Here is a 140,541-nt window from a genome sequence, read left to right as displayed (position 1 = left end):
GACACAAGATAAAATATCAAGATAGGAAAAAATTTCTCCAGAGAGTTATGTGTCAGGTTGAATTAGAATAGCCAGAAGTTGTACTGGGGCACACTGGGGAGGGTGCTGGGAAGGTTTGTTGTGGAAGCTGTCACTGAGTGGAGAACAGTGCATCAGAAAAGGAGAAGACACAATGTTAAAAATTCTCATCTTGTGCTCAGCATGGCGATAAACCAGGACTGCATACAGAGAGGAGGCTGCTCAGATTGTTGTGCCTTTTTCACTGCCTGAAGAGGCACTGGGGCAGCTGCTTTATGCAGGACTGTTTCATGCTCTCCTGCTTTCTGTCTGAAGATGTCCTTGTTTGAATTCCTAGGAGAGCACGGAGCTTGCCAGGGTGGGTTTGTTTGCATTTCTCTCTAAGCAAATACCTGGCTGTCACGTGGAGCTGGAGCAGGTGGCATGCAGCACCTTGTCCAATTCCAAGGTACTCACAGTTCCAAGGCAAACTCATGGCTTATTAGCACAGCCTGGAGGACCTCCTCTTAACCCTGTTGAGTGGAGGATGTCTGGGCAATTCCACAAGGCTCTGCTGCTCCCTCAGCACTCACAGGGCTGCAGGGATGGGTCAGGATAAAGCAGTCAGCTGTGCAGATCTGGTGGGAGCAGGCTGCTGTCTGCAAGGCTGGCCATGTGTGGTCAGGCTAACTCTTTTCATGCAGCTGATCTGTCTTGGCTTCTTAATGCAGGAGGGAAACACAAGAGCATGGTAGACAGACAAGCTGGTCAAGTGAGAACAAGTTCTTGAACCAGGGCTGCTCTGCCTGGCACCTGGTGGCTTTTCCTGCTGAGGATCCAGTGCCTAGTCTTAGGCTTTTGCAAAGGGAGTGGCTCTAATTCTCATCTTCTACAAGGAGGGCTTCTCCTGGTGCTGAGCCTGGATGCTGCTGGCTATCTCATTTACATGGCTCTGACAGTCTGCCCTCTGCTCCTCAGTTTGCAGTCAGCTCCATCCCACCTTCCTGCAAGAACCTGCCTGGAGTACTTGTCACCCTAAGATAGTTCTGTAGTTGATGATGATAAAATCTGGAAATTCAGCCCATGTAGGATATGAATATTTTGTTGGAACCTTCTGCTATGACTGACTTGAGGGAGCCTAGTGCATTACAGTGCACATTTATATGTTGTATGATATAGTATTAGACCTTTGCACTGGCCCTTGCTGAGTCCCATTGCATCCTGTTCAGGTTGGGTTTGGTTGGTTGTGGTTTTTGTTTTTTCTTTCCATTTTTAGTGCATCAGAATGCATTTGAATTTTAATATTCTCTAACATTTCCTCACCACTTGAGATCATCATCTCTTGTAACTCATTTCCCATTTCTGATGGTTAATGAATTATATATCCTTAGGTCAAAACACAGCTGGAAGATCAGGCTTTGGATTAAAAACTGCCTTGGCATAGTCACTCAGCATCCTGGAAGCCTCCAAACCCTGTTGCACATTATGGGCAAAATAAGACTATAAACCAAGTAGATGCCCTTTGCTTTGGGGGCTTAAGAGCTTCCTCTGCTTTTCAAATCATGTTCTCATAATCTTTGCAAGATTAAACACTCTTTCAGCTGTGGCTTGTTGTGGACTTTTTAATTTCACTTTCTGATGGAGTAAACCAATGGTGACAGATGCTCAGGAGCCCTGGGGGTTAATGCTTTGTTTACATACAGGAAATTTAGGGCACGAGGGGTGACAATTGCCTTTGGAGAAGAACATGGCTGTTTCTCACCTGCTCCTGGAGAATGAGTCTACCTGGCAGCAGCCTTGGCCTGTGTTTGTATCACCAGGGTAGAGCCCTACAGAGGGGCTTTGGGCTTCTTCATCTCTCATATGAGGAAAGGCTGAGATACCTGGGGCTGTTCAGCCTGGCAAAGAGGAGGCTGAGAAGGCATCTTGTTAATGCTTACAAATATCTAAGGGGTGGGTGTCAGGAAGATGAGGCCAGACTCTTCTCAGTGGTCCCCAGTGACAGGACAAGAGGTGATGGACATAAAATTGAACATAGAAAGTTCCATCTAAAGATGAGAAGGAACATTGAGGGTGGCGGAGCACTGGAGCAGGATGCCCAGAGAGGTGGTAGAGTCTCCATCTCTGGAGACTTTCAAGGCCTGCCTGGGTGTGTTCCTGTGTGACCTGCTTTAGATGATCCTCTGCTGGCAGGGAGGTTGGACTCGATGATCTTCAGATGTCCCTTCCAACCCCTACCATTCTGTGATTCTGCTTTTATTCAGGGAATGTGCTTTATGAACAAGCATGGCCTTTTCTCCTGTGCTTCCAAAGCCTTCCCAAGTGCCTGTGGGAAATTCTCTGTGGCAGATACATGCTTATGCCATTGTATTATTACAGAAACCGAGCTGCAGAAGAAGCAGCTGCTTCATTTGGCTTGGCCAGGTTGGAGCATAATCAGATATCCTGACTCCTGCTCCTAGTCTAATGACCATACAGATAACCAGAGTGCTTCCTACTCCCCTAAGTGTCTTCAGTCTTTCAGACATTGATCTTAAAGCAAGGAGAGAGCTAATATCCTGTATTACAGAGGACTGAGGCCTGGGAAAAAAACAAGGTGGAATTTAATTTTGCTGAAGTTGAGCCATCTAAAAGCATCTCTGAATCAGAGCTGGTCACTGCAGCCTCTCTCTGGCCAAGGGCTGTCAGATTAATCACCCTGTGTGACTCACTGGCTGCAGAGCCTGTCTCCTCTGTTGGCTGTGGAGCATTTCTGGGGCTCCTGCACAGACTTTTCATGTGCAAACACTTGGGCTGGTGCTGCCCTGAGGCTCCCAGGTATCTGTGGTGGAACATGGAGTCAAACCTAGGCCTCTAGTCCTTTGGAGACCTCTGATTATGATCTTAATGTGGTGGGCATTCTTCCTTCACATACACTAAAGCTCCACAGAATCACAGAATGATAGGGGTCGGAAGAGACTTCTGGAGATCACCAGCAGCTTGCAGCAGGGAATGACTGCTTCGTGTACCAGCAGTTCACCAAAGAAGTGCCAGCATCCCTCCCTGCAGCTGAGGCTGCTTCCCTGACTGCTTGGACACGCTGGCTGAGGAACAGCTGGGTCATGCTAACAGCAGGCACCATTACAGATCTGGTGTCTCAGCAATGGAAAGTGCATTTAGTCTGTGCCACTGAACATTCCTCTCTGGCTCCAAAACTGCTCTCAAAGAGGTGCTTTTGTGAGAGGAAGAGGGGTGCCAGCCGGAAGCTTACTGAGACAACACAGAGACATTTTCTACCCATGATCTCAGCCTCTGGAGATAAGGCTGGAATTCTGACACACAACCCCCCACCTCTCTCCCCCCCCACCCCACCCCCCTGAGCATCCTCCCTTGGCCCCTGGTTAATCCTGCAGCTCTGAACAGAGGAAGGAGATTCCTGCTTGGATGATGCTTCTGCAGGAAATGCAAAAGGTTGGAGCTAGAGGGACGTGACAGTACCATGGATCCCCTCTGGACAAGAGTCTTTGGACAGTACAAGATACCATTTGTGAAAGGTCAGCTTGTGTAATACACTGACAGTCACGTGGAGCTCATCAGAACTGACCTGAGCCTTCAGACAGAGAAAAACCTTTCTGGTTTGGCTGGCAGCAGCGTGTGCATGCAGCATGGCAGGCTGCATACAGCGTGGTTCAGTACCTATGGCATAAGCAAGTCCACAAGCATCACTGTGTTGAGAACCTCTCTCATGCTGCTGTTTGGCACAGCACAAGGTCTTGGCAGTGCCAGGGTCAGTGCATGAAGGTTTGGGTTACTCAGTAACCGCAAGCTGAGCTTTGCAGGGAGAAGCCAGAGCAGCACAAAGCACTTTTCAGTCCTCTGTGTACGTGTGTGTTTGGTACAGAAACAGCAGTGCTTGCCTTTTTTGTGGCAAGGATTTTCATGGTGGAGGCTGGACACTTGTACTGTTGGGGTGAGTGTCTCGAGGGAGGGGTTCTGGACCAGCCCTGGAGCTCTGCTGCCCGGCTCCATTACACCGGGCGTGCCATGGTCCATGTACAATGCTGCCTTTCAGCCACATCTACAGAATAGGCTTTGTGTCTCCTTCTGTGAGCCCTCTTTTAAGAGAGAAAAGCTTCCTCAGAGGCTGCGGGCAGTGCTCCATGATTGCAACTGGTTTTTACCTGTGCCAGGAGTGATTTCACTCTGCCTTTTTGCCAGGGCTGAACTGTTTGGTGGTATCAGGTGCTTCACCTTCTCCTTGCTGCTGGCTACAGAAGCCCGTTAGAGGAAGGAGTTGCATGGGGATTGCTTGGTACCTGGGGAGAAGAGTGGGTCATCATGGAGTAGGATGAAGTAGAAGTAGTTGCTACAGATGGGCTTTATTAAAATGAACTCCTTGGTAGTTTTCCTGCTGTGCTTCTGTAGAGCTGAGGGTTGGAGAGCATGGCTTGGCAGAAAGGTAAGCCTTGCTTCTAGAATGATTTTGTCCCTTACAAAAATCTAAAAGAACAACCCATTAAGGTGTTGATGCTTGTGTATTCAATCTACAACTTGTTTTTAAAGTAATTTAGTGCTTTTGTACTAGGTACTTCTCTGACATGTGGCAGGAGGACACAACAGGTGTGCTGGTGGCCTTAGGGTGGCCACTGGGTGCTTCTGAGAGCTTGGTCCTCCATTAAATGCCTTTAAACGCTTCATATGAGAGAGGCTGTGGGGGAGAGGGAAGCTCACAGGAAATTTGATCTTGGTGTTGAGTGCTGGTCCCTCATAGATACAGCCTTAAGACACTTCTGTAGCTGACTTTGGGACTGTGGTGATGTTGGTCTTTCTGTAGGTGTCTGACCTAGAGATGGGAGAGAGAACTGCAAGTGCAGCATCCCTTAAGACAGAGATGGAGTTATGCTGCAGTTTGAAAAGGCACTTTTGCAAACTGTAACCTAAGCTGGTCTGCAACTTTAGGCACTCAAATACGTCCTAAAACTTGGCTGAAGTTCTCTTCTGGTCCAATTTCCCTGCTGCAGCCACCATTAAATATAATTGTAAGATAGAAGGGCAAACATTCAAAGAATGTTACTGGCTTATGAAACTGAATTGCCTCGGCTACTTCTGGGGCAGACTTAATGGGAGAAAACCCTCAATTGTATGGATCCAGGACTTCATTGTTGCTCAAATTGTAACTTCTCTTTTTCCCTGATGTTTAAGGACAGTGGACATTATATCAGTAATCTATAGATAGTGCCTGAATCATTCTTTACAGCTAAAAAGCAAAAACATTAAATAATGTATCCCTTCTGCCCCTACAAGCAGGGGAAGCGTTTGACACCTCATTTCACAGACAGAGAAAAGGATATGTGGAGGAGGAACATTATGTGCAGGGAGTTGTGGTGGTGCTGTGGTGGCTGCTGAGCAGTTCCTGACTTCTTTGTCTGCAGATGGCTTTGACCCTGCAGCTGAGCTCATTCTCCCTGGCTGCCTACCTCAGCATCATCCTAGAGCAGGTTAGGCTTAAATGAGTGAAGAATCTTAATGCCACTGGAGTTGGGGTTAAAGAGAAACGTTAAAATGTGGATGTTTGTCCCATCAGCTGCAATTCTGAGCTTGAATTTCTTGTGTAACAGGCAGCTGGTTTCCGAACCACAGCTTGGATCTCAAGCTTTCTGCCTTTCAGGCAATTCTGTGTGATATCAGAGTACCACAGGGGTCCTACCAAAGCAAGGCAGAGTCATCATTGTACAAACACAACTGCAAAGTGTATGTTGAGGTAGCCTCAGGTGAAAGGGCTGCAGGTAGCATTTGTAACCTCAAGTTCATTTGTGTGGATGTTCAGGACAGAGAGAAGTGACCATCATCTGCTTGAGCTTAGTGCTTGTCCAAGGTTACCAGCTCTCAATCAAGTAGCCAGTTTGTGAATCTTGGCCCTGTGTACTTGCCTGGGTCTCTGGCTAGGGTGGGCATGGGCTTTAGTGACTGTGGTCCCTTGGCTGGTTCCTTTGTCCAGATGTTACATGGCTGCAGTGGAGCATCCCTTGTACTGTGTGGGGGAAAAGAGCACTGGGTCACAAGTCTGGAATGACTAAGTCTGGAGACTTAGCTTTGCATATTAGCATCTAAGTAAAATCCCTGCCTGAGATTTTCCCTTTATAGTGACTTCAGAGTCAGACATTGTTGTCAAAACCAGTGGCTGCCCCTAACCTCCTCCAGCTGTGAATGAGGAGCTGCTCATTAAGGCTGGGGAGTCAAAGTGCCCAGGTCTGCTCTGAGTGTCCTGCTAGTTACAGGCACTGGCATGCCTCTGCCCAGAAGCCAAATGGGTCAGCCTGGGAGGGTCACCCAGGCTCAGGAGAACCCTTAACCTCTGCCCTTTGTCATCTGCAGCCCTTTAGCTAGTGAGCTGCTGCCTCTTTGTTCTCAGCTTTTCTCCTCTATACACCCCCATCCCTCTCTGGGAAAAATCAACATTTGCCTTTCAGAGCCTGGCAAACAGAAGGGGTCTGTATTACATCCTGATGGCAGCCCCAGGCTTGCAGGGCTCCAATGATAAACCCAGTGATGTTTGTGGTGGGGGGACCCTCTGAAACACAAGTTTTGGAGTTCTGTGCATCTGAGACAAGAGCAAGGAAGCATTGAGCAGTGTCTGAGCAAATGCTGTGTCTGCAAAATAAAATTTGGATTGCATTGAGGTTACAAGAAGGCAGCAAGAAACTGATTTAAAATCTAAATAAGGATTATTTTATTTGTTTATTTTTTAATCTGAAATAACAGATTGCTGCTTAGTGTGCTAAAGCTGTGCATGGTGTTAGAGTACAGCAGAAAGCCAGATGCTGGGCTGGGAAGTTTGCACCAGGAGTTCTCCTGTGTGGTCAGAGCCAGAGCATTATGGGGAGTGGGGATGAGAGCTGCAGGGTGGCTTGAGAGTATTTGATCCATATGGAAATACCACATTGCAGTTTTAAAATTCCTTTTCCCTCCTTCAAATCTGACAGTGATTTTCTCCAACTAATCCCTGGCCGTTGCCAGATGAACCTGAGAAAATTAGGTGCACTGGTGGGTCTGTATGCTGTTATGTTTGGGGTGTTTTGAAGGCAAAGGATGAGCAGTGGTGACTTGTTTTATTTGTTTGCATAATGCTCTGCGTGCCAAGCTTGTCCTTTGTCCATTCAGGCTCCTGGGGACTCTGGTGCTATCAATGTTAATGATTAACTAACACATTTCTAGCTTGCTGAAGCTTTTGTGGCAGCTGGTTAATGTATGAGTTTTAGTCTTTCCTTCCTTGAGCTGCATCTTGGATGAGTTCAGACACCTTCCCTCCTTCCCATCCCTGCTGGGATGCTACAGATCCTGCAGAAACAAATGAGACCAGATCCAAGCTGCTCTCATGATAGCTTTGTGAGCTCTGACATTCTGGTAAAACCCCTTCACTTAGCAAAAGTGCCATGAGGACACTCTTGTAGTTCTTGGGTCCTGCTTTCTCTCTCTTGGATTTCAGGAGCTAAGGTGTGTGAGCAAATGAGGAGCATGGTGAAGAGATTAAATTTAGAGGGGCATGATCTCTGTGGCTTTAACAGTGAACTGGAAGTGATTTTAGCCTTGGCAGTAGTTATGATGCCCATTCCCAACCAGTGCAGCCTCACAAGGACAGTTTTCTGTCCCTTTGCAAATCCTTTTCTCTTCCCTCAACTGCTAAATAAAAGAAACACATAAACCAGCAAAACTGACAATACATACAAAAGACCTATTTTTCCTGTCCCTTCCAATCCTTGTGGATACTTGCATTACAAATATGCATTTGTACAAAGTCATCCAATGTGTCAGCATGGTGACGTGGCATCCTTTCTACTGCCTGGCCACATTACTGAAGCCCTCTATACCAGAAGGATCACAGATGATGACTAAAAAGGGTGGTTTTTTTAATATGAAAAACTGCTTGTGCTAATTTTTTTTTGGTGTGCTTTCATGATTGTCCAGCCTATCTCTGAATGACTATCAGCTGTGAGGAATTTGTGGGCAGTAAAGAACAGATGATCACAAGGAGTGGTGAAACGATCTCGTTATTCCTGTCAAGTGAATGTCTGAGGACTGAGTTTGCTCACCTCAGAATAAACACATGGGGAAGAGGCACAGCCTCCATGCTGTTTGAAGGCCACATTGACTATTGAGCAACTTGCCAAAGCACTTAGGGTGACTCCAGTGTTTTAATCTTGACATTGAGATTGAACATCTCTGAAGAGCCAAGACTTTGTTCAAGCACAAGCTTGAATTCATGATGACTGAATACAAACCTGTGGTGTAAGACAGTCAAGGCAAGTTTTGGGCATTGAGCTCTATGGATGCATCAACTGATTTCCTGAGGATTACTGCAGTTGAATTCAAGTTAAAATCATGAATGAAAGCCTGAACATGACAGGGGACACAGCACTTCAGCGTTGCTTTGTCTTCTACCACCGTGTGCAAGGCTGGTCCTTTACCCTAACTTAGCCCTTTGCTGTGGCCAGGAGCTCTGGGCAGGATGTTGCTGGGCTTGAGGAAGGCTTTCTAAGGTTGGAAAAACTGAGACTTACTTTTTGCTGCCTCTTATCATTAGCACATACTTTGGGAGCATTTTTTTAGTGTTAGAATGTTTGGCACATGGCAGAAGTCTTAACATTGTGGTAAGAATATATGCAGCTTGCTAATGCCCATTTTCCTGTGGTTTCCTCGAGGGTTATCTGAAATCCATTCCCGGCTGGGTTCCTTCTGTGTGTGACCTCATGGCTCCACTTGTGTCTGGCCCCAGCCTGATGATATCCAGCTCCTCCATGAGTGGAATGGTTGGTAGCTCAGCCACCTAGACACCTACAGCTTGTTGGTGCACCCATGTGGTTGTAGCTGTGTTGGAGAAGGTAGTGGTCTGCTCCTGAGTCTGTAATTGGAATGCTCTTGGGAGCGGCATCCCTCCTTCTCCGCGGCTTCCCTCCTTCTCCTCGGCTTCCCTCCTTCTCCTCGGCATCCCTCCTCCTTCTCCTCGGCATCCCTCCTCCTTCTCCTCGGCTTCCCTCCTCCTTCTCCTCGGCATCCCTCCTCCTTCTCCTCGGCATCCCTCCTCCTTCTCCTCGGCATCCCTCCTCCTTCTCCTCGGCTTCCCTCCTCCTTCTCCTCGGCTTCCCTCCTCCTTCTCCTCGGCATCCCTCCTCCTTCTCCTCGGCTTCCCTCCTCCTTCTCCTCGGCTTCCCTCCTCCTTCTCCTCGGCATCCCTCCTCCTTCTCCTCGGCTTCCCTCCTCCTTCTCCTCGGCTTCCCTCCTCCTTCTCCGCGGCATCCCTCCTCCTTCTCCTCGGCATCCCTCCTCCTTCTCCTCGGCTTCCCTCCTCCTTCTCCTCGGCATCCCTCCTCCTTCTCCTCGGCTTCCCTCCTCCTTCTCCGCGGCATCCCTCCTCCTTCTCCTCGGCTTCCCTCCTCCTTCTCCTCGGCATCCCTCCTCCTTCTCCTCAGCTTCCCTCCTCCTTCTCCTCGGCATCCCTCCTCCTTCTCCGCGGCATCCCTCCTCCTTCTCCGCGGCATCCCTCCTTCTCCTCGACATCCTCCAGCCCAGTGAAAAGCTAGCTTGCTGCCAGCAATATTTGACGCAGAATGAAACCATGCACATGGGCTGAAGGATTTTTTTCTAGCTGTGCTCAGCTTCTTTGTGAATAGTTCCTATTACCCAGAATCTGGAAAAGTGTCTTTCATTCTGCAGTGGATGTTTCTGATTAGTACTGGAAATGAATATGAATTTTTTCCTTTTTATTTTAAACATATTCCTTTTGAGGTTGACGTTGCAAGTAGATTTCAAGTTAATGGAAGTGAAGTTGTAATTGTGTGGTTCACTGGACTTGGGCTTGAAGCAACAGGGATTCTTCTTCCTTTGCTACTCTGCAAACAGATGTCTTTCCTTTGCAGACCTCATCTTCCCCAGAGCCCCTCTGTCCCCAGCTGTCTCCAGTGATATCTACAGTTCCCTGTGCAGGATTCTACCTCTGAAGGCAATGTCCTATGTCAGCACTAACACTTTGTAGCTCAGTCTCCAGCAGCTGGTCTGGTATGTTGGAGAAACCACTGAGGGGATGGTTGTGCAGTATGGGTCAAACCATGTGTGGGTTATCCTCCTTCTGTTAACAGCTCCAGGCCTCATTACTGATGAAGTCTTCTGCAGCCATTTTATCTAAGGAGCTTTTTAGAGCTTGTCTGTGTGAAGCAGGATGAAATACTGCTGCCAGTGAAGTCATTCTCTTGCCCACTGTCTGCATAGTACCTGTAGATAAAAATGAGATAGATTTCATACCCTGTATGGTCCTGAAGGATGTTGTGATGGATATGCACATCCTAAAAGGGAGTGGAAAACTCTGTCCCAGGAGCCTATGCTGGTACCTGTGCCAGCTCTGCCTCTGCTGTGGAGCAAATGAAGTGACATCCTTGCTGCCATCTTTTATCTTCCCTAGCCAATATCAGAATGGCCTGAGGAGATAGAAAAGTGCAGGATGGAGGAGGTAGGGCTGGGTGCAGATCCTGCTCTGGAAGGAACCGACTTTGAATGTCAACCTTTGCTTTAAAACCTGCTGGCACTGTGTAGGTGCTGTAGGCATCTCTGCAGTACTGTTCTGTTTAGGGGTCTCCCACCACCCCCGTGCCAAAGATGGTGAATTCTAGAAAGGATTCCATGACCTGGCCTAGATCTGTACTCTCCAGAAGAGCGCTCTGGGGAGCCAGGAGTGGGGAAACGTCCACAGGAGGATGGAGACCTGTCTCCAGTGCTGTCTGGACACCCTGCTGCATTCATGCTGAGTGAAGAAAGAAGCTGAATTATCTGATCTCAGACTCACTAGTAAATACATTTAACAGAAGCAAGGGTCATGCTGACTGCTCAGATGAGCTGGTGCCGCTTTGCTGACTCCAGCACAGTGTGTCAGGATGTCTCCTGCTGGTTTTAGCCCATCCCCTTCTGACACGACCTTTGTTTGGTTTGGGCTCATTTGTTTGTTTGTGTTTTGTTTTTTCTGGACCGTGTAGGGAGAGCAAATTCCTGGGTTACATCCTCCATTGTTTGTCTACACCCCATGGTTTCTCTTGATAATGGAAATTGCTCATTTGTTCTTTTGATTTTACCATGGTATGAGTGTAGTGGCATGGATCACTTACTGAGAAGGGAACATCAGTCTCAAGTGGCCTGTCTCATTACTATTATATGCACCCATAAAAAGTTTGGGGTGTATCACACAAAACCTCTGATGTGTTTTGGAGAACATACATGCTGGCTCTATTGGAGACAAATATCTCTGGCAGTCCCCATGTTAGCACTAGGTTCAGATTCAGCAAAGTCAGCTAGAAAAGTCACACAGCAGCGACAGCAGTTTTCTGAGATGGGCTGGATTCAGTCTCCCTGCTCCATGTCTGTCCCCTCTGCATCAGGGCAAGTATCTCTAAGCTGCTCCTGTTTCAATGCTGGAACGCTTTCCGTCCATGGTGTGTTACATCAGCAGCTGCAAGAAGCACGAAATAGTAGAACTTTTGGCCCAGTATTGTCTGGAGGGAGTGATTTAAACACGCGCCTGGCTGGGATCTTGCTTGCACTGACACAACCCAGTTGGAGCAATTCTTGGCTTCGGCAGTTGCAGAGGAGACCCCGGCGAAGCCCAGTGTCCTTCAGTGCTGCTGCTGCCTTTCTGCTGTGCCATATGGTCCCAGGCTGTGGATCTGGAGAGAATTAGTTGTTGATTATAAAACGTGAAAAAATATTGCTCGGCCTGTGAGCCAAGGTGAGGTTAAGCTCTGTGAGTGTTACAACTTTGTCCTGCTGTGGCACATCCGCTGGGCTGAATGAGCTGTTCTTGGATTGACTGATTTTAACTGTTGGACTCTTCCATTCTGAAGTCATCCTGCTGGGGATGTGGGGAAGAATTCCTTAATTTCAGTTAAATAAAGCGTAGTTCTTTATGGGTCTTAGTCCAGTGCGCTACAATAAATTTACAGCATGGCTGGAGGGCATTTGAACTGTGTTAAGAAAGAAGACTCACAGACGCTGTGTCTGGGGTGGGAACCTTTGATTTTGGTTCTGCAGCCCCAAACCCAGGGCTCAGCCTCCAGCTTGCACACTATAAATAGAGGTGACCCCGGAATGCGCTCTGCACGCCGATGTGCTCCGGTCCTGCCCATGCTGCTGGCTTCCTGGCAATGCCTTCAGAGCAGCATATTTTTAGCTGTTGCTTTCTCATATTTTATGTATATATATATATTTTTTTTTTTTTTTTTTTTTTTTTGGACAGATCTTCCCTTCTTGTCCTGCCTGGCTGCCAGCTTTCCCTGCTTTCCAGGACTGTGTCTGGGTCCTCCCTTAGTGGAGGGGCAGTGGAACATCATGGACAGCAAGCTTGGCTTGGACTCCTCCTTTTTCCAGATTCACCCTTAAGGTGTTGGACAGCTTGTAGGAAGTTCTTGTTTGCTCCTTATTTTCCCTGTTGCTGAAAGGGGATTAATGACACTATTATGGGCTTTTAATGTTGTTAACAGGGGTTGAAGCAACAGCTGCCAGAAAAATTTCCTCCTAATGCTGTCTCCAAGGCAAAGCAAATCCATTCAGCTTGTTCACCTTTGGGTTCCCCAATCCAAAAGGGTGTGAAGAGTAATTGCAGCTCCCAGAAAAGCTGTAAGACAGGGCAGATAAACAAATCATAGGAGTGTTTGCATAAAAGTTACAGGCTCAGCCAGGGCACAGATGCTCTGATGGCTGTGCCATGTTGGATGCTCTAAGTCCTCTGTGTGTTTTTCCACTGGAGTCGTTGCTACAGGGAATAAAGCCTATTTCCTATCTATGATCCTGTCCAAGCTTGTAAGCTCCTCGCTATTCCTCCATCCTGCTTTGCCACAGACTGAATGAAGTCTTTGAACGTAAAAGGATGTATTTAACTAGCTCAGCATGGCTGCATATCTGCCTTCTCCAGTGTGCCACCCATAAGGGATCTATTTCTCTGGGTTTTGAGTAATTATGAAAGCCAGATTTCAGGCACTGCACCTTGCCTGCATGCAGATGAAGCAGAGGTGTTTGTCGTCTGCAAGGAGCAGAGGCAGGACTCAAGTGCTCTTGCAGCTTGTTTGAAGAAGTGCTGGTCAAAACTCTGCTGAGCAAAGGATATACACCTTTTCATTCTTGCTAGTGTCCAAAGAGAGAGAAGAAAAGAATTAAGAAAACAGAATCAGGAACTGGGTTTGACAGGAAAAAAAAAAAAAAAAACAACCCATATTTAAAATTTATAATCTTGGTTATAGTGCACAAGCTCCCAGAAACTTCAGCTCTTCTCTCACTGTTAGTAATGGAAGCTGCACACTGAGTGATGTATGTGGCAGCTGTTTGTGCTGTTGCAGTGCAAGTGAAGCACTTTGAGAAGGCAGGCTGGGTGTTCATGCATGTGGATGGACAGTCCAGGCTCTATTTTTGGCCCTTTGGCCAGTGGTGCTCTTTGTGGGGCAGGACTGAGTGTGGGGGATGGCTCTGGTTGATGCTGGCTGGGGGTTCTCCCTGTGCCACCGTGGTCAGGCAGTACTGCTGGTTCCCTGGGACCAGCTCTGCGGCTTAGCCACACAACCCTGCAGGCACAGAGGCTTTTTATGTTGGGAGAGAGAAAATACACATACATATGCAGATATATAAGCAGAGGGTTATGAGTGTGAGACATATTTTCCATGCTGAGTTGCCAGGCAGCTCTTTTCCCTTCCCTTCCTCCATCTCAGTGCTCATTGGTATGAAAGTTTTCCTCCCTTTGGTGTATATTTTGCTTTTTTACTTCCCTATGATGCACTCTCCCAGCTGACAAGATTTGTAAATTTGTGCCTGTGTTACAAATTACAGCGCAGAGGTGTTCTGCAACTTAAATTTGTGCTGTTTTAATTAGTTCTTTTCCAACAGATCTGATAGATGATGAGAATAGAAGTTTAAATAATACAATTCAACACCATCATCGCCCCCAAAATCTGGGAGTTTCTTACTCATTTACAGGGTAATAGTCCTGATTCAAAATGTTGATGTGCTCAGGCAGAGCCTCAGTAGTCTCTCTGGCTCTGTTCTAGACATCAACAGCTCTAGCATGATGAAGGTGTCCAAGATGAAGGACACCATGCTGAAGCTGTTGTTCCTCCAACAGAACTCACCAGAGACTGGGGAGCTGCCACAACTTCTGGGACCTCTCATATCAGGACAACATTTGGCTTTTTTTCCAGAGTATAGCATCCTACATGAGATGGTTCACTGCATTTACTGTGTCCACTACGATCGTGCTAAGAAAAGAGAAACTGAGGCACTAATCAATGTATGGCTTATCCATAAAAATTCCCTCTCTTTCTTCAAACCCTGAATACATTTGTGGGTTTGATATGTTTGAATAATAGTGTTTGACATCTTCAGGGGAAGGTGGAGGTCTCTCCTCAGGTGTTTTGCTGTTTTAAAATACCATTTAGCGCTCTTTTGATCACAGAGATGACTGTGCATAGCAGCTTCCCAACAGAAAATGTCCCTTGCTAGATGCAGACTCATAGTGGGGAGTTGCTCCACATACCTTACTCACATGAACTCCCTTGGCCCATTCAATCCTTCTTCTTCTTTTAGGAATCAGCCGGACCTCCAGCGGCAGACATCGGCGACTCAGTGACCAGACGAGTCCAAGTAAGTTGCACAAATTTCTCTCTTTGAAACTTCCTCATCCAATTAAAAAAAAAAAAAAAAAGGAATAAATTGAAGAGGTAACTCTCAGAAATCACATCTCCTGCCTCCTGTCCGCTGGCCATGGTTTGAAAGGCAAAGCTGGCTGCTGATAAACGCAGAGCTCTCTATGCTGGAGAGAGAGAGCAATGTGTGTGTGTATGTGGATAGATAGATAGATATGAAAGGAGAGAGCAATATAAAATAAAATATTAATTACTTACTGAATAATGGATCCAGAGAGTATAATTAGAAAGCCCTGTCTCAATTCAAGGGGTCTTAACACAGGGCAACAGAAAGTAGGAAAGGCCTGAGGTTGAAATACAGCTTCAGTAATTAGCAGCTCTTTCCTACTCTCCTTAGCTATTATTTTTTTATTGGATGTGGAGATTTATGGATTATACTTGCTTGTGACTAAATTTACACTCTTAATTGCAGCTTCATGTTTCTGAAGCTGTTTCTGATTCAGAAGGAAGCAGGTGGGAGGGTTTATGTCTTGAAAAATGTGTTTTCCAGCCTTGGGAAAGCAGTAGCAGAAGTCCTGGGTGCTTGTGAGTACCCGAGCCTCTGCACTTCACTTGCATGTGCAATGACATGGGTTGGGACTTCCAAGGGACAGAGTCACATCCTTGGTGCTTACCTGCTGTGACCTGACCCAAATTATCCCTTGTGAGTAGAAAATGTCACTGTTCTCATCTAAAATACTCAGAAGGGAGCTGAGACAGCCCATTTCTGGGCCTTCCCTTTTGCTGGCTGTGCTAGCCCCTCTGATGGACCTGTGCTGCTCTGCAGCTCATCCCTCTGTGAGAAGTATTGGTTTCCAGAATTGGGGTTTCTTGTATGTTGCAGATGTTTTTCTTAAGTGCTTTGCTGCAAATCTTCCTTTGTGTTTCCTTCCCTGAGATGCATGACCTTCCCTTGCCATTGCCACCTCAGTTTTTCTGCGATGCTGACAGTTTTCTCTGCTGCTTGCTGCAGTCAAGCTGTCCCCAGAAGAACCCTGCTCACCTCCTCAATACCCTGCTGCAGCCCTGCTTTGTTCAGGACTCTCATCCTCTCCTGTCCCCTTGGTCTCTCTGTCAATCACAGTTGTTCCCTCCAGGCTCAATTTGCTGTTTCAATTCATCCTCCCAGCCCTCATATCCTGTCTCAGCTCCCAGATGTGCTTACCAAAACAGCCCTTTTCAGCTTTGTCCTCTGCGTGGGTGGGAGGAGAAAAGCCACCCTCGGGATGTCTCCCTGCAGCAGTGACTTCAGTGCTTTGCTGTATCAAGGCATCAGCACAAGTGGAATGGGGATTAGTCACAGACCTCCAGTTAAGCATGTGCTTAAACGCCCTTGGAGCTGTGACCCTGCCAGCATGGCCCCTGTCAAACACCAGTGATAAGCACACTCACGTTGTGGCAAAGACAAGGGTGACAGGGGACGTGGCACACTGTGGCACTATCCTACTGCTGAGACACTGCTTTGCAGCTGGAGCATCTCAGCTGTGTACCGTCACCATCTTCAGCCCTGATGTATCAGAGGGAGGGTGTAAATATGGTCAGAGTAGGCCACTGCAACCTTAGCCAGTGTCAAATGGCAGGAAAAGCTCTTTGCTATGAGGGTGCTGGAACACTGGAACAGGCTGCCCAGGGAGGTGGTGGAGGCCCCACCCCTGGAGACATCCAAGGTCAGGTTTGATGGGGCTCTGAGCTCTGCTACTAGAGCTCTGCTCTAATTAAAGGTGTCTCTGCTTGCTGCAGCAGGGGTGGACTGGATGACCTTTAAAGGTCCCTTCCAAGCTCTGTGAAAAACAGTGATGATTTAGCATGGAGCTGCTGGGTACTGAAGTTTCCAGGCAGTGATCATTCAGTCCAGAAGAACTTAGCTGCATCCTAAAGCTGATGCTTCAAAACTGGGCCACCAGTGCAGAAGCTGCTAGTTCTGAACTGCAGTGCATGTTTATCTTCTGCATGTGCAAAAACAAAGTTGCAGGCTCAGCCCTGGCACCGTGTGTTTTCTCATACACACACATATGTGTGTCTGCAGACAGAAAAGGGAATTGGTTCAGCTCCAAAGGTAACTGGAGTGTAGAGAATCTAAATTGAAAGACACAGCACAGTTGTTCAAGCTTGTTTTCTTTAGACTCTAATTATATACTCTTACTACTTTTCTGGTGAGCGACCTTTTAAATTGTATTTTTTTTTTCAAGTTAAAATCAAATGAACAGCTCAGTGCTCCAGTTTACATTGCAGTAAATATTTATGACTCCATATAACTGCAGCTCAATTTCCCCTTGTTTCAAGTCCAAATTTTCCCCTCTACACATCTGGCCTTGCACCCAGAAGCTTTTATTCCTATAGAAGATAAATTGGGGTTGGGATGACTGAGCAATGGTTGCAAGTGAAGCATTGCAGAAGGGGAGTAGCTTTGGGCTTTTTGCCACCTTAAACAAAGGAAAGGATGACATGCACCAGCTCTTGGGATCTAGGCAGATACACAGTCATCCACATACCACTTACTGCCTTGATGGTGAGAACCTAGAGGTCTGATGTCAACATCTTTTGGAAACCTTTTTCTGTGACTCCTCAATTTTACTTGTCCCTTTGAAAGTGGCTGTATGGCATTGGCAGCTAGCACTGCTGAGTGAGCAGCAGTTCCAGGGCTTTGGAGCTGTGTTTTTTTTTTTTTTTGTGCAGACCTGCTGTGTTGTCCCAGGTAAGCCAGTGAGGTGGGACTCATCTGTGCTGGTCAATGGAGAGAGCTGGAGACTATTAGAAAGTGTCTAAGAGCACCCATTTTAGAGTGGGAAGAATCAACTTCTTGGAGGAACCCATAAATGCAGGGGATTATAGCAGGCCATAATTTCTTTAAGAAGCTCTGCTTAGGGGTATGTGAATCTTACTCTTTCTGTTTTGATTTGGCTGCGAAAGTGGAGCTGACATCATTCAGACCTGATGAATGCCCTGGGAAGTGGGAGACCCCAAGTTAAGGCAGTGTGTAAGTATGTCATAGTTGTGACAGGGCTCTGGCTATATGAAGAGATGCCAGAATTATTGGTGCAGAAGCAACTTCTGATGTCCAGTACCCTGGAGGTGCTGAGCTGTACCTAACCAAGGCCCATTCAGTGGAAGATGTGGAGCTGGGCTCACTGCTGGTGTCCTCTTCCTGTACCACTGTTCATTGTGTCAGTCTTCACCCCCTGCAGCTCCATGATGGGCTGACTTGGGGTTGTGGCTTACCATGGACGAGAACACCACCATCCTGGGGGCCAGCCTGGTAGTGGGGCTTGGGAGGACCCCAGCTCAAGAACTGGAAGGACAGGGAAGGTGTTTGGGCCTTGGCATCTCCCCCTCAATTAGGAAATTGGACCATGCCCATAAGGCTGAGTTTTATGAGTGGTTTGGAGGTTCTGTTCAATGTGAATTAGACACAGGCAGAGAAAGAGGAGTGGGAAGAAACCTTTTATAAAAGGATCTGTCAGAGTTCCGAATTGCAGCCCCTAAAATGCCACCATTGCCTGATGAGGGTATCTTAGGGCAGTACTCTTGCAGAGTTAAGAATGGCACATCAAGGAAGTTACTTCCCACTTTGTTTTCCTACAACTGTAGCTGATGAATTTGAAAACAAGAAATATTTGCTGACATTTGCCATTGGGAGCAGTGCTGTGTTTCCCAGCCAGCCAGAAAACAGCCCCCGAGCAGCTGGAGTGGAAGAAATGGGCATCGTGTTCCTCTCGGGCAGCCAGCTGTGCTCTGTACTTTGATTTGTTTCCAGCCTACAATTCACTTTTTGCTAAGAGGAAGGAACTTCTCTGGTGGGGCTAAGGCAGGAGGGTCCAGAAAAGAGCAGAGTTTACTGGTTTTAGCTAAACTAGCATGCTTGTTCTGTGTAGGTGACCTCGGGGAGGAGGATGCCTTCCAGTTGTGTGGCAGCAGAATTGCTCCTGGATCCGCACTCTTTGTGTATCAGGTGCTTTGTTCATGCAAGGTCCCAAAGGGGTGAGAGGGGAGCAGGTGCCTCAGCTTTCCTGTTTCAGCCTTTGTCTGGCTGCACGGCTGCCTGGAGCCAGCCCAAGCAGAGCAGGGGCACAATGCCAGGGCCAGCTGCAGTCCAGGGCAGGCACAGCTCTTCCATCCAAAAAAGACAGGGCGCTAGCAGCCCTCCTTCTGCATCATCAGCAGTTGGCCAAGGATCAACCACAACTTGTCTTGGTGCCTTTTGGAAGCGTAGATCATAATTTAGAGAGGCATGAAGCTCAAGGCCAGCTCTCTGGGTTGCATTAGGAAGGGGCACTCACTGATGACATGAAGCCTTTGTTGGGGCAGTTTGTCTTGTACTGTCTAAATACCTCTCCTGGGTATAAAGTGGAGGGAGCCCAATGGCAGGCTGTTTGTGCCAGCTTGAGCCACTTGTCCACTCTTTAGGCTGATGGTGGTAGACAGAGGATGCCAGAAGCCACAGTGGGTGGATGACTGTGGGCTGGAGATGTAGGTGAGATGGTTCAGAGATTCTTGCCATAGTATGAGTCTGAGAGGATTTTGTTTGGGGCACAAGCTCTAAGATGCCATTGACTATAATGGCACTGTACCCAGGATGCCTCTTCAGGAGCTGATAGCTCAGATTAATAAAAGGAGAGAGAATGTGGTCTTGTATGAACATTTCAACAAGACATGCACAGAGAGCTTGTCTTATTTTCTTTTCCTTGCTTCACCCTTTAATAATTATTGAAGTTCCCATTTCATAGTTGGGAGAAATAGAGCAGCAGAGAAGCTGAAAGCTGCACCTTTTGCATTGCCTGTGATTCTGGGGATCCTTCCCCAAGGGCATTGAAATGGAAAGATGTGTGGTCAGGTGGGAGAAAGAGCAGAACACACATAGCTGTGGGCAGAACTTAAATTGGCATTGTCACTTCAACAGGGTCAACAGAATTTCAGCAGGGCTCACTAATTTGGGATGCTCCAAAATCACTCAGTAATTTGAAGGCAGATAGGGCAATACATCTTGATGTTTCCATCTCTTGATTTAATGCTTTGCCCTGAGGACTATCCTGGAGTCTGTAAGAGAGCAACTTCAGAAATTGGTTTATGCAAGTCTTCAGGTTAACCAGAACAGAGGAAACAAAGGAAATGTCAAAAGCCAGGGGCTCCCTGCTGGAGCATGAATGATTAGTGTTATGTAAGCTAAGGCTCAGTGCTATAAAAGCCATTAGGTTTGGGAAGCTTTTCCCCAGGGAATTGCTGTCAGAACAGTCACCCATCTCCTGCAGCTCAGATACAGCCACCCTCACTCCCACAGCACAACCCTCTACATGTCATTGTGGTCATCACAGCAAATGGAGTTTGGGAACCCCACCTGTAAACCTTGCTCCAGACCTTCAGATTATCCTAACTTTTAATGCATCCAGTTTTGGCTTTCTGTTGGCATGCTTGGATCCAGGCTGTGGGTGCAGCAGTTCAGGTCCCTCTGGAAGTGACTCTTGGCACAGACGTGTGAGGATGCACATCTCTTTGCAGGGTGATTTTAATTTTAGTTCTTTAGCTGAGACATGCCTTTCACCTTGGTGGAGCAGCAGAGGGGTTAACTAGAAACTTGTGGTTGCAGCCTCGTTGCTTTGGACGTGTCCCTAGATGAGGTCATATGAATTTCCGTGGGCAGCCTCTATTCCCCTTTGTTTTAAGCACCACAGTGGCCACCCCAGCTGTGCAGATCTCTGTGCCAAAGAGTGTCCCCATGCACATGCACCACTCACTCCCCTTGGGCTCCCTGGTGACAAGCCCTCATTTGACATGTGTCCTCTTGGTCTTTCTCATCACAAGGGCAAAGCAGCAAAGGGTGAAGCTTGGTCACCAGCCAGGCTGGAGAGTGCCTTCTGCAGCAGTGCAGATACACGATTATGGCTTTGCAGGAAATCTCAACTCCAGGCAGTAAGAAGTTAAAGCACAAAGTCTGCTTGTGCTTCAGGTACTTGGTTTCCTGCAGAAGGATGGTACTTGCATAATGCAGACACGTGGGCTCCAAGCTGCCTGGGAGAGTCCTGTGGGGCTCCACGTGCTTCAAGCAGAGCTGTGCATTACTCACAGAATGAGGGAGCCCGGGTGGTTATGTGCCCAGCTGAGAAATTAAGGAATAGTGATGAGTGCCTTGGGTCTGTTGGCTGTTGAGGGGATGTTCTGAGCATTGGCTTGTCATCCTTGTTCCTTCTCATGATTCATCTCCAGTCCTATGAATAGTTCCTAAGGGCTCTCCAGTCCTATGCATAGTCTCTTTTAGTCCCTAAGGGACTCTCCAGTCCTATGCATAGTCTCTTTTAGTCCCTAAGGGACTCTCCAGTCCTATGCATAGTCTCTTTTAGTCTCTAAGGGCTCTCCAGTAGTGCACCACAGGTAAGCAGGTAGATCTCCTGATGGTTTCTTTATACTGCACCTGGAACTGTGGGCTCTGGTGTGAGAACAGGTCTTGTGAGGAGTGGCTGAGGGAACTGAGTTTATTCAGTCTGCAGAAGAGGAGGCTGAGGGGAGATCTCATTGCTCCCACACCTCCATGAAAATATGTGGAGGGGCTGTAGCATCTGGCACCCCTCCCCTTAGGAAAAGGTGCAAAAAAAGCCAAAGCAGGAAGGAGGGCTGGTGTGTTGTGACCTGCTCTGTGTGAGCAAGCTCCTGCAGTGCTGGTTACCTCGGCAGCTGCCTGTGGTCACGTTTCTCTCAGCTGAATGCTTGCATCTCCCCTGTTTTTTTCCTTCATCTTTTTGTTACTGAAACGTCAGTTTGCAAATTGCTTTTGGGCACGTTGGCATGCTCAACTTTCCTTCTTCCCCTCAAAGGCTGGTGGCCCTCACCACGTGGGCAGAGGCAAATTCTCCAGCCCTGACTGCCCACCGCAGGCATCCCTGAGCCTCCAAGGCCGGTGTGTCTGGCAGTGGCCAGTGGTTACCAGAGCCCTAATTGTACCTTGGGCAGTGAGCACCAATTTACTCCTTACTATATTTATCTTATGTCTAGGGCTGCAAAAGAGATGGGAGCAGCTTTTCATGCCCTCCTATGCAGAGATGACTTGTTTGCAGGGCAGTTTTGGACCCAAGCTGGTGGATAAAGCACTGCAGATGTTCAGGGCTGATGTGCAAAGTGTGCAGCCTCTCTGTTGATATTTTGGTAGCCATGAAAACAGTGTGTGAGGTCCAAAGGAAGCACCAGCAGCAAGAGGCATTCTTGGCTGACTCAAGGGAGCAGTCCCTCCTTGGCTTAATGTTTTTGTAATTAAATTTCTGGTCAAAAGCATGTTGTGATGTTCAGTGAAGTGTGAGGTGTGGATGATTCTACTGCTCGGTGCAAATAGGGCCTGCAGCCCAATTCCAGAGCATGTGTCCTTCAGTGGATTGGTCCTTCTTCAGCAATGAGGATTTAAAGCATGGTAAGCCATGATGGTGTCTTCTGACTGCATCACACCCAGACTCTTGAAGACTTTGCTCCTTGATGGTTCCTCCTGCCAGGTAGGAGCTGTTGCAGTGACCTGTCCAGGAGACAGGAAGGTGCAGAGCAAATGGTTGGTGTTCAAAAGAGCAAATACAATGACACCATTGGGAACCTAGCTTTCCCCAGCAACTGCTCTGAGCAGAATGACCACAGGCCTTCAGGTATGGAGTAACTCCCCTGTTTTGGGGACTCAGGTGGTGAGCTGGACAAGAGTGAGCGTTGAGAGGGCAAGACAGATGGTAGGGAGGTGTCTGGAAAGGAAAACATAATCAGAGGATTGTGGAAGAGTTAATATTTATCTGAGACTCCCTGTGCTCTCCCAGGAGGGTGTGTGTCCAAGTCCTCCTGCCTTGCCTTTCACTCTGCACTGCCAGCTGCTATTAATATTTCAGCACATGAGTGTTAAAGCATGAGCAGAAAGCCCAGGCAGGATATACAAGGGATTTCCAGCAGTTTGAGGCTTTTTAGGCAGAAAGGCTGAGAGCCAGCATGGACAGGGGCTCTCCTTAATGGTACATCCCTCCATGGGATGGGATGGAACAATGGGAGACTTGTGTAGGGATCACCTCAAGGAGCTGCATGGACTTGGGGCAGGAGGAGAGGTGTGCTGACAGGCTTTAGCAGTCCCCTGCTGCAACTGTCATACATGCTTCCAGGTGATGGATCCTGTGTCCTGGGCATGGTCTTTGTCCTAGGAAAAGCAACAACTCAGGAGGATCTGTGTTCCCCTGTGTCAGAACAATACAGGTTTTTATTAGAAATAATCAGGGAGGATCAAAATAGTATTTGGCAGCAAATTTGGAGCAGCCAAGAGCTGTGGTCCAGGGCAGGGTAGCTCTGTGTCTGCCCAGCTGGGAAAGGGGTGGAGGAGTAGGGAGGTAAAGAAAATATAACTGGCAAGGAGTAGGGCAGCAGCATTCAGAGGATCAGTACATCCCCTGGAGACAGGAGGATCTCATTGGTTTGGGGTATGGAGTTTTTTTCAAATGAAAAGGAGGATTTTAGCCTTTTTTTTTTTTTTTTTAATTCTTTCCAAACATTAAGGCTCATAAAAATGCAACTGAAAGGTTTTTGGAGCAAGCAGTCAGAAGGGGCTCAGGTACTGTCATCTGTAGGCTGGGTCCAGCCTCAGGGTAAATGGCACAGAGGGAATATAATGGAGTAACACTAGATTGCATGGTTTGAGTTTGGACCTGTATTTCCTCACAGGAAAATGCTTCACTGAACATAATCTGGGCTAGGTATGCTCTGCTCCCCTGCACTGTCCTCCCCCTCTGTATGCCCCTCCCAGCTTGCCAGTGCTGCAGATGGCTGAGCTCTTGAAAGAACTAGTTGAATCCCTATTTTTCCTGCCTCTTCAAGCCCCAGACATCTCTGGCTGCTTCCCAGTGCCTCTGTCAATGCAGCTTGAACCTCTGATCCCTGCATGAACTTACAGTGCTCATCCTTTCCATCTCACTCAGCAGCAGGGCTTGGGTTACAAGGTGATACCTGCCTGGCTTGCTGAGAGGCTGGTGGAAGTGGCCAGCCTTGACCAAGGGACTGTGTGTGAACTAGGTAGAAAAGAAAGTAACTCTTCTGTGGGATGAAATGTGATAGGAACACAATCACAGCACAAACCCAGAGAGGCAGACAAGGAATTGCAAACAGATCTACCTGAATTACCTGCAGGTATCTGTACCGTGGTGGCTGCTGCTGTGACTGGTGGTGGTGTCAATAGTCCTAAGCTCTCCTGCCCTGCCCACTGATGTCCTGGCCTCTGTGACATGTCCACGGGTGGAGGTGAGCTTGTGCTGTCTTCACAGCACCTTCCCTGCTTATCTGCATGTTCATGCACAACAAGCAGTTTATTGCTTAGCAAAGGGCTTGGGCGTTGCTGGGCTGGCCAAGGAAAGGTGTGAGAGAGATAAAACTGAAACTGAGCCTGGAGCAGGGTTTGGTTTGCTTTCTTTCTTGTGATTTCCTTCCTCGCTTTCTCTGCACCTGGCAGTGCTTTCCTGCTGGCTGCCACCCCTGGTAATGTTTGAGCCTTGAGGTGGGGTGAGGGAAAGTGTGCACTCCTGTGCCAACCTCTGCCAGCGGGGGTGGAGCAGGGCTCCTGCTTTGTTTCAGCTGCTTGTTTGCAAATGGAAATTGGGTTTATCTTCGTGGCAGATAGCTCTGGTTTCCTAAAAGCTGCCCCTGCTGCTTCTCTCTCCTTGTGGCTTTGCCAAAAGCCAGCTCCAGCCAGAAGACAGTCTTCTGGGGAGACAGGGGACTTACTGAACCCAAGATGTGCCTGACTTCCCTCCCCAACCCTTTTAAGAGTAGGATTAGAAAATTCTGTATGTGTTATATTTCTCTGTTTAGACTTATACCATCCACAGACTACCAAATACCCATTTAAACAGGAACCTGATGAGGTTCTTGAAAACCAAGGAGGGTGGGGAACTCCCAGCCCCATAATGTGCCACCTGTGGCAGTGGCTGGAGCACTTTGTGATCACTGCTTCAAAAGGAGACTCACAGCTGCACATTTAAAGTGAATCTATTAACATTTGCTTGAGGACTTGAAGTTTGAATGAGGGCATCTACCTCGAGGTTTTATGAGTTTAAAGTTCAATTGCATTAATCATTGGTTTGATTCATTTCCCTGAGTGCTTCCTGATGGTCTGGCCTGTGAGAAATGACAGCTTTGCTTTGTCCCTCCTGATCACCTGGATTTGGATGGGTTAAAGTCTACAGGCTGAAATATGTGTACTGCCCCCATCCCTTCTTCCTTTCCATTCACCTTCTTCCTTTCTTGATACTTCCCTTGAGATTTTCCCTTCCTCTCCAGCATAAGGAGCCTGGCAATAAAGGCTGCTTGGTGGAGGCAGCGGAGTGAATTTTGTGCTGTATGAAGCTGTGCAGCTCCCCTGGGTCTTTGCTTTGTGTTCAGCACCTTCGAGGTCTGGAGCAGGAAACATGGTTTCATACTGTTCATGGGAAAACACTGCTTATTGTCCCCTCTCTAATGCCTTGGGCACTGGTAGCAGGGACGTGCAGAGCTTTAACAGTAAATAATGAACAGGAATTTGGGAAGGAATCTAAACCTCCCTGTCCAGAGAATAACCTGCTGGGGATTAGAGAGAAACTTCCCTAAGTAGTGGATCATCCTGGGACTGCCTCCCACCAGTTCTCTGCTATCTGGTGTGCAGTGGTTGCAGCTGGCTTGGGGGTGCTTGCCTTAGCCCACCATTTGTGTCCCTCCCTCTGGTTTGGTGACAATGCTGCTGTCATACAGGGGAAATGCACAATACTAAAAGCAACATGACGTGGGGCCAGGCTCTCCAAAGGTCCCAGCAGTGCCTGCAATGTCTGGAGCCTTTCCTTGGAAGTTGATTCATCCTGACAGGAAACAATTTGTCCTTCTGCCCACACTAGGGTAGGGGAAGGTGCCAAATTCTGTCACACCTATCATACTTGTGATTTTCCATGTGAACTGTGAACATTTGGGGGCAAAAAGTATCGTGTGTGTGGTACCAAGCACATGAGGGTCCTGCCATCACCCCTGTGCAGCACCCGTGCCTTCCCCACCAGCCTCTAGGCTGTGGGGGGCATGAGTTGTTTGCCAGCTCTGGGGACAGTGCCCTCACATCTCTCTGGGTGACTCGGGCTCCACACCGTCAATAGGGATCGGCAGCAGATTGAGACGGGAGGGTGGCGTGGGGAGCTTTGGGTAGTGCTGTGCCTGCAGGCAGCACGGGCACCGTCTCAGGAGGTGCTAACGCCGCGTCCCCGCTGCCTGCCCTGGCCACCAGCCAAGTGGAAGTTTCCGAGCGGGCCGGCCCATCGCTGTGGCTATCCGTCCCTCCAGCCCAGCTGGGGAGGGGAGGATCTGGTGACCGGCTCCTCGGCGCTGCTCCGCTCCCTCCGCGCCCTTACACCCTGCCAGGGCATCTCGGGGAAAGAAAACTACTCTCACATCCCACCTCTGCTCCACCGTGAGACCAAGGAGAAGACCGAGAACTTCTGCCCAGGGCACAGACTTTCGCTATCGCTTTCAGGCTGAGCGGCGGCAGCTCTCTCCCTCCTTATCGCCACTGAGCAGTGGGGAGGAAGGCGAAGCGGGGCTCGGTGCCAGGGCCGGCGGCGAAGCTCTGCAGCGGTTGCACAGGGCGAGTAAACATGTGCGGCGCTCGGGTCCTGCCTGGTAGCAGCAGCAGCAGCCCATGATGCTGTGCTTGGAATGAAGTCAGCCTTCATCAGCCGAATAGTTTATGCATGAATCGAAACTTCAGACCTGGCAGGGTGGGGGAAAGCGCAGGATCTGTGCTCTTTTAAAATGCTGGAGCCAAGGAAGGAGGAGGGGATAGAGGAAATAGCAGGAAAATAAGGCTCGGGAAGTGGGGAGTGATTTGAGAAGCTGGATGAGTTGTTCGCTCTGTTATTGTAAGGAGCCAAGTTCCTTAAGCATCTCCTGGTGGATACTAAGAGGGAGCTGTGGAGGCTGGAGCGCTCCTCTGGACACTCGCATGCTGTAGCTTTAAGACTGTTTTACAGAGGACTTGGGATTTCCAGTTTTCCTGCGCCTGGTGGAGTATTTCAGGGAGTTACAGGATTTTTCGGGTCATGCACCCCCTTTTTCTTTTTTCTTCCTCCTTTCTCTTCCTCTCCTGCTCTTCCTTTTCATTTCAAAGAGACAAAGCTACTTCAGTTTGGAGCACAAACATATGATCAGCACATGGAAATGTGGTAATTTGGATGCATTCATGATTGCAACAGATTGAAGAAATTAGACCAGACAAAGAGCTTTTTTTGGAAGAGGAGGAGGAGGAGGCAAGGCAAGGAGGGAGGGAGAGTGGGGGAAAGAAGGGGACGCCACCGAAAAAAGGGACGGCCGTGACACGCGGATGCTAATTATATCCTGTAGTAATGGAGAGGGACCGGATTTCAGGTAGGCTATTGATCTTTAATTATGTCGTGTTCTGCCTCTGCCCTACTACTTTTCCAGCAGCTTCTGCACTTTTAGAAGAGAAACAGCCACGTTCCGGGTGGATTTCAGCCAATTCCTTAATTTTTAAAAGTTTTTAATTTTTTTTTTTTTTTTTCAATGCTGCCTTTTTCTATTTCTTTGTGGGTTGTTTTTTTTTTTTTTTTCTTCTTTCCATCCTCCTGAGCCCTCTCGACAGAAGGTGGTTCCAGCAGAAGCTGAGGAGGGGGGTGAGGGGGAAAAAAGAAACTGCTTTCTAGGTCTGGATTTCATTTGAGTCTCTCTCTCCCCCCCTCCTGTTCCCATGTGCCGCACGGCGCGGGGGGATGAATGCTGAGCCTGTTAGCTCAGAGCTGCGAGCCGGGAAGAGGGAGGAAAATAGCCGAGCTTTTGGCATGGAGACGCGTTTCTGCTCTGAAGGTTGGCTCCTGAGTGTGTGTGTGTGTGTGTTGTGGTTGAGCTTTCTCTGCTTGCCAAAGTATCTTCCTCCCTTTTGCCCTCCCACCCACCCTGCCTGTCTGGCTGGGCAGGAGCTGCCTGCATGTCCTACAGCAATACTGGAGCTGGTGGCCAGCAACTTGGAGTGGGCTTCACCTTGCTGGCCAGGCATGGGGGCATTTGGGTGGGGGTTGAAAGACGAAGGTAGATGAGTGGAGCAGTGAATAACTTCCTGTAATTCCCCAGCTTCCTTGCAAATCCCACCTAATGGTGCACGTCTGAGTGGTTCTAAAAACTGCTCTCGGATACGTGGAGCTGTTGGGGAGAGGTGTTGCAGTGAGTTGCTCCTGGGATGGCTGGGATGGACACTGCTTGCAGGGAGAGAGGACAGGCACTGTGGCATCACTCATGAGGCTGGCTCACTGCATGCCTGAGCAGGATGGCCAGGATCAAAGAGGGAAAGCGAGAGAGGGGTTGTCCGTGCAGACCTAGTGTGCTGCAGCCCAACTGTGGGTCTCCCTCCTTCCACTGCCTGTGACATGGCACAGCTTGCCCTTTTCTGGCATGCCAGCCCCAGGGAAGCATGAGGCCTCTTCTCCTGGGCGTTCCCAGCCAGCTGCTGGGCATCGGCACTGGGAGGGAAACCACAGGGATGAGAGGAAAAGCGCAAGCCAGGGTGGAGCGAAACTGTGGCCAGAGAAAGCTGCTCTCATGGCTGGCCTGTACCAGACCCACTGGGCCCCATCTGGGGATGTGCTGAGAGCACCTAGTGCCCCTGGATGAGGACTTCCCTGCAGGAGCATCCTTCACTCCCTAGTGCCTCTGGAAAGCATAGATGGTGTGTTCTTGTCCCTCTCTCCATCTCTCTTGCTTGTGCCTTCTCCCTTGGTTTGAGCCACTTCAAAGCATTCCTGAGAGCTGCTTGTAACTCAGAGCCTGGTGGGTGTTTCAGCAGCTCAGGGTTTTGGGCTGGACAGCTTCTGTCGTTATGTGAAGGCCTCTGCTAGGCAGAGATGTGGGGCAGAGGGAGGGGATGGTGGTGGGGCTCTGCAGAGGGTCATGGGTGAGAAAGGGGACTCCCTAGTGATGTGATCCTGGGTTCTTTGTTCCAGAAGGTGGGTTTCTCTCAGTCCTTGAGCTGCACATTTTGTTCAGGGGCTGTGAGGAGCACAGACCTCTTGTACCTGGGCTGATTGTAGGGGATGCCCCAGGCAGGAAGACTCCAGGCTACTGTCTTTGTGCAAAGATGCCAGAGCTCTTGCTAACCCTCAGGAATACATCTGCAAAATGCTGAAGTCCAGCTGTTTCACTGACTTCTGCTGGAAGTGGCTTTTCTACAGGCTGAGCTGCAGACAGGGCAAGCAGCAGGCAGGGCACCTGGATGTGCTTGGTGGCCTGGGCCAGGTGTGGTGAGTAAATGCGGTGTGTCCCTAAGGTGGTTGTGGCTGGGCCATTGGTGTGAGGTGATGAACATGGCCTCTGTGCACTCAAGTGTGGGTGGGGTGTGTGCTTCATGAGACCCCAGAGCCATCCAGACCATCTCCATGGTGTTTCTGATATTCATCTCCAGCATGAAATATGGGATGGGGGAGTACATGGGCTGAAGGGCTGGTCTCGGATTTCTCTGCAGGTCCCTGCTTGGAGGGGTCAGTGCAGGCAGGGGAAGCTGCTCAGCTGGGGCACTGTCAGGGGGAATGCTAAACCCCTGCATGGGGACAGAGGAAAGCTGAGCTGAAGTTGGTATCACAGAATTGCCTAGACTGGAAAAGACCTTTAAGATCATCGAGTCCAATAATTAACCTCACACTGACAAGTCCTTCACTAAGCACTATGTCTATGTGACTCCTAAATATGTGCAGAGATGGGGACTCCACCACCTCCCTGGGCAAGCCTGTTCTAAGGCTTGACAACCCTTCCAGAGGAGAAGATCTTCCTAATATCCAACATCAGTTTCCCTTGATGCAACTTGCGGCCATTTTCTCTTGTCCTATCATTTGTTAGTGGCTTGAACAAATTGACCCCCACCTGTCTACAACCTCCTTTCAGGCAGTTCTAGAGAGTGATTTGGGCACAAAAGTGACAATATTACCAGGTCAGGCTGTTAGCTCCCAGGTCCATGGTGCAGGATGGATTCACAGGGTGAGCTGCTCCACTCACACTGGTCCTGCCACTGCTGTCATGGAGTGGCCGTGCCAGCTGATGTCCTCCAAGGGTCTGGCAAGGCCATGGGCTCTGGCACTGCCACACTGGTGGAGAAAAGGAGCAGGGAGCTCAGCCTGTGGGCAGTGGGACAGCCAGGGCACTGGCTTTGGTGACTAACTGAAAGATGACTCAGATGAAAGCAGCTCTGTGCAGTGCTGGGGGCCACATCCCAGTCACTGCTCTGGCCCTAAACATGCTTCCAATTAGTGTCTGCTGTGGGTGGGAATAGCTGAGTCCTGAGCTGAGTGTGGGGCTGCTGGATGGGGCGAGGGCACCCCAGGGCAGGTGGGAATTGGGCCTGGCTCTCTGAGGGCTGCTTTCACATAGCTTCTGGAGCTCAGCATCTCCCTTGGGGTGTCCTTTGCTCAGTTGGAGCTCAAGCTTTCTTGCACACAGCTTTGTCCCTGATCCAGGATCCCGTCTGTGAGGGTGACAAGCACCTCACGCTTTGGGGGAAGGCATTGAAGGGGCAAGGTGATGCTGTAGGTCTGTGCCTGGTTTGCTGCCAGCTTTGAGGAAGCAAGGGTCTGCCTCAATCTCTACAACTGGTCCTGAGACCACCGGTCTCAGGTGCTGCCTGTGGGTGCCCATGTTAGAAACACAATCTTGTGTAACCTGCTAGGCCTTTTAATCTGGTTAAACCATCTCTCTCACATTTCTGCAAGCTCATACTGCATGAAAAGCCTTAGCTCGAAATAAATTTGTTTCCAGGCATCCTTCTCTGGTGTTTCTGGGGCTGGGGAGCTGTACTGTGGGGTGGTTGTGTTCCTTACATCTGCTCTTTCTCTCTGCCTTGCCACACTGCTTTGGTGGCAGTGGCCTGGAGATGGCTCTCCTGTCTTTCCCTGGCAGATGGCTCTTGTGACTAGTCCAGATCTTTCTACAAAGCCTCAGTCATTAATGCCATGGGGGCTCTTAGCTCTTCTTAAAAGAGAAGGAAGGGCCTGCAGCACCATGAGCAGTGGGGTGATGATGGGTGACAGGGTGGGTGCAACCATGATGGGAAAGGAGGTAAATTATTAATGTCAGCCTTTGAAATTGCACTGTGCAAACTCGTTTTAAGAGTTAACAAATGCTGATGAGTAGGTGATCAGGACACCTGACTGCAAGAGTGGCATGTGTTGGGAAGGGCCCAGCAGGAGGCAGCTGGGAGTGCTGTAGGTGCCTGCAGTCTACTGAACTCCAGTCAGAAGGATGAGCTGTTTATTAACCCCTTGGTGGTCATTTTCAGTTATCCACCCACTGTGGACATGTTTGTGTGTGCATGTTTGCACGGGGTTTAAAAAGGTTTTATACATCATTCTATCCACCTAAATGACCTGAGCAGCAAGGAGACAGCCCCTGGCTGCAGTGTGCAGAGGCTGTGCTGGCAGCAGCTCTTAGACTAAATGCTGCAAGACAGAGCAACTCCAGCAGTCCTCAGCCACCCAGGAAGCACCATGTGCCTAGACTGAGCAGCAGAAAAGTAGCCACCTTGTATGTGAATGATAGAGGTATGAAGTTTGTTTGGAGGGAATGTGCTTGTTTCTTCATGTTTTTAATAGAAGTTGGTCTTTAAAATATTGGTAGCAGGACAGAGGGGTTGGGGTTGCTTCTCATCACAGAATGGTAGGGGCTAGAAGGGACCTTGAAAGATCATGGAGTCCAACTGCCCTGTCAGAGCAGGATCACCTAGAGTAGGTCACACAGGAGTGCATCCAGGTGGGGTCTGAACATCTCCAGAGAAGGAGACTCCACAACCTCTCTGGGCAGCCTGTTCCAGGGCTGCAGTTAGAAAGTTTTTCCTTATGTTCGCAGGGAACCTCCCATTGCCCCTTGTCCCATCATTGCATGTCGCTGAGAAAATCTTTTCTGTCTCAGGTTTCGTGGTGTCCCTGTTATTCCTAGGAAATGCCAGGTAAAAGCCTGACATCTTCCTTCTTAGTGCTCTTCTCACAGCTATTCAGCTCCTTTACCAGACATTTTTCTTTCTTTTTCCTCTGGCTTGCAGCACATCACACATATGAGACACCAGATCAGGCAATTAGTCTGGATGGTTCTACCTCCTGTTAGATGCCACTGCATTCATCCAGCCCTGGCACCCAGGGACACCTTTCTGTCTGTCCTGCCTTTGCTGGTGGCTGTTGGTCTGTCTTTAGCCCTCCCTTTTGCTGTCAGTGTCCTGAAACCCTATCCCCCAAGGCTGTGTGCTTCTGTGCTATGTACTGTGAAAATTACCTGAGCTTCTTGTTCAAGCAAATACAGAACATGTAGGGCGAGGTTAGTCACCTGTTGTGGTGGCAGATTTTGGCTCATTCAACTTAAGTCCATGCATACCCTCTCCAGAAGTAGAGTTTGTCTTTCATGAGGCTGTGGAGCTGCCTCTGCATATGATTGTGTTTGCAGCGTGCTCCATGCTGCTCCAGCCCACTCTTGGCTGCCTCCTCCTGCCTGGCTGGGGTTGCATTCCCACAGTTGTCTGAGGCATGTCAAGGTATGAAGCATTATCCATTTCCTGATGTCTGCACTTAAATCTGCTGGAATTTCTACTCATCTTCATGAAACACAAATCCGGGTGTGGGGCACAGCTCACCTCCCGCCTGGCAGCACAGGTAATGCTTCTCCACATGGCTCTGTGGAACTTGGCTAACGCTTGGAGCAGGAGGTCCTTTCTTGCCTGCCCTCCTGCTTTGTGCTTTGCTGGATGACTCGAAACCTCCTAGCAAAGCGATTCCCATGCTGCTGGGGTGAGGGAGGACATTTCTCATGCAAGTCAGGGCTCTTCCAAGGTCCAGCATACCATAATGCTGAGTAGGAGCAAGTACGTAGTTAGGGAAGTATGTCTGGGTCAACACATGTCTTCTGTTGCCTTAATGATCTCAGAAGCACAATAGCTGTGTCCTATTGGCTTCTCCACGTGGTACTTGCAGCTACAACTAAGGGACAGAGTAATGTGGTAGAGAGCAGTGGTGCCTTGTGGTGCCTTGTGCTGCTGGGAGCCCTGCAGTTGGGCTCAGGACTTTACAACCTGTCCCTGGCATGGTGTAGGCAGCAGGGAAGGTCCTGACAGGCAGCCAGTCCCATTTTAGGAGCAGTCTTACACCTGACAAAATTTATGTGAATTTTCTTGCTCTGTTCCAGATTTTCTTTAAGTCCTTGGGGAATGGTGTTTGTGCTCCCCTTACCCTTTGATTTTGGGTAAGGAGCTGGTGGTTAGGTCTCTGTGCTGAAGCTCTCCATAGGCGAAAGGGGGATTGCAGCAGGGCCTGGCTGCATGAGGGGCTCAGAAGTGCATCTGGAAACTCAAAGCTGTTCTGACACTGCAGCAAAAGGAGTCATGTGTCTCTAAACCAGGTGTGTGCTTGGCATGTGAGGCTACTCTGAACAGCTGATGGAGATGGCATCCCTTACATACATGCCTTGGATATGGTCACCCCTTTACACACAGCTTCTTGGGCTGCTTCTGTTTGCGAGGGCAGCTTCCTTCCTAAGCACCAACACTGAAAATTAATTTCCCCATGGCTTTATCAGAGCAGGATATGGCATCAGCTCTCTCCTCTAGTGCTTCATGCTGCTGCTGTTGTGTTTATTCGTCCTGTGCAAGCACCTGGGTGCTGCACCCCTGGCTCAAGAAGGCTGTGAGCCGTTGCTGCTGGAGGGAGCTGCTGTTTGAGTGGCAGGTGAAATGAAGTAGACCTTCAGGTGGGATGTTGATGCCAAGAGCATTGTTAGAGACTTGTAAAAAGCTCTGCTTTGTGCCTTGGGGGAGAATGAGCATCATTTTACAGGTAAATAAAATGCATTAGTTTTACAAGCAATAATCACACAATAAACCTGAAAGTGCTTTTTTTTTTTTTCATGGAATCACAGAACAGGCCGGGTTGGAAGGGATCTCAGAAGATCACCTGATCCAGCCTTTTGTGGGAAAGGGAGCTTGGATAAGATTATCTAACATTGGAAAAACTCTGTATCTGGAAACACTGCAGTGATGGGGACTCTGTCATGTCCCTGGAGGGCTTGTTCCAGTGGTTGGTTGTTCTCACTGTAAAAAATGTTTTTATTGTAACAAAAGGATGTTTTTTGGTGGGGTTTTTTTTTTTGTGTTGTTGTTTTTTTTTGGTGGATTTTATTTTCCCCTCTTGGCTGGACCCAAGTCTGTGTGAAGATGGTGCTGCATAAACAGACCTCTATTAATTTTGTTATTATTTTATTACCAGATACCTTATAAGTGAAATCAGTTGTTCTTGGAGTAGTCTTGTTTTCAGTGAAACCAGTTTGGGGAATGATAAGCATGATTGCTTGGATGCACGATTTGTGAGGGGTCCTGCTCCTAGCTCTGCAACATCTCCAGGTTGCAGTTTTGATCATGAACTGGCAGGAAGGTTGTAGCTTGAGGCTGTGGAAATAAAGGTTTGTTTGCATTTCACTCTTGACTGTCTGATCTGGAAAATTAAATCATGGCAACCAAGTTTGATCTGTGGAGCACTGGAGCAGAGAATTACTCACATTTTGGTTCTCTTGCTGTCTCAAATGTTGGTTCTTCAAAATCCCACTAAATCTGGAGAAGATCTGGAGAAGTGGGGTCAAGATGGAGAAGGATGGGCACCCACTGGTGTGGCTGCTAATGAAGGTATTGGTCCACATTACAGAGCATTGTACTGCTGGTACCCTGCTGCCTGGCCTGTTGGGCATCATGGCTTGGGAGCCTCGTCTTAGACTTTCTCCTGGACCTTTCTGTTCCTGATATTGCTGTAATAGTGCTGTAGGACACCCAGCTCTGGTCAGAGTTTCTGGGTGACAACTGCTGTGACTGTACCTGGAGACAGGGTCCTGATGACTTGTACATAGAGTGAATTGCCTGGGGCTGCACAAGTGCTCAGCCTCAGATCTCCCACTTCTCAGTCCAGGGACTTGTTTCCTTGACTACGATGTCTGTGCAGGTGAGAGGAGAGGCTTTTTTATCTGCTTCAGCTGGCCTTTGCTAACCTTTACTCTGTGAAGAGCATTCCAGAAACTCCTTGCTGCTTTTTTAACACATACCTGGAAGGGATCCTGTGTAAGAAGCATCTTGGTTGGCTTCACTAACCTTCCAAATGCCTCGAGGAATGTACCTGCTGGAGCCTGGTGACTGGAGTCCTTGGGCTGACTCTGCAAAACCCCAGAGGGAGTCATCCTGCATTTCAAGTGGTGTTAACAACAGCTGTCACCTGGTCACTGGTTTCCAGTAGGCTATGGATGGTTATCATCATCCCCAGAGGCTTCAGTCTTACATCTCATTGACTCATGAGTTTCACTCCCAGTGACTCATCCCCAACCCCAGGGGTGTGCTGGGGCTGGGAACAGGGTGCCCGTGGGTCAGGCAGGGGTGACCAGCAGGTTGAGGTATGTGGCCAGCCAGTCAAGGGAGGAGATTCTGCTACTCTCTACTCCACTCTGATGAGACCCCACCTGCACTGCTGGGTCCAGCTCTGGAGCCCTCAGCAGCACAGACATGGACCTGTTGGAGTGGGTCCAGAGAAGGCCATAAAAATTATTCAAGGGCTGGAATCCCTTTGCTGTGAGGACAGGCAGAAAGAGTTGGAGTTGTTCAGCCTGGAGAAGAGAAGGCTCTGAGGAGACCCTGTTGTGGCCTTTCAGTATTTAAAGGGACCTAAAAGCAAGCTGGGGACAGACTTTTTAACAGGGCCTGTTGTGACAGGACAAGGGATGCTGAGTTTAAACTAAAAGAGGGAGATTTTGACTAGAGAGAAGAGAGAAGGAAGACATTTTTCACTGTGAGGGTGGTGAGACCCTGGCCCAGGTTGCCAAGAGAGGTAGTAGATGGCCATCCCTGGAAACATTGCAGGTCAAGTTGATTGGGGCTCTGAGCAACCTGCTCTAGCTGCAGATGTCCCTGCTGACTGCCGAGGGGTGGACTGGACTGGACCACCTGTAAAATTCCCTTCCAACACCAACCTTTCTCTGATCTGCCACTGGCAACTCGAGGGACACCCCGCTACCCCCCACCCCCCGGAGCACAGGCCGGGATGCGCAACCTCGGGAAGCGCTGATGATGATGGTGGGCTGCGCACCGGGCATCTGCAGGACCGAACGAAGCTCTGGGTGCTGCCTCTCCGTCTCCAAAGCCTAGCGCGGCGGTGCCGATGCCGTTAGGTGGCGATGTCGCTTCCCCGCCGGCTGCCGGGGCGGAGCGGAGCCCTGGGGGCCGCCGGCCTCCCACTGTCCAAGCCTCTGCCTGCGGTCGAGTTGCTCACTCCCTGCCCCGGGTCTTGCGGGTCCCCTGGGAGCCCCCGGCTTGAGTTTCACCTCTGAAACTGGAGGGGCTGCGGTTTGTGGGGCTGTGAGAAGGCGAATCGCTGCTGAGGAGCAGAGCAGAGGGGAGCAGATGCCAATACCTGCTCCTCCGGAGGGGTTTTCTCCCTCAAAAATGGTTTGCTGTTCCTCACTGCAGCGCTAAAAGCCTCTGAGTGCTCCCCTCCTAAATTGGGTACAGCTGGCACTTACCAGTGAGTCGGGATTTGAGCTGCACCGGGAGGGAAGGATCTCCTGGCAGTTAGGAGCTGGGCTGCTGGGATCCTTTTCCAGCTCTTCTACTCAATCCCTCTGTAAATCATTTCACACGTGTGTGCTCTAACTTCCTATATGGAAAATGAGGGAGATAGTTTCCACTTTTCATAGGCACTTCAAGATCCTCTGCTAGACAGCTGCGAGGGATTTGTCATGATAAAGCTGGGAATTTGACCTCTCTGAGACACCGGTACCCCTGTGCAGGGCTGGGATGAGGCTCCCTACGGGGAGGAAGCAATGCCTGGTGCTAATCTGAGATGTGGGGCTGGGGGAGTAGCTGAACGTTAGGCTGGAAACGTGAATGGTTCTCCCTGGATCCATCTCTGCTGGGGAACATGAGCCAAAAATCGAGAATATGGGGTTTATTTCTGGGCTGCAGTGTTTGTCCCTGGGTCACTGCAGGTACAGGAAGTACAGACAGAGCTTCTTTCAGAGGGACTCTGATGCTGAGTGGTAGAAAATCTCCTGCCAGTGCCATGTTCGCAGCTAGAGCACCACCAGCTTACATGTCCCTTATCTGCTCCACACATCAATGGCACATCCTTCCCTGCAGTCTTCTGTTTGTGACCTTCAGCTGAATTCTTTAAATGTTGCCTCCCTTTGCCCTGGAGATGATGATCTTCTGGTGTGGACCTGCCATTCCTCCCCCAGTTTGTCCCCCTGATTCCTCCTCCTCAACCCTGAAGCATTTAGCAGGTTTGCTTTATTGCTTTCCCTCTCCCCTGTGGCTTCTCTTGGCTAAGATAGGATTGGAGTGACAAAGCTGGAGCTGCCACTCTAGAAACACTCACCAGGACAGCTTGTGTTTAAGTGTGTCTTGATTTATCAGTATAGAGGCAAAGCAGGCAATCTTGAGAACTAATGAACTGTTGGAGCAGGAAAGGATGGTCTTCAGCACCTAAAATATTTACCATTTCTTTCCTTTTCCATTCTTAATTCAAGTGAAGATCTGATCCAACCCAATTTCAGCAGCCTAAAAAGGGCTGGTCGACATCTCTATTGGCAACTGCTCTCTAGAGAAGGGGAAGCCCTGGTGGAAACTACCATGGTTGGTGAGCAGCTGGTTGGTTGTTTTGGGGTGGTGTTGTGGTGGTTTGCTTTTTATTTCAGGAAAATGTAAAAAAAAAAGAAATCACAGTAGGCGGAGAGGGAAAGTGAGCTATGGAAACTGTGTCTCGTGCACTCAGTGAAAACACCCCTGGGGAAGGCATATCCTCCGCAAGGGCCACAAACCAGGAAACCCTTCCCTCCCCACTCCCCTCTGCAGCAAGAGCTAAGTGTTGTAGGCAGTGTTTCCATCCAGAAGGGCTGCTCCTGGTGATTCTTCTTGTACCTCTTCACCCCTTGGGGCACCCACTGGGACAGCCGGTTTAAGTTCAGGTTGTGCTCCAGGGCTCACTCTCCTTTGCTAATCCGGCTTTTTGCCCAGCAGACTGGTGTTACTGGTAGTGCTGTGCTCTGTACTCAAGCTGTTCACTGGTTGTGCTTTGAGAATGTGGTAGATGTTGCTGGATCTGGGATAATGCCCTCAGTGTTGGCTGAGGCACATGGTTTGGGATGCCTGCTCCCAGCCTTGCTCCAACATGACATGGTAAGAGCTGTCTCATGGCATTGGTCTTCTCTTGGTGCAGATACATGAGTGCACCTAGGGCTGTATAGAAGCTGGGGTGCTAAAACTGGCTTTTTAGCTCATAGTAGATCTCCAGATTGGTCAAAACCCAGCTCTGGTGTCATCTACTCACATCTCTTGCTGCTGCACAGCCCCCTCACCAACTCAAGGCTACTTAGAGCAGGCCCTTTGTCTGCAGCTGGAGAAGAAACTGAATCTTGCCCTGTACAAAGGCAAGAAGGCAACAGCCAGTGACACAGGGGACCAAGGGGTGGAGGAAGGGGATGTGCTGGGTGATGCAGAAGTGCTTTGGTCATCAGGACTGAAGGACTGTGAGGCAGCTGGGAGTGCTGGGGGAAGACAAGATGGGGTATTTTTGGTGGAAAGGACCTGAGAGGCAGAAGGAGGGGCACTGGGAGGGCTTTGTAGCAGTGGGGGTGGGGACTCAGGCTCAACTCCCTCTTTCTTGGCTTGATGCCTTTCTCCTCCTCCTCTTGTTGTGTGTGACGTTTCCTTTTGCAGGCCAGCAGAGACCCAGACCCTGCTCAGACCCTGGTAGAGCTCAGGCTTGCCTGCTTGCCCAGTCTTTGCACATCAGCCAGACCCTGGGCATAGTGAGAGGAGATTTGTTTTGCTGCTGGTTACCTGCAGAGTGATGCAGATCCCTCTGTGAATCTGAACAGTGGGCAGGCAGCAATGGCCCCCATTGTTCTGTCTTGAAAGGGTTCCTCATACAGCACTAAGTAACTGTCAAGCCCAAACCTGAGCAATTTACTCCTTTTCTTGGATGAAATCCCTCTTGGACAAGGCTGTGTGTTCTCATGGTGGCCTCCAGCACCCTGTTTCTGGTGGGAGCCCCTCTGTGCCCTGGCAGCAGTGAGCACTGCACAGCATAAATCCTGGGAAATCCGGTCCTGTGTCGGACATGCTGTTCAAAGGCACCTTGGCTGTGCTCAGGACGTTCTGCTGACAGATTTTTCCCATGAAATAAAAAGTGCTGGCTGTTGACATACAGATGGATCTGAAGTGTAAGCTTTTGCCATCGAGTTTCACTGCTGCTGGCTTAAACTCTGGAGGGCCGGGCTGTGTCAAACCAAGGCCAGCTTTAGGGGTAGTGTTTGTCTGAACGCTAGCAGAAGTTCCTGTGGTGTTTTGAGTTGAAATTCAGGTTGCTGCTTCCCCCAGCTACAATGATTGCTTCGGGACCTGACGCATGGTCCCATGTGTCTGGGAAAGACCAGCAGCAGTAGGACTGATCCCTCAGAGCCTCTGGTCATCTGGGAGATGCCATTTGAGTGACTGGAACTGTCTGCCATGCTTCGGTCTGTGCTTAAACAGTAAATGGGAGATGTATAAAACCACGTAGGCAGGGGTGTCTGTGGGATGTGCAGAGTGTTGTAATACATGACAGGATGGCTAATATGGTGCATGAGGCTTGGAGATGCCACCACCATCCAAAGCACACAAACCTTTGCCTGCCCAAGATCTTCAGACTGTCCTGTTTCCCTCCAATTGCTTTAGATCTTGGCTCCCAAATCTCTACCTTGCCATTTCATTGCCTTTTGGATGGTTTAAGTATTTTTCTTGTCTGTAGGAAAGTGAATTAATGTCAAGGGCTGCCAGTATCTGTAAAGCTGCTTTCTGAGGCAGGCTGCTCTCATAAATGAGATTCTTTAAAGCAGATATGTGAGATCCATCATCAGAATAAGCCATCCAGAGCCTTCTCATTCATATTGCATGGACTTAATAAAGCCAGGTTGGTTTTCAGTCCTTGTCCTGGCTTGGAAAAGAAACTGCTTTAAAACCCCAAACAACAGAGCTGGTGTTTTCCAGTGGGATGCAGAATTTGCTCTGTGGGGAGCTGGTCTCTCAGGAAGCACTGGAAGTGGCCATTTGGGTTTAATGCTCTGCTTGCTCATCAGCTGCATCTGTTGTGAACAGGAACATCTTATGCTGCAAGGACTTTGCTGTTTTCCATTAAATAGGAAGTTGCCCTTGCAGCGTTAAGAGTTAAGGGCAGATTGTCAACTGACGTGGTTGTCAGAGCTCCACCAGCTCCAGCAGCTGAAAGCAGATTCCCTGGCAATCCTGCTGCACTTGGCATTTTCCTGGGGTTATGTAAACATCCCTGCTTTATAGATGGGGCCAGGACATGCGATCTGCAAATTGCTGACAGTCCCTTGCAAGATGCAGAGCTGCACGAGATGCTTTGGCAGCCTGGTCAGAGAGGGATGGGAGCCACCTCCTGCAGAGCAAAGCCATTGGGGTCTGGCTGTGGGGTGTGTGCTGTGGCTTTGGGTCAGCTCAGTGCCTGCTCATGCTGAAGATGATGTTGGGAGCTGATTCAGGCACAGCAAGAGGCTCAGAGCAGCAGGGTTGGGGGCCCTGCACAGTAAAGATCATCCTCAGGAGTTTTGCTTGTGTGGCTCCACCTGAAGTCTCACCTCCATGTGCCTTCCCAATCCCCTCTTGGAGAGTTTTTGTCAGTTTGGGCTGCTGCAGAAGCTGGCCCTGCAGATCCACCACGGCACAGTCAGGTTTTTCTCTCTAGGAAGGCGTAGGAGTTGAGGTTTATCTGTGTGCTGGCAGGCAAAGGAGGATGCCACACCTCTGGGAGCTTCTGGGGCTGGGTGGAGCGGGAAAGTGAAGAGGCAGGACATGGGCTTTGAGGAGGCATTTCATGGGCTTTCTGTGAAGCCAGGGCACTTTGAGGTTTCCAGGGGGCCCAGGGAAGGAGAGTAGCAATAAATCTGGGTCATAAATAACAGCTCATTGCCCTTCTCATGATTCCTGACACGTTGTGCTTTTCTGACAACAAATGCAGCAACAGGCTGTAGTCCACAGGGGCTTCTCTTGGCTCTCAAGCTGAGAAAGTGCTCAGTCTAAGCAGGCTTGGCTGGAAGGAGCTCCCAGCCTTGGGTGTGAAGGTCAGAGAGGAATAGAAGCAAAAGCACAGATAACACAATGCAGAGCTCTTTCATTGCCAGGCCTGCAGATTTTGCTGTCCTCAAAACTGAGCTCTGGGAAGCTTGATGAGAGATGTTGTGGCTGCTCCTTTGAGACCTTCCACTGCTGCAGCTCCCTCAGGAGAAGCACTTAAGCAAACTGCATACCAGGAGCATCCTATAAATGCCTAACAGGTCTAACTGCTGGGGCTAGAACTTCATCCTCAAGCAAGTGTAGTGGGCTGGGGGAGCACTTGAAGTGGAAGAAAGACATCCAGACTCTTTGGTTGTGACTGGAAGATGGTGTTATCTCATGTAAAAGATCAGAGGTGGTGGTGAAGGACATGCAAAGAAGTCCCTGTCTTTGGGATGGGAAACTTTTCAGGAAGCCCCAGACAGTGTGAGCTGTCTAGAACTGTGCTTGGCTTGAGATGTTTCTCCCTAGAAGATGCTCAGTTCATCTCCCACTAACTAGCCTTCTGCTGCATAACGTCTGGTCAGGCCTTCCCAGGTAAAGCCCTCAGCATGGAGAGGCTGTGGCTGTTTCCTTATAAGATGAGAAGTTTCTTTTGCTTTATTGCTTTATCAGCTTTCCTTGAGTTTGGCCACCTCTTCTCTCTATCAGATAGAAGTTTGCTAGACATAGAAGGGAAGTGCCGTGTTCAAAATGCTTTTTTTAATGCCTAATCCAGGAAAATCAAGAGAATTGTTCAACAGTACAGCCCTGTCTCTGGGTAGCACATTGCCAGGGGTGTGCAGAGGGAGGCTGCTGGTTCTCAGTGTGGGGTTGGGTTGTCTTCACATTCTCAAGTCTGCAGATGCTCAACATTTCTGGCATGCGAGAGCTACAGTGGACTATTTGCCTTCTTTAGTGACTGGAAGCAATCCAGCCTGCCAGTTCCTGCAAAGCTCATCCTGTGGTTTAGTGAATAATACAGATCCTTGTTCAACTCCCACACTTCTGTGCCTTGCAAGCGGGTGGGGAAGGCTTTGCAGAGCTTGTACTCTGCTGGGATCCCAGTTCATCGCCAGGGAAGGCAGGATGAATATTCATTGTGCTGCAGAGTGCTTGATCCATAGTTTTAATGAAATGAATGACCATGGAAGTCATGGCAGGTCGTAGCTGGTCAGCATGTGTAAATGATGGAAGATGGCAGCAATAGCTGAGGAAGAAGAGCTGATTCTTTCAACTCAAGTGAGGTGTCTTCACAAGTGCACTCACAGGAGTCTGACTTCTGCTGACATCGTCTCCTTCTCTGCCAGGATGAGTGTTTGGTGTCTATGTTCTTGTGCATTTGTGAAGTTGACTGTAGTCAACACGCTTGGCTGAGCTGAGACCAGGGGCTGCACAAACCTGCATTTTCTCAAGCAGCCAGCAAAGCTGCTGAGCGATGCGAATCGAAGTGACAGCCAGATCAAGACTGATCCATTAGAGATGAACCTGCAGCCTTTGTTCTGGGACTGCCCCACCATGACTAAAAGTGAATCTGAGTGTCCCAAACCTAATGTTCTCCTCAGCAGCCCAAGGACAATCTGATGCTGCTGCTGGTGGTGTGTTTGTACCTCAGCTAATGAGCAACTTGGCATGGTTGGTGAAGCTGTTCCTAGCCCACAGAGCAGAGCTGGGGCAGTCCCAAGAAACGTGATGCAGAAGGTCTCTATGAGCAAGAGGTGATGTTTGCTTTCAGTGCTGGAAGGTCCTTCAGCCTCTCTTGCCCTGAGAGACAGTGGGGTGCAGGAATGTCCCCTGGATAGGGCGGAGAAATGGTTCTTCGTGACCAAGAGTATGTTTCAGATGGGCCTCATCAGAGGTGCAAAATGCTGAAGCTTTTAGCCACATCTGATGTGAGGGTGCTGCAGCTGTGTGATGCTGCTAGCCCCCATCTGTGTGCTAAACTCAGATGAAGATGTTTAATGAAGACAGGCTGGAGGTTTCACCAAAGGACAGGAGAGCACAGAACAGAGGAATTTGCAGGCGAACTCTGCAGTTCTGCCTGTGCTCCCACCTCACCTAAATCTGTGCATGTATAGAAGATAGATGAGGTGAGCAGATTTTGGTATGAACGTGGCTGGCAGCAGACACAGATCATGGATTAAACATGTGCATTGCAAGAAAGGGGCTTTCTTGAGGCAGACAGAGGGGGCTGCTGTTGCCTTGCAGCCCTATTCATCTGCAGCTCTGATGCTAACATCATTATCAATGTGTTTATATGAAGCTTGGCTGCAAAATGGCTCATCACCCTTGAGTTTTTGCAAGCAAGCCTGTAGCTTTACTAAATACTCCTTTTATTGTGCTGCCAGGGCTCTCCCAGAGGCCAGTGAAGGAGGTGGCCTGTTTGGCCACAGTCATATCTGGACCGGAGGTTCAATTCCCTCATGTCTTAAATCTGTCTGCAGACTGGCAAGTGACCAGATGACCACCTCTTTCTCCAAGCAGTTGCCTGCTTATGTGCAAATCAGCCTCGAGGTGCTTCTACAGTGCCTTCCTCACCAGGGTCTGCCATCACGCCTGCAAATCTTGCTGAGTGCTCAGATTTTGCAGGGAATAGTGAGTGAGGACCAGGACAGCCCAGCTCTGCTTCAGCATTGAGTCACCATCCTTGGCTCCAAGCAAGCACACAGTGCTGCTCTGGACTGCTAGCCCTTCTCTGCAGTGTATGAAATTGCTGTCCACCCTCCAGCTGGCAGGCAGCAAGTTACATGCAAGCACTGTGGAGAAGGCTTGTTTGAAAACCAGCTACTGAAGTGGAGCAGCAGCTACAGATGAGATGCCCCTGGCAGGAGATATGCAGATCTATGACCAGAGAGCCAGAGCTGGTGGCAACAGCATGCATCTGTGGAGCGATTAAGGGTCCTCCTTCTTGTAAGAGGGTGTTGCAGGTGTGTCAAGGCACGTGTTGCTGCAGAGGAGCACTCCCCAGGCACGCAGGCACTGGATCAAGGCAGCAGGACAGTTTTATTTGACTCTCAGGAACATCATCAGGTCATGGAACCATCCAAACTGGGGGTACTGTGATGCAGAGGGATTCTTCTGGAGGGGGAGCAGGGGGAGGAGCAAGGCATGGAAAGACACAGCTCAGGTCTGGCAGTTTATTCCCTTGTGTTAACATAAACACGACTGTGTTGGTTTGCCCTGTGATTACTTGTCTGGGAATAACAATATCCCTGGAGCTCATAGACACTGCCAGTCCCTGCTGAACGAGAAGGGCTGATGCTTAATGCACCCAGCACTTTCCTTTATAAGGAAAAACATTTCAGATTTTGTTTCTACCTTATTTTAACTTCTGCTAAACAAGGGCAGTTTAATTCTGTTGGTGGAACATCTAGTCCAATACTCCCTGACCTGGCGTGGTTATTACAGGCCCTGCAAATTAAGATCAAGAATTAACAAAAAGCCAGCATGGGGAAACTGAGCTCACCAGAGAGAGGAGTGGGGGTGGGGTGGCAAGTGGAGACAGCTGACCTGGGGTCTGGAGATGGCAGAGGAGGCAATGACAAGTGAGCTTTGTATGACCTTCTGGTTGCAGCATGACTTGGTGTGATGGCAGCAGCCACCTTTTGTCTAAGGGGAATTTCCCTGTTCTCCTTTCCCTGCTGGGCTTAGCCACAGGGTTAATGGGTGAAAACAGAGGACAGGCTGCATGTGGTGAGAGATAATCCAGCCCTGCTTGTCACTGGGAGGGAGCAGGTCCAACTCAACTCATTCAGGACATTTGGACTCTGGTATCCTCATTTAGAAACTAAAGCATCAGAGCTAATTGCCTGGCAGCCTGCACCAAGATGCGTTGTACAATCACCCAGGGCAGGGCTGTGTCCCACAGCTGGTGGCAGGGCAGATGCTGCTGGAGTGTCTCTGAGTTTCACCCTATTCCAGGACCCCCAAACTCAGCCCATCTCCAGGGTTCTCCTGCCGTGTTTGTTGGGAGGATTGCCAGAGCAGAGCTTCTCTCCCCCTCATACAGCTTGCTGGCAACCTTCTCCTCTCTGCCTGGCTTGGTGCCGTCTCTCTCCGTGGCTGGTGTTCTGCCCCCAGCTCGCTCACAGGCCCCTTTCCCATTTAGGGAAAACACTGGATAGCCTCTGCTTTTGGCCTGCTTGCAGCACATCTCCCAGCTTTTTTTTTTTTTTTTTTCTTTTTTTAAGGATCCTCTTTTGTTTCTGGAGGCTGCAATCCCCAGCATCCCCCAGCCACGTGTGCTGGCTGTGGCTTTGTGCTGAGAGATGGCTCTTGGAAAGATGCACTGGGGCAGGAGTGGATAGGGGAAGCCCAAGTGTTGTCCTGCTCTGGTTGAGGCTTAGTGCTGACAGTCTTTTCTAGCAGACAGAGTGGTGGTGACAGCGGCAGGTCCCTCCTGCAGTAATCATTTCATCTGAGCAGAAACAAGTGCCCTACAGGCACAAGGGTGTGCATGGCAAGAGCTGGGGCAGGCAGAGGTAGTGATCATGTGAAAGGGAGAAGAAATCAAAGGAAATTCTCCTAGAAGCTTCCAACCCAGTTGGATTTTTCAATCCAGATTTTCAAGTGAGCTGTGCAACTTCTACATCTGTAGAAAAGGTTGAATCTGTGTTAGCAGTGCTGGGTGTCTGGGAGATGGCAGAGGGGAGGGAAGCAAAGTCTGCTGTGCTGAGGGGAGATCTGGTTAGCGAGAGCATTGCCCTGCCCTGTTTTTCCAGCAGGAGAGGTGACTGGAGTCTGGGTGCCTGGGTTGCCTCCTGTGTTTGGGGTAAACCTCTTGAACACATGGCTTGAGGTTGCTGCTTTAGTACTGCCCAGCAGCTGGAGAACTTGCCTGATTATGTTGGGGTCCAGGTAGTGGGGGATTTGCTGTCTTTGGTGTGAATATAAGAGAGTTGTAATTCACTTTTCAAAAGGATAATTTCATGAGATGTAAAAGCCAAGGCAGACCTGCCTTCACTGACAGCAGCTGGTCCCTCCTTGGGTCTAGGCTGGCCTATCTCTTTCTGATTTGCACTCCCTGAGCCCAGGAGTTTAATGGCACTGATCTTGCCTAACGTTTTGTGTATACCTGCATTGGACCTGCCAGGCTCTCCTGGACAGCAGCAATGCAGACAGTGGAGCTGAGGGCATGGTTCTGCCTGTCAGGGTGATGTCAGGGGCCCCCATATTCCCATCCAGATGGAGATAGGAGCACACAGCACATGGATTTTGGCAGAGATGTCTGCCCACTTGTATACTTTTCCCATTCCTGCGTGATGGAGCTGGAGCTAAGAGTGGTGCTCAGTGCTGGGCAGATGCTGACAGCCACATCTCAGCATCCTCGCTGGTGATTTTGCTGGCATTTGCCAAAGCCTTTAAGAGGAAAGGAAAAATGTGTTCATTCTTCCTCTCCTTCCTTTCCTCCTCCCCTTGTGTCCTCCTCCCGCCGTGCGCTGAGCTCCTGCGCTGTGTCCATGCTGCCCGGAGGAAGCCGAGTGGGTGTGGGGCTGCGGCTCCATCTGGGAATTGTTCTTATCAAACTGGTTTATGTCAAAAAGGAATAATAATAATAAAACCTTTGATGGTAACCAGGGAGATCAGGAGGTACGCTGCTCCCAAGGCCTGACCTACAGCTCATGGTGCTTCCTGAGTCTTTGCAGGGAGTTTTAGGGTCTTTGTGCTGCAGCAGATTTTGTTGCATGCCTGAAATATCTTGGAGGAGCAGGGAGAAACAACTGGGGGCTGGTGCAGGGAGCTCGAGCTGCTGGAAATGGCTTTTGGAGAAGCAGGGAAGAAGTATAAGAAAAGCAAGTTTCCTGCCATAAGCTGGTATATTTATGACTGGAAAGTTTTGGGTTGAAAAGGTCGTCAGCAGTCAGCTGAGGGAGCAGCAGAGGTGGTGGCTGTAAAAGCTGCTTTCCCAGCTCACACCCTGCTCTGCAGTGGGGACAGGAAGGTCCCATGGGGGTCCAGTGGCCCCATGTGATGGAATATGGATGGTGAGCACCAGAGGTGTGAGGGACAGTGCCCAAAGCAGCTGGGATGCCCATGGGGAGCTGGGATGGAGTGGAGTTTGCACCCAGGAGTCTGCTGGGGAGGTGGGCTCGGCATGGGGAGCTCACGCTGGCCTGCCTCCTCCCCTTGTTGTGCAAGGATGGAGTTTCCAGCCCTGCCTTGGACACCACGTGAAAATGAGACATGCACATCTGGAAGTGGAGTGCATGCACACAGCACTGCCAGTTTCTGTATTCCTGCAAATTCTCCCTAATTATGGAGTGCTGGAAAGTTTGCAGTAATGGAAATGGCCTCCATTTGTGGGCTTCAACATTCTGGCTGACCCTCGCCTCCTCTTTTTCTCCCTGCAACAACCATGAGCATGCATATGGTGGAAATCGGGGTGGTGGTGGTGGGGAGTGGTGTGTCTTCCCTACCTTGAGGTGCAGGCACTACAGTTTGTCCTGGAGTCAGATGGACCCTCAGCTGCACGGGAAAGCTCTGCAATGGAAACGTGCTGTGCCGTGTGTGTGTTAAACTCATTAGAGGATGAGCAAGAGTTCTGAAACCTCTCATCTCTATTAAAACATCTGTGCTGTCATGCAGTGCTGGATTGTTTTTGTTGGTTGGGGTTTTTTGGTTTGTTTTGTTTTGTTCTTTTTTTTTCCCCCTATTTGGTCTTAGTATTAAAATGCAGTAATTAAAAGGTCATCTTTTTAAAAAAATAATTAATTAAGTCAGTTTTCTGCTCAGATCCTAAACTGCACCTCCCAGATTCTTAGGAAAGTCTGACCTGAAAATAAATGAGAAGAACAAGGGCATGAGACTGAGTTTGTTTTAACTGCATGAGGTTCAGGCAGATGCAGTTCCTGATCCTCTTTCCATTTCCTTCCCCTGCAAGCATCCCCCACTGTTTAATCAACACCAGGGAGTTGAGCTTCCTTTCCCTTCCCAGGCATGGGGGCTGCCAGCCCACACCACCAGTGCAGTGGGGATCCCCACAGCTCCACTGGGGCAGCTGACTGTGTGCTTGGCTGGGGCTGGGATGGTGTGCCTGGCCCAGGCTGGGGACAGTGTTTCCCCTTGCAGGCTCTCCACATGCACAATTGCCGGAATCGCTTGCTCGGTGTGAAATGCTTCAAGCTGGGCTCCAGCACTGGCATGAGGTCACTGGGGCCCACAGCAAACTTGTCCTGTGCACACAGATCACCAGGTAAATGGGCAAAATTCTTGGGCTGATGAGGCTCAGAGTGCACAGGAGGGTGTTGGTGGGGGCAGAGCTGTGCCCTCGCAACCCAGCTATGTGCTGCTGGATCCAAGCATAGGGGAAGCTCACCTTTAGAACCCTTCCCTCTGGCAGGCAGTGAGACCAGGTGCTTGGTTTGAAACCCACCTTAGCACTGGTGTAAATTCAGGGTGACTTCATTGGTCCCCGTGGAGGCAGAGGAGGTGCAAGAACATGCACACAGTGAGCACGGAAAAGACTCAGCTCTGTTTTCAGATTAGCAGGGTGAGAGGATGGATGTTGGTCCTCCCCTGGCCCTGCTCAGTGCAGCCACATGCACTGCATTCCCTTGTCCTGTTCAGGAACGAGCCAGTACTGACTCTGCATGCTGACTTAGATGAAGTTAAGCCTTGATCTTCACAGCTATCTGGAGCTGGAGCTGGGGAGCTGGAGAGATGGGGCGAAGAGGCTGCAGGGACCTTGTCTGTGATTTTTCCTCCCTCTGTACAGCTCTGATGGGGTGTCTCAGCTCCAGGGTTTGCCCAGAGCACCAGGTCTGCTGTTTCCCTAGTTTGTGCAGTGAACATCTGATAAGCTGTAGGCTTGGGGACCATCTTCCCCATGTCACACTGTATTTCCTGTGAGCAGCTGTGCACCACCTTGAAATCTGTTTGGCTTTTTGCCCCCTTGATTTCACAGCAGTCCCTTTATATATCTCCCATCACTAGCTGTTAAGATCTTCTCATTTCATCTCTTATTGACCTGGTTATACCATAACCATGTTTGGGTTTGGATTGGGGCTCTTTTGGTTTCCTTGGCAACAGTGATCTTTGCTTGCAGCAACTCTCCCCTGTGGTGCATCTGCATGTGATGCTTCTTGCAGTCCCATCCCCTTTTCACCTTCATTTCTGCTCACTTTTACTGATGCTGGGTAGCCAGGATGACTCAAGATGGAGCCCTAGTGATTTCTGCTTTGCTGCTGAAAGTGTCTAATTTATTACATTTTAGGAGTGCTTTAACTGCATGGCATTGGTGGCTTGTGGTCACATTGGGACCCACCAGTACAGTAAGGTCTTTGGTGCTGATGCACTTTTCATGAGCAAAAACTTTATTGAAAGCTCTTTAGTTATTGATCCTCCATTGTTCTTCCAGGTTTTAACCTCTATCTGTTATCTTCAAAGTTATCTGACCCTTTCTGTGCAGTACCCTGGCCCTGTCTGTAACAGGGGCTGTGAAGCTCCATGGCACTGAGGACTGAGATCTGCCCATGTTTCCTTCACTAAGAAAATCAGTTAATTATCCAGAAATCTCCAGCAGCAACCCTGGTTTGATTTGTTAAGCTTTTCCCATGATGTTGGTTTCCTTGCCAAGGGAAGTGTGAGTAGCACTGAAGTGTGGCCGTCCTCGCTCTATTTCCTACTCCTTTGGAAGCAGGAAGAGCCTGAAGTCTTGGGAAAGAACCTTTCTTCCTGACAGTTCCTGCGTAATCAGCAGGGCTGGATTCATGCCGTCACCTACATGAAAGCATGGGTGGAGGTGGTGGGAACCATGTCTCTGGCTTTCCTTCCAGACTTCCCCCCGCCCCATCCCAACCAGTAACACTGGCACTTCCCAAGGAGCTGGATTTGGCACTGCTCACCATCACAGCCGGGGCTGGTCTTGTTACATGCCAGGTCCCCATTTCTGAGTGATGGCTGTTACGTGCCTCTGTTTCCCCACCTGCAATTGGAGATCGTTGCACCTCTTGCTGGTGGATTCAGAAGCAGAAATGTTTTATGGGCAGAAGCACAAGGACTGAGGAGGTGCAGGGAGCAGAGGAGTGGAAAGGGAAGGTAATTGCAACAGCCTTTTTGGCTTAGAAAGATGTGACTCACCATTCCTTCACCTTCAAAGTCTGCCCTGTCTGGGTTGTTATACATCTGGCTCTGGCTGTTACCCTGCACTGTTGCTGCCTGTCCAACAACAGCCAAGAGGATGGTGCAGCCAGTGCTGCCCAGTGCCTCGGCTTCAAGAGATGCCCTGGGGGGTGCTGGACCACTGCAGATGCTGGGAGTTGGTGTTGTATGCTGCAAGAGCCTCCATCTACACACTACAACCTGGAAAAGCTGAGAAGGAAGTTTCATGTGTGATCAGCAGCAGGAAAAGAGATTTGAACCCTCAATAGAAACATTAGGTGGTTAATATTAATATTTAGCTGCTCTTACATAGTACTTTTGGTCAGTAAGTCTCAAAAGCATTTTATAGGAGAGGTCAGAATCAATAAAGAGTTGTGGTTTGTGGTTTTTTTTTTTTTTCTAATTAAAATAAGAGGAGGAAAGGGAAAATGCTGTGGGTGAATTACCTGCTTTTGTGTACAAGATAATTGAAGATTCAGGCAGCACTAATGACTCATGCCACCTCCTCGAACCAAGTCTGACGCTCATGACTGCAGCAGATCATGAGACTGATAAGAGCTGCATGGGTTCAGAAAAACCCTTGACTTGTGGGAGGAAGAAAGTCTGCCTGAAAAACTGTATTCTTAGCAGCTTGCAGGGAAACTGTACAGTGCTGTTTAAAATGCATGTAGATAGGAAAGTCCCTTTTCTGCCTTAGCCTGTCTTGATAAGGGATCTTCTAACCCTGATACCTACTATCTCCTTGGGGTTTTTTCTCATGGAAGTGACTTTCTAGATCTGCTCCACACCTATGTCAGGACAGAGGCAGAATCCAGCACTGGCTTCTGAAGCAGGTCAGGTTGTGATCTGGAGAGCAAAAGAGCCCAGGGATAAGGTACCCAGGGGACAAGACACATGGTTTCTTGTGTCTGCCAGCTATCGTGGCATCGAGCTAGTTTTAGCTTGGTATCTACAACTAAGTGATCAGCAGATTTCCCAGACTCTCTGTTTGAAGGCAGGAAATCACTTCTAGGCCAACAAAACAACTTTGCAGGAAGTCTATTGCTCATCTGAAGTGCAGAATGGTGATGAAGGAAAAAGGGCTGGGCAGTCAGTGCACTTGGTGACCTGGGTTAGTAAGCAGACAAGAAATATTTCCATCATAGCAGGGAAAGGCATTGATTTAGACCCGTCCTGCAGCCAGAACAGGGCTTGTGTCTCAGGCAGCAGCTGCTGTGTGAAGTATCCTGAAGGTCTCACTTACCAGAAGCAGAAGGTGAGTCCTCTGATACAATAAAAACAGTGAGACCCTTGGCTGTGTAAGCAAGGGGAGCAGCAGCAGAGATGAGATCTGCTCTCTTTCTTTTGAAAAGTGACTTCTTTCTATTAAAATAAAACCAGACACTTGTGAATTGTTGGGAGAAAGGAGCAGGAGAGACAGGTGACTAAGGGGCTGAAGAAAATACCTGACATGAAGGACAGAAGGAGCAGAATCAGGTTAGTTTATCAAAGAGAATGTAGTTGATGTGATCAGTGTGGGAGATCTTCCATCATGAGAAGGCTCAGGGTCCTTAATCTCCTCGATCTACCAGACAAGAGCAAAGCAGGGCCTGTGCCGAAACTGTGTTTGGATGAGTAGTACAACACATGCTTGTGCTATTCAGATAGGGAGCCCCAGAAACAAATTCCAGGTGGATTCTCCATCCCACTGGGATAGGTGCTCAGCTTCCCAGGGTTGCTGCCTTTCTTGAGCAGTTAGCTAAATGCAAGCTTTCGGGTTCAAGATACAGGTAGAAAATGAGATGAAATGGTTGTTTCATGCAGACTCGACAAGTAAAAGATGGTTGTGGTCTTACACCCTTGTAAAGCCATGTGTTTGACCATGGCTGAATCAGATAAAGGTGCAAGAAAGTCTCTAGGAGAGAGAAGGATGGGCTTATCTCCCTGGAGGAAAGCTTGCTCCTCCTCTGCTAGCAGGCACTTGGGTTATGTGCTGTGGAGCAAGTTGTTTACATACCTTCCTGCTTTAAATATTTACTATTAGGGCTCTGGATATTCTTGCTACTCTTTAGTAGATGTAGTTTTCCATCTTCCTCTGCCCTTCTCAGTGCCTTAGGTGCACATGGGTGCAATATTAACCACCTGGTTTTAATGAAAACGAGCTCCTACTTACAGTCCGGATATTTTATTTCACACTTCTTGGGGCTCTCCTCTAGGCCTGTTGATTTGCTAAGCCTTTATTAGATCCAGGATGATAACATCATCTTTCTTAGGAAATGCAGAGTAAGCCAAGGAACTGGGACTGAACCAAACTGCCTCTAACTCTTGTGCTAAAATGCTTTGAGCTTCCTCACCAGTTTCATGAGCCCAGCTCATGACACTCACTATTCACAGCCCATCAAACAGGTTTTTTTTTTTTTTTTCTAGTGGTTTACTTCTTTTTGCCTCTGGTTGACCTCAAAAGCAGAGTCCCCATCACAGTGCCTCAGTGATCCCCATGTGACTTAGTTCAGGGAGTGCCAACAAACTCTGAGCAGTGAGTTTGATTCTGAATCTTATGGAGTGTGCAAGAGAGGAGACTGAACACCAAAAAAATGTGCTCAGTTCTTCCTCACACTTATTTTTTTGTGTGTGTGTGGTGCTGATTTTTGTTTTGTCTTGCTTGGTTCATTATTTTCCCCTCTTTAAACCCATTCTATGACCTTGCAATGAGAATGTACCAGGGAGTTCTGATGCTTAACAGCCTTCACAAAAGGCTGATCTAGGTTCTGCAGGTTTTAACCAAGTATCTTTTTTTCCTCACTCAATAACTAAGGTTAATTATTGACAGCTTATGTTTTTACCTACTTGAAATGGATTGTGGATGTGATCTGCCTATGACCACTTGAGCAGACTTGAAAAATAAAGCCACTTGATTTGGAAAATTGATGCCAGCAGTGCAGGTCACCAGTGTGTGCCTCTATGCAGTGTGGCACTGCTCCCTGCAGAGCATCTGTGGATGTGGGGACAGCAGGGACATGACACTGGGCACTGAGCTGTGGGTTTGTGTTCACTCCTGCCCTCCTCTAAAGCATCAGGAACAGGTAATGGTGTTCAGGAATGGGGCTGCTGGGGAGAGGGGCAGCAGTGGCTCTATGGATGGTGTGTGGCATGGGGAGGCATTTACATTTGTATGCTACAATGGCAGAGCAATGTGAAGCCTCTTCCTCTGTTGTGGTGTGTTGGTTTCTGATGTCACTCGCAGTGCAAGAAATGAAAGAGATGAACAATGGTCTCTGCAGAAGGGGAGGAAAACCACTGTATACCTTAAAATAATATACTTCCATTTTAAAGGGGTGTTCTCAAGACTATTTAAGTAATTCTCATGTTTTAAAATAATGCCTTTCCTTGGATTAAAACCTCAAGCTACTAACAAATAGCTGATGCTGTTGGTTTCATTTTCTGGTTCACACACACTCCTGGGTAGTCTGTGGTGTCTGCAGGCTTTGGAAGTGTAAAATTACGTGTGACAGAAGTGATGAAGCAAGTACTTTCTGCAGCACCAGACAGTTACAGTGCTACTGTTCTGCATAATTTTTCTTTATGGTTCACCCAAAGTGGACGAAAACCCAGCCCAGTAATTCTCTTTTTCCTGTTGATGTGCCTGGACACGTTTCAGTGGGTATCATCACTTTTAAATGATGCTACTAAAATACAGGCTGGGGAGGATAAAAAGGGGGTCAGGAGGGCAGGATCTGAATCAACACGGGAAGGGAGAAACATCAGATAAGGAGCAGAGAGGTGCACAAAGGGAGAGGGTGTGAGAAGTGGTGGGGATGCAGCAGGGCTGTGGATGGGGCTAGGGTCGATGCCTAGAGCTGGCACTAGCCTTGCTGGCTCTGTCTGGAGAGGAGTGAGCTGTGGCAGCATGGGGCTCAGCACAGATGTGCCCAGCTGTGTGCTTGGCTTTGGGGCCTCTGCTGCTTTGGTGGCTTGGGTTTGGTGGTGCTGGGCCAGCTCTGCTAGTGCTCCAGTTGGATTTTGAGAAACGACAAAACCAGGAGTTTTTCCAAACAAGGGCACATTGGGAAGTGCATGGGATCTGGGTGTAACGGTGCCATCCATCTCGTGGGCACCCATGGGTTGGTCATCACCCTCTGACTGCCGGCTTCGGGCTGATCGGGAGCAGATATCCGACAGCGGGGTCCATCCCCTGCTTTGAGCTCTTCTCCGGGCCGGGAGGTATGCTGTGTGCCCCGGGGAGGGACAGTGGCCGGCTGCCCCGCGGGTGCCCCTTCCACCCCCCAACCCACGCGGGGAGAGGTGCGGGGGTCCCCGCCCGCCGCTCCACCGAGGGGCCGGGGCGGCGTGTGACGGGCGTGGGGAGCAGCCAGTGCGCGGCGAGGGGGCCGGGCCGAGCCGGGTCGGGCTGGGCTGGGCCGGGCTGGGCCGGGCCGGGCGGCATGGCAGGCTGCCCGCCGAAGCGGGGGGCGGCCGCAGCCGTTCACCCTCCGCCATTCATTCGGCCGCAGGCGGCGGCGGCTGTTGCTGGTCGAACCCGCCTGCCCGCGGCCCGCAGAGCCGGGGGGCAGCGCCCCGCGCCCCGCCATGGCCGACCCGGCCGTCAACGCCCACCTGGAGGGCATCATCTCCGACTTCGAAGGTAGGTCGCCCTGGGGATTGCGGCGGGCGTGAGTGTGTGTGTGTTAAACCCCGAGCTGTGTGTGGGGGGTGCCGCTGCTGCTTGGGCTAAGCTGAGGAAGAAGCGGGGAAGAAGTTGTGGCTGGGCAGTGCGGAGCCGCCCGCGCCTCTCGCAGGCACCGCGCTGGGCTGGGGGGGCTGTGGCGGAGCGGGGCTGAGCACTCCCTCTCTGGGGTCCCGGCTGCGTTCCGCCTCTCCCCGGCGGTGCCCAGGAGGTGGATCCGGCTTCTGACGGGGCCTCGCTGCGGGTAACCCTCCCCGAGTGGGCTGGAAGGAGCGGGGGCCCCAGGGCGGCGGGAGCCAGCCGGCATCCCCTGGCAGCTAGCGCAGCCCCGGGGCCGGGGGTATCGGTGCCGCGGCTTTTGTTCGGAGCAGCATTGCGGCGGGTTTTATCTGCTAAGGCCGGATCCTGCGGGATTTTTTTCCCCCTTTCCTGCCTTTCCGAGTCGGTTTATGTAGACTTTGAGCTGAAAACTCAGCCTGACATGATTAAAAGTCTGTTGAAACCTCACTCCTTTCTGTTGGCTCCCAAATTTTGGACGCTAACACAGCCCTGGAGTAGCTGGGCGGTGGATAATGAACCTAAGTTTCATATATGCCCAAAGTGGGATCTGCCCACTCTGGAAAGCTTTGCAGTTGTCCCATGGCAGAGCTCCAGCTGCCCGACAGCTTTGCTCTCCGATGGAGGATCTCCTTCAGTCTCCTTGGTGTTAGGACTGGGATATCTTTTCCTCGGGCATCTGCAGCTCTTGCCCCGTGTGCTGGCTTTTTCAGGCAAGAAAGCAAGCTAGTGATAAGTGTGCTGCTGCCAGACGTATTAGAGTTGGAGATGGGCAGAAGAAGGGTGGAGGGGTTTGTCTGAAGCAGACATTGAGAGATCAGCTTAGGAGAGCTCATCTTACTGAGCAGAGTTTTGAAAGAGCAGCTCCGTCCCTGCGCACTCTCGCATCCTGGCAGCGACCCAAACTGAGCTTCGTGCAGCGGTTTCTAGAAAAAAAAAAAAAACAACCAAGAAATAGTGGAGATCTGGGGGCCGCGGTGAAAGCTTATCCAGGGGCTGTGCACGTCTAGCTATAGGCTGAGAGGACTTCACCGCCTCCTGGTGAACCCAGCCTTGCCTTCGGGAAGGAGCTGGTGGTGTTTTTCCTGCTGGGAAGCTGAGGAAGCTGAGAGCACAAGGGTTCCTCTTCCAGGTCAGGCAGGAAACGGGTGGCAGAACTGGGGTCCATGCAGACCTTGTGTTAAGGTTTAGCCGCATTCATGTCCTCTTTTTCCATCCTCTGGGCTTTTTTTTTCAGCTAAATTGGGGAGCAGAGGGCTAAGTGGGAAATTGAAGGAAATCATGTCCCTTAGGAAGATTTGGTCTAAGAAGTGTTGGGACACAGAGAGCAACCCAAATACACCATTGCTTTGGCACTCGGGGTTCAACAGCGTCTTTGTAACTGTCCTTTGGGAACTCGTGAGCTTCCCCACCGCAGGGCTCTGAGCGCTGATGTAATTACAGCCTTTCCTCTCGCCTGCCTTGATTGCATTTAAATCTCTGAAGAATGAGTAATTCCCTACTTGGATATGATAAAGACTCTGCTGTGAGCCTCGGGGCTGCTTGTTCGGGCTCTGTGTGCTCCTTGGTGGCACTGAGGCGCTCTGCAGTGCGATTTATTTTGTCGGTCCATGAAACACTTTATAGTTCCTGCCTGTGCAGAGGGAGAGGCAGGGCCAGGCTGTGTGCATCAGCAGCCAAAAGCTTTGGCCTTCCCCTTGAGCCGGGATCCGGGCTACTGTTTCACAGTTTAATTAGTTTTCTGGGTAGCACAGCAGCTTCCCAAGAACAAGGCAATTAAGTTCTGGCCTGTAGGGTATCTCAGCTCCAGGCAGCCGGTGGCCAAGCAGGAAAGATCAGCCCAAAATACCACGGAGCAGGAACACCAGATCACCCAGAGCCCTCTTTGTTCTTGCTGGTCACACGCTGCCTGCCCTCCCAAATCACCCTGATTGTTCCTGCCTTCACCCTGGTCATCCCTGCCTGCTTGCCTTGTAGCATCCCTCCTTGGTATAGGATCAACAGAGTTCTTGTACTTGCTAGGTTCCAGAAGACAGGGAGTGGCTGGCATGGGAGCTGCCAGACTCTGTGAGCCCGAGGAGGATGCAAGGGCCCTTTGGGAGGGGGAAGGAGTGTGAGATATTTAATTCCAGGTTAGTTTCGAAATCAGAGCAACATGTGAAAAGGACAGAAAGCACAGCAGAGTGCTGCCTTCTGCCTGGTGGTGCAATGAGGATTGGTTGCACCCAAGCAACAGTATGTGTGTTCACCTCGCATCCAGGCCAGTGGGTCCTGCAGGGAGGGCATCAATCCTGACTGGCAAGGGCTTCCCTGTCTCCTCTGGGGGAGAGTGTTATTAGGTCTGTGGTTTGCCAGGATTTACAGAGCATAATAGTTCTGCCCCTGGGTTTATAGATTTTAGCTGGTTTTCATGTGGCTGTTTCAGCTGAGGTTGCAGCAGCACTTTCCAAGCTCACCCCTGGCTTGGAGGGACTGTGGGTCACTCAGCTCCTTGGAGCCTCAGACAGGGACTGCTGAGTGTCAGGGAAGGGAACCTGTAGCAGTAAATCAACCCAGGTGGTGGGAGACATGTGCAGTGTGTTAATGTGTCAACCCCAAACCATCCTAATCTTCTCAGGTTGGGTGATCTGGGAGTGTGGGTGTCTGTGATATTTGACTGCAGAGAGAGGTGTGGGTGCTCATGCTCACAGCTTTGGCTGGTTGTGATGATACTCAAAGATAACTCCACTCAGAAATAGGGTCATGAAGGTCAGAGTGCTGGGACACCTCCTCCCATGAGGACAGGCTGAGAGTTGGGGTTGGTCAGCCTGGAGGAAGAGAAGGCTCTGAGGAGACTTTCTTGTGGCTTTTCAGTACTTAAAGGGGCCTACAGGAAAGAGTGGGACAGACTTTCCATTAGGGAGTGTAGTGATAGGGTAAGAGGGGTAACAGTTTTAAACTAAAAGAGATTGGATTCAGATTAATATTAAGAAAAAGTTCTTTATTCTGAGAGTGGTGAGACACTGGCATGGGTTGCCCAGAGATGTTGTGGATGTCCCCTCCCTGGAAGTGTTCAGGGCTAGGTTGAACGGGGCTTTGAGCAACCTGATCTGGTGGAAGGTGTCTCTGCCCATGGCTGGGGCATTGGGACTGGCTGATCTTTATAGTCCCTTCCAACTCCAGCCTTTCTGTGACTCTATAAGCTCCACAACGTGGTACTTCTCTACCTGCTAAGGATTTAAAGCACTTTGCACTCATGATCTACTGCCTGGTAGTAAGACAGAAGAGATCTGCTCCAGCTTCCTTATCCTGGTGGGATGTGGCTGCTGCTGAGCAGAGTCCCAGCAGTAACTGAGGTGCATTTTTGCTGGCAGTCACTGATGACAAGTTGGCAGCAGTGGTGCTGAGTGCTCTTTGCCAAGGCTGTCAGTCAACACCAGCTTCATTTCCTTCTAGTGTTGAAACACAAAACGTCACAGTGGGTGCAAGCTGTGAATGATGGTGAAAGCTGAGTGGGGCTGGAAGTGCATGGAGCAGCAGGGTGGGGTGGTGGGATTCAATGTGATGTCCAGATAAGTGCATGGAGTGGCAGGGTGGTGTGGTAGATCTTGGGGGGGAGGGGGTGACAGGCAGGCTTGCAGCTTTCCTCTGTCAGAAACCACGAGGCAGGCTTTGTTGATGGTTCTTAAGCCCTGATTTACCCATTCCCCATAGCCCAGCTCCCTTGGGGAGCAGGTGTTCCCTGGCAAGTGAGCCTCAGCACTGCTGCAGTCTGAGCTGTTGTGTGCTGCATGGAGCTGGGTACTGCAGGCAGGGAGCCTCCAGCCCTGCCAGGACGTGTTAGTGCTGCCAGGAAAGCTTCTCTGGTCATTTTATTTCTATTTTCTTCCCCACTACTGAACACTTTCTTTGCAGACACATACCTCTTGTACTGTCCTGTGCATGGTATTTCTACTATGTCAGCCACAGACTTTGTCTCAAGGAGATCCTGACTTGTGGAGTTCAAGACCTGTCTGGATTCATTCCTGTGTGACCTGCTTTAGGTGAGGGGATGGACTTGATGATCTTAAGAGGTTCCTTCCAACCCCTGCCATTCTATAATTCCATGTCCTGGTTTAAAAGCTTATTAAAGACAAAAAAAACCTCAGCTGGGTTGTTTTCAGAACTTTTCTATGTGCATGGATCTCTTGGGCTCATCGTTAAAATTTGCTCAAGCAAATGCCCAGGATGTCTCTGGGACATGTGGCTGTGGTGCATCTCCCAGGCAGCTTGAGTTTGGTGTGTCTGCTGCCTGCTGCTATGGGGAGCAGCTGCTGCCTGCATGCTGCAGATGCTGGGACTCAACCCTGCTGCTAATATTAGCAGGATCACGCCTGAGGGATGGTCAGGATGTTATGTGGGCAATGTGGCTTTACTTCAACACAGCAAAGAGCCACTGTGAGAAGGGAAAGGAGGTGCTCCATGTTTGTGTAAGCATCTCACCTGGGTAGAGGGTGTCTTCTGTAAGGCCTGCCTGAGGGTTTGCGGGTTGAGTGCTCACCTGGGCGTACGTGCATGGGAGAGGGCTGGCAGTCTGGGTCTGTGACTCACCAACCCATGTGCACGGAGGTGTAGTGCCTGGAAAAGGAAATGCAGAAAGGTCTTTCAGATGATATCTGGGATCCTCTCAACCCTAGGACTGAAGCAAATCCTATTCGATTTCCTGGGCTGTCCCCACAGCTGTGATTAGTCTCTTTTGGTACTCTCCATCACCAACCCAGCCCAGGTAGAGCCCACCCAGCCAAGACAGCAAATTGTCTCTGATCTCCTCCACAGGTGCTTCAGAATTTTTCTTCTTTTCCTCTCTTCCTTTCTATGATTCTGAATCTGAGACAAAAGGATGGGGTAGATGAGAGTTTCCTGCCAATCAGCATATGGTAAGAGAGGCAGGAGCTGGGGGAAGGTGTCTGTGGGAAGAGAGGAATTGTGTTTTCCCCAGCAGAAGTCGTATCTTGCCCTGCAGAACTGGGTTTTCATGAGCAGTGTGGAAAAATTTCATCTGCCTTGTTACAGCAGTGGAGACCTGCCATTCTGGGTTTTTTCCCCTTTGTATATTTAGTTTCTTGGGAATAAAAAGGTTATAAGGGAGTGGGAAAGGGAAGCATAGGACATGGATCTCTTTGTCCATAAGAGCTGGGCTCTAGGGATAGCCTGTGGTCCCAGTTAGGATGCAGGATCAGTCAAAGGTCATTGTTTATAGTCATTTTCTGCAAGGAAGGCTGGGTTCTGTGTGTGTGTGTCCTTGGGGATGGGCAACCACTGCAGCATGGAGCAGAGTGTCCTTGGCTCTGTGTCAGCAGGGAGGGTTTCCAGTGTTGGCTGGCATGGGTGAGCTCTTGCTGTCCATTAGAGATCAATCCTGGGCAAAGTGAGCACAGTGTTGCACTAATCATACAGAAACCTTTCAGAATTGGCTGGGTGGGAAGGGACAGAGAAAGGATGAGTCTTTATGCCAGGGCAGCTCTTTTGGCTATGCAACTGTACTGCTGGTGCCTGGACGTATGTCAAGGTTCTGGAAAGTGTGCACCATCCATTTTCCAAGGATTCATCAGTTTCTGGGATCTTGGTAGCATCTTTCCCTTAGTATGAGGCTAATGTAAAATATAGTCCCTCTCATGCTTTACTCCTAGCTCATTGTCTCTTGGTGGTTTATAATAATGGTGTGAGTAGGAAGCACCTCTAGAACATGTTGAATCGTGCCTAATAAATTGGAGAGACCATGTCTACATCTCTTGGTCAATATGTGCCAGCAAACTTGCTGCTAAGTGAGAGTACAGGCACCTCTGGGTGTCCAGTGGCCACACAGTCAGGGTGCTGGCTTGGTTTCTGTTCTGCAGCCTCCTCTTGCAGGAGCCATTTTCCCAGGAGCCAGGACCCAGACAGCAGCCACAGGAGGCTGGACTGGGACTTGTCATAAATCCAAAGACAATAATGGAGGCTTCAGAACCCATAATCACTCCAGATACTCATGTTGCTGACTGTGATCCTTGTTATTTAAGGCAGTGTCTTTTTGTAGGACTATTACTCAGGCTCTTTCCCTTTCCCAGCCTCTCTCTCTCCTACTTCAGTGAACTCTGTCATCTTCTTGGTCTTTAGAGATGGAGGCAACAAGCCACATCAAGTGACCCTAAATTCTGGGTAAGCTTGTTTGAAGCCAATGAAATGAGTCAGTGGGTCTGAGTCCAGTTCCTGATGGAGATGTGTCTGTTTGGTGAGGGTCAGGGGCCATCAGGGAAACTGTGGCACAGGAGTGGGCTGGCATGCCCTTCAGCACAGGGCTAGGATTGTGTCCTGGCCACCTCTCATTTCATACCAGCAGGGTATTAATTGGTCCTTGGTCTGCTACACTCATGGAGGCATCAGGAGCTTTCACCCACCTGCTGTGCTGGTGCAGGAGAGCCCTCCTTGCTCCCTTCCCTACTGCACTAAGGCTGTTGGTGAGGAGTAGCCCATAGGCAGTGAAGGAGTTTATTGTTACCCTCAACTTATTGTGAAGAGCTTCCCTCAGATTAATGAGAGCTCTTATCTCCTGATGGCTGTGACTCAAGCTGACTCAGGCTTTTACCCTGATTGCTTTTGTGAGGTTGCTGGACAGAGCTCAGCACTTGGGTCTCCTGGGGACGCCTTTGGAAGGGTGACCCAGCTGTGAGGTCCATCCAAGACCCCTGGCTGGTTTGCATGCCAAAAGGTGAGACGTCACAGGTGTCAGGGTGGTCTCTCCCCCTGCATCCTCCTAGTGCTGCAGCAGATGCCCTGTTGCTGGCAGCCAAGTTAGGGTGAGCTGAGGTGGGGTATGAACCTGCTGCCTGGATTTAGGCACTGCCAGCACCAGGCAGCCTCCTGTGGATTGCTGGGTCATGACCATCTCAGGCTGTGCCACCATCCTCCCCGCAGCAGAGGTGACAGTTTGAGTAAGCATCACAGAATTGTATGGCCCCTTGGTCTTGGTGAATTGTGTGCTCTCCAGCTTGTCCTGGTCCTGGCAGCCATGGCAGGTGAGGACATGGGCACAGAGCATCATGCTGATGCTGGTCTGTGGGACTGGTTTCAGAGGGAAGGAGTGTGGTGAGGACAGGGGTTGGGACTTCAGTCTTTCCTCTGGTGGTTGGAAATGCCAATATGGGGAAATGTGAAAAGGACAAATTTTCTTTTTTAAACCATACTTAGTTTTCCAAGGAAAAGAAGGGAGGGTTCTGCTCTCTGCCAGCCTTCAGGACGCTTGGACAACTTCTTGCATTGCAGTGCTGGATGCCCCTTCCAACAGAGATGGCAGAGCTGGCTGCACTGGCACCAGCAATCAACAGGAAGCACTGGGAGCCTGAATGGGGCCCCTCCTTCAGCCACTTTTACTGATTTATCTTTTTCTGCAGCTTTGTAATCAGCAATGTTGCAACACCACCCATGAGAGCATCTTCTCAAGTGGAGACTTAATCACTTAATGATTTAATCACCCAGTCCCCGCCACCAAGGCTGGTCACCCACCTAAGTCACTCTCCATGTTCCTTTCATGGGTGTTGGGACTCATGGGGTTGGCTTCCTGCACCCAGTGTGGTACCAGGGAAGTCTGGGGTCTGCAAAACGATCTGCATCATACTTCTGCATTTTGGGTAATAATTTGAAGGTGTTTTAGGAACATTAGTGAACCAAAACCCAAATCTGCAGTCCCCTGGGAAGTGCAGAGATTTATTTCTCTCCTCCCTCTTCCAATTATGAAGGGAAACTGGAGCGTGGACCAGAGAAAAAAGCTGCAGAGAGCCTGTGGCAGAGTGGGTAATGCAATCTGCTGGGCTGGATAGCAGGTATTTGATGTAATTTTCTCTATAAGTATGAAATAAGTATAAGGGATGTAAAATACACTGCTCTGATCTGGAAGCATTTTGCTGAGAGTTAATGGTTATGTAAACCCAAGTGTAATGTAGAATCGAAGCTAAAACCTTTCTAGAACTGCATTACAGGGCCTGGAAAGCTGGGATTTTGAATTAATCTGAGCATGGATTTTAGTTTTTTTCTATTCTTAGTCTTGACTTTGCTTTTGCATGTTCATTTCTGGTAAATATGGGTTTGCTACATCAGTCTCAGGCTGTTTTGTAGCTTGCTGCTTGTGAGTGAAATGCTGCCTGAAAAGCTTTGGTTAACGTCAGAGCCCTGAACTTGCATTTATCCCCAAAATTCCTCTATAACTTGGTACCATTTGTAGAGTTCAGGCAGGCTCTCCATGTTGCCAGCACATTGCCAGCCCCATCACAGGATGATCTTGGTTGGAAGGGACCTCTGAAAGTCATCCAGTCCAACCCCTTCTGCAGTCAGCAGGGACATCCTCAACTAGATCAGGCTGCCCAGAGCCCTATCGAGCCTCACCTTGAATACCTCCAGGGATGGGGCCCAAACCACCTCCCTGGGCAACCTGTTCCCTCATAGTAAAGAACCTGCTCCTAACATGCAATCTAAATCTGCTCTTTTCTAATTTGAAGCCATTTGCCCTTGTCCTGTCACTGCAGGCCTTTGCAAACAGTCGCTCTCCATCCTTCTTGTAGGCCCCCTTCAGGTACTGGCAGGCTGCTATTAGGTCTCCCCAGAGCCTTTTCCTCTCCAGGCTGAACAACCCCAGCCCCCTCAGCCTGTATTTGTAGCAGAGGTGTTTCAAACCCCTGATCATTTCCATGGTCCTCCTCTGGGAGGAGAGTAAGACCAGTAAGACTCTTAGGTGTCAGACAACCCATCATCTATGTACAATTTGTGTCAGACAGTGCAGTCCATTGCAGCTTCTTTTGAATGCTGTTTGCAAAGTCAGAAAAAGGATTTTTCTGTGCAGAAACCATCTGTGACCTGTCCCAGGATGGTATGAGAGTCACACCACAGCAGCAGGTTTTTGTTACGTGCATGTTCACATAGATGTATTTGTGTTGCAACAGGGCTGGTTTATTACTAAAAGAAGGGTGAGAAACCTGCTGGTGCAAGTGCAGGGAAGGGACCCAGCACAGCTGACTTCCCTCTCACATTGGGTGATAGTAGTCTTGAGAAAGGTGATTTTAAAGTTTCCTGCCTTCATTCCTGTAGGTGTAAGAGGGGATCTGAATTCCTTGGACCTGTTCGTGCAGTCTCAAAGTCCCACCAGTGAGTGTGGCATTGTTTGCTGCCTGCATGGTCCAGTGAATTTCCCATCTCAACTCCCTGTTTTTAACCCCACTCAGGGGCTTGGTGCAGTTGGGACAACCTTGTTGTTGAGGATGGGATAGAGGTAGTCCCCTCTGACCCTGCGGCAGGGCTTCAACTCCTTTCTCTTTCTGCTGCATGACCTTTAGGTTCAATACACCTCATAGATACATGAAGAACATCCTACCTGTCTCTGTAAGTGAGCCTCTAAAATGTATCCACCACTGTTCCAGATGGCAGCAGCTATTCAACACTCTCATGGGCAGTAGGTTTGGATAAGCCAAAGCCAGGTGGCCCTGCAGTGACATGGGCAAACAAGCTCTTTGTGCTAGAGTTGGCCCAGAAAGCTGCTATGAGCATCCTGCTGCCTGGTGACAGGGGTCTGGGAAGCTTTAAGGGTAATGCTGTGTTGGGTTTCCAAAGGCTCCTTGAAAGATGAGACCTGCAGCCTCCCCCTCCTTCCTCCCCAGGAACAGGAGGTGACCATCTGGTAGCAGTTTAGAGCAAGTCAGTGTTCTCAAACGGGACCATTGTGTGTGTGTGAAGTATCAGGGCGCCTGCCTGCCCTGCTCCCATAAGACTCTTATGTGTCAGACAACCCAGGAGAAGCTTTCTGTGCTTAAGCAAGCAAGCAAAAGTAACCCCTGGGTTACAGGGACCACGTGAGGGGCAGAGGATGTTTAATGGGAAGCAGTTGGGCACTGCGGCCATGGCAGAGCGCAAGGCTCCGGTTGTGAAGTGGGTCCTGGAGGAGCCAGCATCCGCTGCTGTTTGTTTTGGTCTCCTCATGAGCTCTGTGCATAGAGGTTTCCTTGTGTAAAGCATCCCCTTAACTGTTACTTGGCTGTTCTGTTCAGGAAGGGAAGAAAGAAGGAGCAGATGTTCCCTCATTGATCCTCCTGCTGGGTCCCACTGGATGCTGGACCCGGGCTGTGGAGCAGGATGAGCTGCAGCGGATGGCATGCTGGGTAGCTCCAGGTCTTCCCACCAGGACATGTGGAGTCCTTGGGCAGGAGCCAGAGTCCTTCATGGCATCTGGGCACCTTTGGCTTAGCTGGGACCTCCAACAGACCTCCAACTTGCCTTCTGAGAGAGGAGCATATTGATAGGAAGCTTCAGTCCTACCATTTGCTTGTGACTTCTGTGGAGAAATCTTGGCTGTTGTTTGAGCTGCTGGGATTTGAACCAGACCTCTGGCCTCTCTTCCCCATTTGCAAGATCCCTAAAGAGCAGCTTTAACTGGTGGCGTGTGACCTGCTGGTGCTTGACCATGGGGTGACTGGGAGGACACAATGGCCACGCTGTGCAGACGTCCCCAGTGTTGCAGCACAGAAAGACACACAATTATTTTGCTGCTTCTCAGACCCTGTGCTTGCTTTGGGACCTTTGAGCTGAGGGTGAGGATGTATTTCTTGTCCGAAAGTGTCTGCCTGGTAGGGAGATGTTTGGGTCAAGACATCTTGGAAAGCCCATGCCTCCCTCATCTGCCAGGGTTAAGGTTGGTATTTTTTAAAGCTGGCCCTGCACCGTGGCACTGTGTCTGTGTGAGGCTGAGCAAATGCTGCTACCTTGTGAGATTTGTGAAGGTCTGGGCCCCAGAGGGACAGCTCAGTGAGTGGTTCCCAGCCCAAGCATAGTAGTTGTGGGCAGAAGCTGGCAAAGATCTGAAAGGAAGCCCCTGAAAACCTCGTTTGGGGGGATCTGGGGCTTTCCCTGCTGCGGGAGGGGAGCTGCTGCCTTCAGCAGTGGTGAATTGAGCCAGAGCAGCCTGAATTGGTTTGGAACTGGTTAAAAGGAAGCACATGTTGATGGTAACATGTTGTTTTGAGCTCACACCCCACTGTGCATTCACCACCAGAGGAAGAGAAGGAAGGTGATGCTCAGCACCTCTGCCACTTCCCTGCCAGCTGCCTCTGACACCAGCCAGCAGATCAGATGCTGCTGGTGGGGCTGGGAAAGCCCTGCTAGCACCAACAATCCCCTGGAAAATACCACAGTTGGGGATAACTCTGCAGCCTTCCCAGATCCTGCTCCATGCTGGGACACCTTGGCCCAGGCAGTCAGGGACATGTGGACTTGGAGCCCTGTGGGGACCTGGAGCATTAGCTACGACTGCCAGCGTGGGACCCCAGCAGCAGGGTGGGAGCGGGGTGCAGGGTCCCATGGTGTTGCCCTGCCTTTGGCTCCTGTTGTTGTAAGGAATACGCCAGCTTCCCTGCAGGAAGCCAGGAGGAGAGTCATCTGGGGCAGAGGCTGTTTGCTTTCCTTTCTTGGCTCTGGGCAGGACAGACTATTTTTAATCTTTTTCTCTTTTTTGAGAGTTGTTTTGCTTCCTGAGATCCTTTTTTCTTCACTGCGCACAGAGCAGGAGAGAGGTGATGCTGAGCAGAGGAGCTGCAGCTGTGCTTGGTCCCACCAAGGACCACCATTGCTGAAGGTGGCAATCCCTTTAGGAATGGCCCTCGCCAGGGTTTCCTTTGCTATTGGGCTCTTGGGAGCATTTACTTTCAAACTGTTGCTCCAGACACAACTGTCATGAGGCTGCTTTGTGGAAGGGAATAAATGGAGACGGATCTGACTGGCTGGAGGAGTGATGAACAGTTTTTAAAGGCCTAAGGTGGACAAAACTGAGATCTCATCCATCTAGGAGCTGGCAGTGCCTGACTGGGCCATGTCCTGCACTGCTCTTCCCTGCCCAGCTCTGCTCAAGGCAGGGAAATGTTCCCCATCGAGTCGTGCCTTCTGCTCCCTTGGTTTTCCTGCAAAATGCAGACTGGGCTTGACTGGTGCATTGTTTTAGACTTGGAATTTTGGGGAAAAAATAGCTAAAATGTTCTCTTCTGGATTAAGGGTGTGATGGAGAAGGAAAATCATAGAAAAGTCTGTGCTGAAGAGTATGTGCTCCAGCTGGATTGTGGAGACCTGAGAGCTATGGAGACGTGGGAAAAGCTCTAAAATGTGGGAATAACAAATAGGGAAAGCAGCCCCTAGCCCATATCCTAACACTAATATCTGTCTGCCTTCTCAGCTCTGAGGGTCTCGCTTTCATCACTATCTCCTTATCTCACTAGCTCCTCTTGGAGCTCCTGCCACAGGATGGGGCTATCACTGTCCCCAGCCCCTGCTGCCCAGGACAGAGGCATCTGGCATCTGCTGCCAGCCCTGCCTGGGGCTGGGGGTAGCCTGTGTCAGCAGCTGCATTTGGGATTTGCTGGTGGAGCAGACCTGGTATGGCTGCCACGTGGACAGTCCCACTGGCTGGCCCCAGCCATGCCAGATGGCTTCCCTCTGGTGAACAGATTTGTCCAAGCCATGGAGGGTCCCCAGGCCCCCTGGCCTTGCCCTTGGGGGTCGGAGCAGCCCCATGTAGAGGAATTACTTCCCACGTACATGGTGGCTCTTCTCCAGCTCCACCCCAGGGGTGGCTGAGGGTGGGTGGACATCCCGGGACAAGGGAAGGCTGTGCTCCAATCTCTCCCCCTGCATCCTGTGTGATCTCAAGCCCAAGTTTTTATGGGCTAAATCTCACTGATATTATCCTGTTGATGTAAAGGGTGGGTGGACTCATTACTGATGCTTGTACTGGTCATCATACTGGGGCTGTCACCACGCTGGCTCAGCCTTGCCCCATGGGGACCCCCTTGGGACCGTGGGGCTGTGCCTCATTCTGCCCTGACACTGTGCCTGGGTGCTATGAGGCACGGAGGGTATGAGCAGCCCATTTTGGTGAGATCCAGCAGTGATTCTCTGCTTTTCCCTCCTTCACGTGAAGTTTAGTGTTTCTTTTCCACCTGGCTGGCTCCCTGCTGATGGGCTTCAGGGCATCTACTTTTTTTAAGAGGTCTGGCTGGAGTAGGGTGGGAAAGGCTGCATGGATATCCAGGCATGAGCCAGGACACGATCAGGTAGCTACTGGCCCTTGTCTGTGTGACTGAGAAGGGAGTCTCACTCCATGGATGGAGGCTTCCTTCAGCAATGCTTTTTGCCCCCAAGCTGAGAGTGTGACACCAGTGACTATCAGGTTTCCTTGGACATGCTCCTAGCTCAGGGGGCATGGGGGCTTCATTTTATGTAGCCTGCTAACTCTGTGTGCTGAGGGGGGCCTGTGTGCCAGGCAGAGGCAAATGACAGGCACTGGTCTGAGTGCCAGTCTGCTGTGTGTCTGCTGCACTGCAGCAGGGGTGCAGGGACAGACCCTGTGTGTGCTGCCGGGGCTGGGGGCAGGCAGGACTGCTGCCTCCTCAAGTGCAAATCAGAACATCCAAGCTGATGTTGCATCCATCTCAGCCTCCTGATGGCCCTGTTGGTGAAGTGAAAATGAGGATGTTTAGATTTTAGGATGTCCCTAAGGTCTTTCAGTTGGCCTCTTCCTTGTGTCCGGGTCTCATGCTGGTCAAAACACTTCAGCCTTTGGCTCTGGTGATCTCTGGGTTTGTTTTGAAGGATTTGAGCTTCTGTGGCTGCCACCTTTGTTGCATTTCTATGGATTTGGTGCTCTCCTGGGATCCTTTTCCTGTTTCCAACTTGGATTTTTCTGGCAGCCCTCACTGGGAAGCTTGTGTTTATCTGTGCATCCTTTGGATGTGAAAGGGAAAAGGAGGCACTAGGAGCTGGATGGCTGCCCCCAAGTCCTCTGCTGGGCTGTGCTGTGATGGAACCTTCTGCTTCACTCCAGCCTTGTGTGGTGTGTGGATGGGATGGAGGGCAGCACTGGGATGGTTTCTGCTCTGGGTTGAATTTCCTGGCTCTGGTTCCAGTTTTGTTACTGGGTTTATAACTTGGCTGAAGAGGCAGAGCCTGGCCCTCAGTTCCCACCTGCTTTAAATGGGATTATGAACCTTCGGGTGGAGGAGCAGAAAGGGGGTGATGAGCCTCAGGCAGCGTCTGTAAGCTTCTTGAGATGCTCAGCTGGGTGGTAACTAAATTCTGAACTCTTTTCATGTTTTTCAGCTCTGAAAAGATCTTTTGAGGTCGAGGAGGTAGATCAGTCTTCAAATTCCTCCACTCCACAAAGACGGACCCCAAACCCTCTCCTTAGGTCCACCGTGTCCAGCTCCACACAGAAGTTTCAGGAACTTGGTGCCAGGAATTTGGAGCTACCTGCCCGACATGTGGACCTCACAGGCCAAAGATCACCCAAGCCTTCTCTGAGGAGGGTGGAGCTCTCTGGACCCAAACTGCCTGAGCCGGTGTCCAGAAGAACAGAAATCTCCATTGACATCACGTCCAAGCAGGTGGAGAACTCCACCTCAGGGCTGTCAAGGTTTGGCCTCAAAAGAGCAGATGTGCTGGGGCACAAACCCCCTGAGCCCACCCCAAGGAGGACTGAGATCATCCTCGGCAAGCCCCAGGAGCCGAGTCTCCGGAGGGTGGAGGCGCCGGCATCAAAGATCCCTGAGATGCCTCAACGAAGAGCTGAGGTGGCCAACGCTCCCGTGCCCGACATGGCCACCAAGCGCGTGGAAATTCAGGTAGCCAAGGCTGCTGAAGTCCCAGCCCCACCGGCACGGCAAGCGGAGAGCTCAGAGCCTCCCTTGGCCACCCAGCCTCCCCAGGCAGAGCCAAAGCCACAGCCAGTGCTGATGGAGAGCCCACCAAAGAGAGAAGAAGGTGAGTACAGCTCTGGGCAGCTGCTTGAGTGAGGTGCTGGTTGTGACCTGCCTTTGCTCCTTTCTGTGGGCTCAGAGGCCATACAGGGACACCGAGTGTTGGGTGCTGCTCTTGCAGCTCCAGTGGTGTTGTCTTTTAAGGCTGGTGTTGGATCTGTGCTCAGATGTGTCTACTTGCATGTCTGTTATCCTTGGGTTCATGCTGGCTGAAGGAGCTGTCAGGTTGGGTAAAAAATGCTGTCAAGCCTGTAAGGAAATAAAAAAGAAAATGCCCAAAGCCTGGGTGCTGGCAGAAAGCAATAATTCCATCAGCTCAGGACCCATGTGCAGACCCACCTACCTGTGCACATCTAGAAAAGCCTCTGAGGTGCTGGAGAGGTGGTGGTGGAAGCATTGTTGTGGTGGCTTGTTTAGTGCTGTTGGTTATGGCTGTGGGGCAGAAACTGCTTCTTCATTAGCAGGAGTCAGAGGTTTTTTGGCCTTGGAACCAAAGTCTAATAACTTCATGGACCAGAGCCACTATTAAACTGGAGCCCTGGCGTGTATCAGCTCTATCTTGTTTTCAATTAATCCCCTGTTAAAGCCAGCTCCCTCCCCCACCAGCTGTCATTTATTCTCCCCAAAGCTTTGGAGATATTTTTTTCCGCTTCTGGCCCATTAATTATTTTTCCGTTCCCCATCACCCATGAGCTCTCTCCTGCATGGGCTGCAGCGGTCACCTCCCCACCCTGTGCCTCTCCATGGGGTCTGTGTGGGGGGGATGATGTGTGGTGGCCAAGCCAGGACCTGGGAGGTCCGTGCCTGGCTCTGGATCTGGACCACGTGTCCTTGTCTTGCTCCACCATAGGATGATCTCCTGTTCCTGCTCCGTTTACTCTCCCTGGGTGCAACCCTGTGGTCATGCAAGGTCTGTGGACAAGCCAGGCTGTGTTGTGTGCTCGTGGTCTGAAATCAAATCAGGAGTCAGTGGAGCTGATAGTGAACCCATAAGACTTGAGTGGATTTATTTTCCTGTGCGTTTGTATGGCTTAGATGTGGCTTATCTGAGCTGGATTTTAAAGAGTAGATGACACCTCCAGCAGCTTGGTCCATTTCCAGCTGGGCATGGCTGAGCTCTAAGACCCAGCCCAATGCTGGAGTTAGGCCTGGACCTCTCTTGTGGGCTCTCTGTTTCTAGCTGCTGTGTGTGTGGTGCCCAAGCGGCACATCTTGTCCTGTGGGTCGGTGCTGAGCCTTGTCCTGCTGGGTTTGAGCTGCTCTGAGCTTCCCAAGCTCTGAACTGCAGATGGCTGTGCACTTTAAGAGCAGCAGGCCATCGAAGCTGCTGAATCCTTCAGCTGCCCAGAGTGGAGGAGGGAGGGCTCTTTGCATCCAAAAAGAACCCCAGAAGCCCAGGACAGCTGCTGGGGATGAGTTTTACCCAAGAGCCCAGCTGTCTGGGGTCCGCCTTGCAGAGCCAGCCAGTCCTTGGTCCTGGTACAAAAGAGGCTTTCAGTCATTTATTTGGGTTTATAGAATTTGTGCCTGTGAGAAGAGCCAGGAGACGAAGTTGTAAGGGGAGGGAGAACTCTGGCTCTACCTCCCTCCCTGCAGGCACAGGCATACAGCCTGGTGTTGCTGCCAGAGCCAGTGCCCCCTTTCTGGTCACCTCCAACCTGCTCCATTGGCATGATTCAAGTTTGCCCTGGGCTGCTTTTGTGCAGGTCCCCATTTCAGAGCACTCCTCCTCCTGCTTCACAACACCCACCCTGGGGTGATGCTGGCTGGGTGGATGGCCTTTCTCCTTGTCAATGGTGTAAGCACACAAAGGAGTTGGGAAGGCTGAGCAGGGACCCTGAGGGAGCCCTGTGAATGGGTGTAGGCACATTGCTAGTGCTTGCCAGCTCCACTGTAGCTCTGGCCTCACCAGAACCTGCCAAGTGAAAATGTTGGCTCCCTGATGTCTGCAGCAGACACAACATATGGCGTGAAGTCCTGCCCCCAAGGTTTGGAGCACCTGAGAGATGCTCCTGTGGCACTGGATGCCCCTCGATCCCATGCTCAGTGGGTCTCCAGTGCAAACAGCTGAGCAGGGGATGCAGGCAGCTGCCTCCAGCTGCCCTCATCCGTGTGCTGGGACTCGTCTTTCCCCAGCTGCCAGGGCTCAGCTGCCTTGCCCTTAACCCCTTGTCCCACTGCCAGAGGTATGCAGGAGAGCGTGTTGTGCAGGAAGAGGCCGGTCGAAGGAGAGGGCAATTGCTGAGAGCTCAGCAGCTCAGACAAACCGCAAAGGAAAGGATTAATTACAGCACTGAACTTCATTTGGCTGTCATGGCTGGTGGTGTGGGCTGAGCCTGCTCTGGAGCCATGGTTCTCAAGGTGGGAGCAGGGCAGGAGGTGTCTTTGTGGAGCATAAGAACAAGAAAAGCTCCTCCTCTCTGAGTCCTTTTCATGCCCTTTCTGCATACCCTGGGGAGCATTGGCTGTGCTCCTGCAGGTTTGACGTTGAGATGGACCATTGGTGATAGGGATGTGGGACATGAGTGCACATCATGGGTGTGATGTGCCACTGCACCAGTAGGATGACAGTGTTGGACTTTGTGGTGGTGCTCCCTAGCTGGGACAAGGAAATGTGATGGGATAACTGGGCAATGTGGATTGCTGTAGCTGGAGTCATCCAGAGCAATCTGAGCAGAGCTGGGCAGCAGGTGTAGGTGAGGGGAGGGTATGCAGAGGGCAGAAAGATGCAGAGATGTGGTACTGAGTTTAGCTCTTTAGCACTAGACTTGGCAGAGTTGAATAATGGTTGGACTTGATGGTCTAAAATGATTCTGTGATTCTATAAGAGGCACAAACAATTAAAAGTAAAGGTAAAGATGAGGGGAACTGCTGTTTCTGCAGGATGGCATCAAGAGAGCAAAGCAATTAATCTTTTTCAGCCTTGGACTCCTATGGAAAGCCTTTCCTTTAGAACTTCTTCTTTTTGAGAGTCATTTAGATCTGAGCTAAAATTAAAAAAAAAATTAAAATACTAAAAAAAACAGAAAACCTTCAGCTTCCCTCAGCTCCTTGCCAAGGCTGGAAGCCAGGGATCTGTTGGCTGTGTGATGGGAAAGCTGTGGTGGGGGTGCAGCCTGCTGTCCCCAGAAGCCAGCCTCTAGCCTGCACCCTGCCATGGACACTCAGGGATGGAGAAGCAAAACCACCCCAGCCTTGGGGTGACTCTTCTGTGCTGTTCTGCCCACTGTGGGGCTGGGCTGGTGGATGGAGCTGGGAGATTTTGGGATTTGGACAACTGACATAGTGACTCTCTCCCTGCAACAAAGAGGAGCTGCAGTGACTAATGGTTCCCAGCTCCCTGAGTTGTGCTGCAGCTCAGCTGTGCCCAGAGAGGAAAGCTGTAGGGAAACATCTCCTCCAGAGCAGCTGACACGCTGGTGCTGGGCTGTGGGCAGGCTCTGTTTTGTTGTTGTTGTTTGTAATGGGAAGTGTTTACATCCTGTGATACCGAACAGAGGGGCTGAGTGGGAAACCCAGAGCCTCAGTTTGTGAGCTCAGGTGCCAAAAAGTGAGTTAATCTGGAAAAATGGAGAGCTGCAGAGCCAGTGACTTGGAACGAAGGAGCGGGAGTGTGTGCGGGGGAGACGAATGTGTCCTGTGATCTGGGGCACCACGTGCATGGCCTCCTGCCCATGCTGGGAGGGTAGCAGTGGGGCTGGCCACTTCCTTCTGTCCCACTCCCACTGTACCATCAGTCCCTGACTCTACAGGGAGCAGCCAGCACACCTCAGCTCCTTGTGGGGTCTGTTTTGGGCACTGAGGATGTCATGGAATCATAGAATTGTTTTGGTTGGAAGAGACCTTTTAAGATCATCAACTCCAACCCAGCACTGCCAGATCACCTCTAAGCCTACTCAGCACCACATCAAACTGCTGCAGGGATGGTGACTCCACCACTGCTGTGGGCAGCCTGCTCCAGGGGTTTGGCACCCCTGCTTTACAATGCCAGGAAGGAGGCCAGGTCATGTAAAGGTGATGGTACTTCTGCTGCACATCTTTGCCCCCCAGCAATACTATTCCCATCATGTTCAGCTCCAGTCATGTTGACATTCACATGTCCCCTTCTTTGTGTGTGTGTGGGCACAGTTGGTATGGATGCCATCATGGTGGTGATGCCCTGTGGGGTGCTCCAGCCAGCTCCCTGGTCTCCAGCACAGGCAGACAGACCCAAGGGCAATCTCACGGAGAATTCCTTTGTGCTGTTAGAGGTCCCTGAGGGCCTGTAGGAAAATCACTGATCTTTCCAGTGGAGATTCATTATGCAAAGGAATAGTTTCCCACAGGAAATGTCAGGATTCCCACTTCCCCTGCCTTCCTCATGTGGTTTGAGACCAGGAGAGGGTGAACCCTTGGATGCTGAGCTGCAGAGTCCTCCTGGCACTGGGCTTAACAACCTGGCAGGTCTCTTCCACTGCTGGGTTGGGTCTGTGGGGTAGGTCATGGAGCAATGGCATTGCTTCTTGAACCTTGCAGGAAGCATCTAAGGCTGAACAGGTCTCTGTAGAGGTCAAAGCCTCCTGTTCCAGGTAGAAGGTGATCAACTGCATGATACCTGTCTGCAGTCTCACGGGGTTGTTTTGGGGTGTGAGCCCTGTGCATCTGCAGGACTCTGCACCTCCCTGCATACAAACTGGGGCAGCCACTGCCTTCCAGGCAGCCCTGGGGGCCTTTGCTGGTCTAAGAAACACAGGTGAGCACTTCTGCCTGCCCTTGGATTTGCTGGGTATAAGTGACACTGGAAGGGGATGGGAGGTGGAACTTGGGCTGTGAGTGGGGTGTATGAACCAGACCCAAGAGTTTCCCTGCTTATCTTGTGGTATCTGCGTGTCTGCAGCCCATGGCAGTCGTGCTGGGGAACATGCTCCCCGTCCAGCAACTCCTTTGGCATCCCCAAGCTTTCTCACATTTGGGGTAATCATCCTACAGGCTGATAAGGCAAATAAAATTTGTTATCTTGACCAAGATAAAACAAAGAGTTTGCTTTGATCTCCTGCAGTAAGGCCTGGCCTCTCGTTTTGTGACTTCTCTGCTGTCTGCTGGGGGAGGGAAGTGATGGCAATGGTGATGAACTTTCTGTAGTTAAGACATCATTTTCTTCTAAACTATTTCTAGACCTCTGTCCCTGCTTGAGATGTTTCTGTTGGCCAGTAGTTGAAGGGACACCATAGGCTGGATATGGTGCCAACTCTATAAACTGTGTTAAGGGGACTTGAGGAACTGAATTGAGATTATAGAGAGATAACTTTGTTTGGAGAAGATCAAACACTGTTGTGAGCAAAAACCATAACTTGACAGCAAGCCAGTTGTGTTCTTTACTCCTTCAGCAAACAAACAGCCACTTCTGTATTGTCCAAGATGCTGTGACAAAGCTGAAGTGAATGTGGCTATAAATGGAAGAAGCAGCTGGTCTTGGATTGCAGCCTGTGCTCAGACTTCTTTGGGCCCAATTTTTCTTACATCTGTTACAGGTTTTGAAGGAGGGACTTGGGGAGAGGGCTGCTTTCCTTCACATTTGTTGAATTTGGGCCATTCCTTTTGTTGGTCTTCTGAACAGGGCTCTGCCTAGAAGTTCCCTGGATTTCTGTAGGGTCACATACATCACAGTTTCACTCTCCTAAATTGTTTTGATGTATCTTGGCATGAAGATAGTACCAGACATACTGAGAGACAAAGCTGGACTGAAAGGTCTGGTCCAAACCATTTTGCAAACAACATAACTCTGCAGATTTTTAGGCATTTCTGAAAAGCAAATAATTTTTACAAGCCATCTGAAGTTGCTGTGCCAGCTCAGGAGTGACAGCATGGGGATTTTTGGTTGTTTGGCTGCTCCTTGGCATGTATTGCCTGCATTTTCTTCTGGGTGGAAGAAATGGGTTGGGTTTTGTGCAGCAAAGGCAGTTTGTACAGCAGAGATGAAGAATGAGTGAAATGAAGCATCTTTCAACAGCTTAAAGTTCAAAGATTGTTGATGCTCAAGCAAATATGACCACAGCCTTGGATTTATGTTTAGCTTTTCAACCCAAGAGACAGTGTCCAGATTACTTCTGAGCTGGGTGGTCTTACCAGCCCCTGAGTGTTCTCTCAATTCTGGGTCTGCAGAGGCTTTCCATGCTGCAGCTCTAGTGTGGTCCCTGGTTAGTGTTTCCAAGGGGTCCAAAAATACTTACTGAGAGCTCAGCACCTACCTTCTTTTGTCTCTTTGTGAATTCAACCTTTGTCCATCTCTGAGCAAGACTTTTGCAGGGAGTGTTCCCAAGGGATTACTTGCACATGGCTTCATCTATAGGTACTGCATGGCTTTCACCCTGTCTCACTTGAGATGTCTGCCCTTGAGCTAATCATCTAGATGTCTCCTTCAGGGTGGTGGGAATTGTGTCCTCAAAGGGTTTATGATTCTCCACTGAATGTAAAGAGGATCTCCAGCTGGGCAAATCAAATTTTACCTTCCTATGTTATTTCCAGAGTCAAAGAAACAGAGGTGAAAAGAGATGTTGCAGCAGGACAGAACTGGACAAGCCACTAATCCCTTGTTATCAACAGTGCTTGAGAGCCCCCCTGCAAACCTGGTGCCCTTGTGTCAGGTTCTTCAGCACACAGGTCACTGTGGACAATCCTTTACTTAAGTGCATGGGTCAGACTGTCTTTGATGCTTATCACTAGTACTGTAAGTTTTTATGATGTCTCTGTCTTCTTCCCTCTCCTGTTCATGGAGCAGCTCAGAGATTCCTTCCCTCTCTCAAAGAGAAGCTAAGTTTGGGGAGATCTCAGGGGAGGAAGATTAGATAGGAATCCTAAAGGGTATGGCGCCTAGAGGAGAGGGCAGTGATGAAAGTTAATGGTACCTAAGCTCTTGAAAGGAGCTTTCTCAGTTACAGCTGTGTGGTAGCTCACAAGGCTTAAACTGTAGGGCATTGCTTCCAACTCCAGTGTGGCTGCAAGCTGGGGCATGCTTCATGTGTGATGGCAGGTCTGGAGGGACATCACAGCCCCTGCTTGTGTTGGCTTCCCCTGAACGTTCTGAGTCTGAATGGGAAGTTTTGTTTATTTTGCTTGTTATTTGTTCTCACCTGGGAGGTTGTCCTGTGTTCTGCTGCTGCTGGAGTCCTCTGATCCCTTCTCTGCTACTCTGGTACATGGAAATACAGAATGAGTGCCTGGTTACAGTCTCTAGTGGTGAGTGCCCAGGCTCATGCTGTTATGGCACAGAGGTTGCCATTCTCCATCACGTGCTTGATGTACTTGGGGAATTCATGGGCAGCTCACTGCCATCTGTAGCAGAAGTTCAAAGACTGGGAGACAGGAGAACAGTGAGAAGATGACAAAAGGTTGGATGGCCTTTGAGCCTGGTGAGGCTCCTGTCTTTGCTGTTCACTTGCTCATTGTCATCAGTAAATTCCTCTACCTGCTTCAGTTTCTACCTTTGTAACCAGGAGCTGGTGAACATCAGGATGCCTGGGGTTCAGTCCTTGCATCAACTCCTTTCTCATTTAAAGTTCAGCTGATGTTAAGGAAATTATTGGTCTAGGTTGCAGAGGCACAGTGGGGTCATGCAGGATGGAAGAAGCTGTCCTGGGCAGCTTGCTGGAGTAATTGTACAAAGAGAGAGAGGTCCTCAGCTGTCCAGGAGGAGAGGGAGGCTATGAAATGGTTTCTGTTTCAGAACCTTCTTCAGTCTACTCTGCTCTTCAGTCTGCTTTCTCCTAAATTTGGAAAACCTGTGGTTTGGAGGGGAAAAGAAGATTTGGAAGGCAAACTCTGGATGTGTGGGGAGCAGATGTGGGGATGGATGCTGCCTGCTGATTTATGAGTGATGGAGATTGCTGACATTGAGGGAGGTGGAACAGGCACTGGTGGAGCATTTGAATGCTCTTTGCCTCAAGTCCTCTTCCCCTGCTTCCATCTTGTGCAGATAGGAAGGAGAATGGAGATTACCTTGGCCTTGTCCGGATTTGTCCTGGGAAAAAGGAATAGATCTGAGCAGCTTTTCTGATAAAACATAATTGTTTGGACAAACTCTGGCTGAACTCGCTTCCTCCTGCAGCCCAACGTGCAGATAAATGGGGTGGAGGTGGGAGGCTGAGTTCACAGGCTGATGAGGCTCTCCCTGGGGTCACCCCACCCCCAGGATCCCCTGTCCACCCATTTTGGTGGCCTTGGAGAAGATGAGAGGATGGAGTTGAGTGCTGAGGTTGATGCCCAAGCTTTAGGTAGTTCAGTGCTCTGAAGTGTGGAAAAGACCCTGATAATGCAGCTCATCAGTGCTGGGAGCAGGGAGACACAGGTGGTCCTGGAGGGCAGCATTAGATCCATCATGCTTCATCTGCAGAGGATGGATCTCAGGGGTGTGTTGCTCTGTGGGATGTGGGAGGTGAATTTTCTCCAGCCTTGCTTTCTCCAAATGTGGCAGTCCTGAGTGTAGGGGAGCTGGACAGAGCTGTGCCATAGAGAGATTCCTGTTTGGCCTGGAAATTGAGACAAGCAGGACTTGGGTGGGATGTGATCACATGAGAGGTATTGTCCTGCTCTTTGTGGCTACTACTGAGGTCTCCAGGACTCCATTGTGAAGTCAGACGAAATCTGAAATCCTGCCATAAAGCTGATGTTCCTCCCACCATCCCTCAGGGTCCTCCTTCCCCTACTGTGTGTAGTAAATAAAAGTTTATTTACAGCCCAGGAGCACACACCCTGAGGTTGGGAGGTGAAGGGTTCCTGCGGGGCCCTGAACGAGCTCTGGGGTTTCCTCTCTGCTTTGTGGATTCACTTCCTGGGCAGAAAAGTCTTCCAAAGGAGATGCTCTGTGGGTGGGAGCTTAGTGAAGCAAAGGCCTTTGCATGGGCCCTGGGGCTTGGCTTTCTTTCCCTGTAGCAAGGCCATGTGTCCATGCATGTCACCTGGAGAAGGAAACCTGAGAGGAGATAACCAGGGTTCACATGTGACACATGGGATGGAGCAGCCAGGGACAGCAGCAGGTGATGGGCTGCCATCCAGTTGCCTCCCCATGTGGCCACCACTGTCCAGTATCTCCCCAGGGCTCATGTTTGTGTTGGACTTTGTGGAACTTGTGTTCTTGTGTTGAGGCTAAAGCTGGTGCTGGTGTCACCAGCAGCAATGCGCTCTGGTCTTCTTCCAAGCAAGCAGAAAGCAGAGGGTTCCTCTCTCCCCTTCCCGGCTGCTTCTGCTTGGCACAAGCTTTGTACAAAAGTCTTCAATCTTGGTCCTGCTCTGTTAACCCCTGGGCAGCATGATCAGGGTCCTCCTCTCTGGACAAGGAGCTCTGCAGGATGCTGCACAGGACTGGATCCTTCCTCTGTATGCATGACTTTGGGCAGGGTGAGAAAGGATAGGGCTGAGGAGTGAGTGCTGCTTGCTGAAAGGGTGATGGGATGGGCCTCAGCTCCACTGACCTGGGCTTGAAATTGCTCTGTGGAGCTTCAGGGAATGAGGATTTGACTTCTGCACTCAGAGAAGCCGGAAGGGTCTCTTTGGGATTATTTCAGCCCATTTGTGGTACAGACTATGGGATGGTTATCTGAGGAGCAAGCACACCAAAGCCATTGTTTGGGCTCCACCAAAAGAGCAAAGCTGCAGCACTGCAGGCTGCAGGGACATGGGGAGACACAGCAATGGCCTTCTGCTGGGGAGCAGTGTCCCTTGGGAGGGACACTGAGAGCACTGTTTTGAGTTTCTGCTTTTCCTTCTCATTTTTAAACATGCACAATTAATTTTTCCCTTGTATTGCCTGGGGCAATATTTATTTTACTGCTCTGCAGCAGCAGGGACCGGATCAGTTTTGCAAACTGGATTTTCCTGGATGAGCCCCTCCTCTCGTTTCACACTTCCAGCTGCCAGGCTGGGCTTTAAAACAGCTCGCACCAAAGCTGAAAATATTTGAAGGGCAGAGCAATGCCTTGCAGGAAATGGCTTGAGCTTCCTGCCCCCAAGATGGTGTGAGTGTTAAAACAGAACTGGAGAAATATTAGACATCCTACATCCGGCACGGCAGAGGAGCATGACCCTGGGGTGATGGGATGGAGAGGCTGTACCCCCCTGCTGCCTGCTCTTGGCAGCTGCTGGCAGGATGAGGGGCCCTGTCTGTACCCCCCTGGAATCTCTCAGCCCCAGCTTTGTAGGGGGAAAAAAATGGGCAAATTGTTTCCTGCTCCGCAGGGCTTTGCTGTGTTTTGGTTTTGTGGGAAACGTGTGGGGAGAGCTGGTCAAAGGTGGGGGTCAGTGTGTCAGCAGAGTGAATTTTCAGCAGAAAAGGAGTTGGGGAAGTACTGTTTTGGGTGAAATGTTTGCTACCAGTTTGTTTGCCACCTTCCAGCCCAAGGGGAAAGGCAGAAGTCTAAAACAGATGATGAGGGTCAGAGTCGATCCTGTTTGTTTGGGGCTGGAGTGGGACCTTCCACATCTGTCAGCAGATCCCACACTGAGTTACTGGCTTAATCAGAGGCAACTCAATTCCAGCTTTTCCCACTTTGTGCTGGCTGAGCACCATCTACCTGGCTAGGCAGGGAATAGCAGCTGGCTGTCCGTCTGTCCAGGACAGATCACAGTATCATAGACTCATACAATGGAAGAGTCCTTTAAAGCTCATCTAGTCCCACCCCCCTGCACTGAGCAGGGACATCTGCAACTAGATCAGGTTGCTTAGAGCCATATCCAATCTGACCTTGAATAGTTCCAGAGACAGAGCATCTACCACCTCTCTGGGCATCCTGGGCCAAGGTTTCACCACCCTCAGTGTGAAATAGTGCTGCCTTAAATACACAAGGGTAGAAAAGAAATCAGAATATTTGTGTGTAGGCAGCGTGGGGAAGGACAGGAATGATTCTGTGGAGCTCTTTGTTGGAGCTCTCTCATGGGTGTCACATCTTCAGATGTAATTCAGCTTGCTGTAGATTGCTACCTCATTATGGAAAACTTCTCCAAAGCTCAGTGTGTTGGCTAGAGCATGGAGCTTTAGATAATTTTACTGAAAGTGTCATCAGTTGGCTAAAACATACCTAGGTTGTGGCTGGGAGCCCACAGTGTTGCAGTGGAAAGATGAGACAGGCAGGGCAAGCAGGGTATGGTTCAGAGCTTTTCTCTGCAGCATCTTTGGCTGGTCCGAGCTCACTTGCACTGACTTCCTCCTAACACTCAGTGAGAATCATAAAATCGCTTATAATGGAAGAAAAATTAGACTTGTTACATCTGTGCTGGGACCTGAGTTGCTTTGGGAGGTGTTGCTCCAGCTGCAGGAGCAGAAGCAGAGTGTGTGGGTGCCATCTCGGGTGGCTTTACCGTGAATGGAGCATTATGTTGTGCTCCAAACATCTCCCTCCCTGGCTTCCTCTTTGACCCCTTCTTTTCCTGCACACTTTCGTGTGGGGTGGTGGAAGCCTTGGGCTGCTCTGCAGGAGCAAGGATCAGGAGGGGGTAGGTCCTACCCTCAGCCCGCAGCTGTGTGCCTGGAGAGGTGGGGGAGGCAACTTGCTGATGCTCACCTTTCAGCAGGGCTCATAACCCCACTAAACCCTGAGCAGCACAGCCCTTGGGGCTAGGGATTTGGCTGCATACACCCTGTTTGTTTTCCCAGGTTTTTCCACGGGCTGGCTTTCCCCAGGAAAGTTTTGGCTGACAAACTTGGAGGAGAGATAGATGAAGCTGATTAAAATCCCAGAAGTAGTTACAGCTGGCTGAAAGCTGTGTGTGCAGCCCTGTGATACATCAGTGGTGCCCACTGCTCTTGCCCAATGTGCTGGGGCTGGTTAAAGCTTGGGGGGTGAAGTAGCCCTGACCCAGGCACTGCTCCATGCAGGCTGGGGTTTTGGGGTGAAGGAGTGGAGGGGTGGGCTGGATGGGCTGTGTCGGGGCTGCAGGACCTGAGGGCCAGATGCTGTGATTCTTTGGGGGCAGAAATAGTTATTTACCTTGGAGCCATCACCATTTGCCACATGGCTGCAACATTGTGCAGGGAAAAGGAGGGTGGTCACACAGAACAGTGGTGGGATGAAGAAGCTTTGCTGTCCCAAATTGTGCTGGGCCAAAGCCCACTGCTGCCCTGCTCACCCCATCCCAGAGCAAAACCTCATGGATGAGCCAGTAAAGCAGATAACCAGGCAGCACCCTGGGGTCCATGGGGCTCTCTGTGTCCTCGGGGAGGGAGGATGGGGGAGCAATTCACTGCAAAAGGAACCATTCTTCCACAGAAGTGTCCTGCAGGCTATTCAGCATTGCCTGTGTCTGCTGAGCAGCTGTGGGTCTGCAGGAAGGAGCCAGTGCTGCTCTGTAAATCGCTGTGAGCTTGATTTATTTTTCTTCTCCTTGTTGCTGACCTCCAGGGTCCTCCTTCCCAGCCCTTCCGTCCCTGCGACTGCAGGCCAGTGTGTCCCCACACAGGATGTGTCCTCCTTCCCACGGCTCTGACAGAGGGATGCAGAGCCCTGGGGCTGCAGCAGTGGGAGAGGCATGGAAAGGTTTGGGAAGAGCCTGGAAAGGGCTCATTGACGGACTCTGTGCAGGTCAGAGGGCAGCACTCGTCTCGCTGGACTGCAGGTCCATAGAGAGGCCAAAGCTGATTGCTCAGCTTGTCTTAAATCTGAAATAAATGAGCAATTTGGGACCCCAGGAGTGAGTTTAGCAAGTGAGACCTGGGTCCTGCCTTGCCCAGACATATTGTGTTCTGCCCTGAAGGTGGGTGGTGTGGGATGGTGTGAGCAAGGACATCCATCCGGCGCTGGGTAGAGTGGGGCTGCACTGGACCTGCCCACGGCCCTCGAGGTCTAAACCCAGCACTCAGCCTTTGCCTTAGAGAGGTTAAAGACCAAGAGAACTTGATCTGGCCAAGATGTGAGGGATTGGTCCTCAAACACAAAACCTGTGAGATGAAAAGAAGTAAACAGACATTTTCATGCTTTGACTTGGCATTTCTGTTCCTTATGCCTTAGGCTGTACCTGTTTCCTGGCAACCCAGAGGGCTGTTAAAGGGCTTAGTTTAAGGATGCTTTCCAGAAGCTCTGGGACTTGTGTGTTGGAGCTGTAGGAAGGGTCTGGTGAGATGTGTTCACTGGCACACAAGGTGAAGGAGGGGTGCTGAGCTGTGTGGGTTTTGACTCTTCTGATAGACCCAGCAATACTTGGTGCATAACCACTCATAGGAACCCCTGGCTGAGGTGCTTCATGCGTCATTTGGTTGGAGGTCTTGCCAGCAAATGAGAGACCAGGGCCATAAATGACCACAGGAACATTGTGGTGGCTTTCTCTCCCAGCCCTTCTCTCCAGCTGGGTTGTTTCCTAAAATTCCCTCTACTCACATAGTGGAGCTGATTTTAAATGGGGGTTGAACGACCCTGAGTCATATGTGTCCTGGCAGGACATGAGTTCCTTGAGTAGAAAGCTTTCTCTTGGTGACATTGGAGGCCCAACTGGTTTCCCCATTGCTCTTCATCTAAGTTTTGACTCCAACCCTTTTTTGAATGATCCCAAACTCTGGATCTGGGGTCTGTTCTTGGAGCCCTCAGTGATGCTTTTTCTTCAGGATGAAAACCATGACTGATGGTCGGTGCCCCAAGACCACTCCCGGTGAGGTGGGAATGTGATGGGACAAGAGGGGGGACCTGAGTCCTCAGAGACACACTGAAATTGGCAGTGCTGCCTGCTCTTGGCTGCAAGAGGGTGTCAGAAACAAGAGCTATGTGCTGCAGAACAGAAAACCTCAAAGGCAGCAGGGCCTGTGACCTTTATGAGGCTGCAGGCGTCGCAGAGCGAAGCTGCTGCCTTTATCTGCAGATCGCAGCCTGCGGCGGAAGGCAGCTCTGGGTGGCTCTGAGCACCACAGGCTCTTCTGGTTTCATGGTGGGTCTCAGCTGGGTGGCTGCTTTGTGCTGGCCATGTTGAGACAAGGGTTTTGGAAGCTGGTGGGGGCTGTGGCACCTGGTGCCTCGCTGCCTCCCCTCCTCAGGTACTCGTGGGATATCTAGTGGGATTCCCTACCCGTGTTCTTCAGTCCTTGGAGAAAATGGAGACAAGGCTGGGGGTGACCCTTGGTGTTCTGATCTCCTTCCACTGGACCAAAAAATATGATCTGCTGTTACAATGTTAGGTCTGTGTATGCTGTAAGCTAAGTATTAAGTGTAACACAGCTAAACAGATACAAATGAACCTCAGAATCGAACCAAGCACCAAACATTCATGGTAGATATAAAGAAGTGTGTAATTCATTCACACCTCAAACCAAGCTTTCGTGGAGGTGGTTGTCTCCCCAGGAGCTCCTATGATGGTTCCTGATGCTCCATTAAGAGGTTATTCAGTAGCAGCTACTAATTTGGGTGTCTCCACTTCCCCAGCAAATAAACTCTCTGCCTTCCTGGCCCCTGTCACAGGTCTGTGTACACTCAGTCCTGATGCTGCATAGGCTGGAGTGGTGATGGTGAGACCTGGGAGCAGGTCCTGGTGCTTTGTTCCCCTCTTGGTGTGATTGTGGTACAGGTCTGCCCCTGAACACCTCTCAGATACTGGTGCTTCTCTATTTATACTGAAATCCCTTGAGGAGCATTACAGCCTGACTGGAATTAGGTATTTCTCAGGATGTATATCTTGGCTCTTCTGTGTCTCTGAACTCAAGGCTGCCCCATCACCCTGATGCTGGAAGAGCATCAAAACAAACATGTGCCCTGTCATGGGGAGTGGGATGGGGGGAGTAGCTGTGGCATGGGAGGAAGGAGCTGGATGCCATGCTGATGGCCTGGGAGCTCTTGTGAAATTAAGTAGCATTATTAGTTTTTAGAGAGCCTCAGGTCCTGTCTTGGTGTTAGGGTGGTGCTGGATGAAGATGCCCAACATAAGTATTTTGGACCTGAGGTAGAAGCTTGCATTGAGCATCCAGCACCATCAGCAGCTGCACCCAAACCCCAGCTGTCCTTCAGCAGAGCTTGGCTTGCCCCAGCTTGCCCAAGTCCTGCTGCTGCTGGGAGCAGGCAGGGACTGGGCCAGGTGTGTCCCCTTGATGTTTGGGTGTGGGCAGGCAAAGAAGCACTTGCTGGGAAGATCCATTTCCAGGAAAGGACCATTCTCAGACTGTGGCCATCATGTGCCTGTCCCTCTGCTGTTTTTTAATGCCTCTAAGTATAGAAGGAGGGACTTGGAAATATTAATGCAGCTTCTGGCATGTCACGATGGAGCCCATCACAGGCAGACCTCATGTTACAGCTTTGCATGGGCAGCTTGGTAGCTAATTTGCTGCAGACACTTCTGTGTTTTGTAGGAGGAGAGATGTTGCTCCAAACAACTGGTTAGGATATCTCAGCTCCAGGTCTGCCACTCCACCTTTCCTCTTTCGCTCTCCAGCAATTAAGCAGCTTGAATCCATCCAGCCTCTCATCCAGCCTCCTTCTTGAGATACAGGATGTCCTGTGAGATTACTGAGCTCTTGAGTAAGGGCTTTCTGAGCTTGATGGAGGCTGAGCACACCCCAGAGGGCTCCCGTGCTGGGGGAAGAGCCCGTTGCCAAGTTGTAGGAGGAATTCCCACGTTCCTGTTCCTTCCCGCTGGCTGCCAAACACTCGTCCTGTCCACGAGAGCTGGCGTGTTTGGTTTGATTTAACCTTTGCTCAAAGAAGTGGCCAACAGAGATCTTTTACTTTTGGTTTCTGGGTGTAAATTCACAATTGGGTGAGAGCTTTATATGCATAGCACGGTTCTGTGGTGGGAAAAGCTGGAGGAGAGACAGAGAGAGACTTCACTAGGGTGAAGTCCTTTATAGCAGGAACTGGGAGCCTGCAGAGAGGTTCCCCTTCCTTCCTGCTCTAACCAACCCCCAAGTCAGGCTTTAGGTGCCAGCCAGACCTTGCCATTTCACATGAAACAAAAAGGCAGCCCCGTGGGATGTGGGATTTCTCACGCCTGCAGTGGCTGCAGGTCCTGCCCAGACCTTTTCCTGCTGGCAGCAGGCGTGTCTGACTCCAGCAGCAGGGGGTGATGGAGTTTGAGGGAGGGGAATCGCTCTTGTGTATTGCTTCTTTTCTTGCTAACAGCAGACGGCACAGCTAGCACTATGGCTTTCTGCCCTGGACCCTCTTTGTATTCTCTGGTTTGTCTTCTCTAGGATGAGCCCAGGTGACACCAGTGATTGACACAAGTCACATAATCAGCACTCAGCTCTGTCAAAGTGGTGTGTGAACCACAGGCTGACCACCTATGTCTTAATTATGGGGATGACCTGGTTTGGGGAACCTGAAAAATCACCCAAACCTCAGCTCCAAGCTCCCAAACCTGGGCAAAGAAGAAAATTAAAAGCACACAGGTCCTGGGAATTCCTCAATTGATTTTCTGAGGACGTCAGTCATGTCCCACGTGTGAGACCAGCAGGAAGGGTGCAGAGCAGGTAGAAACTTTGGAAAGAGAAGCAGAGGTCTCTGAAATCTTAGAGTAAGGTTTTTGGACATCACATAGTTCTACCATGATGGAGATGCTCCAGCAAATTCCGTCTTGACTTGGACTTCAGTATTTAGTTGGCCATTTGTGCTTGCATAGCCACAGTGGGCTGCAGAGAAACTTTGCCCCAACTTTTGCTTCGTGGGCACTCACCACAGTGAGGTGATCTCTGTCCCCAAGCAATCATTGAGTTCCATCATTCAGAAAGATGGACAGCCCACCAATGTTAGCTCCACTCACTGTGAGCAGATGTGCCTATCTTGGACCCATCAGTGAGCTAGGAGAATTCACCCTGGTCGAGGTCAGCTGCACGGCCGGGCAGTGCATGGCCTCCAAAAAGCTGGATTGATGTCTCCAACGTGATGGGATTTGGTTCTAATTAAACAGGCGCCTGTGTAGGTGACCTCGGGGTGCTCCTCCCAGCAGGCAGCCTCATAGGGGTGGGGAGAAGCTGCTGATGGAGTGAGGTACTTGGCTGGGGGGGGTTGCTTTGGAGTGGGCTTGCAGGGGGACCCTGGGGAAGCAGAATGGAGAGGCTGAACCTTACAAGTGTTTGCTGTTTCTGTACCAGCGATTCACTCCCGGAGCTGAAAAGCCCAGGAGAGCAGCAGAGGCAGGGGCAAATCTGAAATCTGTATTGCTGTGAACACGTGAAAATCAGAGCTTGTGACCCACTGAGGAACAGGAATTGGAGTAACTGCCCTCAAAATACCAAGCTGCTGATTATAAGAAGTGCAGCCCATGGCATTGCAACCAGCCTGGGGGCGTTGTGACCGGGGCCATAACCCCACAGGCTTTTCTGTTGTTGTTGGTGGTTTTTTCCTATCTATGTAAATCTGTCCTTTCCCATTAGTGCCTGCTTTCAGCACACCCTGAAATTTGCCAAAAAATTCCATCTTGGTGCAATTTAGGATACGCCGCAGCCTGCCCCGAGCACATCTGGTATCTGCTCATCGGGTGATATTAATCACAGCGTGAACGCGGCCAAGTGTTAAATGGCAGAGCCCTCCCACCTCCCCCCTGCAAATGAAGGTTGTTTCAATGTTCCAGCAATAAAATTCACCCAGCAGCCCAGGCAGGCGGTGATCTGGCAGGAGCAACTGCTGTGTGGGATGAAGGGATGAAGAACGCCCTTCAATGGGCCAAGAAACCGTGTGGTCCGACGACTTTTTGAAATCCCTGTGGCGTTTGAAGCTATTTTCTAGTCCTTCTCGCCTTCTGAATCCACAGCCATTCCTGCTGCGTCTGCAACTGCTCCCTCTTCCCCCCACCCCCTGCCCTCCTGGTATTTTGTGCTGAGGCTGTTGTTTTGGGTGTAAATGCTGCTCCCTGTTTCCAGGAAGGTAAACACCCCTCCCTCGCCCTGCTTTGCTGTAGAGATATCAAAGTGCTTCGCAAAGCAGGGGGGAGATGTTTCTGGTTTGCAGATGGAGGAGGAGCAGCTCTGAGGAGGCTGCTAAGTGCGTGTGAATCTGCTCCTCAGAGGGTGCTTGTGCTTTTGCTCCAGGACACTCAGTGGCTTCTTTCAGTGTTGGGCAACGAGCAGACAGGACTGGCACAGGGAATGTTTTTATTCCCCTTTTCCTCGGGTGACCACGCACCAGACAGTGGGCGAAGCCCCATCACCACCATACTGTTCACATTGCCCCCAAAGGAGAGCTTGGCTTGAATTTGTACCAAGTCCCCCAGTTTGTGGCTCAGCTTAAAAAAAAAAAAAACAAACCAAACCAAACAACGAAACAACAGCTACAAAAAAAAAGACAGAAAAAAAAATCAAGACTACATCTCGAGTGCAGCCAGCGCCTTAACTACCGAGGCTGCTGCGCTTGCAGGGAAGGCAGCCCCAGCACTGCTACATGGGAGGGTCAGGGAGGAGGGGGGGAGAACTTTTGTGTGGTGTCTTTGATGTTGGAAGCTTCTACCCGCGTTTCCCGGGGAGAAACTCGAGTGCTTTTCATGTCTGGTGGTGAGGGAGGCGGAGAGCCAGGAGGGATTTGCTTTGCGAGACCTTTACGGCGGGAATTGAACAAAACTTGTCAGAAGTTGGGGGGAAGTCGCTGGGCCAGCAGCTGCAGTAGGTGCTGAAGCGTCCTTGGCTCTTGCAGACACCCAGCAGCGTGCTTTGGCCTCCTCGGAAACCTTGGCTGAGTAAGTCACTGCGTGAGCTCTCCCCGGCCTCGGGGAATAAAAAGCGATGGCAAGGGCTGTGCTGGGATCTCCAGAGCCCTACCAGAGGGGAGTTGTGTGGAGCAGGGGAGCTGGAGCCCTGGCCGCACAGTGAGCACAAGGGAGGTTGAAGGGTAAGGAAGGGAAAAACAAAGCAGTGACCTAGCAAGGGGAAGATGTCCCAGGGCATGATGCAGGCATTGGTGTGGGGGAAGCTTTGGCAGAGCCTGTGCTCAGGGAGGAGGCAGAGCCCAGCTGTGCTGCCCCTTGGGCTCAGCCTGGGATGGAGATGTGCTGCACTGTGCCACGGCGCAGGGGCCCTAGCAGGCAGGGAACGGGCAGGAGAGAAGAGTCACAGTGGCTGGGACTTGGGGGTGAAACAGGGTGGCAGTAACCCCAGTGTGATCCAGGTGATGGGTATTCCCTGGGGGGTCAGCTGACAGCAGGCTGGGACCTTAGTGCCCTGCAGTGAAAACAGACCCTGGTTGCTAGTGATTGCAGGCAAGGTTAGCCTGGTGCCTGTGAAAGGGTCTGATTTGACTTTGGGAGCCCTGCCCCAAGCCAGAGGGGCCCAGAATGGTTGTCTGCAGCTGTATGGGCAGTGGGAAGGGGCTGCTGCAGCGTTGCCTGCCTGGCCGGGTGGCCTTTGCTGGCTGCACTGGAGATGCTCTTGCTTTAGTTCCCCTGGGAAACATCTCGGTGGCATCATGGGGTGCTTGTCTGATGATGTAAGGGAGAGTTGACGGCCCATGGGCCATCTCCTTCTTTCTTGCTCTGGAAGTTGGTTATGAACTCAGAGCGAAGGAACCTCCTGGTGTTCGATGGCCCCTTGTCCTGATGAGCACTGGGGAAAACTCATCTCCTGAGTAGCCCTGTGGGTGCTGGTGGGTGATGATGCCCCAGGCCAATGGGGCAGTGGGAGAATCCTTCTCTCCCCGAATCTTTTCTGTAGCTCTCTGTGCTCATGTGGGAGGAGTTCCTCAAAAGCCACCTCCTGCTCTCCACATCTGTCATGCACACATCTCCCAAATCTGAGCCACAGCCCAGGGTGTGTGTCCCTGCATGTGTCCCAGAGGGGTGTCCTGCAGGGTGTGCTGGAGCTCTGGGGACACCCTGCACCCCCCAAAAAAAAAGGCAAGGGGATGAAGTTGGGGATGCCCAGCTGCCTGCCAGGGGAGGTCTGATCCCTTCCAGGGTAGGCAAATGTTGAGGCCCTTGACCTGAGTGCCGCGGTGTAGGGTGTGCTGACCACTCGCTGTCCTCAGCATCGCCACGGGTGCCCACGCGTGGGACAGCCCTGGAGGAGCGAGCCTCGCTTCCCCCGCCCCGAGAGCCTCTCCCTGGCTTTTCTCTTTAATTGGTTCTTTTGAACCGGCCCCGGCCAACCCCCTCCCTCCACCCCCCCCCCAGCCAACCCCCACGCCGCCGCCTCCGGCCCCGGCTCCACGCGGGAGCTGCGGCAGACCGGGTGAGTGCGGGGACGGGGCTGGCGGGGACGGGGCTGGGGGTTCCCGGCGGGGGCTGCAAGGGCCTTCCCAGGAACTCGAAAGGAGGAGGAGGAAGAGAAGCGGCGGCCGGCCAGGCTGAGACTCTGGGAGCAGCAGGGGCTCACCGCGCCCCGGTCCTGGTCCTGTATGGGGAGCTGCGTGCGGGCACGGCGGGCCCCCGCGGGTTTGTGCCGTGCAAGCCGGGCCAGCTGGGAAGATGGATTTTTCCTTCCTCTCTTACTGTGTTTTTTTTTTTTTCTTTCCTCTTCTTCTCCCTGTCCTCTTTTTATTTTTTTTTTTGTCTTCTTTTAATGTCCTTTTTTACCTCCTTTTTTCTCCCCTCCCTTTCCCCCTTTCCTTTTCTTTCCCCCTTTCCTTCTCCTTTTCTTTCCCCCTTTCCTTCTCCTTTTCTTTCCCCCTTTCCTTCTCCTTTTCTTTCCCCCTTTCCTTCTCCTTTTCTTTCCCCCTTTCCTTCTCCTTTTCTTTCCCCCTTTCCTTCTCCTTTTCTTTCCCCCTTTCCTTCTCCTTTTCTTTCCCCCTTTCCTTCTCCTTTTCTTTCCCCCTTTCCTTCTCCTTTTCTTTCCCCCTTTCCTTCTCCTTTTCTTTCCCCCTTTCCTTCTCCTTTTCTTTCCCCCTTTCCTTCTCCTTTTCTTTCCCCCTTTCCTTCTCCTTTTCTTTCCCCCTTTCCTTCTCCCTTTCTGTCAATTTGCACACTGATGGTGGAAGATGAGGAACGTATATAAGTGACATGGTGGGAACCCTCTGGACTTACTAAGTGCAGGTTTTTTTCTCCCATGCCTTAGTGCACCAGAGGCTGGGGGTGCTGGGCACAGGTAGCCCAGGCCATGTGTGGGTGTGCCTGCAAGAATCTCTCATTTACTACAAGGGGCAGTGGTGGGGAAAAAAAAGATACCTGTGTTTTCCTAATTAGAATTTCAAGGCAAACTGGTTTTGATAAAAGTACTTACATTAGCTCTGTTCTTAGGTGCTATAATTCACTCAATTGTATTTTCATTCATGCCCCTCACTCTAACAAGGACATCGAGGTGCTGGAGGGTGTCCAAAGAAGGGCAGCAAAGATGGTAAAGGGTCTAGAGGACAAGTCTTGTGAGGAGCAGCATTGAGGAATCTGAGGTTGTTTAACCTTAAGGAAAGGAGGCTGAGGGGAGACCTCATTGCTCTCTACAGCTCCCTGAAAGGAGACTGGAGCCAGGTGAGGGTCAGTCTCTTCTCTCAGGAACAAGTGATAGGACAAGCGTAAGTGGCCTTAAATTGTGCTAGGAGAGGTTTAGGTTGGACATTAGGAACAATTTCTTCCCCAAAAGAGTTGTCAAGCCCTGGAATGGGCTGCTCAGGGCAGTGGTGGGGCTATCCTTGAAGGGATTTAAAGGCCATGTAGATGTGGTGCTGAAGGACACAGTTTAGTAGCAGCTTGGCACTGCTGGGTTAATAGTTGGACTCAATGATCTTTTCCAACCTAAATGATTCTGTAATCCTATGATTTTTCCCTTATACCCCCATGACCTGCTGTCACCTGGCACCTTTATGCCCCTTGGAGGCAGCCAGGACTGGGTTTTCTGCTCCTGCCTGTGCTGCAACCCACTGGTCCTGCCTGCAGGCAGCCCCTGCACCGGAAAGCCTTCATGCCAGAGGATTTCAGACCAGGCTTTTTATATCCATCCCTGGTGTGACCACACTTCATTCAGGAAAGAAGCATCCGGGATGGATCTAGGCTGATGTATTTGGGGCCCAGACTATCTCTGGCTCTGTAAGGGCAGCTCAGGGCCAGGGGAGCAGCTGGGCTCCAAAGAGGCCAACATTTCTTCCCCATGCTGCAGCTTTCAGCATACACTGAGCTGTTTATAATAGGGTTTCTCAGAGATTTTATAGTTTTAAGTCAGAGGGCACTGACAGCATTGTATCTGCCCTTCCATAAATCACAGGTCACTCCATCTCTTCCCTAAACCCTTCTTTGGAGCTACAGATGTCAAACCCTCCATGAGCTGAGCAGCCACACACCCTGCATGGTGAGCTGGGCTCGCTCCCACGGCTTTCAAGAGTGAACTTGTGCGAGCACAGACCAGAGGAGTGCAGGAACATCCTACTATAGCAGGAGGCAAGTTTTAGGTTAAATATCCCTTGTGTTAAGCATGTTGCTTAATTTCACTGAATTCTGACTGCTTTGGATGGCAAATGTGGCAGATGGAGCACACCAGTTGTGTAGTTGTAGGGTGGGAAGAGATTTAAACTACTGTTGGAGATGTGCTCGGTGAAGGTGCTGAGTTCCTTGGTACTTACAGCTGTTGGTTGGTTTGGCTGAATTCCTCTGTGAGATAGGTGGGCCTGGGCTGGGTTATGGAAGATTTGCATGTGTAGGCAATGCTTGTTTGAGTTTTGTTTTTGAGATGAGTGGTGGCCCAAGCACCACCCTGTAAAAAAAAAACAAACAAACAAGCTACATGTGAAGCCCTGAATGCCATTGCCCCATCCCAGTGTGATTCCACATTGCAGGATACAGCATCCAGGAGGATTATAGCTGTCTGGGGTGTGTGCCCAGCCACAGCCCTGCTGCATGGCTACCATGAGTGCTGATAAGGACATGTCAGGATATTTAAAAAAAAATGTTTGGAGCACATGGCAGCCTGGTAGCTCTGGGAGCTGTGACTCCTTCTATGCTTCTGTAGCTGCAGTCCATGATCTTCCATGCTGAGAGCAAAATGCTGGTGGGGCTTGTGGGTAGCTCAGTGGTGGTGTATTGAATGTGTTTGACCTCACAGCTGTTAAGGACATACATTCTTGCTCGTGTATACTGGCCATGGCTCAAGGTATGCAGATGCATACCTAATGGCTTGGTGGCTAATAACCCGGCAGCAGCGGTTCCTGGACACCTCTCCATGGGGAATCCAGACTTCCCCTCTCAGAGCACGGTGGAATTTTTATAGCCTGTGGTTTTAAATGCTGTGATTTCCATGTGGGTGTGATGCTGCCTCAGCCCATGTGCCTGAGTGTCAGCTGGGAGATGAAGGCAAAGACAGTTCAGCTGCATCCACAGTGGGTGTGAGCACCGTCCGCTCCCCTGCAGCATCCCTGGCTTTGTTCCCTGGGTCCCTATCCTTGCAGGAAAGAGGCAGTGCTCTGTCATTAACAACCTGAAGCTCTCTGGCATATGCTGGCTCACTCTCATCATCTCAGTGCATGGGCCCCAAAATGCTGGGTGGTGTCAGGATGCTCACGGGTCCCTCCCTGTACATTGTAGTATTGGTGAACGCTACAGTGGGGTGCAGCTGAGCATCACCTGGTGGGAACTGGGCACTGGTGCTTTCTTCAGACCCTGGTCAATCACATGGGAACAGATAGTGAGGTCTGGCTGCTCTGGGGCTACTCTGTAGCCACCAGATCTTGCGAGGCTGAAGTGTTTGTGTCTCCCCTGCTGCAAGGACACTTCCTGGGTCCAACCACCTCCACCCACCTCTCTCTTTTCACAAACTTGTGAAGAAATGATATCTCTCCCCATTTCCTGGCTCCCTTCCAAACTGGGTTAACACTTTCCATGGATGCAAAACTGGCAGGGCCTCACCAAGCTGTGCTGTAAAAGCCACATTTTCTTTGGGAATCAGATTAAGGCCCCTTCTTCTGTGCTGGGTGGATGTGAGTGACATGAAGCCTCTCTTTGTCCTGGGCTGTATTTCTGGGCCAGCTGCAGTGGGTTAACCCTTTCTCACCCCACACAGTCCTGATGATGAATAGTTCTTTGCTAAGCAATAGGAACCTTTTGCAGGGGCCCTGTGGGCGTTGTCCTTCCCCTGCATAGCCTCAGGCTGAAGCTTGATGCTTGAGTGGAGGACCATGCTGGCATGCATGTGGGACAGAGACCTGCCCTTACACTTCTTTCTGCTGCCTTTGGCATCTTTAATCTCTTATTACCCTAGTTAAACTTGTGGAAGGGGAGATGTGCCCTGTTCCTGCACTCTTCATGCTAGGGCACCCTCAGGATGCCTGGGAGCCACAAAGGGACATAAGTGGGAAAGGGAGGGGACAAAAGTCAGAGCAAGCACAGAGGCCAAGCCAGCTGGCAAGAGTGGGAAAGCTGCTTGTGTGCTCCTTGGAGAGCAATGACCGTGTCTGTGGTGCTCCTTGTGGCACCAGTGCCCAGCTGGAGACTGGTGCCCAGCCAGACGCTGGCACTGGGCTGAGGGCAGGAGCATGCTTTTGTCAGGAGAGCTGGAGGACTTCATTACCAGCCAGCAGCGGGGTGGCTGAAGGCACAAAGCGTCCATGCAACTCCAGGGAAGCCCTCATCTCCCTTGCCCAGAGTCTGAGGAGGCAGCTTGTTTGGTATTTATGCAAAAGCCACATGGCAGCGGGGACTGTCCCTTTCTGGTGGCCCAGCAGATCTGGCAGAGGCACCCATCACTGGTTTCCTGCAGCGTGGGTCCTGTGCTGTTATCCAGTTGGCTCCAGATAAGAGCAGAGCAGGGATTTCCTCATGGGGGTTCTGGACCATGTCAAAGTGACTCCAGGAGGAGCTCACTGGGCCTCCTCACAGTGGATGGCTTGCAGACCACAGGTCTGAGTTCTCCCCATGCCCCTCTGCTCTGCTGAGCGTTTGGATGGGATTGCTCCAAGGCTGATGGAGGGATGCCATCATCTCCCAGATCTGACCCCAGGAGCAGATGGGGACCGAGCAAGACTCAAGCTGGGAGCTGTGGGGAAGCAAGGCATTTCCCTCCCTGCCTCCTCCTCCCCCCATCCTCCTGACCTTTCCCTATCAAAACACAAAGCTCTATTCTTTGTAGAAAAGCACCTCCATCAGAGGGGACAGCTGGGCTGCAAGCAGCTTGCTGGGGATGGGTTGCTATTAATTAAGCTGCAGGAGACAGCCCAGCAGCTTGAATGGAGTTTTCCTTCTTTTCAAGGTTAGGGTGCCCTAAATTCTTTCTTCTTTACCTCCAAAGGGAATGTGTAGGTTTAAAAGGGGAAGCACACAAAGGACAGAGAAGGCTCTTTGTGCACAGCTTGCACAGATGAGTATCCATTGTGCTGCTGGCCCTGAGCATGTAAGTACAGAGGGTCTGTAGGGGCCCTTCAGCATCCACTCTGCAGCTTGGTTTGTAGTGGTTGGGTGCTGTGACTGGCAGGGATGGTACTGCCTGGGCAGCACTGGAGCAGCCCTTGCCACTGCCTGAGCATTTCCCCATCTACAGGGAAGTTGCCACTTTGGGCTGAAATGGAGTTTTTAAAGTACTTGTGCAAGTTTTCTTGAGCTGTGGAGTGACTGGAATTGGTTTATTTTACCAAACTCATCTTTGTCCCCTGCTGCTGAGTCTCTTTTGACTGTGCTGATGGTAGTGAGAGAAACAAGAGGCAGTGCAAGGTGCTCCTTGGCCGGTCAGACCCACAGAGGGTCTGTCTATCCACCCTCTGTGCAGGGCAGGATGCAGGGTTTGGTGGGGCAGGGCTCTGGGATGCTGTCAGGGTGCTGTCTAGTGGGTTTTGCTCTATGCTTTTGAGGTTAATTTGTCCTTTGTGATAGTTAGGCTGGGGCTGTTTGGGGAGTAGAGGAGGAGGATGGATGAGGATTGCTCCTACAGAAAAGGCAGGAGCTGAAGGAGTAAGGTGTGTTTCCTTGCCAGGGCCAGGCTGTGCCATCTGCAGAGCCATCCTGGTGACTCTTGAGCCGCAGTGTTCTGGTGCCAAGTCAGACTGGTCTCTGCTGAGCAGAGCCTGTGCTCAGAGCTGGGGCGTGGGGGGAGCTGCCTGTAAGATGCTGATTTTACTTCATGTCTGTCTGAGCTGGCATGTCAGTGGCCAAACATCTGCAGGCGTAGGAGGGGTATTGGGAGTCATTTTTTTTCCCCTTGCTTTTTCCAAACAGTTGTGACTCTGAGTGGCTTTCTAGCAAAGCCCATTCCCTTACTGAGAGTGACAGATTGCTCAAGGCAAGCAGCCTCCTGCCTTCCCCACTCAAGTGAGCAGATGCTGCAGATCCTCTGCAGAAGAAAAGTACCAGAGGAAGGGAGGCTGCTGCAGGGGCACTGCTGGGATGTGACACTGGGAAGCAAGGCACAGCCTCCTTGGGGAGTGGTTGTAGTGCTGGGAAGTGAGGCACAGCCTCTCTGGGGTGTGGGTGACTCACACCAAGGATGTGGTGCCAGCTGCATGCACTGGCTGATGGCAGCATGTGAAATAATTCCTTCCTTCCTTCCCTCCTGGAGAATGGGAAAGGGCTGGAGATGCCCCCAGTTTTCAGTGCAGTGGGAATGGAAACAGTCATGGTGGTGCCATGTATAACATGGTTTCAAAAAAAAGGTCATGGTTCAGAGCTGCTGACAGGTTGTGTTGCCTGCTCCTGGCCAGGACATGGAGAGGCTGATGGTGGCTGCTCCCAGTGCTGACTCAGTATGTCCCTGCTCTGCATGATGGAGCCTACAGGGCCATGGAGATGCTCCTGGTAGTGCCTGCACCCCATGGTACCTGCTGTTCCACTGCTGTCTAAGGAGGTTTAAACACCAAATAACTCCTTTTATGAAGGAACTGGCATGATGCCAGCAGAGATCTCTCTGACATGGGCTGCTCAGAGAAGCTGCTCAATGCCTAAAGCCAGGTAGCTTGAAAGAAAAATAAACAGCATCATGTATAGACTTGAGAGGCCAGTACAGTCAGAAGGGAAGCAGGGTTGTTCTGTAGGTCTTAACATTACAAACCTTCTGGAGAGTTAAGCTGCATGTTCCAAAGGGACCATGGTGGCTACCTGCCAGAGCCCTTCCTGGGTGGTAACACCTGCAGACCTGGAGCCAGGCTCCTAGAAAGTGTTTCGGTTGGTTTCAGATGTTCCTGGTAATGGAGAATCCTTTCTGCTCCTGCTAGAAGTGGTGATATCTCTTCCAGCGTTTAAAAAACGAAATTTTCATCCTGTGGTCTGCAAGCCCACATCCTTTTCTTGGTTATGCTGCCTTCCACTAAGTTTGCTGGTGCTCCACCAAGGTCTCTGAATGTGCTTTTCATTCTGCTATTGATCTGAGATTATAAATACAGCTGGCAGGATTTCCAGCTGTCCATCCAGGTCACTGGAGACTTGCAGGTGGTCAGCATTGCTGTGCTGTTAAAACAAGAAAAATGATTTCCTAAGCCCTAACGGTGCACTTTAACTGGGGTTTGGTGTGGCACAGTACAAATAGGAAATGTCCCTTCAGCATTCCTGTGACAGCTGCCCTCCTCATACTCCCTGTGCTCAAGGGGTTGATGTTTTCTTAGAGCTGGGCAGCGTGGGATGAAGCATGTTTGTTGGCTGGTGTGCAGGCTGCTTAGTCCTGGTGAAGCTGGTTTTGTTTGCAGCGCTCACAACCTTAGTTAATTTCCTGGCAGGGGCATGAAGGGTGGATTGCATCTGCAACACCTAAGTGCACTTGAGATCACTGAATCTCAGAAGGGGTTGGGTTGAAAGGGACCTGAAGATTTTCTAGTTCCAGGATCCCTGCTAAGGGCAGGAACACCTTCCACTAGAGCAGGTTGCTCAAAGTGCCATCCCACGTGACTGTGAACACTTCCTGGGATGAGACCTCTACAAGAATTCCTCCTTATTCCCCATGCAAGCAGAGCACCTGAGTGAGCACTGTGGAGTCTTGCAAAGCCAGGACAAGCTCTTTCCAGCTCTGCTCTCCAGCTCTGCTCCTGCCTTTTTCCAGCTGGCGGGACTTGCAAACAGACCCAGCTGCTACTTGGGCAAGCCCAGTTTGGCATCTAGCATTGGATTTTCCTGGAGATTAGGAAGATTAAAACACTAATGCCCATTGATAGGGGTTAAAGCTTTATTAAGTCATAAAAAGTGGTGTAATCCAGCAGAAAGCTGTGCACAGCTGCAGTGTAAGCAGATTGAGGCTGGGTTTCCTGCCTGGGTGCTAGGTTGGAGGTTTCTTAGAAATGGCTGTTTGTGGCTCTTACTGAAGAGGGGGGACATGACTCCTCTTCCCCTGAGCATGCTTTGTTTCCAGGGCAGCCCACACCAGCCTTGTTGGGCATCAGGGATGCTCCCAGCCCATGTGGCTGTGCTGGCTGTTGTGGCAGGGGAGAAAGAAGGTGACAACCATGTGAGAGCCATGGGCTGGTGCTCCGGAAGGGGAGAAGGAAGGTGACAGCCATGTGAGAGCCACAAGTGGTGACAGGGCAGGGCAGGGCTGCAGTGCTGCTGGTGTGAGCAGAAGGATTTGGCTCTGGCTCCAGGAGTCTGAGAGTGGCCAGCAATGCTGATACTGGGCCAAAAAGGATGGACAAATACTAGCCCCTGGCTTAGTGGCTGCAGTGGGAAGTGGAATCCTTTGGGTACTGAGACTGCAAATGTGCAAAGGCATCTTAACCCTTTTGTTGCTTTCTCTTGGAGTGCACATCTGCTGGCCTGTATCAGCAGTGGTGGCTGGCAGGATGAGGGAACTGATCATCCCCCAATACTGGCACTGGTGAGCTTGCATCTCAAACAGCAGGTTCAGTTTTGGACCCCTCGCTACAAGAAGGACATTGAGGTGCTGGAGTGTGTCTGGACAAGAAGCTGGTGAAGGGTCTAGAGAACAGGTCTTACAGGGAAACAAGGCTAAGGGAACTAGGGTTGTTGAGCCAGGAGGCTAAGGGGAGACCTTGCTCTTTACAACTCCGTTAAGGAGGTTGTAGTGAGGTGGGGATTGGTTTCTTTTCCCAGGTAACAAGCAATAGGACAAGAGGAAAGGACCTCAGGTTGCTCCAGGGGAGATTTAGGTTGGACATTAGGAAAAATGCCTTTCTCAAAAAGGTTGTCAAGCCCTGGGACAGGCTGCCCAGGGAAGTGGTGGAGACCCATACCTGGAGGAATTTAGAAGATGTAGATGTACTGAGGGACATGGCTTAGTGGGGACATGGCTTAGTGGGGACCTGGCTGTGCTGGGTTAATGGTTGGATTTGATGATCTTAAAGGTCTCTTCCAACCAAAATAACTCTATGATTCTCTGGTTTCCCCCCATTAGAAAGCTGGGGGGAAGATTATCCCAAGATCATAGGATAGATCGAAGCAACTTCAGAACTAGGGGTGCAAAGTAAGGCAGGTTGGCTTTGCATCATGGCTGTGAAGATATGAGAGCCCCTTCTGCTCCTGGCCATTCAGCTTGGGCTGTGCAGCCGTTACTGGGCTCTCTGTGCCTACTGCCCAGGGCTTCCATCACCACCACACTGCACCAAGAGGGCTTTGACCCACACCAGGAGCGGCCAGGACCTCATGCTGCTGGTGGGAGCAGGGCCCTGTGGTGTGGTCCACATCACTGCTTCCCTCCTGCAGCTGGGGCTCTTGGTTCTGCTGGTGAGAAAGGTGGTGGTGAAGCTCTGGTAATCAAGATAGAAGACAGGAAGAGCTTGTGGAGAGAGATAACTTTATTCAGCTTAATTGACATGATTTTAGCAAAGCAGCCAGGCCGTGGGCGTAGGCTGCTGTCTCGTCCTCAGCGGATGTGAGATGTGGCCCAGGGGTCTTCCAGCAGCTGCAGAGCAAAGTGAGCCCACGGTCAGCAGTGTGAACACCCACCAGGGACTGGACTTGGGCTCTGCTCAGACGATTTCAGGATGCTTGAAAGCAAAAGGCAAGTTCTGGTGCCAGAAGGGCTGTGCTGGGGATGAGGATGGGGACATGCTCCTGGCCCTTCATCCCTGGAGCAGTGGGATGGATGGTGGGGTCTGCTGATGTGGGGGTCTGTACATGGAGGTGCTGGGGCTGCTCTTCCTCTCCCGTGGAAGACCTCAGCGCCGATCCGTCTACGTAGGCCCGCGAGCGAGGGCCAGGGTGGAACATGCTGCTGCTGCGCATCGTCCCCGAACTCTTCCCCCTTTCAACCCCTATGAGCTTCCCCGTCCCCCCCGCGCCACACACACACGTCCCAGCCCGGGGAGGGCTGGCAGCGGCTGGGGGATGGAAACCACCCCGAGGCGAAGCAAACTTCCTGGGAAGAGGCTCCATCCCCCGGGGCCGGCCTGGAGGGGCGGAGGGCGGTGGGGGAGGAGGAGGCAGGGCGATGGGGGAGGAGGAGGCAGGGCGAGGAGGGCGATGGGGGAGGAGGAGGCAGGGCGATGGGGGAGGAGGCGGAGGGCAGCGCGGGAGGAGGCGGGGATCCGCCGGCTGCAGGAGCCGCCGCCGCCGCCACGGGTGAGTCGTCGGTACCCGGAGGCGTGGGCTCGCCGGTGGCGGGCGGGGGGGGGGGCAGCGGAGCGGGGTGTTGATGTCGGGGGAAGTGTTTCTTGGGGGGTGAATTATTCGGGAGCGGGCTTGAGAGCGGGAGGGAGTGGTGGGGCTGTTTCCCGCCGGTTCCCACGGAGGGCTCCGGGCAGCGGAGCGTGGTGGGAAGATGCCGGGCCAGGGGTATGTGGGTGCTGGTTTGTGGAGGGGGGACTCGTCCGGCAGACCCCACCCGGTTTCTCTCGCCCCTGTGCCCCACAAGAGAGGGGCCGTTGTTCGGCGGCAGCCTGGCCGCGATGCCGGCATTGTCCGGGGATGAATAGCAGCTGTGTCCGGGGGGGCACCTCCTGCGGGGTCCGTCTGCCCCGCTCCTGCTGCTGCTGCTGCAGCCGCCCGCCTAGGAACGGGCTCCCGGAGCGGCTGGGACGCAGTTGCCCTTGGTGGAAAAAAGAAGAAACAAAAAGACGAAACAACCCCCCGATAAACCTCAAAAAAAAAAAAAAAAAAGAGGGAGGGGGAGTGAGGGAGGAGGCGGGAAGGAAGGAAGAATAATTTTTAAAAAAAGCTAAAATAAAACTCCATCCCTGAGCACTGTTTGCCCCCGTACCTCGGGGTGCTGCAGCCCTGGCGCTGCTACTTTGGTTGGTTTGTTTTTGCAGAAGCCAGAACTCGGCCAGGCATGGGAGGTCATCCTGGGCTGGAAGCACGGTGGTTCTGGGCACATACAGCCTTGCCAAGTGCCTGTGCCCAGATGCTCATGCGGGATTGTGGTGGGATGGGTTCCTCCTGAAAGGCTTTTTGGCCAAGCTGAGTTTGCAGACCACTGCCTGCCTCTTTGTTTCAGAGCGCAGCTCCACAGAGAAGGGTGACAGGGCTGAGAAGTGCATTTTCTTGCCCAGAAGCTGGGAAGGGTCTCCACGACCCTCCTGTGCCTCAAACCTCCAGTGCTTCCTCATCCAGGACAGATATGGGATTGGGAAGGGATCCCCTCCCCAGATCCACCAGAGATTCCACTTTTTTGGGTGTCATTAGACACCCCTGAGCAAAGGCAATGATGGATTTTGCTGCCTGGCTGATGGAATAGTTTTTAATGGCACTGGCATGCAGGAGGGTCCCCCTGCAGTGGGGTTGTCCCCAGTGAGGCAGGGCTGGTCTTGGGGTCAGATCTTTCACCACCTCTGGAGAAAGCTGCTTATTGAGGGAGACAAGGAGACCTTTGGGGCTGCATAGACAGAGACCTCCATGTGCCCAAGGCACTCGGTTTGCAAGATAGAGGCAGACAAATGAAGCAGGGAGAATCTCCACGTGTCACAAGACTTGGGGTTGTGATCATCGGCTTCCTTTTAAACTTCTGTGGGCAAACAGGAGGAGAGCAGCATAACAACTCCTTGCAGGTCTCTGTAAGTGGTTTAAAGCTGCTGCCACACATGGTTGAGGAGATGAGGAGGTAGGGCTGTGGGCTACTCTGCAAGGGCTAACACATGTCTGAGCTGGGGACAGACAGTATTTGGCCTTGCACTGCGTGCAAGGTGAAACAAAGGCTTGTGCCAGAGCTCACAGGCAGCTCTTCAGGCTGTGTCCAGGCACCATGGTTTGACCTCTGGGATGACTTTGCTGCATCCCAGATGAGAAACACCTAGAGCCTATAGCAGCTGGAGGGTTAAACTGGGAAGGGAAGCAGCAGCAGAGCATCCATCTCTTGTAAATGAAAGAGCAAACCAGGGGTGAGCTGCAGAGGACCATTTCCGGAGTGGGGAGGGGGAAGCTGCAGTGAGCAAGGACGGAAGAGCACATGGTGAGCCTGAGCTGCTTGTGCCTGTGGCTTGGCACTGTGGCCCTCTCTGGTCACCTATCAAAGTGCTTGCTCTAGGGCAGGAATAGCTGCTTCCTCTCTTGATCTCTGAAGATGGATTTATCTCCCAGTGTGAGCAAAAGGCCTTGAGCTTGGAGCATCTTGCATGCTCAGGAGGCACCTGGCTGCCTCTGACAGCTCTTCAGTGGATTTGGTCTAACAAAATGTAGTTAAGCATCCTCTGCTGTTTCTATGTCGTGTCTGTTGGCACCTGAGTGGAAACACAAGCTGCCAATGAAACATAACTGGTTGGTAGGTGGGCCTGGGCTGGTAGCCAGCCTGAAACTGTAGCCTGGTGCCCACTTCTGTCAGGGACAGGCTCCAGCTCAGGCCTGGCTGTGCTAGCTGGGCACAGATGATTGCAACTGAATAATAGAAACATCCCTTAGTTACAGTTTGGTGGTGCAGGGTGTTTTGCTATGGCTCTGCTCACCAGGCTGAGCTCTTCTCGGGTTTGTCCCCCTGCCCAGTTTTGGACCAAATTGTGCCTTGCTTTCTCTGCTACCCTTGCACCCCTGTGAGACCAACACAGACCTGCTGCATTCAGCACTTGGGGGTCCCATGGTGGCTCTGATCAGGCAGTCAAGTAGCAGTGCCCCAGCTCTGCTGCCTCCCTCCCAACTTCTCCTGTCCCCTCAGAAGGAAAAGCTGTGACTTTTCCGTCTCTTCCATGTGTTGGATATGATTCCATGGTCACCAGCTGGATGTGTGAAGGGGAGGCCCCAGAGGCAGCACATGCTGCAGTCCCATTGGCCAGCTGTACTTAACTGGGAGCTGTAAATTCACTCCGATTCTAAAAATGTGCCTGATACACCTACAGGCACAACCATGTAAGATTGCTGCTCACAGAAACTGAAAGGTTATTTGGTCTATGTTGCTCCCTTGCAAACATGTGTGGGTGCTCAGCTGTCTGGGAAGCAGTTGTGTTTTCACACTGATATTCCACTGTTTCCTGCTGTGAATATTTCTCTCAGTGTTCTCATGAACCCATCCAACAGATATGGAAGCCCACAGTGTTTCCAGTCTCTGCTGTGTGGAGGGAAGGGGAGTTACTGCTCTTCTCAGTGCTTGTAGTTGGGCAGAAGTGGCTGCAGAGGCACCAACAGGTGGCATGTGCTTGGTGCTCCCTGCATCCCAGGGATGTTTCTTTGATTTTCCCAGCAAGATTTTCTCCGTTGATTGCATGCCCATCTGTACAGAGTGTGGATGGTTTGAATCAGGTGATGGGTGGCAGTGGCAGAGGTGCAGCCTCCTGGCCTCTCCAGCACCAGATCCATGACCAGCCCCACTCCAGGATCATCTCTGCCCTTGCTGATCACTAGCATCCCACTGCCCATGCGTTACTGGAGCAGAGCATAGAGCTGCTGGATCTAGCTGGGAGCTGGGGGTACACAAGACATTCCCAGTTCTGTCTGTTTGGGAGTTTTGTCACCTTTGTGTATCTGCAGTGGAAACACCAGACTCCTACAGATCCCTTTCCCAAATCCTGGATGGGGACTACCAGCCCTGGGGTTCAGGATTTTGGGCAAGCCCACGGTTTGCCTCCCCTGCCTTCATCTGACCTGGCTTGTTGCAGCTCCATGGCATCAGCACAGCATTTCCAAGCCCTCCTTTGCTGGCAGAGCCCATCCCACAGCTGCCTGTGCACAGCATCCAGCTGGCTGGAGGAGCTGGGGGCTTCCCGAGGGGCTCCCCGGGACTCCCCTCCCCACAGGGTGCCTTTCATCTGCTGCTTCACAGATGTTGGGCTTGGCTCGTGTCTGGTGTGCATCGGTTACAACGCAACATCCTGGAGTCTTTGGCAGAACCAACTTCAGAGCAGCTGTCCTGAGTCAGCCTGGCGCCCAGGCAGGAGCTGTGGGGCCATTCCTGCTCCCTGCAGCGTTGCCCTGGGGGTCTCAACATCTTCTGTGCCCACGTGAGGGGGTTTCCCTTGCAGAGGAGGTCAGTATGTGGCACAAACACGTGTGCCTGCGTGCTTCATGTTTACCCAGGAACATGCAAACCAGAGGCAGCTGCAGACTCTGGGCTCTCTGCCCCATCAGCCAAGTGAGCAGACCATGCACTTCCCCAGCCTCCCTCCCTGGGGGCAGGACAAGCAGCTCTGTTATGGTGGCGCTGGTGAGGCGATAGTGGCCGAGGTCTGGCCTTGCTCTGGCAAGGTACCCAGTGGCAGTCAGGTACTCCTGACAGTACTGAGTGTTTATTTATCCATCCCTCCTTGCAGTGCTTGGAATGGGTCAGCTCAGTGCTGCTGGCTCCAGCAGTGTCCCTTCAGGGAGCACGACAGGTCAAACAAGTACAGGATCTGCCCCAGGCACGTCCCAGGCAGCCACTGCTCCTGCTCCATTTCTAGGCTCTTTCTGTTTTAGACAAGTGTTTGCCGGGAGCACTCCCTGCCACCCAGCACAGCATCCCTGTGTGCTTGTGCCTCAAAGTAGTCCTGCAGCTTGGCCACATCCTGCTTCTGCTGGCACAAAGCCCTTGGAGCCAGGAGGGCTGCTGGAGTCTTTGCTAAGAAAGACCAGCTCAGCACTGGGAAGCTAAAAGGAAGAGTGAAGGTCTGGGTTACAGCATTCCCCTTGGGAATCTGCTGGTGCTTGCCAGGTCTTCGCACCTCTGCCAGCCTGCAGACATTCCTAGTTGCAATATATTCATTTTCGGTTTATTTTTTTTCCCAAACAGGAGACAATGTCCTTTAAGTCACCTTTTCCCCTCAGCTGAGCTGAAGCTGCATGAGCCACGCTGCCAGCTGTGCTGCTGGAGCATGTCCTGGGCTCAGCACACCTGTGTGTTCCATGGTGACAAACCACCTCCTGCCATCACCCCACACTTCTACTGCTTTGGGTCTTGCTGGGGGCTGAGGAGCCCTGAGCTGAAGGTCATATGGTGAGGCAGCACCTACTGTCTGCTCCCTGTGCTGGGGACAGGATTGCCTGCACTTTGCCCAGAGCAGGGAGGGGGTCAGCACCTTCTGCATGCTGCTGGTTGCTCATTAGCAGAGCTTTGATGGACCAGGAGCACCCAGGAGGTGCTGGAGATGCTCCTGGCCTTTGTCTAGAGCAGAGGCTGGCTCTCTGCTCCATTGGTTAGTTTCTTCATTTCCCTGTGTACATTGCTGGACCTTACTTACACTTAATTCCCAGGCTGGCATCCCATTCCTTGAGGCCAGCTCACTTTGGTCTTTCTCCTGCCTGTGCAGATGGTGCTTGCAGGAGTTAAAGCCCCTGCATGGCTCAGGGCTGCTGAGGGCAGTAGTATATTTTCCACCTAATTTAACCTTTTTTTTTTTTTTTTTCCCAGTAATAATACATAGGGATTTTTTTCCACTTTTGGCCTTGCCATTTTGGAACAGGCCTAATTTGGGACCGGTGCTGAGATGTTGGGCATGCTGGGTTTACAAGGGGCAGCATGGCAGGATGTTGCCAGCTGTGCCAGCCTGAACCCATATGTGCCTCAGAAGGAGCATGTTGCTGCTGTGTGTGCCAGCTGTGGTGTGTTTGCTCTCCAGCAGCAATGTGAGTAATGCTGGGCTGCACAGCCCAGGACTGAAGGTTGGAAAAAAGTGTTCAAAGTGGCCCAACAGCCTTTGGGATCAGGCCTGGTTTTGCATTTTATTGGTTTTATGTATTTTTTTTCTGCTCAGGCTGTGGAAGTGTGCTGTGCTTGCAGGGAGTGCTTTCGCCTGGCAGGCTCTGATTTGGTGCTGCTTCTGTGGCTCCTGCCCCTCACTGCATGAGAAAGGATGGTGGGCTTGAGCTTGGAGGAGTTTAGAGCAATCACATTCCCTTGGACCAAACAAATCCCTTTGGAGGGAGGGAGAGAGAACCAGGCAGCACCTCATCAGAGGGCAGGAATGACAATGGAATGTGATGAGCTGAGAGCTGTTTGAAGAAGTGAGGATGAGGATTATGCAATAAATCCTTTGCAGTATTGATAATAATATAAAACAAGTGTTGCAAAAAGCTAACAAGAATGAAATGCTTAGGCTGGTGGTTGCAGGGACCTGGACACGGATCAGCAGCAGCCTGGGATGGGGAAGGCTCTTAGAGGTGTGTTTTCCTAAAACCTCCCTCCCTGTGCCTGTGTTGGAGGAACTTGTCCTGTTGCAGGAGCTTCCAAGGATCAGGTTGATCTTGTGCATGCTCTCTGCCTTTGGAATGTTGCTATATCCCCTGTGGGTGACATGGAGCAGCTGGGGACATCAAGGGCAGTTTGTCCTTCCCAGGGGGAAATGGATGGTTCCCCAGTTTTGGTTACAGAGGAGTTAAATGAGGCAGTAGGTGCACATTTGCATGCTTTGCTAACCTGACACTGTCTCTGCAGGAAGCTGAGGGGTTTGGGTTCCTCAGACAGATACTGGCAGAATTAGAGCAGGATGGCAAAAGCTGTGGGGGTGCTGTCTGGCAGGACACGTTTTGATGCAGCTGTGTTGGGGTTTGGGTTTGCTGCAAGCTGAGGCCAGCAGCTTCTGCACTGAGTCAGCTGGAGCTCGAGGAGGGCACGTGCCAGTAGATGCCAAGGACTTCCCTGCAAAGCCACCCAGTTCCTCAAAACGTGGCCTGAGGCATTCACACAGCAATGTGTGTAGTGCTGTAATTACAGTGGTATGGAGGAGTGGGCAGGCTCTGCAAGCCTTTAATGGCAGTGCCAGGGCACAGGGCTGTGTTCCACAAAGCCTCTGTCACTCCCTGAATAAACTCCCAGGCTTGTGCCGAGGACTTTCACAATGCTGGATCTTGCTCTGTGGTGGCAGCTCAGCTGCTGGTGGGACCTGGTGGGCCTCCTCCTCTCCCCGTGTAGCAGCCTGTCTTCGCTGTGGCAGGCTTGGTGATGTGGGCAGGGATTAAGGTGAGTCCAGCAGTTAAGAAGGACAATCCCAAACTGAATGTAATTGCAGGTGAAGGGAGGTCCTGCATGCCTCCTCCCTGAGCCCCCACACGTGCTTTATTCCTGCTTCAGGTGCAACAGGCAACTCCTTTCATTCCCTGCCAGGAGCAGCATCCTGCTGTGCTGGGCACTGCCTGGCACCCCTGACCACCCTCTCTTTGCCTCTGCAGGTCCAGAAGCAGTTCCCAGCCAGGCCCCCGGCATGACGGACGCTCCGAGGGATGCCGGCCCCAAGCAGGCAGCACCGGCACGGCCGGAGAAGCCGGCTGCAGACTTCGGCTACGTGGGGATCGACGCCATCCTGGAGCAGATGAGGCGGAAAGCCATGAAGCAGGGCTTCGAGTTCAACATCATGGTCGTGGGTGAGTTCTCCCCCAGCACCAGCTGCCCACAACGTGCTCAGCGAGTTGTTTTTGTTCTTTTGCGGTGACGTTTGTCCTCTCCCGAGTCTGCCTGGGCTCAGCTTTGGAGTCCCTGCCTTAGGAGTCAGTGAGCCCTGCTCCCGAGGAGCTGGCTGGAGTCCAGCTGTCATTAAAGCTGTTGAGATGTGGCCTGTGATCCCACTCATCTTCCTGCATCTCAAGATGTGTTACCCGTAGCCATGTCCTGGAGGTAATGTTAGGGACATGGCCTCTGATCCCACTCATTTTCCCCCATCTCAAGATGTTTTCTCCGTAGCCATGTCCTGAAGGTGATGCCTCAAAGGGTGTTGGGACACACCAGAGCCTTGCAGGGAGCTCCTTATCTGCTCTCCTGGGAGCCCTGCCCTGGTTTGAGCAGAGAGCTCAAGGGGATTGCACTGCTGAAATACCAGACCCCCCTAATCTTCACTGGTATTTCCAGCAGTTTGGGTAAGATTTCTGCTTGTGAGTTGTTATTTTTATTGTGCTGTGCAGCTCAGGCAACCATGCTGCAGGTACTGGGGGAGAGCTGGCATGTGTGATTTTCCAGGGGGAGTAAAGACCCTCAGGAGGGATTGGTGTAGCTGGGCTGTTCAGCTTGAGTGGCTTCTGCCACTGGGGGCTCCTTTGGAGAGCAGAGGGCAATGAAAGCATCCCAGAGGGTGTCCATATACAGGGAGGGAGAGTTGTAAAGGTTATGTGTTCAAATCCTGCTGCCTGCAAGCTCCTTTTCCTCAGCTTTCTGAGGTGGATGGGATGAAGGAGCTTTCTTTTGGCTAAAGGCCATCACCACTGCAGCTTTGGCTGGGGTGTGGGTCTGTGCTCCTCCAGCCCCTGGGCTTCTTGTGCCAGGGTCTGCACTAGGTGGACACTGTGGGAGAGCAGATGAGGGGGAAAATGGAGGAGAAATGAGTGTTTTCTGCATTTTCCCAGCAATTGTCCTGGCCCTGTGGAGTCCCTCATGTGAGCTGGGCTGTGCTCCTTGAGGCCAGGCTATCCAGGCAGCAGCTCTCCCTGACTGAATCTCCTGGGGAGATGCTCAAGGTGATGAGAAGAGTAAAGTCCAGGCCATGGCCTGTAGTGTGGTGATGAAGTCTCACCATCCTGCTTCCTATTGCCTGGAGCTATGTAGAGCTGCAGGGTTGTGCCTTTGGGGTGGGAGCTGCAGCAGCCTGGGAGGCTTCCTGGGGTTATGGGAGGGCCTGATCCAGGGTTTGCTAATTCTGGAAAGATGTTTGGGTGCAGTGAGTGAGTTCTGCTGCTGCTCTGTCTTTCCCATTCTGATACTTTGGTACACAAATCGATCTGTGGGGAGGGCTTCCCAGGCTGGGAGATCTCTGTGAGCCTGTTTGCTGCAGAACCAGTTCTTGGAAGGCTTTTTAACAACCCCAGCCCTTTGCTGCCAGTGGAGCAGCACTCCCAGGGCAGAGGGATCACATCACTGATCCTGAACATCCACAAGTGAGATTGCACGAGCTGAGCCCCCATTTCCCTGCCCAAAGGGGCACCCATCCCTCTGTGAGCCAGCTGTGCCTCGTCTTTCTGCTCTGCAGATGCAGAGGGATGTGTAGGAAAGGGCCTGGCTTTGCCTTGGCAACACTGTGTGTGGTATGAAAGCCTGTGCTGCAGCACGGCTGGAAAACATTGTTCTTCCCTTGGCAGGCTCTGGGCTGACTGTTTACAAGCTGGGGAATTCATGGCAGCATAAACAAGTCGAGCTCTGGCCCTCCCAGAAGATGCAAGGAGGGATGCAGGAGGAGCAGCACCTCGGGGTGCCCTTGGGGACAGGGCTGAGGCTGGGAGGCAGCAGCCAGCCCTTGTCCTGCTGCGTTTCTGTAGGGGACAGTTTGGCTTTGAGGGATGAGTTTAACTATTTTATTCCCATCTAGTCTAAGCTGCAATTGAAATTGTTGCAATCCCTGTTTTACAGTAGGGAGATAAGGGGAAGGAGGCCACTTTCCTCTGGCTGCAACAGTGATGCGAGGGCTGGAAGCCCTCTGCTGTGAGGATAGGCTGAGAGGGTTGGGCTTGTGCAGCCTGGAGAGGAGAAGGCTCCAGGGAGATCTTGTGGTGGCCTTTCAATACTTGAAGGAGCTATCAGAAAGGACAGGCTTTTTAGCAGGGCTTGTTGTGACAGGACAAGGGGTGATGGTTTGAAACTAAAAGAGGGAGAATTAGACTAGAGAGAAGGAAGACATTCTTCACTATGAGGGTGGTGAGACACTGGCCCAGGTTGCCCAAGAGGGGTGAGAGATGCCCCATCCCTGGAACCATTTCAGGGCAGGTTGTTTGGGGCTTTGAAAAACTTGCTCTAGTTGAAGATGTCCCTGCTGACTGCAGAGGAGTTGGACTAGATGGCCTGGAAAGGTCCTTTCCAACCCAACCCATTCTATGATTTTCTCATTCTCTTGTGTAGGAGCTGGGAATTGAGTCTCCTTCTGTGGCTGGAGAGGAGGTCACTGCCTGTACCTTGTCCTTGTGATGGTGCTTCTTTGAAGCCCTCTGCCCTGTGTACTAGGGTCCCTATTCAGAAGGTTTTCACCAGCCTAACTGGAGGTCTAAGAGGTGGCTTGAGACTGAACCCCATACCCTCTAAGGCTGTGGAGATGAGAAAAAGATGTCTTAAGCTTAAGAAAAAACCCCAGAGCCCATCTTTTGCATTGTTTTTGGTACTGAGCAACTAGAGGGAGCAGAGAGCTGGCTTGGCACAGTGGAGCTCAGCCTAGTTTCAGCCCAGGGAAATGTGCTGGGCTGCAGACCAGCGGAGGTGGGAGCAGGTCTGTCCAGCACTCAGCCACCCATCCCGGGGTTGTTAAGTCCCTGTCATGGCCACAGTTTGGAGCAAGATGTGATATCCACGTGACCATTGTCAGCTCTCACCTCTGGTGCCCTTCCAGGCAGGGTGGCTTGGGCAGGAACAAACACAGAGACTGTCAGGAGCCCAGGCAGAGTCACCCTGCTTCCTCATCTGACAATGAGCAGTGCAATGAGAGCTTCACTTTGCCTGTCTGCATTCGTAGCTCCAGACCTATTTGTGCTTGGCTCATGTGTTTGTAGGCAGCAGACATCCACGAACACCTGAACAGAGCCTGGTCCAAGTGTTTGTTCTACAGCCCAGCTGTGATAGTGGCTGGCAAACAGAGTGGACTGCAGCGTGCCATCAATAGCATTGCAAGCTCAGCAGTTTGATCAGGGAGGGGACTGGACAAGGAGATGATGCCCAGTGCTCGTGTGCTGATTAACTCTACTGTTGGCATAGCTGGGTGCCTTTGGCAGCCTGGGTGGGTCACAGCCCTGAAGGATGTGGGTGAAACCCTTGCTGACTCTGTGCTTGGAGTCGCAACAACCTCATGCAATGCTACAGGCTTGGAGAAGTGTGGCTGGAAAGCTGCCTGGTGGAAAAGGACCTGGGGGTGCTGGTTGACAGCCAGCTGAAGCCAAGCATCTGTTCCCTGGGTTTTGAGGATTTGCTCTGTTTTCTTTCCTCTGCAAAAATTGTTCTCTGAGCTCATGGGACAACTGGTCTGGAGATCTGAGAGCTGCCATTGTCCTTTCTGCACAGATTAGCCTCAGCTCTGGGATATAAGGCATGAAAATGCTTCTAAAAACTGTATTTTTCTGAAGTTGTGGAATCTGTTGTGCTTCCTGGGGTGTTTGTGAGATTCAGAGGAGCTCCTGGCCTAGACCTGCTTAAAGGAATGTATGCAGCCAGCTGCTCTGATTGCAAAAGCCAAGTCCAGCAGGGAAGCAGCAGCAGATGCTGCAGGGCTGAGTTTTGGAAGACTGTTGTTGCCATTAATCCTGTCCAGCTAAGGGTTGCCAAACTGCTCTTAAGTCTCCCCTGTGGGGAGGCAGCAGGAGGTTAAAGGCAGAGATGTGTCAAGATGCTCCTTCCTGGGGTTCCCTGGTCCCTGTACCCTTCTTAAGGGCTGCCAAGTGTCACCACAATCCTTAACCATCCCTGCCAGTGTGTACCTGTCCTTGGGTTTGCTGTGATTTCAGCTGTATGCAAGGAACCAGCTCTTGACCTGCTCACTCCCAGCAAGCTGGCTACAGTGGGGCCAGGAGAGGTGCTTGCTGCCCTCAGGGTCCTCCTGCCTGGAATGGACAAAAGCTCCTCGAGCTGAGGGGGCTTCAGGGAAGCAGCTGCCCCTCTTACCTCCCTCCCACAGGTGCAGTGCAGGTTGAGTCCCTCAGTGTCCTCATCCCTGGCCCCTGAACAGAACAGCCCGGAAATGAGCAAGTGCTGACTCTGGTTTGTCCTGCTCTCTTCCAGGTCAGAGTGGTTTGGGGAAATCCACGTTAATCAACACCCTCTTCAAATCCAAGATCAGCAGGAAATCTGTACAGCCAACCTCTGAAGAGCGGATCCCCAAGACCATTGAAATCAAATCCATCACTCATGGTGAGGCTCTGCAGATCACACCTGGTGCTTTGGCTTTTGGTCCTGCTCCAGGGACTTGCAAGGGTTGTGGGCCTACACAAAACTTCGTCTCTCATCTCTCTGAAGGGGCTTTTACTGTCTGTAGATGCTTGCAGGGCTGAGACAACATCCATTTTTTTCTTGATACACCAGGATTTACTCAATTGTGATGGAAGGGAACAAGTGAGGTAGCCATGGAGGGTGGTATTTCAGGGCAGATGTGTTGCTTCCATCCCTTTGGAGGGCTGATTTGTGCCTGTTAGAAGCTGGGAAGGTGTGTTTTTCCCCTCCAGCTGATTTTGGGCTTTGCCAGAGCACCCATTGACAGTTGTCTCTCACACGCTGTCTTTCCTATTCAGAGATTGAAGAGAAAGGGGTTCGCATGAAACTGACAGTCATCGACACCCCAGGCTTTGGAGACCACATCAACAACGAGAACTGGTGAGCTGCTGTGGGGACCAGTGCAGAGGGAAGGCAGCCCAGCCCCAGGGCATCCTGACCCGGAGCTGGTGCTGAGGGCTGTAGCCCAGTCCTTTGACACCCATGCTCTGTGAGGAGCAGAGCAGAGAGTTGTGAGTGGCAGCACAGTGCCATGCTCCCCAGGGCTGATCCTGGCTGCTGTGAGAGGCCACAAACATCCTGCTGTTCTGGCCATGAGACAACCTTTGTTCACTGCTGGGAGCCAGCTGTGTGCCAGCCTGGCCGGTCCTAGGTGCTCACTCATGTGAGTTCTGAAGGCTGAACTCTGCCAGCAGTCCCTGGACAGTGGCTGTGCAGGATGCCCACCCTGGGCTGGGGCAGGGCTGGCCTGGTTGGTCAAAGCAGGTGTGCCAGGTGGGCTGGATTGGGTTTGTGGGGTTTGATGCTGCTCTTGCTCCTGCGGTGTGTCATTGTGCAGGGAGCCAAGAGATGCTCCCAGCCCTGCCCTTGCCTAAACCAGCCTGTAAATCCCCTGCTGCTGCGCTGTGCGAGCTTGCCAAGTGGTGAGCATGTGAGGTTTGTGATTTCCCAGCCACCCACAGCTGCTGTAGCAATGGGAGCTGATAAGAAGTGAAATGTTCCCTGAGTGAGTGTGTTTTGGTTGGTTTGGTTTATGGGCTTCTGCAAGGTGCTGAGCATCCCTGGCTCAGCTTTAGTCAGACCAGGTGGGGGAGGTTCAGGGTGGTCCAGATCCCTCAGACAAACCCATCATCACGTGTTCCTCTCTCTCTGCAGCTGGCAGCCCATCATGAAGTTCATCAACGACCAGTATGAGAAGTACCTGCAGGAGGAGATCAACATAAACCGGAAGAAGCGGATCCCAGACACGCGGGTGCACTGCTGTATATACTTCATCCCAGCCACTGGCCACTCGTACGTACCCTGCTGGCCCCCTCCTGCCCCTGGGCTCAGGCACCTCAGCTGCTAGGGCTGCCCTTGCAATCATAGAATGGCTTAGATTGGGTTGGAAGGGACCCTTAAAGGTCATCTAGTCCAACTCCCCTGCACTGAGCAGTTACATCTTCGACTAGAGCAGGTTGCTCAGAGCGTCAAACAGCCTGGAATGGTTCCAGGGATGGAGCATCTCCCACCTCTCTGGGCAACCTGGGCCAGTGTCTCACCATTCCCAGTCTTCCTTCTTTCTCATCTAAGTCTCTCCCTCTTTCAGTTTAAAACAATCTCCTCTTGTCTTGTCACAACCAGCCCTGGCTGGCTGGTCAAAAGTCTGTCCCCAGCTTTCTTACTGGCTCCTTCAACTACTGAAATGCCACCAAAAGGTCTCCCTGGAGCCTTCTCTTCTCCAGGCTGAACAACTCCAACTCTGTCATCCTGTCCTCACAGCAGAGGGGTTCCAGGCCTTGGATCATTGTTGTGGCCACTCCCACAGGTTTATATCCTTCCTGTGCTGATCTTTGGGATCACCCCATGTTCCCTGGGGAAGCTTTCCTTCTTAGGGCTGTAGCATGTGGAGCCCTCACAGTAGCACAGCAAGGCTGCCATACCCCAGGGAAATGTGGTGTTGCCTCTTTTTATGGGCCATCAAAAGCCTCCCTGAGCTTGTTAGCTTCTTGATTTGCTTTGGCCACCTTGCTTGCTCAGCCAAGGATGGACACCAATCCCTGAGCCCTCAAATTGGCTAGAAAAGGTTGCCCTTGCAAACAGAACTTTAATCTTTTCATTCTGTGCCCCTGCCTTTGTAAGGGGAGAGGCCAGGGTTTTTTTTTTTCCTGCTACCAAGGGAGTGAACACCTCACCCTTTAAGGGTATTTTGTGGCTTGTTTGACTGGTCTGCAAGTGGGATGCAGTTTATTCAGCAAGAGCTCTCCTGGCTCTGGCACTTCTCAAGCGACAGCATCAAAGGCTCAGATCTCACTCTGTTGGTTTTTTTCTCTCTTTGTTTTTTTTCCCCTTTCCTAGGCATGCAGCCTGAGGTAAAAATCTGGGGCACCTAAAGCATCTTGAAAAATGTGCCTTAAAGTATCACAACATAAAATGAGACCTGAGTTTCCTTTTGATTGGTGTCAGTTCCTTCCACTTTTGGCTCTGTCTGGGGGTGGATTTTTTGGGGTCTGTTTTCAAAAGCAAACTTAAGCTGCTGGCACTGTATTAATGTCAGCATTTTCCTCTTCCCCATGTGGAGATTTATTCCAATAGAAAAGGCTTTGTTTTGCTTCTGTCAGTGGGTAGACCAAAAATGCATCCTTCACTGGAATAAAATGACTGCCTGGGCCAGTTATGCTCTTCCTGTGTAACCAGCTGGTGACTGGGAGCAGAGGGGACGGTGAAACCTTAATGGTTTCTTATGAGAAAGCAGAAAACATTTCAAAGGGAGATGACATTTTTAGGCCAGCCTAGTGTGTTGGTCCTGCTTATCTCAGCCCCAATCTCCAGACCTTGCCTGTACAGGTGGGGGTGTTGCAGCATTCACTAGGCTCAAGCTTCTCCTCATCGCTTTGGGTGTTTAACTCTTAAAAGCACTTCCAGTGGTTAAACTCTGCAGCCGCCCAAGCCACACAGAAGTTGCAGATTTTGGGTGGTGGCCTGGAGCCCCTTCCCCACGTCCCCTGCCAGAGCCTCTCCAGCAGTGTGCTCTGGTTTCCCTCAGCCGCAGGCTAGCAGCAATTGTGTGGCTGTGGAGCTGCCTTTCTTCCCTCTCTCCACTCCACATGTGTTTCCAATAGCTGAGCAAGCCCCACGCCTGGAGGCCATTGTTGCTGATCCTCCTTCCCTGTAGCCTGATAGCCCAGCCGGGGCCAGTGCTTGCCCCCCCTTGCCGTGGCTCAGGGCCTGCATTTTCCTGCCCCAGTCTCAGAGTTGGCCTCAGGCTCATGTATCCCCAGATGGGGATGGAGATAAGATGAGGAATGACTGAAGAGGAACAAAACCTGCTGGGTGGGGGAGAAGTTGGTGGGAAATTTTGCTTCTCTGTGAGCTCCAGCAAACATTCAGTTTCCTTTCTGCTCCCTTGTGAAGCCCTAGTTACATTTCTCACCATCATGGACAGGCTTTCCCCAGTGTTGCCTGTGGTCCATGGACGTGAATATAGATGGGGAGCACAACTGAGAAGGACAGTGCTGTAAGGACCTGCACTATGGCCATCTGCAGCCAGCTGCAGAGGACCCCACCATGCCCATCTGGTACCAGGCATGTGCTTCCTGTGCTGCTTGCCATCCTGGGATAGTACTTGAGGAGGGCTTGCTTGCATTGCCTTCAGGGAGCTGCTGTCCCTACCGTGTGATGCAACCAAAGCAGTGGTGACTGATGTTCATCTGTCCCTCCCTGCTCACATGGATGGGCATAGCACAGGACTCAGCATCCCTTGCCTGGCACATGAATGCTGCAGGAAGCCAGGGCTAAGCCTGCAGGTGATTGGGCAGAACTTGTTTGTTTTTGGTTGAGTTTTTTTTTTTTTAATTAAATAAAAAAGGCAAAAGTAAAGAAACAAAAGGCTCAGTTACCCAGCTGCAGATTCTGAGGCTCCATTACAGTCCCTCCCTACCTCCCTCCCATCTGGGTGGCTCAAGGGTTAATCAGTGTAGAAGTTTCTGCTCTCTCCATTTGCAGGGAGCTGGGGGCAGGCTTTGCAACCTATCTAGCTTGCACACACCCTGTCCCTCTTGTAACACTCCAGTAAAACCATGTTTGTGAGGGCTAAGTAGTGTTCTGGCAGGGGCTGTTGCTGCTCCAGCTCAGCTCTTTGCCACCCAATAAATATCTCAGCTCTGACCCCTGTGAAGCACCAAAACAGGGCTGAAAACACTGCCCTGGCCTTGGCAGTCCCTTTTCTGCCCATACCAGAGATGCTGGCTGACAGACTGGAACCCACTACTACTTTCTCCATTAGCTGCCCCTCTTGGGTGCCCACCAGGTCCCTTGAGCAGGCTGATTGGTCTTGGTAATGAGGCTGGGTGGCTGCTGGGTGCTCACTGGTGTTTGCTTAATACACAGCTTAAATTCTTGCTCCTAGGCTGATCTGGGGCACTACCAAAATGAAACAACATTGCAGCTCACCCTGAATTTTGATTCTTTTAATGGCATTTCAAGGGAACCAGCAGGAAGGAGCATCTGCTTATATCGTGTCTGTGCATGGTGGCTGTGGGCAATGCAGAAGTAATGTGTGCCCAGGCACAATAATGTGTGCCCAACTGCTCTGCTTGCCTCAGAACTTTCAAGAGGGGATGGGGGAGCAACTGGCACTGTCCAGGGTGGGCTGAAGCCCTTCCTGCAGTTCCTGCTCCAGCCTATCCACTTCCCTTAGAGCTCTTCCACCTCTTCCCATCAAAGCCCAGTGTGTATGTGTCTAGTTGCAAGTTAATAATCATAGAATCAGAGAGTGGTTTGGGTTGGAAGGGAGCTTTCAAGGTCACCTAGTCCAACCCCCCAGCACTGAGCAGGGATGTCTGCAACTAGAGCAGCTTGCTTATAGGCCCAGACAACCTGACCCAGAATGATTCCAGGGATGGAGCATCTACCACCTCTCTGGGCAAAGGCTCTTGCCACCCTCAGTGCCAAACCTTTCTTCCTTCTCCCTGGCCTAAATCTTCCTCTTTAGTTTCAAACAATCACATCCTGTCACAACAGATCCTGCTCAAAAGTCTGTCTTTCTCTCTAAGTACTGAAAGGCCACCAGAAGGCCTCCCTGGAGCCTTCTCTTTTCCAGGCTGAACAACCCCAACTCTCTCAGCCTGGCCTCACAACACATCTCCTCAGGTCATTTGTGTGTCTTCCTCTGGACCAAATCCACCAAGTCCATACCTCTCCTGTGCTGTGGGCTCCAGAGCTGCACAAAGCAGTGCAGGTGGGGTCTCAGTGAACCAGTAGTGTTGAGGACCATTTGGGGAAGGGGAGGAAAGCAGATGCTTTTTCTTCTTGAGCTGTACCCTCTCTTTTGTGGTCTGCTTGCAGCACACCTGAACTGCACTAACTCTCTTTCTCTTGATGTTTTGCTTATCTGCGTGTCTGAGGGTTTCACTGCTGATCCTTGCCAAGTGTTGGCATTGATGCTTTGTGCAGGTGAAACAAGTTCAGATACGTGGTGGAGGCCAGCACTGCTCTGCCTGTGGCTTGTCACAGGGTGGTGATGATTAAGCACCAGAACTGGTCCCTGCAGATACCAGCAGCAGGCTCTGCTATCCTGGGCTGTTGCCTCACAGCAGCAGATGAAGAAGAATTAGGTCTGGGCTTGCCCCATCCATGACCTTGTCTGTGTCTAACCTGGATCTTTACAAGGCTATTAGTGTAAATCAAGCCCTTTGCACTCATGGTTGCCTTAAGGCATTTATTTTCCTTTGGTGTCTTCCCATGAATGTGATGTCTGGTGACAGGTCTTGCTCGTAGTGAAAAGGATTACTTTCTTTTAAAAACCTCAGGTGTTTTGGGGCTGCCCAGCAGGGCTTGGTAGAGTATCTAGAAACTTGCCAAATACCCCCAAAACCTACGTTTTGCTCTTTGGGGGAGCCCTTTGGTTCCTTTCCTGTTATCCAGGATGATGCAGTGAGGTCCCATGGGGGGTGACTGCCATGGAAAAGGCAGACAGAAGCCTGTCAGAGCAGAAATGTCAAGGGTGCCTTTGGCTCTTCTGGCTTTGGGTGCAGACTGGTGTGGGACTTGGTGACCTTGCCTGGATGGATGCTGGTGGCCATGGGCTGGCTCTGGTTAGGCCTCCTGCTCTGAGGCTCAGTGCCAGCATCCTCTGGATGTTGGTGAGTGCTGGGTACCAGGGCTGTTAGACATCAGTCAAGCTGAAACTCCAGTGCCTGGCTGATTGTCAATTCATCTGCATCGCTTACAGATGCATCCTGGACTTCCCTCCAAAAGAAAAGCTGATGAAAGAGGCAGGAACAGAGTCTCAGCAGGGAAGAGGCTTTAAGAGGGAGAAAATTGTTTGAAAAATAGCAAAGAGAGAGGAGGGGAAAGAAGTCTGCTGGGAAAGGAGCATAACTGCATTACTTCCTTGGAGGTCTGGGAAATACATTATGCAGAGCTCCAAACAATGTTTGCCAGCAGCAAGTCTGCTTAGATGTGTCCATGGGGGTTTCCTTGTGATATTTTTTCTTTTCTTTCTTTTTTTTTTTTTTAATTAATTGCCAAATTCCTTCTTTCCTGGGACCCAGGGTGATCTGTGACTCCTGAGTTTGCGTTAGGAATTCGTTTGTCTGCATGCTAACGACATGCTCTGGGCTGTGCATACCATTAGTGTGTGGGGAGAAGGTCCACCTGGCATGGTCCAGCTCAAACCCTGGGAGAGGACTGGGTTTGACCAGGGAAGGTCTTGGATGGATCACCAGTGCTGGCTGTGCTGCAGCAGCCTCAAACTGCTGGTTTAGGATCAGCTGGAGCTAAGTGGATCTCTCTGGGGCTGGATGTCTGTCTGTTGCCACTGGAGGTGGGCAGGGGTGGCCTTGTGGAATGGGGAACAGTCTGGTGACTGCCAAAGAGCAGGATCAGCCTCTTCCCCTTTGCACCTGTGTGACTCTTGCTGGGTTTGCAGGAGCTGTGCTGGTTCTGTGGGTCTCTGAGCCTTCTGCAGGGCCCAGGAAGACCATGGTGGGGTTTGGCTTGGGCATGTTGGCAGGAGGTACTTTCTTGGCTGTGCTCTCCCTGAACATTCTGCCCTGCTCCATTTTCTCCCATGTAGGACTCCTGCTGGGTGTCTGCTTGCACCTGGGCGTTGTAAGTCACTGTCACTTTTATTTTGGTTTCTTGCCTGTTGCCATGGGCCTCTGGTTTGTGGTACAGGGCTGATCTGCTCTTGGGGATCATTCTTGGCCCAAGCTCTGCCACTGAAGCCTGCAGCTCCTCCAAAAGGTGACTTCATCTCTCTCTGTCCCAGTTTCATCAAGGATGAGTTGAGTAGTGCTGGCACATGCCACCACTGGAGATCAAGAGGATGTACAAGTGGCAGAGGTGTCCCTTTGCTTCTAGGGCTTTGGCATTGACCTTACTGCCCCTTCCTTGTGTGCTCTCAGCAAGGGCTCATTTCAAGCAGCCTCCTTAATGTGTGAGCACCCTAAAGGTGTTCCTGTACCCTGGATTCCCCATGGACCTCAGCTGTCCTGCATGGGTGTGTGTCCCCCATCACCTCAGAGCCACTGAGTGGGACCTGCAGTAAGTGGAGATGTCTCAAGGAGAGCTTTCCTCTGGCTGACTTGAAAGAACAACTTCAGGGAGGACTGAGGAGGGAGAGAGAGTTATGGCCAGGTGCCCTCATCACTGTCTGCAGCTGGGCTGCAGCCCTGGGATGCAGAGGGAGCAGCATGGCACCAGAGGTCATGTCCATGCTGTCAGCAGGAGTGTTGGGGGGGGTTATACAATCTCAGCAGGGAGGGATTTCCAGGGGGGGTTTATAATCTCTGCAACTTTCCTCTGCTGAGACTTTAGTTGTAGAGGTTTTCTGACATTTTTGCCCTCTGGAACAAGCAGTGTCTCTCTGGAATGAACAGTGTCTCTCTGGAACAAGCAGTGTCTCCTCTATGCTGTGTGAGATCCTGGAGAATTAGCAGAGCCTTTTTTAATCCCAGAGGATGGATGTGAGATGTGATCCTGGCTCGTGCCTGACCACAGGCTGGTGCTCAGTGCAGGAGGGAGTGGAAGCAGGAATGCTCACCTGTGGTTATTTCTACATTGTGCTGTCCCTGCATGGTGGGTGACAATGGGTGACAGCATGGGCAGAGTTGGAGGAGGTTTTGTGCCATGGTCTCTCCCCAGTTGGATTTGTACATCACGGGTGGGCTGGCCCTGCAGCCAGCATCTCCCTGCTCTCATTCTGGCTCTGCCAAGGACATGCATTGCTTTGGGCAAGTTCCTGCAGTCCTCTGTGGCTGAGCATCTGTACAGAGATGAAAGCCCCCTCCCACTTCAGGGGCTCTGTGAGGGTCTGCAGGCGATAGCAGGATGCTTTGAAAGGCAAATCTTTTAAGTGTTTGTCTGCAAACCACCTCAGAGAGGCACACAGAGAGGGACACAGAGGCACACATGCTGTCCTGCTTTGAGGAGCATGTCCCTGTTTGTCCTGTCAGAAGAAAGCGATTCCTCCTCTGTGCCTAGTCACTGAATGCCCCTCTCTGCTGGGGAGTTGCAGCAGCCCCCAGCTCACCCTCAGTGCATGAATCTCCTTTTCCCTGCTGTGTTTCTCAGGCTCCGGCCGCTGGACATTGAGTTCATGAAGCGCCTGAGCAAAGTGGTCAACATCGTCCCCGTGATTGCCAAAGCCGACACCTTAACGCTGGAGGAGAGAGACTACTTCAAACAAAGGGTAAGGGGGTGGTGGCTCTTCTCTAGGCTCCCATCTCTTGTCCTCCATCCCCTCCTGCCCCTTTCCCCCTCCCTGGTTCCTCAAACTGGGAAGGCGAGCTCCTGGCCGGGAGCCCAGCGCATTCCTCCGGCCGCAGCTCTGAGCGATCCCACGTGGCTGGAGGAGAGGCTTTGTGCTCCAAGCAGTTCCTTCTGTTTCTCTTGGATCTTTGTCAGTGCAGGATAAGTTTGGAGCTCCCAAGTCTCGGGGCCTTTTTCTCCTGCCTCCTTCATTGTTATTTTCAGGCTGATTCCTGTTATTTTGGGAGGTAGATGGTGCTGCACATAGAGGATAGAAGAGACCCATCCTGATAGACCTTTTTCTTCTGCCTGATTCCTGTGGGTTTGTTGAGCTCAGCTGAGCAAGGTTTATGGGGAAAGCAAGGCATGACATTCCCTTAGCTGGGATCTGGCAGTGGAAAGCCAAGCAGGGGCTGTCTGAATCTATCCAAGGCATGAGCTTCACTCTGCACGGCTGGTGCTGCCAAGAGGTGGAGATGCCCCTGTTTGGGGTTCAGTGAGGGCCTGCCAATGGGTTTGTGTAGCTGATGGACATGGCTGCAGGTCTGATGGCCTTAGCACTCCCTGCAGAGCTAAAGCAAGGTGCCTTTTTCAACCCCAGGGCAACACCCCACTCATGTAACCTCAGCTCACTCTCAGCCTGACCCATGTCTTGGCACCAGGTTCTTGCAAAGATTTTAGGGCAAGTGCTTGGTAGGTGTACAGCAGTCAAACAGAGCTCTCCTGGAGGGGGGCAGTGCTTAGGATGGGTAGACAAGGTGCTGCTGCTGCTGGGCGTTGCTCAGGAGAGCCTCTTGGATCAGCTGGGAGCTGCTGTGGTGCTGAGAGCACAGCTCTTTGCCCATGTCTCCTTCATGTGTTTCTCTGCTGTTCTCTCCTAGATAATGGCTGATCTTCTTGCCAATGGCATCGATGTGTATCCTCAGAAGGAGTTTGATGAGGACTCTGAAGATCGGCTAGTGAATGAGAAATTCAGGGTCAGTGTGTGGCCTTGGGGCTTGGGTGTGCTGGCTGGGCCCTGCAGCTCCAGGGGCTGGTGATGTCCTGGCAGATCTCTTGCAAAGGGTCTATATTTTCTTTCCAAAGCTGCTGTGCCCCTCTCCAGGGGATCTGCCCAGGACCAAGGATCCTGCCAGAGCTCAGAGCAGGGACAGGAAGAGGGTGAGGAAGGTACCTGGGGAAGGTGTTCTCACCCAGTTATGTTGCTGCTCCTTCCCCCAGCCCTCTCCCTCAAAGGTACCTTCAGTCACCAGTGGAGGTCCCAGTGCCCCTAGCCCTGCCCCAGGGGTGAGAAATGCCAGTGTCTGCCCATCCCTGGCTAGGGCAGCAGCCTTCCTGGCACTAGGATAGAATTTACACATAGTCTGACAGGTATTTGGCAGAAAAAAAAGTCTTCTAAAGCCTCTTAAGTACAAAGACACCCCCTTGGATCAGGGAGTGACTGAGCCTACAGATTGTCAGATGCTGGGGGGTGATTCTCAGGGAAGTGTCAAGGTGGCTTTGCCCTGGCTGTATGCTGGCACCTGCCAATGACAGATTTTAGACTGGTTTTGGACTGGGCACATGTGTGAGAGATGCTGCTGGCCAGGTTTTAGGCTGCCTGTAGTCCTTGGCAGACAGCACTGCTTAAGGGCATCAGGGATAGACCAGGTCATCCCATGAAACTCTTCTGAAGACAGCTTGATGTAGGACTCAGCTCACTGGCTTGGTCTCCTGAGCAGTGTTTTCAGGAGGAAAAGGAAACTTTTTTTTGTCTCTTTCCTCAGGAAATGATCCCGTTTGCAGTGGTGGGCAGTGACCAGGAGTACCAGGTTAATGGAAGAAGAATTCTTGGAAGGAAGACCAAGTGGGGCACCATTGAAGGTACCTTGTCCTTGTTTCCCTACCTCTTGAACCCATCTGCCTGTCCAGACAGAAGGTGATGAGGTCTCAAACCTCATCACACAGTACAAGTCCAGGTGTATGTCCAGTAGAAGTCCAAAGAAAATCAGTTCCCTGATGTTTGGGAACTAAAAGCACCCTGCTATGTTGAGTTCCTGGGCCTTTGTGTGGCTTGGAGAGCTGCTGAGTGCCATGGGGACATTTCTGGGTGCCTTGTGGCCTGGCCTCTGCTGTTTGCACAGTCAAATGTCTGATGGCTGGGTTTGAGGGCACAAGAGTGCAGTGCTGACATCTGTGTCTTGAACTCAGACTGGAGCCTTTCCTTGGACTTCTGTAGGCCTCTGTCCCCTCCACCATGCATTTGACTGATGTCCTTGTGGGATGTCTCCCTTCTTCATCCCATCAGCATCTTTCTTTTTTATTCCCCATTTTAAATGATGCTTTAAGGGCTAGATGAAGGCTTCTGGCTCCAGTGCATCTACACATTTCTGTGTCCCTGACAGCCAGCTGGAATGCCTTCAGTGCCACCCAGCTTAGCTTCCTCCTCCTCATTTTGTAGGTTTCTTTCTCTCATGAATCCTATTTTATAGGAACCTTGTGATGAGGGATGGCTTAACAAAGATGCCAGGAAAATCCTCCTGGTTTAAATCTCTGCTGCCCTCTTGTGCTCCCTCCTTGGAAGCTCTGAGTTTCATGAGGCTCATTAAGCCACTCACCTTCTGTGTGTGGAATCTGCCTTCAGCATGCAGAGACAGATCCCAGGAGCCAGCAATGCTCAAGGGCAGCCTTTGCAGAACAGTGTTATTTGTTGCTTTGTCATTTCTGTGTTGTGCTTAAGTCTATTTGGGTGGGAAAATTAAAAAAAAAAAAGAAAGGGAGTTGGTCCTTTAAATTCAAACTGAGCCATCAGGCTAATTGTGGTGGAGCAACACCCCTTGGTATTTCCCTCCTTCCCTCTTACTTGCTTCTGTTCAGCTGGCAGCAGCCTTTGTCAGCAAGAGGTTGCATCCTTCCACAGCCCCACGGCCTGGCAGCAGTCACCACAGTGTGTCAGATGCCACGGGGTGCTCAGGACAAAGCTGTAGGTGAAACCCCTCTGTGGAGACGTGCTTGGTGCTTGCCACAAAGCTCACCCTGTCCAGTTCCCTGCTTTGTTTGGGGCCCACCTAAATTGTGTTGGTCCAAAGCTGAGGGTCACAGTGGGAGATGCTGCTGGGAGCTCCCTTGTTTGATGGGAGATGGTGGGGAAGGACCACCATGAGGGTGGTGAGACACTGGAACAGGCTACCCAGGGAGTAACCAGGTGGAAGTCTCATCCCTGGAGGTTTTTAAAGCCAGGCTGGATGTGGCTCTGGTCAACCTGATCTAGTGTGAGGTGTCCCTGCCCATGGCAGGGATGTTGGAACTAGATGATCCTTGAGGTCCCTTCCAACCCTAACAATTCTATGATTCTACTCAGACCTCACCATTCAGGTGGCCATGCTGAGCAGGGGTAGATATCTGGGTAGACCACTGGCCCTACAGAAGCAAAAAGGACTCTTGGTCCTCTGCCCTGTAGCCCCTGGGGCAAGTCCCCATCTAAGCCTTCCACATGCTAGCAAAGCCCCAAAGGGTCCTCCTTGCCCTGAGTGGTTGCTGTACTCCTGCTGTGGGTGCACACTGATGGGTTTCCCTCTTTCCCTACCAGTGGAGAACACAACACACTGTGAGTTCGCCTACCTGCGGGACCTCCTCATCAGGTCAGTAGCACTGTCTGTCCCCTGTCCCTGTAGCCTTTGGTCACCAGGTGGCATCCAGAGAAAGAGGAGAGCCCAGCCTAGCTTAAAGCAGCCACTGCTGTGCTCTGCTCATCCATCCCTTCCTCAATCCTAGCCTGCTGCAATGCTGCCGCCCCTGTCAGTGGGACCTGGTTTAGTGGTGGACCTGGCACCAGTGCTGGGTTAATGGTTGGACTGGATGACCTTAAGGGTCTTTTCCAGCCTGAGTGATTCTGTGAGTCTATGGCTTCAGGGACCTTTTCTCAGCTGCAGTGCTGAGTTAAGGGAGGAGAGGTCAGAGCAGACTCCAAGCTTGCTGGCAGTGTGCAGTGTGGTTCCAGATCACCTGCAGGCAGCCAAAAAGCCTTTTGGCCTCAGTGATCCCTCACCAGCCCCGAGTCCTACCCCCTAGGCCAAAGACATCACCCTCGTGCACCCCAGGATTGTGCCACTGGGGAGTCTGGGCAATTGTTGGTCCCCCTTGAAAGAGGTCTCCCTACTGTAGGGAGGGGGAGGGTGGGCTCCCATGCTTGCTGGAGGGAGCATTGGACTCCTCCTGAATTTGGGTGCAAGATAAACTCTGCACATGTGGGCTGTTGCTGCCAGATAGTTGTGGGGGGCTGCAAATCCTGATCCCGGGACTTGCAGGACCAGGATCTTCCTGGATGGAAGTTATACAGCCAGGGCTCCCACATGCCCAAGCACAGGCTGTTGATACCAGTGAAGGCTTCTGGTCTTGGCTGCCCATAACAGCCTTTGCTTCCTTCCCGTGCCCCAAAGCTGTCCTTAACCAGTAAGGCAGAAGGGGAAATTTGGGCTGCGGAGAGTGTTTGCCAGCAGAGCCTGGGGGTGCCAGGGTTGGGTGGCAGGGGCTGCGCTGGCAGGTTGAGGTGTGATTGCCCCTGTCTGCCTCTCCTGCAGGACACACATGCAGAACATCAAGGACATCACCAGCAACATCCACTTTGAAGCCTACAGGGTCAAGAGGCTGAACGAGGGCCAGAGCTCTCTCTCCAACGGTGTGGCCGACAAGGAGCTGGTGGCTAACGAAATGTAACGGCCGAGCCCCGCAGCCAGGCCCTCGCTCGCTCACGCTCGCTCTTTCTCCCCTCTTCCCCTTTACTTTTGTATAAACCCTCTGCCACTGTCCCCCTGCCCCTGCCCCCAGCCCCCTGCCAACGTTAGCTGACCAAATAACCAGGCGCGGAGGGGGTGACCGCCCAGCCGCCCCGCTAGGTGCCACAGCTTCTCAGCCCCTGGGCCGGCAGCCCTGGGCTGGGGGCTGTCTCCCTGTGGGGCTCTGGCCCCACAGCCAAGCTCAGTGGAGCAGATCCATGGGATTGGGCTGAGCCTGGGAGCCCTTCTGCCCCTCTCCCTCTGTGCAGAGGCTCTTCTCCGTCCGTTGAAGGCAAGGGTTCTCCAGGGGGGTGTAGCCTTTGGAAGCAAGGAACTGGTAGGATGAAGAGAGCAAGATGGTGCCATCCTTGTCTCCTGCTGCCTCTTTCAAGCCCTCTGCAGCCAGCAGAGCCCTCTGGGACCCGCCAGCCCCCAACCCAACCCTTCTACCCTACCTACATGCAATAAACTGGGAGTGTTTAGGTGTCACCTTGCCTGTCACCAACCCCTGGCCAGGCAGAGCCACCTGCTTTGGGAGAAGTGCCTTTTCAGACTGTTACCTTGCAATAGTGTGGGAGAGGGGAGGGGAGGCTTGCCTTGTCTGTTTGCAGCCTCCAAAAGGCCTGTGACACTTTGAAGAAACTCCTTTTCCCTCTCCCTTGGACCATAGATGTGGCCAGTGTCCTGGGAACAGTTGTCTATTTATTTTTCATTCAGCTGAGCAGGATTTTGTCTGCTGGAAGCTCAGAGTGTGTCTGTCCAAAGGGGGCTGAGAGTGGAAGGTCTCTGCAAAGCTAGTGGTGGGAGGCAGAGGGTTGTCCTGCCTGACCTTTGTGATTCTTGGACTTTTCCCTAGGTCAGAGGAGGCTATTAGGTATTTTTTAATTACTCTTTTTTGTCTTGTTTGGCTGCCCTGTGTATACCTGTAACACACTGCTCTGTGCAAGGGCACTGTGCATGTGTGGACCAAGCCCTGCAGCCCTGGGGAGGGCTGGGGCAGTGGTGGATGCTGCCCCCCATGGCCCCTCCTGCTCTGTCTCCCCTTCTCTGTGTCTCTCGACTCCTCTTTCAATGAGTCTTCAGTGAATAACACCCTGCAAGTCTTCAGTGAGTAAGTCTTCAGTGAATAAATAACATGACCCAGGAGTGGGTGGTCCTAGAGCAGAGCTCTGCAGTCCTGCCCCCCTGCCCCTGCTTGCCTTTCTGTTGCCTGCTCCATCAGTCTCTGTATCCTCTCTAGGGGATAAAACTTTCTGCCAATTGCCCTGTTTTGGGGGGACACACACATACGAATACGGCAGCCTGGCCCATCCAGCACTGAAAGGTACCTGCAGAGCCCACCTGATGGTCTGCATGGTGGGGCAGAGCCACCTTCTTCAGCACAGGTGACCAGGAGGAGGTTGGAGGTTGCTCCCCTCTTGGGGGGGAAGCCCAAGTGATGTTGCTCAGCAGGGGCTTTGAAGGGACTCCCCACACATGTCCCCCCCAGCAGCCAAAAGGGGTGCATGTTGAGGAGTGAATCTGCTCTCCCCCTTCACTCCTGTTCCCCCTCCTGCCACAGCACGACAGAGCTGTTGGAGCAGACCAACTCTCTGCTTCTTGACTTTGCTATCTTTTAGCAAAAACCAACCCCCCTTCCCCTCCCCCTTCCCCCCCCCCCCAAAAAAAAAGTGTATTAACTGAAAAACAAAAATATATATTTCAAGTGTTAAAAAAGGCTATGGAAGGGGAGGAAGAAAACCTCTTGTGTGAGGCACTTCTGCAAATGTCATCTTTAAACTGTTGGTTTCCTCTAGTTGATATCTCAAGCTGGGCCAAGCCAGACACGCCGCTTTCTCCTTTGTAACCTGATTTGATTTTAGTTTTGGTTTTGTTTGGGGGGGTTTTTCCCTTTTTTTTTTTTTTTTTTTGGTTGGGGTTTTGGTTTTTTGGGGGGGGTTTGTTTGTTTTGTTTGTTTGTTTGTTTTAAGAAGAAAGACAAAGAAAATAATACAACTAAAAAATAAACAACCCACCCTTCATCCAGATCTATTAAAATGGCCTTTTGGGGGTTATAAGCATTATGACAAATTTAGTCCTGTTTTGTTTTGGTTTGTTTTTGGTTTTGTTTGTTTTGGGTTTGGGGGTTTTTTTTTGTATAAATAATAGTGTTTAATATGTATTTCCCAAAATAAATGTTTCGAATGCAAATAGAAGGAGGCCTGTTTGGAAATGTCTCTTCCCAGCCACGGTGTGATCATTGCTGCAGGGACCTCCTCGAGCTGGCAGGATAATGCAGCTCCTGCCAAGCTCTGCTTCCTTTGGGCTGAAGGTTTCATTTATTCCTAACCTCCCTGGCTCTGGATTAAGGGAGTGGAACATCTCCCTTCTGAGCAAAGGCTGAGGGAGTTGGGGCTCTTTAGACTGGAGGAGACTGAAAGGTGACCTCATTCATGCTTATAAAGATGTGAGGGGTGAGTGTTAGGAGGATGGAGCGGGCTCTGCTCAGAGATGCCCAATGATAGGACAAGGGGCAATGGGTGCAAGCTGGAGCATAGAAGGTTCCATGTGAACTTAAGGAAAAACTTTTTCACTGTGAGGGTCACAAAGCACTGGAGCAGGCTGCCCAGAGAGGCTGTGGAGCCTCCTCTGGAGACATTCAAAACCTACCTGGACATGTTCCTATGTGACCTGCTGTAAGTGATCCTGCTCAGGCAGGAGATTGGACTCGATCTTTCGAGGTCCCTTCCACCCCTGATGTTCTGTGATTGACTCTCCCTCCTTCAGTAGTCTTTACAAATTGCTGGAGCTGCTGATGCTGAGCACCCTGGGGACTGAGCCTGTGTGGCCATTGTGTCCTTGCAAATCCTAAAGGAGACAGGTAGGTCCCCTCCCTCTGCTTCCATGGTGAAGCTCTTGCCACTACAGTTGCTGGTGTTTTTATGTAGTGGGTTACTCCTAGTTGCAGGGCAGCAGCAGCAGCTTGCCTTTCACACAAATATGGCTTTGGCTTCACAGGCAGATGGTCTTTTGTGACTGCAGTTACCCCTGGGATGCCCTTGGGAGTTGGCTTCACTTTGAGGACTGACTTTCCTGGAAATCACATTTCCTGCCTGGTGTCACAGACAAGACACTGCCCAGGCTGGTGTTTGGATCTGTATCTCACATCTCTGTTGTATTTTTTTCCCCCCAGTAGAATTCAAAAGCTGTTTGGACATAGTCCTGAGTAGCCAGCTCTAGGTGACCCTGCCTGGAGCAGGAGGCTGGACTAGTTGACCTCCAGAGATCCTTTCCAGCCTCAACCCCTCTGGGACTCTGTGGTTCTGGCACTGGAGGAGAACAAACCAAACAGGACAGAAGTCAGGTTGGGTTGGATTTGGTTCCTGTTGGTAGGTAGAGTACAGAAGTGATTCATAGACATCTTTCTTCTGTTTTTCTACCGGCACCGGGGTTTCAGAGCAGTGAATCAGCTCCTCCTGCACAGCATCCACTGAGGTGTACAGGGAAGTCTGCTGATGTGTCCCACTTTTCCCCAGTGCTAAACCCATTCCTAGCAGCACACATTTCATTTGGGCCATACTGCAGTTTCCTGGTGGCCTTAGCTCAGACAATCTCCTGCCCCCCAGCTCTTCTCACTGAGGAGCCTGCTGGGCAGTAGCAGTGAGATCAGGGAGTTCTCACTGTTGTAACCTGAGCAAGACCCAGAGCAAAAGCTCTCGGAGGAGAGTGGAAAAATCCTGTAGCTGTAGTAATTACCAACATGGACCAGAGGCATTGCTCCTGGACAAATCTGCAGCAGCATTTCCCTGTCTGATGTTTTTTCTTGTCTTGGTGTCTGGGTGTTTTGCAGCTTTTCTCAATGCTGGCATCTTACCATGCCCGTGGAGGGAGATGGGGGCAGAGGATGCTCCGAGGCTATCCAGGCAGATGTTCTGGTGACAGATTGAGAAACGGTTTGTGGCTGGGGTGAGGGGAAGGCAGGCAGAACAGCTCAGCAATAAGGGCAGCCTTTGTCTAGCCCAGAGGAGGAGCTCAGTGGGTCGGAGGTCCCTTCATGGGAATGGCGCAGGGAATGCCTTCCAGATGTTGGGAAGCTCCAGAGAGGTGGGGTTGGTGAAGAGAGAGCAGCAATGCCAGATGTGCTGAATGGAGCAGGGGTTTATGTGGTGCTACAGGAAAAATCCCATCTGGGGGAAGGGGTTGCCATTGCAAAATCCACTCCCCTCTCCCCACAGCCTTGGCTGCAGGGCAGCAGTGGGTGGGGAGGGTTTGGGCAGAGTGGGAGGCAGGCAAGGGGCTGCTTCCCTGCCTGCACTCTCCTGAACTGTCTCAGAGGGAAATTTGCCTAAGGAGGCTGCAGCTGACAGAAAGGGCCTTGTGCTAATGGCTTATTGAGTGGCCTCACTTGAACAAATGAGGAAAATGAAGATGAGTGAGAGTTTAATTACAGATCCACAGCGAGGATGGGCGCTCACTCCCCTTCACCTGGCTGCAGGAGGGAGAGGAGGACCCCAAGGCCAGGCTCTGGGGGTGCCTGGCAGGTTTGAAGGAGATGGCTGAGTCAGCCAGGCTGGGCTGGAGATAGGTCCCAGTTCTACCTGACCAGCCCCACCCAGAGAGCATCACCATCCAAAGAGAATGACTATAAATAATAAGAATAAAAGGGAGTATAAATAATTAAAGCAGCTCATAGTGAATAGTTCCTGAAACGTCTGCCTGATTTAAAAACTAATTACTTGGAGGGTAATCACCACCAGAAGCACATCAATTTACCCACAATGCTGCTCTTCCAGCCTCTTCCTCTCCTGATTGCTATCCCAGGCTCATCCACAGTACACAATGAGCCCTGTTGTACTTGGCCATCTCCTTGATTAATAACAGCACTGGAGACCTGCTCAGGGAGGAATAAATCCTCTCCAGCTAGGAGGCCAGGTGCTGGCAGCAGAGAAAGCTCCATCTGCATGGTACCCACCAAGCCCTCAGTGCTGGGAGCCTGCTCTGCACCTCATGCTGGCCCCTTTGGATGAAGTTGTGCTACCCAAAAGCAGAGCACCACCGAGACAGCGTGAGCCCAGGGTACCCCAGGGGGCTGCATCATCACCTGCTGAATACAAGCTCCTGCTAAGAGACTTTTCTGGATCATTACTCCTGCACACTGGCCTGCAGTGTGCATCAAAACCTGAGTTTGGTGACGTGGGACCTGTCCTCGTGGGAAACATCTCCTTTGATGTGCAAGCTGGGCTGCAGCAGGCACAGGCAGAGCTGGCCATCTCAGGCTTTAATTACTGCCAAGCTGCTGCACTGCAGTTGAAAGCCTGGGGATTTTTTGATCGTCTTCACTGCAGCTCCAGCAGAAAGGAGAATCTGTTCTGCCATCTCCAACCTGTGCCACTTCCAGTACGCAGGGTGCTGGCCCCAGCCTGCCCACTCCTTCACAAACTGCAGCAAAATCTTCCATGCCTGCAGCAAGTCAAAGTTTATAACTCTTTGCTACGCTTAGTTTTGTAATTATTTGTCTGAGCTTGTCTCTGGTCCTGTACAAATTAATAAATAATTCTCACCATCAGGTTGATTTAGGAGCAGTATGGCACTGAGCTGCTTCATTTAAGAAAGCAGAATAATTTATTCTGAGCTTATGGGATTCAGGAGCCTTCCACCCGCAGCCCACGATGTTTTCTCATTAACATTACCCAGCTAAGCTAAAAACTGCAATTTCATAAGTCATGCTTCCTTCAAAGGCACATTACCAGCTTCCCAGGGACTCCAGAAGTTTACTGAAGCTTAAACCAAATAGCATGCAGTAATGGACCAAAGTCCCTCTTCTCCTTCCTGCTGAAACCATCTCTGCTGCAGGTTTCCCTCCTTTGAACTATTCCCATCACAGATAACCATGCAAGGATGGCACTGTGTGCCCAGCCCTGCCCCAGGGCTGCCAGTGATGGGCCTGGGCATCCAGACCAAGCCCTTACAAAGAGCAGCATGACACAACATTGAATCATTTAGGTTGGAAAAGACCTTTAAGACCATTGAGTTGAACCCTTAACCCAGCACAGCCAAGTCCACCACTAAACCACAGCCCTCAGCACCACACCTCCATGCCTTTTAAAACTCTCCAGGGATGGAGATTCCTCCACTGCCCTGAGCAGTCTGTTCCAGGGCTTGACAACCCTTTGGGTGAAGACATCTCAATCATTAGAACCAGCTCCTCCCTAACAAGCTGATAATGCCAAGCCAGAGCCTCTTAGTGAGGTTCTCAGCTGCAGAATTTGTTGTAGGGGGGTGTGTGTGCAAGGCAATGGACATTCAGGCAAGTGATGCTGGGCAAAAGAAGGATAACATTATCTAGAAGGTAAGAAAGAAGCCAATATTCAGCTGGAAAACAGAAGAAGGACAATTGCTGTGGGAAGAAGTTTATAATTCTACTCTGTGCTCCCCAGGGCTCAGCCTGGGCTGCTGTGTGCCCCAGGGAAGTGATCCCAGGCCACTGGGATCTGCGGTCCTGTGCAGGCATGTGCACTGGCTGTGCCTCCTGCAAGAAGGAGATGAGGCTCACAAAGATTTGTGGGGGCTGTGCAGGGCTGATGGAGGTGGACATCACTGTTCCCAAGCAGCTGTCCCCAGCAGCCCATGGTCAGAAGATGGGGGTCAGCCTGTTAGAATTTTCTTGTTAGGAAAAATTTCTTTCCTGCAAGAGTGGTCAGGCAGTGGATCAGGCTGCCCAGGGAGGTGGTGGAGTCACCATCCCTGGAGGTGTTCAAGAAATGTGTAGACATGACACCTGGGGATGTGGTTTAGTGGGCATGGTGGTGTTGGGTTGACAGCTGGACTTGATGACCTTAGAGGTCTTTTCCAGCCTTAATGGTTCGGTGATTCTTGATGCCACCTCACATTCCTGCAGCAGCTCCAAAAGAGCAGATGTGGCTTTTCACATCCTGCCCTGCAGAAACCTCCCTGCTCCTGCAGGTCCTCTGCCACTGGGATCCCACAGGCTCCACCAGACTGCAAGATGTGCAACAACCTTTTCTGGGGGCTTTGACAGCACCAGTGGCAGGCAGGAATCACTGATCCACTGTAGCTCTGAGTGATAACAGTGAGACCTGGACAGTCAGCCACAGGGAGACTGATACCTTTTGTCCTTTGCTCTCCTCTCTGGGCCTTCTCTGAAAGCCACATAAGCCAGAAAGTTTCTCTTTTTTTGGTAGATTTTTAGTGCTGGGGTCTACCCACAGTGAGAGTGTGGGATGGAGGGGCTGGGATACAGGAATGTGAATGACTCCATGTGAGCTCCTTGTCACAAGTCACCAAGACCTGGGGTTTAGCAGTTATTTCAACCTGCACACCACGTTTGAAGGTGGCTTGTTGGCTTCTTTTGATAAGTCACAGCCAAAAGCACTTGCTAGCAAAGCTTACAGCTCCCTTTTCCTGTAAGGGTTAAAATTGTACTCTTCAAAGAACCCTGTCCTCAAATAACTTTGCAGAGGACAATGACAGGGAAGCAAAATGCACCTTGGTCCCCTTGGGTACATCCACACTTTCTTCTGCTGTGGTAGCCCCAGGCTTAAAATGGGGAGGCAGGGGGGTGGGGGGAAGCACAGGAGTGCTTGGAGAGTGCTGCCACCAGCAATCCCCTCCCTTTCCCTGCCCTTCTGCCACCAGCTTCAGAAGAAAGTCAAGATTAAAATCATGTTCCTAAAGCAAAATTACACATTGGAGACTCGGTGGCCCTCCCGGGAGGATCAGGGCATCCCTCCATAAATATCTGCCTCGATATGTTTAATTTGCAGATGAAATTAAGCCTGGGAAGAAAGGGAAGGCTGCCTTTTCATGTGTGGGGTGTCCAGCTTTGCCTTGAATATCAAAGTGAGACGAGTTCCAAAGCAGCCACTCTCCAGGATTATCTAAGGAACCTTGTAGGTCCCAAGTGACAGTGGTTCTGGGATCAAAAGGTGTGGTACTTATGCAGCAAGCCAGAGGTTCTCAGATCAGCCCCAGAGAGCCAAACCTCAGGTCAGCTTGCAGTGTTCAGAGATTTCCAAGGAAACAAGGAGAGAGGTGAGGAACCAGCAGAGGTTGGGCTTTCACGTGGATTAAATATTAACTTGCTGCAGTGGGTTAGGAGGATAAATATTGTCATTAATCATGCATGTGCTCATTATTGTGGTGAGAATAGACCAGGCAAGTTTCATCTGCCTGAGCTTTTCAACTCCAACCTCCTGATTTCTGCTCATAGCTTTCTGTAAACCATCAGCTTTGGTGCTTTTCTTCCTTCTGGCAAAACTTCTCCCCCCCAAACAGGTTTGTTGGATTTAACGGTTTATTGGTTAGGCTTTGAAAGGCTCAGCTGAAAAGGTTTAGCATGAGGATGAAAGGACAGGAGAAGCAGCAGCTGTAGCCACTGAAAAGAAGGGGGGTGCTGTTTCTGGGATGGCCCATGGAGGTGGGAGCATGATTTGTTATCATGACTACAGCCTGCTGACATTGTTCATATTAAAAATACTTAGCTGAAAAAAAAAAAAGGCCTTTTTCATCGTCCATTTCACTAAAAACTGGAATTTTCCCTTCTTCCCTCCAGTTTTATTGAACTTTTCAATCATCATAACTTTTGTCAGCTTTCCTTGCCTCCTGTTTGCAGCTGCTGCTTTCAATTAGTTGGTGCTTTCCTTTTTTATTCCAGTAATATTTATATATATATATATATATATTTTTTTTTTTTTTTAAGGCTTGAATAGAAAGAAGAGGGAAGACAGATTAAAATTTATACTAGAACAGAAAGTGGATGTATGGCTGGGAGTCTAAAACCCCATCATTAGCAATATTTAATAAGGAACAAAATTATTGAGCAAGCTGAGATGTCTGCAAATGACTTCTGAAACTCTCCAAAATGGAAGGGAGCTTATCTGGTGGAGGAGAAAACTGATTGATGGATGAAGATACAAAGCATTTGGAAGGAGGTTGAAGGAGCATCTCTAATGACCATCTGTCCTGCTATAAAGATTTATGGATGTTGAGCATAACTGCCTCCGAGGGACCCATCTCTGGGTGAAGGTAAGACCCGGGGTGGCACCTTGGAGGTGCCTTTAGAGCCCCAAGAGAAACTCGTCTCCTGCTTCTGCCTGCTGTGTCCCTCTGTGCTCCTTCCCCTGGAGCTGGCTGCAATGACTTCTCTCCACTGGCACCTGCAGAAGGAGACACTGAATCCATTTTCAGCCTCCTGGAGGAAAAAAGGTGAAGTAGATGCTCAGTGTTGCCTTTTCTGAGCACCTTTGCAGTCTGGTGTGGAAGAGGAGCAGGTAGATTTGAGGTCGTGGTGGCAGCTGCATCTGGGACACCTCCCCCTGGTTCAGAGGCTCTGGTCTTGCCACCTAATCCTACCTCAGTCTGGCACCTTTGGCATTCTTAGCAGAGCATTCCACACTCCTGGTTCTTCTTGCTCCAGGAGAAACCTGATTTAAACAGGTCTGAGTTTTTTGCTGCTGTCAGCCAGGTCAGTGTGTTGGATCATAACTCTCTGCTGTGGTGCTCAAGTGGTGTAGTAGTGGCCTTGACAGAGTTAGATAGCAGTTAGAGGTTACATAGAGTTAGATAATGGTTAGACTTGATGGTCTTAGAGGTCTTTTCCAAGGATATCCTCATCATATCCTTGGCACAGGCATGGGAGGTGATCTCTTTCCCCAGGTGCAAGCAGGGGAGGTTGGCTCAAGGTGGCTTTCCTGGAGGATGAAATCCCCCCATCCTCCCGAGTCTCTTGCTCCTGAGAAGTGATCAAAGCTCAGCTGTTTGGTTCCATAACCCAAGTGAATGCTCAAACCCAGAATCCCTGCCTCAAGATCCCAGGGATGGTGTTTGGAGTCTTGGCTGCTTTGCCTGGGAAACGGTCTCTTCTGATTCAGCTTCTTCAAATGATCTTAACAGTTCTTAGCAAGAAAAAAAAAAAAAAACCTTTCTGTATCCTCAAGGCAAGTATATTTGGGCAAAGCAATAAGAGAGACTTGAAGAGGTTTGGAGGTTACAGTGGGAAACAGCAGTTATTCCCAATAAGCAGTGTTAAATGAAGTGCTGCTGACAGTAGCCTGAGGCAGGTTCAAGAGTTTCAAGATTTGCAACTAAGAGATTAACCAAAATAGATGTCTTATTACAGGCAAGTTTGTATCTAAATCATTTAAAGTACCTTTAGATGCTGTAATGTTTTTCCTCCTAAGTGCTCATAGTATATCTGCAGCTTCCTCCTGGCTTTCAGGAAGGAGCAATGGAAGAGCCTTTGATCTTGGAGAGTTTAAGACCTTCTGATGAAGGAACGAGGACCCAATGGATCACAGGTTCCCGTTCGATGGGAGGCTGCTTTAGCAGTGCTCTTACTTACACGGAGGAGAGATCCTGACCCAAGTCCTTCCTCCCGTTCCCAGCTGAGTGCTCTGCCCTGTGGCTGGCTAATAGGTACAGCCCAGAGAGGAGGCACCGAGCAGTGGCTTTTACCAAAGCTCTGGGTGTAAAATGCCTCTGAAAGAACAGCAGCAGAATGACCCCAAGCTGGAACAATCTGGTCAAAGGCCACAGGACGCTCAGGAGAAGAGTGCTGTGTTTAGAGATGTAAATGAGAACAACTGTCTCCAGGCGCCGGTGAACACAAAACATCTTCGTCACCTGGGCAGCAACATCCACGCCAAGCTCAGAGCCCAGCTGCTGCTAGCAATTCCCTGTCACCCTGCACAATCCCTCATGTGCAGGGATCACCCACCTCACTGTGGTTTGGATGTGGGGTGCTGAGTTTTTTTTCCTTCTGTGCTGAAATGACACTGGAAGGAAATTCAATGTAGGGCTGGCAGAGTGAGGCTACTGAAGCAAATGATCTGCCATCAGCATGGACTGGCACTGAGTCTTGGCTGAAACCTGGGTAAGGTAAATCCAAGTTTTATGGGTGAAAAAAAAAAATCACCACATCCAAGGGGGAATGTCTGCAAAAGAGGGGAAAGCTTCAGATGCTCAAAAAGAAAGGAGGGGAAAAGGTCAGTGAGGTTTAGAGGGACCTGATCTGACCCTGGGGAGCAGCTGGGGTGCTGATGGTGGGATGGAAGAATGGACATTTGTTATTTGGGTGCTTTGTTCCAGTCAGAAGCAGCTGATTTCTGGAAGCTGTCCAAAGCTGGTATTTCAGTTTGCTTTGGCAGCTGCACATCCTTGTGGAGGTGAGCTGGACAAACAGAGTGCTTGCAGGAGACCAGAGCCTGGAAAGGGATGGGCTTTGCTCAGGGGCATCAGTAATTGTGCCAGAGATGTTGTGCAGGTGAATCAAAAGGTCTGTGAGGAGAATGTATCCTCCTCTACCAAAGCAGGGCTGAAACCAGGGAAAGGACTGGACAGCCAAAGGTTTCCAGCTACAAGGATTCAACATGCTGAAAGCATCCTGGAGCAAGCTGGTGAGGACTTGGCAGGGACTCAGTGATGCACCATCCCATGAGGAGTTGCTAAGGCTCAGATTTACCCAAAGGCAGGTGGTGTCAAATGCCTAGAATCCCCTGGGGTGGGAAACCAGTGCTTCCTGCATGGGGACAGCTTCAGCCATGCTCCAAATGTGAAATACTGCTGGGTTGTTTGTATTATTTCTTTTTCCTTCCTCATTTCCAACATTGTTGATTGCTTTCTTCTTTTTTCCTTGCTCCTTTCCAAGTTCTGAAGACGAATTATGCTGCTCTGTCATTCCACAGACCTGAGTTTGCAAGTTTTTTTTCCACGTGAACAAGAAAAAAAGGTCTCCAAGTGTCTTTGCAATGTTATTTTTTAAGCAAGGGAAGAAATGTCCCTCTGGGAAGTCAGATCTTCGTGGTGACCTGATGATGGTGTAGCCTCCCCTTGCCCAGCAAGCTGTGAGATGTCATTCCAAAAGCAACATAAAGCAAATGGAAGTTAAGTTTTCTTTTCTGCCTCACCTGTTGAGCGAGCTGGTGGCAGTGACTTGCTGTGTACAGATAGAGTGAGGTGGCAGAGTGTGGCCTCACAGCCCCTCCAGGGATAATGGTTTTACCAGGGCTGCTGGGGAATGCTGCAAATGTCAGGTATGAGTTATAGCACCTCTGTGAGCTGAGGAAGAGTTGGGTTTTCTTATTTGATGGGGGGGTCAGGGGGGGACTCACCTCAGAGAGGCTGTGGGCTGCCACCAGCTGTCAGTTGCCCCTCTCAGTAAGAGGGAGGGACAAGAGGTGGTGTGTTGTCAGGGCTTTGCCGTGGTACTTCTGGTGACTAGCTGGCTGACAGCCATCCCACAAACACTCTGTAAATGTAGCAGGAGGCCCTGTGTAAGAGGATGGAGGAAACACAGCTGAAAGGTGTGACAAGTGCCCTGCTTTTGCAGGACTCCCCACGCCCCCCTGTTTGAAGGACCTGCTTGCTCCAGGCTTTCCTTTCTTGCAGTTAAAGTTCAAACTCCAAGTGTTAGTGGCAACAGTTGGAAAACTGGCTTTCTTGGGGGCTTTTGAGGATATGTCCTGATTGCCATAATCATTGTGAGCCAGAGGCTTCTTTGGCTTTCACTGCCCAAGCCCCAATTCACATCAGGCTCCACTGCTGCCTTCCCATGCTGAGGTCTGGCAACTTCTCTCTTATGGCTGCTCCACACATGGAGCTGGTGGTCCAAATGCACTGAACAGCTGAAATAATCCAGTCCTTGAGGACTCTGAGGAAACCAGGGAAGTCTATCTGCCTTGCCCTGCTGCAGCAAAGGGGTCTGTGCTGTGTGGTGGGATGAACCCAACATAAAGCTGAGCTTGGATCAGGCTTGATTTCAGGTTTGATTTCAGGCTTGGCCCTTAACACATTCTGTGTTGTCACTGCTATATTTTTCAGGAGTCTTGTGACACCTGGTGTTTTCATTTCTCCTGGAGTCTGGTGTTCTGACAGCATCCCTCCTTCCAAAGTGAGCCTTTCCAGCTCTTGAAGAGGCAGAGAAGCACCTAGCAAGTGAAAGCTGGGGCCCTAAAATACTTGCTCTCTGCTAATGCAAGGACCCCAAGCTTATTGCATCAAAATATCATTAAATTACCTGTAAAATTCACCTTTTGGAAATCCTCTTTTATTATTAGGGATTTTTTGGAACAGGAAATTAAAGCCTGGTACTGCCCTGCAAAGACTCTTTGGTGCTGCTGGCAGTGCCTCAGGTTTGTGTGTGCTGGAAGTATCGGAGCTATTGCTCGAGGGAAGGAGGAGATGTGAAGGCTCCTCCTGGGCAAGTCCACTGCACCAAACCCCTCTGGGGTGCTGTAGTGATCCCAAGGAGGGGCTGTGCATGGGAGGACATTTGGGTGGAGAGCAATGAGAGCAAAACTAGGTGTGCAGAGCCACGCTTGGCCAGCTGGATGTGTGCTGCTGGTGCCATCAATGGCTTTCTCCAAAGGGAGCCTCAAGTGTTTAGATCATGATCTGCTGGGAAAGGGACAGCCTGGGGAAAGGCAGCTCACAGTCTCTCCAAAATGTCTAATGAAATCTGTGTCTTGCTGGATTTTGGCAAAGAAGCTCTTGATTTAACATGAGCTTTTAGAAGTGGGAAATGAGAAACAGCTGCTACAGTTGTAAGCAAGCCAGGAACGGAGAGGAGGGCAAAGCCTGTGGGTGTTTTGCTTACAGACCCTGGCAAAAATGAGGCTTTCCTTTTCATTTTAATTGGCATCAGGAAGATCTTTGGGACCTTGGAATCCCAAACACCAGTCAGGAGAGCTGGGTGTGTCTGAAAGGTGCCTCTGCACTGTGGAATCTTGACAGTGATGTTAAGTCAAGGAAAGGGCAAAGGAAAGTGCAGGACTTTGAGAGGGATGTAGGAAGGGCTGGTGAAAATGGAGAGTGTGAAACTTCTCTACACCTTTGCCAGACTTGTAATGGCTTAAAAACACCCAAAGTCCCACAGCCCACTGGTTTCAGAGAGTGTGTTGCAAGCACAGCTTGGTGAGTACCCCAAGGCATTTCTCACATGCTGCCCAGGTCAGCTTGTGGGGCTGGGTCACCCTGGGTCTGGCATCTCTCAAGGTCAAATCACCTGACTGCACTCAGGGTGAGGTGAATCATTCCTGCTAGGGCTGCTTTGCTCAACTAAATAAAAGGCAGCCAAGGGTAACCTATGCAGACCTCACAGATGCACACAGAGGACAGAAATGTCCCTCCTGTAATCTCTGTCAGAGACCTGACGTGGCTGGAAAGCCTCAGATAGGTTCTTGTTCAGCCCAGGTCCTCTCTTCTGGCCACTGGCATCAAGTGCTTTGGAGTAAGATACAAAACCCTGCTATGATCTGCCTGCAGAGCAGGCTTGTCCTGGTGAGCATACAGCAGGTTTTAGCCTTTGCCTTAGAGGAGTAGTCACATAATTTAACAGTGGATGTTCCCATCCTTTGTACACCAGTGGAGTTGTTTTTGTGGCTCTAATGCTCTCATGACCTCAGTAATGTCTTCTGTGAGTGTGTTTCTCAGGTTAATTATGCATTAAGTTTACATAAGGCTTTTCCTTTTTAATCAGTTCTGAACCTGCTGCCTTCAGACATGCTGCAAGCACTGACACTTGGGGACTATCAGTGTGTGTGTGGGGGGGCTTGCAGGAGTACAGTGCCCAGCTTTGTGCCCTGCTCATTCTTTTAGACACCCTGGCACATCTCCTGCATTTGTCACCTTGCTGAATAAGCACTCCTGAGACTTCTGGCCTTATTTTCCCCTGTACAGGCTTCCCTGACATGGTACTACAGCAGCATAACACCATAAAGGAAAGTGATTACTGGCGTGGATGGGAGATGTTGTAGTCAGCTTTCCTTCTCTGTGGGCTGCAGAAATGTGTGTGTGTGTGTGTGTTCTGGAAGGGCCTGCTTGGGAGCTGCTGGAGGGGTTTTCTTCTTCAACTGAACCCTTCTTTACCATGTGGCCTGTGTGGGTGTGAGAAAGCAGGTAGAAAGTGTGCCTGGAACTTGATGCTGTTTCTCTTTCTTTTGGGGAGTTTTCTTTCTCTTCTCTTTGCTTTCCTCTGGGTTTCATCTTCAATTTCTTAGCAGTCTGTCTTGAGCTGGTTGAGCTCTCCTTCTCTGAAGACTAAGACCTTGAAAGTCAGGGTTATGGTAAGATTCCACAGAAGCAAGCTGGATAAGGTGGTTCTTTCTTCAAGGCAAGCATCTCTGTTTGCAAAGTAACTTGGCAGTCTTGTGTGTTTTGGATTTAGGCATCCTGGAGTCTAAGCCAAAGCTAACAGATATTAATTAGCTGGAGGACTGGAACTGTAATGAGGGCAGTCACTTGCATAGGTTGGCATTTTTATTCTAAAGGCAAGTAATTAAAGAAAAAATTGTGTTGAAAAAGTCAATGTTAAGAGATGTTATTTATATAACACACCCTGGGTGGTGAGAGTTAGAGAGGAAGTTGAGGGAAAGAATAACAGCCAGGATGCTGGTGCAGCAGCTGCTGAGATGCTTGGCTGTGGAGGAATTATCCCTCTAGCAAGGAAAAAGGAATAAAAAAGTGTGTTTTATGACCATGGCAGAGGAGGACAGTGAGTTGGAAGAGCTTTGTCAGTGTACTTGGAAACACAGAGAGAAATTGTCTTTGGAGGATGTCAGGGGGTAGTGATGTAGGACTTGAGTTCACAGCACAGACTCTGGGTTGCAGAAATAGCACAAGGTCACAGAATCACAGAATTATTGAGGCTGGAATAGAGCTCTGAGATCATCAAGTCCAGCCTATGACCTAACACCAGCACACCAACCAGACCATGGCACTAAGTGCCACATCCAATCTTTCCTTAAACACCTCTGGGGACTG

General features: G+C 50.9%; 1 protein-coding gene across 1 annotated transcript; it reads left to right on the top strand.

Annotated features, from left to right (window-relative positions):
- Window positions 1-54,444: 54,444 nt before the first annotated feature.
- SEPTIN9 (septin 9) lies at window positions 54,445-124,726 on the top strand. The gene is made up of 11 exons (XM_054393676.1): window positions 54,445-54,499; window positions 68,720-69,379; window positions 106,585-106,776; window positions 111,092-111,220; window positions 111,598-111,679; window positions 112,454-112,591; window positions 119,855-119,972; window positions 120,913-121,008; window positions 121,798-121,894; window positions 123,600-123,651; window positions 124,591-124,726. Exons 1-11 carry the CDS (start codon window positions 54,445-54,447, stop codon window positions 124,724-124,726), a joined length of 1,755 nt encoding a protein of 584 aa, XP_054249651.1.
- Window positions 124,727-140,541: the final 15,815 nt, after the last annotated feature.

The sequence above is a fragment of the Indicator indicator genome, chromosome 29, assembly GCF_027791375.1.
Source record: "Indicator indicator isolate 239-I01 chromosome 29, UM_Iind_1.1, whole genome shotgun sequence".
Lineage (NCBI taxonomy): Eukaryota > Metazoa > Chordata > Aves > Piciformes > Indicatoridae > Indicator > Indicator indicator.
The sequence above is the reverse complement of the archived record's forward strand: the minus strand, read 5'-3'. Positions and strand labels throughout refer to the sequence as shown.

Coding starts and splice junctions, on each gene's coding strand:
- SEPTIN9 (XM_054393676.1), top strand. CDS start 54,445: ATGGCCGACCCGGCCGTCAACGCCCACCTGGAGGGCATCATCTCCGAC. Junction 119,973..120,912: donor GAGACTACTTCAAACAAAGG/GTAAGGGGGTGG, acceptor GTTCTCTCCTAG/ATAATGGCTGATCTTCTTGC. Junction 121,895..123,599: donor CAAGTGGGGCACCATTGAAG/GTACCTTGTCCT, acceptor TTTCCCTACCAG/TGGAGAACACAACACACTGT.